Source organism: Oryx dammah, unplaced genomic scaffold, assembly GCF_014754425.2.
Source record: "Oryx dammah isolate SB20612 unplaced genomic scaffold, SCBI_Odam_1.1 HiC_scaffold_28, whole genome shotgun sequence".
NCBI classification, from domain to species: domain Eukaryota; kingdom Metazoa; phylum Chordata; class Mammalia; order Artiodactyla; family Bovidae; genus Oryx; species Oryx dammah.
In genome coordinates, this window is record NW_024070212.1 from 110,755,410 (window position 1) to 110,884,319 (window position 128,910).

General features: G+C 48.0%; 2 protein-coding genes and 2 non-coding genes across 8 annotated transcripts; all 4 read left to right on the forward strand.

The window, feature by feature from the left end:
- Positions 1-35,724: 35,724 nt before the first annotated feature.
- ATG16L1 (autophagy related 16 like 1) lies at positions 35,725-79,905 on the forward strand. Of its 5 annotated transcripts, XM_040231809.1 has the most exons (20): positions 35,763-36,012; positions 39,939-40,032; positions 40,430-40,558; positions 45,142-45,247; positions 45,956-46,029; positions 46,840-47,091; positions 50,153-50,218; positions 52,773-52,859; positions 53,522-53,578; positions 53,806-53,853; positions 54,481-54,583; positions 57,205-57,310; positions 64,988-65,058; positions 65,703-65,774; positions 74,063-74,183; positions 74,454-74,559; positions 76,428-76,577; positions 76,676-76,723; positions 77,510-77,611; positions 78,348-79,905. In XM_040231809.1, the coding sequence occupies exons 4-20, from the start codon at positions 45,185-45,187 to the stop codon at positions 78,439-78,441; spliced, it is 1,620 nt and encodes a 539-aa protein (XP_040087743.1). In that variant the 5' UTR covers positions 35,763-36,012; positions 39,939-40,032; positions 40,430-40,558; positions 45,142-45,184; the 3' UTR covers positions 78,442-79,905. The 5 variants fall into 5 exon arrangements, with proteins under 5 accessions (XP_040087740.1, XP_040087741.1, XP_040087742.1 ...); XM_040231806.1 differs by lacking the exon at positions 40,430-40,558 and having other exon boundaries at positions 35,725-36,012; XM_040231807.1 differs by lacking the exons at positions 40,430-40,558; positions 53,806-53,853 and having other exon boundaries at positions 35,725-36,012.
- LOC120857140 lies at positions 55,545-55,822 on the forward strand. The gene has a single exon (XR_005719610.1).
- Positions 79,906-90,707: 10,802 nt separating the features above from the next.
- SAG (S-antigen visual arrestin) lies at positions 90,708-121,525 on the forward strand. The gene is made up of 15 exons (XM_040231816.1): positions 90,708-91,621; positions 95,940-96,000; positions 98,389-98,433; positions 100,613-100,806; positions 102,051-102,110; positions 103,780-103,856; positions 104,897-105,032; positions 105,942-106,026; positions 108,181-108,253; positions 110,609-110,746; positions 112,845-112,922; positions 115,682-115,705; positions 117,565-117,620; positions 120,245-120,260; positions 121,287-121,525. Exons 1-15 carry the CDS (start codon positions 91,517-91,519, stop codon positions 121,393-121,395), a joined length of 1,257 nt encoding a protein of 418 aa, XP_040087750.1. The 5' UTR covers positions 90,708-91,516; the 3' UTR covers positions 121,396-121,525.
- TRNAG-CCC lies at positions 119,911-119,983 on the forward strand. The gene has a single exon. It is a non-coding gene; the product is annotated as a tRNA-Gly (tRNA).
- Positions 121,526-128,910: the final 7,385 nt, after the last annotated feature.

A 128,910-nucleotide genomic window follows, 5' to 3' on the forward strand; every position in this document is an offset into this window, starting at 1 on the left:
GAGCTTCCACTGCCAAGGACATTGGTTCAATCCCTAGTCACGGGACTAAGATTCCAGATCTTACATGTTGAGTGCAGTGGAGCCAAAAAGATTTTTTACAAAAGGCGACTTCCCTGGAGCTTTTCCCAATGCAAGGGTCACCGGTTCAGTTCGTGGTCAGGGAACAAAGATTCCATGTGTCCCATGGCATAGCCAAAAAAATTAAAATAAAGAGATGTCATCTTAAAAATAAAATTCACTCTGAAGATTAAATAAAATTTGTAACAAAAAAAAGTCAATGACCCTGAAGGTAAATAAGAGAATCCTTAAATGCATTCTTTTAAAAAATTCTTATTAAAAAGACAAATAAATAACCCTGGCTGCACGTCTACCCTGAGCAAATGTCAGTTGTAATCAATTTGGTGATCTGACAAAACCACGTAATTCTTCATGTTTCTGTCTTAGCCTCGGATGCTTCAAAGGTTCACTGATATAGAAGCTGCCGTGAGCATCTCAGAACCCCTCCTCCTGGGTGATTCCTTCACTCCTGGCTTTTAGGGCCAGGTCCTGTTTCCAGATCTGACAGTTGACCCTTGGGATAGGAGAGCCCAAGCCTTGGACCTGGCAGGTGTGGTCAGCCTTGGCCCCAATGTCCGGTGTCAGCAGGGCTCCATCAACAGCAGGGCTGGGTCTCCTCCGATTTCCTCCGGTCCTCCTGTGTTTTTTCCAGTTTGTCACCAGGAATCCATCCTGTCCAGCTGAGACCATTGGGTGTCGTTTCTGGGGGCTTCAAAGAGCTCTAATACAAACAGTTCTTTATGTCTCAGTGCAGAAAAGAATTCAGTGAGGGGCAAAGTGATAGATAAGTGATTTATTAGAACAAGATGCATGTGAGGTTTACAAGCAGGCAGGCGAGAAGTTCTGTGCCCCAAGAACTTACTGGGCTCCAGTTTTATAAACTAAGGAAAGTGGGGAGAGGGAGAAGACCTTCTCTGTCTTTCTTGAGTAGATGGCATGCTTTCATCATCAGCTCCTCCTGATGAAAAGGAGTTTTCTTGTTTCTTCATGGTAAAGCTAGGCGCACAAATTTTCATTTTCTCTGTGTGCAGAGAGCATGTCCTAGGGATTACTAACTTACTAAGCTCACTGGGCAAGATGTGGCTCTCATGCCACCGCTGTTTTACGGTTGGGGGGCGTACCTTGTGCTTCTCCTACATGGTTTTGGTGCTAAGCCAGCCTGCTTGGTTCTGTAGTGAAGCAACCTATTTTCTGGAGTAATCATCAACTTACAGGGTCTCCCATATTTTCTCTACTTACAATCCCCTAGTGGGATTAACTACTTAATCACCTACTTTGTCCTTTTACCCTGTCCCTGTCACAGCTGTGGATGGACTAGAACAAAGCAACAGCAGGCCTGGCACATGCAAGCCTTCATTTGCAGGAGCTAACCTGAGGAATTAACTCTTCTGGAATTAAAAATAGAGATAAGGGCTGCTCACCATGGGGTCAGTTCTTGACCTTGGCACTGTCGACATCAGGGGCCAAATCACTCTTCGTGGGGGGCTGTCTGTGCACTGTAGGGTATCCAACAGTGCCCCTGGCCTCTGCCCACCAGATGCCAGCACACTCCCCACCAGTTCACTTCAGTCGCTCAGTCGTGTCCGACTCTTTGCGACCCCATGAATCGCAGCACACCAGGCCTCCCTGACCATCACCATCTCCCGGAGTTCACTCAGACTCACGTCCATCGAGTCCATGATGCCATCCAGCCATCTCATCCTCGGTCGTCCCCTTCTCCTCCTGCCCCCAATCTCTCCCAGCATCAGAGTCTTTTCTAATGAGTCAACTCTTCGCATGAGGGAACCAAAGTACTGGAGTTTCAGCTTTAGCATTATTCCTTCCAAAGAAATCCCAGGGTTGATCTCCTTCAGAATGGACTGGTTGGATCTCCTTGCAGTCCAATGGACCTTCAAGAGTCTTCTCCAACACCACAGTTCAAACGCATCAATTCTTCAGTGCTCAGCCTTCTTCACAGTCCAACTCTCACATCCATGCATGACCACAGGAAAAACCATAGCCTTGACTAGGCGGACCTTAATCGGCAAAGTAATGTCTCTGCTTTTGAATATACTATCTAGGTTGGTCATAACTTTTCTTCCAAGGAACAAGCGTCTTTTAATTTCATGGCTGCAATCACCATCTGCAGTGATTTTGGAGCCCAAAAAAATAAAGTCTGACACTGTTTCTACTGTTTCCCCATCTATTTCCCATGAAGTGATGGGACCAGATGCCATGATCTTCGTTTTCTGAATGTTGAGCTTTAAGCCAACTTTTTCACTCTCCTCTTTCACTTTCATCAAGAGGCTTTTTAGCTCCTCTTCACTTTCTGCCATAAGGGTGGTGTCATCTGCATATCTGAGGTTATTGATCTTTCTCCCGGCTATCTTGATTGCAGCTTGTGTTTCTTCCAGTCCAGCGTTTCTCATGATGTATCTGCATATAAGTTAAATAAGCAGGGTGACAATATACAGCCTTGACGGAATCCTTTTCCTATTTGGAACCAGTGTGTTGTTCCATGTCCAGTTCTAACTGTTGCTTCTGACCTGCATACAGATTTCTCTTTCAGAATTTTCCACAGTTTCTTGTGATCCACACAAAGGCTTTGTCATAGTCAATAAAGCAGAAATAGATGTTTTTCTGGAACTCTCTTGCTTTTTCCATGATCCAGCGGATGTTGGCAATTTGATCTCTGGTTCCTCTGCCTTTTCTAAAACCAGCTTGAACATCAGGGAGTTCACGGTTCACGTATTGCTGAAGCCTGGCTTGAAGAATTTTGAGCATTACTTTACTAGAAGGTGAGATGAGTGCAATTGTGCAGTAGTTTGAGCATTCTTTGGCATTGCCTTTCTTTGGAATTGGAACGAAAACTGACCTTTTCCAGTCCTGTGGCCTCTGCTGAGTTATCCAAACTTGCTGGCATATTGAGTGCAACACTTTCACAGCATCATCTTTCAGGATTTGAAACAGCTCAACTGGAATTCCATCACCTCCACTAGCTTTGTTCATAGTGATGCTTTCTAAGGCCCACTTGACTTCACATTCCAAGATGTCTGGCTCTAGATTAGTGATCACATCATCATGATTATCTGGGTAGTGAAGATCTTTTTCATACAGTTCTTCTGTGTATTCTTGCCACCTCTTCTTAATATCTTCTGCTTCTGTTAGGTCCATACCATTTCTGTCCTTTATCGAGCCCATCTTTGCATGAAGTGTTCCCTTGGTATCTCTAATTTTCTTAAAGAGATCTCTAGTCTTTCCCATTCTGTTGTTTTCCTCTATTTCTTTGCATTGATCGCTGAAGAAGGCTTTCTTATCTCTTCTTGCTATTCTTTGGAACTCTGCATTCAGATACTTATATCTTTCCTTTTCTCCTTTGCTTTTCGCTTCTCTTCTTTTCACAACTATTTGTAAGGCCTCCCCAGACAGCCATTTTGCTTTTTTGCATTTCTTTTCCATAGGGATGGTCTTGATCCCTGTCTCCTGTACAATGTCACGAACCTCATTCCATAGTTCATCAGGCACTCTATCTATCAGATCTAGACCCTTAAATCTATTTCTCACTTCCACTGTATAATCATAAGGGATTTGATTTAGGTCATACCTGAATGGTCTAGCGGTTTTCCCTACTTTCTTCAATTTAAGTCTGAATTTGGCAATAAGGAGTTCATGATCTGAGCCACACTCCCCACCAGACATCGCCAAATGTCCCCAAGGGAGGGGAGGGGCACGTCACCCTGGAAGTGAGTAACTTCCACACCACACTTCCCCTAAGACTTATTTTTTGGAGATAAAGACACTCAACATTCAGAAAACTAAGATCATGGCATCTGGTCCCATCACTTCATGGCAAATAGATGGAGAAACAATGGAAACAGTGACAGACTTTTTTTGCGGGGGCTCCAAAATCATTGCAGATGGTGACTACAGCCATGAAATTAAAACACACTTGCTCATTGGAAGAAAAGCTATGACAACCTAGACAGCATATTAAAAAGCAGATACGTTACTTTGCCAACAAAGGTCCGTCTAGTCAAAGCTATGATTTTTCCAGTAGTCGTGTATGGATGTGAGAGTTGGACTATAAAGAAACCTGAGTGCTGAAGAATTGATGCTTTTGAACTGTGGTGTTGGAGAAGACTCTTGAGAGTCCCTTGGACTGCAAGGAGATCCAACCATTCCATTCTGAAGGAGATCAGCCCTGGGATTTCTTTGGAAGGAATGATGCTAAAGCTGAAGCTCCAATACTTTGGCCACCTGATGCTAAGAACTGACTCATTAGAAAAGACCCTGATGCTGGGAAAGAGTGAATGAAGGCTGGAGGAGAAGGAGATGACAGAGGATGAGATGGTGGGCTGGCCTCACTAACGCGATGGACATGAGTCTGAGTAAACTCTGGGAGTTGGTGATGGACAGGGAAGCCTGGTGTGCTGCCATCCTTGGGGTCACAGAGTCGGACATGACTGGGTGACTGAACTGAACTGAAAGGCACTCATTCTGACACCTAACCACAACTAGTAAAAGCTGGATGCCGGGAGCCAGCGTGAGGAACTCCGCCTGTGGCAAAGGTCATGAGGAAGGAGACTTGGCATATACAAAGGCAGGATTGAGCCTCAGGAGACCCCCTGTTCCCGAGCATCTACCCCCAAAACCAGAGTCTGCCTACTTTACTGTTTTATGCTCTCACCTACACCTCTGACTTTATGGGGGGGCCATCCCCCACCCCCTCTCTCTGTAAAGGAGTTAACTTAGGACTCCAGATAATAAATCTGGGCGTGACAAGGGTGTCTCAGGTCAAACCTCTCTGCTGGCAGACTAGCTTGTGTGACAGGATTATCCACACTCTTGCTACTAGTACATGATTGTTTACTAAGTCTTAATTAGCATAGGGCTTTTCTCATTGTTGAGTCAATGACTGCCACCAGGCCTCCATATCCTTAGGCACCTGGGAGTATGTTAATCAATGTAATTGGAATGTAGAAAAGGAAATATAGTAGTTTTGATGTTAGCAATACTAGACTTTTTGAGTTAAAGAATTTTCTCTTTTGTTATAGATCACTGTACTCCTCTTTCTTTGTTATAAATCACTGTGTCCTTCGCTATGTAAAAATGTAACTTTAGCACTATCTTAAGACTAAATAGATCTTAAGGGGAACAAGTTTTCTGATCAATTAACCTTTATCAATAGAAAGAAAGGTGGGGCCATAAAATGTTAATCAGTCTCCAGACCAGAAGATATTGTAAAACAAATGTAAGACCCTTGTAAGAACAAAGATATGCTGAGAACACATTTATCTCTGCTGCTGCTGCTGAGTCACTTCAGTTGTGTCGACTCTGTGCGACCCCATAGACGGCAGGCCATCAGGCTCCCCTGTCCCTGGGATTCTCCAGGCAAGAACACTGGAGTAGGTTGCCATTTCCTTCTCCAATGCAGGAAAATGAAAAGTGAAAGTGAAGTCGCTCAGTCGTGTCTGACCCTCAGCGACCCCATGGACTGCAGCCTTCCAGGCTACTCCATCAATGGGATTTTCCAGGCAAGAGTACTGGAGTGGGTTGCCATTGCATTTATCTCTATGTATAACTAAAAGTATAAAAGTGGATTTGGAAAATAAAGAAACGGACCAGTTCCTGAAAAGACTGGTTTCCCCCGTGTGGTCTTTTCTCGTTCTCTTCTTTTCAGGCTGAATTCCCATCTGGAGCATGGAGGCTCGAAATGTCTACTTACTTGCCCTGGCTTCTAAGACCCATGCGAGAGAGAGCCCAAGGTGGGGCACCCTCCATTATTCAAGTGGGCGCCAGTGGCCTACGTAGATGGTGCAAACTCCTTGTCTTGGAGTTTTATTGGTTTTCCACATAAACCAAGTTATTAAGCCTCTTTTTCTCCACTAATATTTCCTACTACACTACCCTTTTCTAATCTCCCTCCATATCGTTAATTAATCAATTAATTCCTAGGACACCGACTCCATCCACGCTTCGAATTCCCTGGATGCACCGGGGCTGGACCCCGGCAGCTGGAGACTAGGAGAAAGGAGGCACTTCCCATAAATTCATAGACACATTGCCAGGCAGTTAGGCTCCTTCTGTTTGAAGAGACAGACCTGTGGAGGCCACCTCAGGGGCTGGGGTCTGTCACCAGGGCACATGGGACGGGAGGAAGCTGCACAGTCTTGCCTCAGGGGATTGGGACAATAGCAGCCCCTGAGCGGGCAGGGTACAGAAGTCTCTGTGAGCCCAGGGTCAGCCCTGGGCCCCGCTCTGATGCGTGTTCATCGCTTTGCTGCTTCTTGCCTCTGCTGGGTCCACAGCCCTCACTTGGTATTTTTTGTTGTTTGTTTAGTCACTTAGTCATGTTCGACTCTTTGCAACCCCATGGACTATAGCCCGCCAGGCTCCTCTGTCTGTGGGATTTCCCAGGCAAGAATACTGGAGTGGGTTGCCATTTCCTTCTCCAGGAGATCATCCCCCAATCTTGAAATCAAACCCTTGTCTCCTACTTGGCAGGCAGATTCTTTACCACTGAGCCACCTGGGAAGCCTTGTATATCCAACATATAAAAGTTTCAGGGAGGCCAATTTGGGGTCAGCTAACACAATAAACTGTGGAAAATTCCAAAAGAGAAGGGAATACCAGACCATCTGAGCTGCCTCTTCAGAAACCTATATGCAGATCAGGAAGCAATAATTAGAACTGGACATGGAACAACAGACTGGTTCCAAATAGGAAAAGGAGTACGTCAAGGCTGTATATTGTCACTCTGCTTATTTAACTTATATGCAGAGTACATCATGAGAAACGCTGGGCTGGAAGAAGCACAAGCTGGAATCAAGATTGCCGGGAGAAATATAAATAACCTCAGATATGCAGATGACACCACCCTTATGGCAGAAAGTGAAGAGGAGCTAAAAAGCCTCTTGATGAAAGTGAAAGAGGAGAGTGAAAAAGTTGGCTTAAAGCTCAACATTCAGAAAACAAAGATCATGGCATCTGGTCCCATCACTTCATGGGAAATAGATGGGGAAACAGTGGAAACAGTGTCAGACTTTATTTTTGGGGGCTCCAAAATCACTGCAGATGGTGATTGCAGCCATGAAATTAAAAGACACTTACTCCTTGGAAGAAAAGTTATGACCAACCTAGATAGCATATTGAAAAGCAGAGATATTACTTTGCCAACAAAGATCCATCTAGTCAAGGCTATGGTTTTTCCAGTGGTCATGTATGGATGTGAGAGTTGGACTGTGAAGAAAGCTGAGTGCCGAAGAATTGATGCTTTTGAAGTGTGGTGTTGGAGAAGACTCTTGAGAGTCCCTTGGACTGAAAGGAGATCCAACCAGTCCAGTGCTGGGGGGCTGACGTGATTCTAGAGGAGATCAGCCCTGGGTGTTCTTTGGAAGGAATGATGCTAAAGCTGAAACTCCAGTAGTTTGGCCCCCCTCATGTGAAGAGTTGACCCATTGGAAAAGACTCTGATGCTGGGAGGGATTGGGGGCAGGAGGAAAAGAGGATGACAGAGGATGAGATGGCTGGATGGAATCACTGACTCGATGGATGTGAGTTTGAGTGAACTCCGGGAGTTGGTAATGGACAGGGAGGCCTGGCGTGCTGCGATTCATGGGGTCACAAAGAGTCAGACACGACTGAGCGACTGAACTGAACTGAACTGAATCTCCATTAGCTGTCTTATGAATTTGGGTTTCCCAGAAACAGACCCTGAGACAAAACTTCCAAGTGCAAGGGAAATATTTGGGAGTAACTCCAGGAAGCACTAGAAAGGGAGTAAGGGATTGAGACCAGGAAGGGAAGGAAGCCAGGAAAGAAGCTCTTGGAGCTGGTAGCCACTGTGGCCAAATAGGACTTAATGTGTGGGCACCAGCGTGGAACACGCCTGTGTCATGAGAGAGCTGAGTGCTTGCAACCCTGCTCTCAGGAGCCACGGTTAAGGGCTCCCCTGGGGTTGTTAATTCCTCAGCCAGTTGTTGATGTCTTTTTACTGGAAGAGACCTTGATGTTGGGGAATATTGAAAGCAAAAGGAGAAGGGGGAGGCAGAGGATGAGATGTTAGATATAGCATCACTGACTCAATAGACATGAATCCGAGCAAAATCCGGGACATAGTGAAGGACAGGGAAGCGTGGCATGCTGCAGTCCACGGGGTCACAAAGTCAGAGGCAACTCAGCGACAACAAAATGGGGATGGTGTTAATTCTCAGCCGATAACACAAGCCTCTACAGCAAAGCCAACTCTGATGGCCAGAGAGCACCCTCAGGCCTGAAGAGTCACACGTGGGTGGTGGGACTTGACTGGAGTGATATGGGTGGGCTCCCAACATGTCTGCTCTGCCACCGGACAGCATCAGTGCTACCAGAGTTCTAGAATCACGTCAGCCCCCCGGCACTGGCCTCTCCTGTTTCTCTTCTGTGCTGAGATTCCCTAGTGCTCAGAGAAACTTCTCTGAAGAGATATTTAGTGTCATTATGTCCCAAATAGTACAACGAGAGACTGAATATACACACAGACAGACAGTGGCCAGAGCATCTATAAAAATAGATCTCTGACCCACAACCTGCAGAAACCTGCCCAGGAAACCAAGTCCTCAGCTCCAGTAACTGGCCCAGAAAGGCAGCATGCTCTAAGTCAGACTTGGAGGAAATGAGACCACTGTCTCTGCTGACAGTCCAGAAAGTCAAACAACAGCTCCTGGCCCCAAATGGCCACAAGTTGATTAATAACCAACAGCTTCCCAAATGTTTGTCCCCATTTCCAACTTAGGAACGACCGGAGAAAGCCAAGTACGGACCCCAAACCAGCCACGTAGGACACCTCGCTTGTTGGTGGTCACCTCCAGCTCCCCCAGGCCCATGGTCCCCTGTCAGTTCAGTTCACTTCAGTCGCTCAGTCGTGTCTGACTCTTTGCAACCCCATGGACTGCAGCACACCAGGCTTCCCTGTCCATCACCAACTCCCCGAGCTTGCTCAAACTCATGTCCATCAAGTCGGTGATGCCGTCCAACCATCTCATCCTCTGTTATCACCTTCTCCTCCGGCCTTCAATCTTTCCCAGCATCAGGGTCTTTTCCAAGGAGTCAGTTCTTCACATCAGGTGACTAAAGTATTGGAGCTTCAGCTTCAGCCTCAGTCCTTCCAATGAGTATTCAGGACTGATTTCTTTTAGGCTTGATTGATTTGATATCCTTGCTAAGAGACTCTCAAGAGTCTTCTCCAACACCACAGTTCAAAAGCATCAATTCTTCAGCACTCAGCTTTTTTTATGGTCCAACTCTCACATCCATACGTGACTACTGGTAAAACCATAGCTTTGACTAGACCTTTGTTGGTAAAGGAATGTCTCTGCTTTTTAATATGCTCTCTAGGTTTGTCATAGCTTTTCTTCCAAGGAGCAAGCATCTTTTCATTTCATGGCTGCGGTCACTATCTGTAGTGGTTTTGGAGCCCAAGAAAAGAAAGTCTGTCACTGTTTCCATTGTTTCCCCATTTATTTGCCATGAAGTGATGGGACTGGATGCCCACTCTCCATCAGTCCTCCCGTTTTCTACCAGAAAGCTTTCCCGTGCCTCTGTCTGCCTGTGAGTTGCTCCTGAAACACAAGTGAAGATGGCTAACCCCTTTGCAGCTCTGAATAGATAGCCGTGACTTTTCTCACTTGACTGGTCTTTATTAATTTCTATAGTAAGTATGTCTCAAATATTTTACACTAAAAAGGTATAGGGTTTTATCTGACATTAAAATTTAACTGAGTGTCCTGAGTTTTATCTGGCATCCCTAACACTGCTTCATTTATTGGCTATGAGGATCCAGGTCAAGGCTCTACTGCCTGAAGCCGAAGGACCACTGTGTTTCTGCAGCTGGAAAGAAGCACTTTGGATCTATAAGGCAGGGGTCCCCAACCCCAGGCCATGGACTGGTACCTATCAGTGGCCTGTTAGGAACTAGGTCACACAGCAGGAGGTGAGCAGCAGGTGAGTCAGGAAGTTTTATCCGTATTTATGGCTGCTACTCATCACTCGTGAGCTTCTCAGGTGGCACAGTGGTAGAGAATCCATCTGCCAATGCAAGAGATGTGGACGGGTTCAATCCCTGGGTCAGGAAGATCCTGCAGAGTAGGAAATGGCAACTTGCTCCAGTATTTCTTGCCTGGAAAATTCCCTGGACAGCAGAGCCTGGCAGGCTACACCCTTGGGTCACAAAGAGTCAGAAATGACTGAGCTCACATTACCTCCTGAGCACCCCCTCCTGTTGACCAGTGGCTGCCTTAGATTTTCACAGGAGCTCAAACCCTACAGTCAGCTGTGCATGCAAGGGGTCTAGGCTGCACGCTCCTTATGAGAATCTAATGTCTGATGATCTAGTGTAGAGCTGAGGCAGTGGTGCTAACACTGGGGAGCGGCTGCAAATACAGATTATCATTAGCAGAGAGTACAGAGACCATGATGAATCAGTTGCTTGGAGATGCATATGAAAACTCTCAGTGAGAGGCAAGTGATGGTGAGTTGTATAATTATTGCACTCTATCACAATGTAATAATAATAGGAATAAAGTGCACAATAAATGCAATGCACTTAAATCATCCCTAAACCACCCCCCACCCCTGGTCCGTGGAAAACTGTCTTCTACAAAATCCTGTCCCTGGTGCCAAAAAGGGTTGGGGACTGCTGCTGTAAGGTACGTGCCTGGAGCAAACAAAGAGCGAAGGGAGTAAATTCCACCAACTGCAGAGTTCCCATCAAAGAGAACCAAGTGGGAGCCAAGGGAGTGTGTGTTTAGGGCTGCATTTTAAAACACAAATGAAAACTGAGAGAAGTAAATATTCCTTGTCAAGTCAGTTCAGTTCAGTCGCTCAGTCGTGTCTGACTCTTTGCGACCCCATGGACTGCAGCACGCCAGGCTTCCTTTATGTCCCTGGCTTCCTTGCCAAAGATGCATTTAACTCATAAGTTAGCTAATGTTTATTACATATTAGCTGCCCGACTTCGGACAAGCTACTTAACATCTCAAGAGAGACAGGTTTTGCAATTTTGAGTGCAGCCACACTAACTACCTTTAAAAAACAAAATCAGTCAACATTCTTCAGAGGAAGATAACAGAATTCTGAGGATCTGCAATTTATCATTCACGGTATCCAGGATACAATATCATTCACCATATCCAGGATATAATCCAAAATTGTTTTATATAGAAAGAATCTGTAAAACGTGACCCGTCTTAGAGTTAAGATAAGCAACAGAGATCAACCCCATTCCAGACATTGAAATTAGCAGATAAAGATGTTATAGCAGTTATTATGATTACACCCAGGGACATGAAGGAAAATATTCCTGGAGCAAAAGATAGAATATCTCAGTAGAGAAAGACATTTTTAAAGATCTACCCAGAATTCTAGTCAGAGTAAAAATATCCTTCAAGAATAAACATGAAATCAAGACTTTTCAGATCAAAGAAAACAGAAAATCCATTGCTAACAGATCAACTACCAAAAAAAAAAAAAGCGAAAGGAATTTTTTAGGCTGATGGTATACGACAGTAGATAGAAACAAGGTTCCTCAGGAAAGAATGATAAGCATTGAAAATGGTAAAATATGTGGATAAATAGAAAAGACTTTTTATCTTAATTTCTTAAAAATATGATTTATAAAACAATAATTTATAACACTTTAATTATAGATTTTGTAGAGTATATAAATGAAATACTTATGATAATTGTAACAAAAAAGATAGAGGAGGGTGGGAAGTGAAGTTACATGATTGTCAGGCTTACACATTTCACTTGAAATGGTGTGTGCATGCTAAGTCGCCTCAGTTGTGTCTGACTCTTTGCAACCCCACGGAGTGTAGCCTGCCAGGCTCCTCTGTCCATGGAATTCTCAGGCAAGAATACTGGAGTGGGTTGCCATTCCCTTCTCCAGGGGATCTTCCTGATCCAGAGATCAAACCCATGTCTCCTGCCTTGCAGGCAGATTCTTTACCACTGAGCCACCAGGGAAGACTTGGGAAGCAGGAAGTGGTACAATAGTAGTTCTAAATAAGCTGTGATGTGTTGAAGATATGTGTTTTAACTTCCAGAGCAAACATCAAAGAAGGGGATTCCTAAGGAGCTATGTGTCTTCCGGTGGTCTCCAGCTCCACTTCCATATTTCTTCTATATTTCTGGATTTTGACCCTTTTCTGCCCCATTCTGGTCCGTGAGTGAAAGCTCAAGTGGAAGACAGACTTCACTGAAATTTGGGGTCAAGATTTGGTTGCCTCATCGCAAAATATCACAGCCAACAATTCACAAATAATTAGAAGATGTCTTTGTTCTGAAAATTCTAATGTCGCCTGGCCAGCAGATATTTCTCCCTGAGCTACTTTCTCTGGGATGTCCTGCCCCCTGTGATGGCCCTCCCTCTGCTTAGATCTCTCCACAGCCTTCTTACTTTGTGCTATGGAACAACGTGGTTCTTCATTGCATTCAAAGCCCATCCTTGCCATGTCTGGGGGTCGTCACTTTACTATAACCATTACCCTCCAAGGCTGTCTGCTGCAAGAAGATGGTATTCTCTCTGAAAAATTCCCACTAACTTTCCTAAAAAACTACTAACTTTTAGATGCATGTTTTCTTATGGCAGAAAGTGAAGAAGAACTAAAGAGCTTCTTGATGACAGTGGAAGAGGAGAGCTTAAAACTCAACATTAAGAAAACTAAGATCATGGCATCTGGTCCCATCACTTCAGGGCAAATAGATGGGGAAACAACAGAAATAGTGACAGACTTTATTTTCTTGGGCTCCAAAATCACTGCAGATGGTGACTGCAGCCATGAAATTAAAAGATGCTTGCTCCTTGGAAGAAAAGCTATGACAAACCTAGACAGCATATTAAAAAGCAGAGACATTACTTTGCTAACAAAGATACATCTAGTCAAAGCTATGGTTTTACCAGTAGTCATGTATGGATGTGAGTGTTGGACTATAAAGAAAGCTGAGTGCTGAAGAATTGATGCTTTTGAACTATGGGGTTGGAAAAGACTCTTGAGAGTCCCTTGAACTGCAAGAAGATACAACCAGTCAATCCTAAAGGAAATCAGTCCTGAATATTCATTGGCAAGACTGATGCTGATGCTGAAACTGAAGCTGAAGCTGAAGCTCCAATACTTTGGCCACTTGATGTGAAGAGCTGACTCATTGGAAAAGACCTTGATGCTGGGAAAGATTGAAGGAGAGAGGAGAAGGGGTCAACAGAGGATGAGATGGTTGGATGGCCTCACTAACTTGATGGATATGAGTTTTAGCAAACTCTGAGAGTTGGTGATGGACAGGAGGCCTAGTGTGCTGTAGTCCATGGGTTGCAGAGTCAGACATGACTGAGTGACTGAACTGAACCTTTCCTTCTTTTTACATATAGATGCATCATTGAGCTGTCTCCTGGCTCCCTTCTCTCTTATTTTTTAATATTTTTAGAAATTTATTTATTTGGCTGTGCTGGGTCTTAGTGGTGTGCAAGATCTTTAGTTGCAGTATGAGAGCTCATAGTTTTAGCATTCGAGATCTTAGTTGTAGCATGTGGGACCTAGTTTCCTGACCAGAGATTGAACCTGGGCCCCCTGCATCGGGAGTGCAGGGTTTTAGCCACTGGACCTCTCTTCTCTATTAACTAGAGCAAATGAGCTCCAACCCAAACTTGCACCATCCACTTAGCCAGGTTCTGAGTCAAAGAAACTCACCCTCAGTAGCTATTGCACTGAAGCAACCTTCCAAGGGTCCTACTCCCCACCCCACATGGTTTACTTGCTCATCTAATATGTACATGTATTAAGTACCTCCCACATACTAGACATACAGAGCTTGTTTTAATATTAGGTATTTAACTCTCCCTAAGAAGGGTTTTTCAGGAGTCTGGTAAGAGTATAAAAAACCTTTCCATATCATCTCCTTGTTTCTGACAAACACTAGTCCACCTTTAGGCCAAGTCTAACCATCCCAGTCATCCATTGTCATATAACTAACCACTCCACTTTTTTTGGTTCACACTTATTTGGCTCACAAATCTGCAACTCAGGCAGAGTTTTTAGGGGACAGCCTGTCCCAGCTCCATTCACTGTCAGACAGTGGGATCGAAGGCTAGGAGCTGGAACCATATGAACATTCGCTTGATGGCAGGTCTGGCCATCAGCTGGGACCTCAGTTGCAGCTGGAACACCGCTGGCCTAGCGTCTGCCTTCACGCAGAACCACTCTAGTCAAAGTAAATCCATGTTCCAGGGCATAAGAAATAGATTCCACCTTTTCATGGGAGAAATGTCCAGGAACTCGTATGTTTCAAAACTCCCTCAGCCAAATATATAGATACCAAGGGGCAAAGGGGAGGGGTGGGAGGAACTGGGAGATTGGGACTGACAGATATACACTATTGATACCATTCCCTGGTGGCTCAGACGGTAAAGAATCTGCCTGCTGATGCAGGAAATTTGCCTTCGATCCCCGGGTGGGGAAGACGCCCTGGAGCAGGGCACGGCAACCCACTCCAGCATTCTTGCCTGGAGAGTCCCAAGGACAGAAGAGCCTGGCTGGCTGCAGTCCATGAGGTCACAAAGAGTCAGACCTGACTTAGTGACTGAATGAAACAATAGCTGATTCAATTTGCTACAGAAGAAACTAACACAACATTGTAAAGCAACTATACTTCAATAAGAATTAATTTAAAAAAACACACAGCCTTGTAGAGAAATGTGCATCATAACTGAAAGTTTTCTTGCTGGGCACCAAGGAGTCTACTGTGTAATCCACAGAAAGCTGCTTTAAAATCCTCAAACCCATTCTCCCCCATTCTCTCCACCTCCTGGCAGCCCACTCTCCTCTCTCTTCCATCCTTCCTTCCCCTTCCACCACCCACCTCTACACCCATTCTTCTTCAGTTTCCTCTCTCTGTCCTAGCTCATGCAATCTCTTTTTTATCAAGCTAAATTTAGACTCTCACACCTTTCCATTCCCCATGGTCCATCTCTGTATTTCCTCAATGAACCAACACTCTTTCCTCCTTAAGAAGGTGGGAGGGTGTAGGTTATCACTCTTTAATATTTTTCACATATATATATTTGAAAATAAACCCAATAATTTTAACTCAATAACTATATTTGCAAATTAATTCAGGAATTTGGGTAGACTAGACATCTTTGTATGCACATAACCCAAGATTGTAAATAGTTCCACCTGAATGCATAAGATATGGCACACTCAAGAGAGACATTAATGAGGAGACTATTTTGGGGATACAGGCATCTAAGGATGGTACAACAGCAGAAAGCCATTACTACCCAGAGATCTGAAGTGATGTGATATTACCCCAGGCAGTGAGAGCTGAAGACAGGAAGAGGGCCCCCACCCCCACGAGAAGCTATAGCCATTAAAAAATAATAACAACAGTAGTGAAGTGGATGGGGTTAGGACACTTTGACTTCCCTCTTCTCCTGCCTTTTTATTTCCTGCTGGTCCTTCCCATTGGCCAAACTCAACCAGAGACCAGAGGGCAAGAGAGCTTACATGGTGATACTGTCCAACTGCCCACTGGGGCCAGACTCCACACAAGGAACACACTGAGAAAGTCAGAGAGTGGGTGAAGTGGGGGGTGGGCAAAGGGACGGTGGACGAAAACCAGCACAACTTCTTACAAAAATGAGTAAGATCATCTTTGGCTTTTTTGGGTTTTGGGGTTTTTTTTAAGATTATCTTTTGATGGCAACTCTTTCAAACTAGGCATACACTGGGCATACATAGGCATACACTATACACTAGGCATACATAGAAGTTGGGGGAGGAGGGGCACATGTCCAAGCAATTACAAAAAACAGACATTGACAGCAATTGGCATGAGAGTCATTCTTAATTACATGAGCTAACTAAGTGGGATTCCTGGCATGACTTACTCCAAAGTCATTTACATTTGGCTTGGAAAGCAGAATGGTTTTTATAACAGATTTTTCTAATTATGTTTTGCTTATGTTAATATGAGGATTTGATTCCTCAAGTAAATACCACCTGATCACAAAGCAAGATGACTCAAAAGCACACGCTGAGTGCCAGGTGGAAACCAGGCTGGGATTTTGCAATTTGCTGCAGACGATGTAAAAGTAAATGGAAGATTTTGCTTTGGTTTCATGGCGGGCTGCTGTCTCCGACTGGCCTGTCTGGATGCCTCAAAGATAATGGTACTCAAAGCTCATTATGCATAAGAGTCACAAGAGGAACTTGTAAGGGTACAGATTCCTGGGCCCACCAGAAGGAAGGATTCCCCTGGTCTCCATGGTGCCCAGGAATCTGAATTTGAACACCCATCCCAGAGCATTCTGATGCTGGTGCTGGGTCAGGGCAACCCATTTTGAGAAACACTGTTCCAAAGGCTGAACACATGATTCATATGCCAAGGAGACAAAGAGGTGTAATAGAAGAGGGGGCAGAATTTGAACCCAGAGCTGGGTTCAGATCCCTACTTCACCCTTGACCAGTTGAGGCTAGTTACCTTCTCTGTCATTTGCAAGAAGACTAAAAACTGAGTCAGCACATAAGAGACACAGGTTCGATCCCTGGGTTGGCAAGGTCCCCTGGCGGAGGGCATGGCAACCCACTCCAGTATTCTTGCCCGGAGAATCCCGTGGACAGTGGAGCCTGGTGGGCTACAGTCCATGGGGTCGCAAAGAATCAGACACGAATGAAGCGGCTTGGCACATGCGCACACTTGACGGTAACAAATGAAAAGTGAAAATCGTAATGAATACCCAGGGGCACTCACTGTACCCAGAAGCTCCTCAAGTAAGGCTCCTCAAGATGATCAGGTCTGGGAGGGCCCCACCTCCGAAGACCCACGAGACCGGCACCTCTGACACCCAGCACTGTGTCCTTGAGCCCACTGAGTGGCATCCTGAGACGCGGTAATTCATACAGTGCATAGAATTTTGAGGCTCACTCATCACGCAATTATTATTCATGCTGCAACATATGGGCAACAGGTTTTTTTACCCATTCTCTCTCATCGTTGGCATATAACACCATTCAACAATGTGGTGTTAACAAAAAATATTAAAACTAGCGTCTTAAATTTTTGGTTCTAGTTCATAGTGTAGCAAAATGAAAAGGAAAATCTTTTGCACAGTCCCAGTGGTGCGGAAACATTTAGAAATGTTTCTAAATATAGACTTCCAGATGACAGAGGGGTTGTTTCATGTCATTCTGTTAATTTCTTTTTCACAGCATGTTCTATGCACGGGGATAAAGATTTTTAATGAAGTCAGATGCTAAATTTAAGTGAACCTTTGCTCTCCATTCATTGCAAATGCATTTTGTTGCCATTTAATTGGCTGTGCATCTTGGCATCAGACCCTCAAGCAGCAAAACAAAACTCAGGTCTCATGATGCAATGGTCTTGATGATGCCCAGGTTCTAAGACCACTGCATGTGCCTGCATGCCGTGCCTCTGTGCAGTCCTGTGGACTGCAGCCCACCAGGCTCCTCTGTCCATGGGATTCTCCAGGCAAGAGTACTGGAGTGGGTAGCCATGCCCTCCTCCAGGGGATCTTCCCCACCCAGGAATCAAACCCGCATCTCTTATGTCTCCTGCATTGGCAGGCGGGTTCTTTACCACTAGCGCCACCCGGGAAGCCCAAGGACCACTGTGGGTCTTTCCTCATCTTTGACTTAACTGACTTTCAGTGACATGTAAAAAAGGATTTCCGTTGTTCCTATTAAATCATTATAATTGCCTGGAGAATCCCACAGACAGAGGAGCCTGGTGGGCTACAGTTCACAGGGTTGCAAAGAGTTGAACATGACTGAAGCGACTTAGCATGTACATGTGATAATACATGGCTTGAGGAATATTTTACATAATGTCATTGCTAATCCTAGATGACATATAATAAGCTCCAAATTTTGTGGTCAATAAATAGCCTATGAATACTGCTTGTTATGGGGAATAAATTTAAGCTGCAAACTGCTCTAAGCAAGCTATTCAAAACATTTATTTGTCACTTAGGTGAAGAATCTACAGTAACCTGTTAATGACTGTAAAATCTGATGTAGCTCTACTGGACGTTCAAACTCAGGTGTGCATAAGAATCATCTGAGGTGCTGTTTAAAAATACAGATTCTGTTACGGTTGCAGGGGCTGTTGTCGGGGGGAGGATGGATAGAAAGGATAGTTAGGGAGTTTGGGATGGACATGTGCATACTGCTATATTTCAAATGGATAACCAACAAGGACCTACTGTAGAGCACAGGGAACTCTGCTCAACGTTATGTGGCAGCCTGGAGGGGAGCGGGGTTTAGGGGTGAATGGATACGTTGATATGTATGGCTGGGTCCATTTATTTGCTGGTCCATATATTTGCTGTCCACCTGTAACTATCACAACATTATTAATTGGCTATACCCCAACACAAAATAAAAAAGTTTTTAAAAAATAAACTTACAGGTTCTGGGGCCACCTACAGAGAAATTGCCTCAGTAGCTATGAGGACAGCGGAGAGGTAAACCCAGGAATATGCATTTAAAACATCTCTTCCCCAGGTAAGGCTGGTGTAGCTAGTTGGGAACTAAAGTAAAGTAAAGTAGTTGCTCAGTCATGTTCGACTCTTTGCAACCCCATGGACTGTAGCCTACCAGGCTCCTCTGTCCATGGGATTTCCCAGGCAAGAGTACTGAAACTAACTAGTCCATTTTTCCTAAAGACCCTCCTCCCTCCTCTGTTCCTGTCCAGGGCCACTCCCAACCCAGGTATCCTTTTCAGCACTGGCCTGGAGGCAGGATATCTAGGATCGTGGAATGTTCTTTCAGGTCTCCAACTCTTGGCTTGCCTGCATGACACTCTAATCACTCAGTTCAGTTCAGTCCAGTTCAGTCGCTCAGTCGTGTCCGACTCTTTGCAACCGCATGAATCGCAGCACGCCAGGCCTCCCTGTCCATCACCATCTCCCAGAGTTCACTCAGACTCACGTCCATCGAGTCCGTGATGCCATCCAGCCATCTCATCCTCGGTCGTCCCCTTCTCCTCCTGCCCCCAATCTCTCCCAGCATCAGAGTCTTTTCCAATGAGTCAACTCTTCGCATGAGGTATCCAAAGTACTGGAGTTTCAGCTTTAGCATCATTCCTTCCAAAGAAATCCCAGGGTTGATCTCCTTCAGAATGGATTGGCTGGATCTCCTTGCAGTCCAAGGGACCCTCAAGAGTCTTCTCCAACACCACAGTTCAAACGCATCAATTCTTCGGCGCTCAGCCTTCTTCACAGTCCAACTCTCACATCCATACATGACCACAGGACAAACCATAGCCTTGCCTAGACGGACCTTAGTCGGCAAAGTAATGTCTCTGCTTTTGAATATGCTATCTAGGTTGGTCATAACTTTTCTTCCAAGGAGTAAGCATCTTTTAATTTCATGGCTGCAGTAGTGATGCTTTCTAAGGCCCACTTGACTTCACATTCCAAGATGTCTGGCTCTAGATTAGTGATCACATCATCATGATTATCTGGGTTGTGAAGATCTTTTTTGTACAGTTCTTCCGTGTATTCGGGTAAATTCACACAGATCCAGCAGGTTACCCACGGAGAATGCTCAAAGAAGTTCTAATACGGGATGCCTTCTGGCCAAAGAAAAAAATGTGGTGTCACATGCGTTCATGTTTTGATCCTCATTACTCCGCAGGGTGGGTCTTATTTGTACTTTACAGAGGAAGAAATTGAGTTTCAGAGAGGTTCAGGGTACTTGGCAAAGCTCACCCAAGAAAAGTGGAGAATCATGAGCCATGCGGCAGGCTCCAAATTGGTGCTTACCTTGTCAAGAGCTTGGTTATGTTGCCAGGATATGTGGAGGTGGGTTAAGCACTTTACATCAAAAAATAAACCAATTACCTCTCAGAATTAATTTTCTGTACAAGAGGAGATTACTGTGTATTCACAGAACAGCAGCTACGCAGGAAATTATTAAAATTCTAAGAAATGTCTCCCTCAGTCTCTAGCTTCAGACCTTTCACAATGCTTCCATCTTATGGTTAGGTGTGAAAATAGAAAATTAAGTCCTGGTTTGCCTCCCATTTGTAAACCCTCCGTCAGTGGCCCAAGGACATCCTGGCTTGGGTGAGGGGCATTGCAGGAACTGTCTCCCAACAGGATCACAAAAGTGACCTTCACAAATGTAAGGCTGGAGTTTTCAAAGCTGATGTTTGTGGTGTTGATGGTTTTGCAGTTTGGATGGTCTGCTCAGACTCCATAACAAAATACCATATCATTTAGTTGCTGGTGAGAGACTCCTTCCTGGTTCACAGATGGCTATTTTCTCAGAGTCTTCACAGCAGAGAGAAAGAGAATTCTCTGTCCCTTCTTGGGCTCAGACGGTAAAGCGTCTGCCTGCAATGTGGGAGACCCAGGTTCGATGCCTAGGTTGGGAAGATCCCCTGGAGAAGGAAATGGCAATCCACTCCAGCACTCTTGCCTGGAAAATCCCATGGATGGAGGAGCCTGATAGGCTACAGTCCATGGGGTTGCAAAGAGTCGGACACGACTGAGCGACTTCACTTTCACTTCTTCTTATAAAGCCATTGATCTTATTGGATTAGGGCCCCACCCTTATGACCTCATCAAGCTTTATCTCCTGAAAGCTCTTTGTCCACCTTGAGTTTAGGGATTCAAAATATGAATTTTGTGGGGGATACCATTCAGTTCATAACAAATGGATTCTGTAATCTTCTAGGAAAGCTACTTTGGAAAGATGCAAATAGGCAGCTTCTCCTAAGTGAAGACAGAAAGTTCTGTCTGAGAAGGTACCCTTCCAAAACTTAGGTGAAGGAATGGATGGTATAAAGGGGCTTCCCCCACGGCTCAGCAGGTGAAGAAGCCGTGTGTGATGCAGGAGACACAGGTTCAATCCCTGGGTTGGAAAGATCCCCTGGAGGAGGAAATGGCTACCCACTCCAGTGTTCTTGCCTGAGAAATCCCATGGACAGAGGAGCCTGGCGGGCTACAGTCTGAAGGGTCGCAAAGGGTCGAACATGGCTGAGTGACTAAGCATGCATGCACGGATGGTGTACCAGGAAGTCAACTTGTGGGGCTACCAGCCCTCAGGCAGGAACCCTGAAAGATGCCTTGACTGCTGAATCCAGTTCCATAGTGTCCAAGGCAGAATTGTATGCAAATATGTTTGAATGTGTACATTCCTGCGGGAGGTGTGTTCTAGCCCCAGTGGCTTCCCTGCTGGTTTTTGGACATTTGAGACACGCTCCCGTCTTGGGGTTGTCTTAGGCCAGACTCCCTAGAAGCAGAGCCTGAGACTGGGCTTCTTGTGCCTGGCAATTTATCAACAAAATACTCTCACTCCAGGCAGCAGGACAGGCATTGAGGGAAGCAGGATAGATCAGGGGAAGAAGTTAGGCAGAATTTAGAGAAATCTATCTTCAGTCTGTCCTTGGGGCGCTCCGGAACACACACTGCATCTCAGAGGCAAGGACACTGGGCACCTGTGCCCACTCCCATTGGCCAGTCACTGACCACCGCTCAGGCATCTCATGGAGGGGAGATGGCTCTGGTCAGCCAAGGGCAGCCCTCCAGGGACGGGGACAGCCTTCAGCTCAACACTCACTTCAACACAAGGCGGAGCGCACTGGCTGCTGCGGAGGACCAGTGGGCTCCTGCTGCACCTGCTTGAGCCTGCCCTAGCTGAGCCCTCTGCCTGGCTGCTCTTCCCCCAGATAACCTCTTAACTGATTCCCTCCCCTCTTTTGGGTCTTTACTAAAACCTCACCTTCTCAATGAAGTCCACCGCGGTGGCCATCCTGACCACTCTACTGATAGACAAACTGCGCCCCCACCCCTCACCATCGCCCACACTCTGGCCCACCCTCTCTTTTTGTCCACAGCTCTCATCACCCTCAGACATACATAACTTACTCCATTAATATGTTCAGTTTTCACATCTCCCATTAGAATGGAAGCTCTTTAAGGGCAGAAATTACTGCTCTAGCCTTAGTCCCGAGAGTAGTGTTTCACATACATGAGGAACTTAATAAGTGTTTGTTGAGTTCATTATTTAAGTCACAAAGGGACCCAGACCCAAAGAAGAAAAGAGATCAAGACTCTAAAGAAAAGATAGTCTATAAAGCACACCAGCCAGTCCAGTAGGTCCTACAGGAGAGGCACCACCACCTCCATCCTTGGGTCCAAATGAATGCAAAGCAGCTATCACCGTGTCCTCTGTGGACTGCTCAGAGCTGTCTGCCCAACACGGCTGCCACAGTGGAGGACTTACTAGACTACTAAATGTCCTTCTTAAATAGATTTGTCTAATTCTCCCTCAGAAGGCCACTCTGATAATAATACCTTAGCAGAAATTTTCATCCAAAGATCCAGAAATGCTGTGCTGTGCTTAGTCACTCAGTCTTGTCCAACTCTTTGGAACCTCCTCTTGTCCATGAGGATTCTCCAGGCAAGAATACTGGAGTGGGTTGCCATGCCCTCCTCCAAGGGATCTTCCCGACCCAGGAATCAAACTCAGGTCTTTTGCATTACAGGAAGATTCTTTACCATCTGAGCCACCAGGGAAGCCCAAGAATACTGGAGTGGGTAGCTTATCCCTTCTCCAGGAGATCTTCCCGACTCAGGTATAGAACTGGGGTCTCCTGCATTGCAGGCGGATTCTTTACCAGCTGAGCTACCAGGGAGGCCCACAGAAATGCTAAGCTATGGAAACACTCAGATATGACAACACTTCAAAAAAATAAAATTCCAAGTGAGGAACTTTCACAACTTCCTTAGAAGATGTTTGTTAACGTGCACACTCTCATCGGTTCAGCAACCAGTTTGACCACATCCTATCTGCCTTATAAAGAAAGGATCTGGACAAATTGTGAAAAAAAAAAAGAAAATTATCTTTTTGATCATCTCTTCCTGGCCTTCCCCCCTAAGCAATTCACAGGAAATTGTCTATTTCTTGACTAGACAAAATGAGCAAAAGATTTAGATAGAGATTACCCCAAAGAGAATGAATGATGAATAAACTAATAGATGGGGAAATGTTCAATTTTACCAAATTAAAGCGATAGTCAGGTACAATTGTCATCTGTCAAATAGCAAAGATTTTTTTTTGTTAATTGTACTACCAAAACTGGCAAAGAAGTGACTCTACACATGGATGGAAGTTTAAAGTGGTAAAAACGTATGGAAAGTTACATGGCCAGATGTATTTAGACTTCTCTGTTTTTATAACCGACTCGAGTCAGAATCTTGGTGGAACCCAGTCCTACCAAAATGATCAGATATTCAGAGAGAGAAGAGCCTTTTAAAACCAGCCTTAGAGGGACTTCCCTGGTAGTCCAATGGTTAAGACTTTGCCTTCCATTGCAGGGGGTGTGGGTTTGACCCCTGGTCAGTGAGTTAAAATCCTACATACATCGAGGCCAAAAAAACCCAAAACATAAAGCAGAAGCATATTGCAACAAATTCAATAAAGACTTTAAAAATGGTTCACATCAAAAATCAATAAATAAACGAAACCAGCCGTTAAGTGTTTTCATCGGGACTAAAATACTAGCAAGAGAAAAGGCGAGAAGTAGAGTACTTGGGTAAAAAGTGCTGATAGATTCCTTCAACATTTCTCTTGGTTTAACTTTCCATCGATAGGACACATGTTTCAAAAAACAAATCTGTCAATAAAAAATGCTTCTGATCGCAAATGTGTTTCCAGGTCCCTAAGACATTTTATAAATCCCCAGATAATTGTGTGATGAAAGGTCATTTGCTCTAATTCTATTAACTCAGGCTGAAATGTCACTTGTTTGCATTTTCTGCATTTAACTTGACTCTGCCCATGAGTTGGATAATGGATCTGAAGCCAGTGTCAGAATACGCAAATCATTCCACCTGGGATACAGATGTCAAATATGCAGAGACAGACTCCAGAAAACATCTCGCGGGTGTGTGTGTGTGTGTGTGTGTGCTCAAGGACAGCTTTTGGCACATCTACCCTGTGGCCCAGCAAGTACACCACTGATACTTAGTTTCAGAGTTGGATCGCTGCTCTCACGTGCTCTTGACAGCTGCATATTTCCAACAGTCCCCAAAACCTCCCCTGCGAGTGACTCTTATTAACCTGGCGCCATGTTGACAACTTTTTTCAAAATTCAAAAATTCAGAATTCAAAACAGCCACTTAAAAAAATTCTGAATTTTCTTGATATTTTCTCTTTGAACCTCACTTACTAAATATCAGCTGAAATTATAGAGGTTTGTTTGTTTTTTTAATCTCAGCCAGAATAGACTCAACAACAATGGATATTTTATCTTTTGGTAAAGGAAGTCATTTTTTGTTTTTGTTTTTTTTTAAAGTAGCATCAGCCCATAAAACAAGCGCTCACCCACAATGGGATTTAAGTTTTTGTTTCTTAATTTTTAGCAGAAAAGCTGCTTGAAAAGTTGCTAACAGGTCCCGGTTTCTGGAGGTGGAACCTCTATAACAGAGGTGTTCCCTGATTTTTTTTTCCTTTAAAAGATCTGCCCAGACTGCATTTACTTTGGAAGAACTCAGAGAAATGGGCTATTTAGTTATCCAGAGGTAAAGCAAATTCACATCCATGGATCTTAGAGATGCTGTGACTCCTGACAGACCAGAAGTGCAGGATTGCTGGGGAGGAGTGGAGAAGATCCCATTAGCCCCCTCCTTGCCCTGCAGGGGACCTGCCCTCTTAGCCCTCATATGAGAGGTCACCCTGGGACCTGGCAGGCAGGGTAGCAGGACCCCCCGCAAATGGTAGCATGAGGAGCTGTTATCTCCCCAATTATGAACCCAGACCTGGGAAAGGACTCCGTGAGGCCATCCTCCCCTGCTAGGAGCCCCCTACTCCAGACCCAGGAGCTGAAGCCGCGCTTGGTTCATTTCCTCTGATTCTGGCAAAGGAAGGCAGGACAGGGAGGGAACTCCCTGCTTTGAGTCTCTGCCACAAAGCGATGTTTAAGGGGCTTTCCAGCTATGAGGTTCTAGATTTCCATTTTAGTCAAGGCTCTCTGCTTACAAGGAAGAGAAATAAACTACAGGTGGAGATGTGGCAGCGAGAGGCGAGGAAGTGCTGACTCGCAGGCTCCAGCACATGGCATGAAGAGCAGGGCTCCTCCCTGACCCTGGTCTTCCCTGGACTTTTCCTCTGCTCGTGTTCCTTGCTCATGTTCACAGTCGGCTCCCCTCTCACTCCTGGTCTCTCTGGCTTTGCCCCTGGCTCCGCCTAGCTACTCAAGCCCTAAAGTCCAGCTCCCCATGCCTGGATCCCTGGAGGAATCTGGCCCATCTTGGGTCATGTGTCCATGGCTGCTCCAAAGAGCAATGGGTCAGAAAGGTCTAGTCCTGCCTGTGATGGAAACATAGGCCCCTAGACCCATGATGTTGTTAGAGGGAAAGAGAATGGACTTGGGAGGCACGACCCCCAAAATGTCTATAGCAGGGCTGGCAGCTCCTTCCTCTCCCATCCTCCTGGTACTTGGGTTTCGTCACCATCTCCTCTGCTTCCCTGAGAAGCACATGTCAAGGCAGGATTAGATGCAACAGATTTACACAGGGAGACGCCTGGGAGGAAAGCAGGGAGCCAGGGGTCACCGGATGAGGCTGGGGGAGCTGTCAGACCACTTGCGGGCCAGACCCCAGGAGGGAGAGAAGGAGGAATGGAAGTTACAAAGGAAGGCTCCCAGCCTGCAACGAGTTCTAGTGATGCTTCAGCTAGATGAGCATCACGTGAACATCTGGCACTAAACACGGCTGGGGCATCTGTCTTCACCAGCTCTGGCTGCCCTCAGAGGACACCACAGCCCGAGGGGTTAGAGAAAGATATTTATTCTTCACAGGCTGGAGGTCAGGAAGTCCAAGATACAGGTGCCAGAAGTTTTTATATCCAGTGAGTGCTCTCTTCCAGGTTTGCAAACAACTCCGAAGAGAGAGGTCATCTGTCAGATGGTTTCTTCCTACGGGGGCACTAATCCCATGCAGGGCACTAATTCCATTCAGTGGGGCTCCACCCTCCTGATCTAATCACCTCCCAAAGGCCCTGCCTCCTTGGTTGAGCTTCCATCAGAAGCATATGTATGTATGTTAGTTGCTCAGTCATGTCTGATTCTTTGCAACCCCATGGACTATAACCTGCCAGGCTCCTCTGCTCATGGAATTCTCTAGGCAAGAATACTGGAGTGGGTTGCCATTTTCTTCTCCAGGGGATCTTCCTGACCTAGGGATCAAACCCTGTCTCCTGTATTGCAAGCAGATTCTTTACCGTCTAAGCCACCAGGGAAGCCCAAGGAAGGGAAGCCCAGGGAAGGCTTATTGCCCATGGTGGAGTCAGAGAGAAGCATGAAGGGCTGTCAGTCAATTTGACTGCCCAGTAGGAGATCTGAGGGACATAAGCTCAAGGCCAACACTCAGACCTTCTTTATTTTAAAAATGCAAAAACTCTCCTTAGTCTGAAGGCTACACAAAAGCAAATGGACTGGATTTGAGCTACTGGCTGTATTTTGCTAACCCCTGGTTTAAATTACAAGTTAAAGATTTCTGTTTGCAGCTGAAATCCTCCTAACTTCCACAAGGGGTGAGTACTGCTGACATTAGGAATGCTGACTTCAGTCTGCTCGCCATTCTAATTCCCCTAGTAAATTAGTCCACCCACACTCAGACTTAGCACATCTTACTTAAGTTCTTGCTTGAGTGAGACGATGAGTGGTTTTTCTTTTTCTCCTGTCCACTCCTCACACCTCTTGAAGCAGGAAATGTTTAAAGTTTCGATAATGGGTGTGGGGTAGGTGCAGGGTTTCCGTAAACAGAAGTCAAGACCTGAGAAGAGAAAGATGATCTTAAGCTTTTTTTTTTTTTTCCATTTTGGCCATGATGCCTGACACACGGGATCTTAGTTCTCTGACCAGGGATCAAACCTGTGCCCCTTGCAGGTGTACTAACCACTGGATTCCTAACCACTGGACCACCAGGGAAGTCCCAATAAGCTTACAGTTTAATAAGGCACTGGAGAGCCACTAGCAGGAATCCAAGATCTGATCGTCTTCTAGATACATCCCTACCACCCCCCTTCCCAACCAGAGCAGAAAAGTCATTCACCCTTGCCTCCCTGGCTGGCCAGCTCCACTTCCCTTTCTCCTCATCTTCTCTGCTGGTTTTTAAAAATAGCTACACACTAACATTCTGGGAATGAGAGGAACATTTTTTTTTTTTTAACATTTGGTAACTAAAATAGGCTATCAGTTCTATACTGTTAGTATTTCTTGAGGCATATATTTAATTTTCTTAAACTCCCTTTAAACTTAGTCTTATGTTTTATTTCTGGTTACAAACATTAATATCTGCAGCAGCAAGTTCTCAGTTTTGCCAGTTCTTTTACTGTCATGTAATCAACTAACATTGTCTATGCGTTTCAATGTGAAGTATGCATTTTACTTTGTGTGTGTTTAATCATGAAATTTAATTTTGCACACTTATTTGTAATTTTTTTTAAACAAAAGGGACTAATTTTGTTGGAAACAAGCACACATACAAATACACACACACACACACACACACACACACACACACACACCCCTAACTGGGATGCATCAGAGAATAGCTGACAAACACAGGACTTCCCAGGTGGCAGTAGTGGTAAAGAACATACCCGCCAATGCAGGAGATGCAAAAGATGCAGGTTCCATCCCCGGGTGAGGAAGATCCCCTGGAGAAGGCATGGCAGCCCACTCCAGCATTCTTGCCTGGAGAATTCCATGCAGAGGTGCCTGGCGGGCTACAAAATAGGGTTGCAAAGAGTCAGACATGACTAAAGCGACTGAGGCATCTGGATTTGTAGAGACAGTTCAACACATTGCTGCCTCCGTTGTTGGCCTTTTAAAAGACAAAATGTCAACTTGTTATCTTGACAAAGAACCCCATCTCCTGATAGGCAATATTTATTTAGTTTGTTGTTTAATCAAACACCTATTCCGAGGCTGGGTGCTTTCTATTAATCAGGATTCTTGGGTGGCAAGAGAAAATCAAAGCCCAGAGTAAAGAAGCCTTAGTGAAACATGGGGACATACCAGCTCAGGTAGCCAGACTGGGAAGATGGGGCTGGGCTACCCTCAGGAATGGTGGAAGCTGGGACTCTAATGCCGTCAGGGTCTTGGTTTCTCGTCTCCTCTTCTCCCCATGTGCTTGCTCCATTTTTTTCAGGCTAACCTTTCCATGAGACCCGGGAGGGGACATGGCCACTGGCAGGTCTCCAAGCATAGCCTCACTTCCCAACCAAAGGAGAAAAAGGGCTCTCTCGCAGATCCAGTTTCAAACTTCCTGTGGAGGACAGTGACAAGCAAGGATTCCTGTGCTTACCACTGGGACCAGTTTGTTGCTTGAAAGGTCAGGGGAGAAACAGGACTATAGCCAGGAGCCTGCGTGCATGCTCGGTCATGTCTGACTCTTTGTGGCCCCATGGACTGTAGCCCGCCAGGCTCCTCTGTCCACAATATTTTCCAGGTGTCATGGGAGTATGTAATTTCCTCGGTTCTGTCTCGTCACAACAAAAATGTGAAGCAACAGACCAACGTTAAAGCCCTTGGACAGACCCTGTCACAGCTCTGGGACAGATCAGTGTTACAACTCCGTGTTACAGCTCAGTTTTATTTAGAAAATAAAGGAAAATATACCCTCGAGGCATGAGGGCATGCCGACCCAAAAGATGTGAATAGAAGAGAGAGAGCAAAAGAGAGAGAGCAAGAGCGAGCCCCGGCCCTTTGGCTCCTCTTTTTATATGTTTTTTCTCCTGCTGGGCCTGCCCTATGGAAATTGGGCTAGCCAGGAGTGCTGTTTGTTCACTCTGGTCCTCAGACCTTCCTTTGTTCTATTTTCACAGGCTTTTCCCTTCCTTGTCTTCTAGCCACCGCCATTCTGGACTCCTTTTTCCTATTCTACCTACCTAACACAGGCAAGAGTACTGGAGTGGGTTGCCATTTCTTCCTGCAGGGGATCTTCCCGACCCAGGCATCGAAACTGCATTGGCAGATGGATTCTTTCATCACTGAGCCCCCTGGGATGCCCGTAGCCAGGAGGGTGGATTGTTAATAAAAGAATGGGGGTGTGGAGCTGGGCAGTCTGAACAGTTGTGTCCTATACTTCCCTTCTCCTGGGGAATGTCCCTTCCCCGCCATCGAAGGGAAGACTGACCCTGCCTCTTTGCCACATGGATCGCTGGACACAGGAACCTGCAAGTCCAGCAGCCTCTGCTCCCAGGAATGTAGACCTGGAACTCGGAGATGCCAACTTGGTCCACTGCTTGCTTGTACTGTGGAGATGCTGGAGGCGCCATTACCCCACCACCAGGGAAACGAAAAGAGCTGGGCCACAAGCCGAAGGGTGCAGCAACTGACAGAGGGAGAGAGAGGCAAGGAGGCAGGATCTGCATCCAGGCTCCAGTCCAGCCACATCCCCCTGCCAGCCTGATGCTACACCCACACTTTCCCTTAAGGGAGTGCGAATCACTTGTCTGTTGCCTGCGATCTAAAGCATTCTCACTGATTCTCTATCTCATCCTGAAAAACCCCAGCCGGAACCCTGACGCCCCGACACACAGCACAGACACGTATGGTTAAACGGCTGGGTGCTGGCAGAGAGCTTCCTCCACTGAATCCAAGCTCTGCCTCTTACGATGCGACATCAGACAAGCTATTTGACCTCTGCGTGTCAATTCCCTCACCTGTAAGAGGAAATACTGACAGTACCTACATGGTAGTGTTGTGAGCATCACATAAGCTAATCCGTGTACAACAAAGTGCCTGGCATGAAATATCGCTCAATTAGGTATAGTTACCTAATTTGCCAAACAATACTCAAGTTGGTATTATTTATATTGGGCTTCCCAGGTGGCTCAGATGGTACAGAATCTGCAACATGGGAAACCCAGGTTCAATCCAGTTGGAGAGGGCAGTAGTGTCTGGGAGAAATTTTATCATGTCTTCAAAGCGTAAAGAGGCAAATCAAGGGGGAAAATTCCCAGAAACACACACCTTCTCTAGCCGTTGTTCCAGCTGGTTAGAAGTGCCATCTTGAATCCTCCAGCCACCATTCCAGACACTTGGCTGTTAATTTATGGAAGGGATAACAAGGACTTTCTCTTAAAAAGTTAAACTTTACTATAATGCTTGCATTGGGGTATAACAATACCGCATGTCAGATAACACCCATGTCAGAGAGTCATTTTTAAAATATGAAATCTACATGTCAATATATATATGGAGTGGATGAGGAGAATGGCATGGGGTTTAGTCCATGGGCACAGAGAGTCTTGATAATGAAAATGTCCTGTAGTATTTACTTGTATGTAAATGCAAACACAATAACAAACGCAATAACACTAAGGAAAGGGAAACAAGGAAAAGCCAAGGGGCAAAAATGTTGAGCGACACATGCCTGAAAGGGAACATCATTATCATCCAAAAAGTGACATCTGGAGGAATCATCAGCATGTCTGAACACCCATGTCAGTTGGATCCTTGGCTATCCTTGGTTCACTCTAGCAATCACTAGGTTTACTAGGCTACAATGAACAGTTAACACAGGAACATGGTTAACTTACCTTGTGTGCAAGCATGCTAAGTTGCTTCAGCCATGTCCGACTCTTTGCGATCCCATGGACAGTAGCCTGCCAGGCTCCTCTGTCCATGGGATTCTCCAGGCAGGAATCTTGGAGTGGGATGCCATTTCCTTCTCCATTACTTGGCTTACTTTCACTTTAAGTGATCTACTTTTGAGAAGAGCTAAAAAGGAGTGGAAATAGAGGATAAAAATCAAGAGCCATATTTTTTTTAAAACCAGGAAATTATATTTTTAAAAAAGAATAAAAGAGAAAAAAAGAACAGAAGAGAATCAAAACCCCTGGTCACTGCCTTCCGGCTGGCTCTTTTTTACTTTGTAAGTCCTTATATTTATAATCACATTCAGATTCTCCTTCTTGCACAATGAGCTCCTTGAGGTCAGGATCCAAGCCTGGACCATCTTTGTTTCCAGGCAGAGCTAAACCTATGCCTGACCCACATTAGGACCCGACTGTTTGACCACTTGCTGACTGAAAGTTAAAGGAAAGCAAGAGGACCAAAAGGGAAAGGACTGGAGTCAATAGGCCCATCTTTGGAAGGTTGGACTTGAGTTCCTCAGAACCAGAGCATCATTTCACATTTATTGTACATCCATTCCAGACCGTCAGAATCCATTTCATAGATACTGCTACTGCTAAGTCACGTCAGTCGTGTCTGACTCTGTGAGACCCCATAGATGGCAGCCCACCAATCTCCTCCGTCCCTGGGATTCTCCATGCAGGAACACTGGAGTGGGTTGCCATTTCCTTCTCCAATGCATGAAAGTGGAAAGTGAAAGGGAAGTCGCTTAGTCATGTCCGACTCTTTGCGACCCCATGGACCGCAGCCTACCAGGCTCCTCCATCCATGGGATTTTTCCAGGCAAGAGTACTGGAGTGGGGTACCACTGCCTTCTCCGCATTCCATACATGCTGCTCTCCAAAAAGGCATGCTGAATCCTTTAGACACTATTTACCAGAAAAACAACACAAACCACTCTTAAGATCCATAATTTGTTTCTGGAATATTCAGACTAGCCACTTCCCCCCTCCCCTTCCTATTATTCAACCCCCTCCAGCCATTCTCCTCAGGGCCCTGGGAACACACCTGCTCCTCACCAGGACACCCTCCCTTTTGGGCACTGATTTAAATCATTTCAAATTATTCTTGGTTTTAAGTATTCTGGAGCCAAACTGCCATGTCAGCTGACTCAGAGATTGCACAATGGAGTGCAGTAGTTCGGGCACAGAGGCTAAGGTCAAACTGCCTGCATTTGAACCCAGGTGTGCCCAGATCAGTGACTCAACTCCTGCATGCCTCAGATTCTTCATATGTAAATAAGGCTAAAGATGCTAACAGTAGCCAATAACAACCTTACTGAGCATGATTGTTGAGAGAGTTAAAAGAACTACAATACATGAAATTTTCAGAAAAGTGCAAGGCCCATAATATTGTAGAAGGGTTCCTGCTTATTAGTTATCTCCCACAGAGCTGAAGAAATGATTGTATCAATAAACTTATGTTCATTTCTGATGCTAGGAAAGACTCTGACGCTGGGAAAGATTGAGGGCAACAGGGGAAGGGGGTGACAGAAGATGAGGTAGTTGGATGGCATCACCAACGTGATGAACATGAGCTTGAGCCAACTCCGGGAGATGGTGAAGGACAGGGAAGCCTGGCATGCTGCCGTCCATGGGGCTGCAAAGAGTGGGACATGATTTGGTGACTGAACAACTGCAATGTTTGTTCCTATATCTTTTTCTTGCCTATTTAGTACATGTATGTTGTTCAGTCAATAAGTCATGTCCAACTCTTTGCAACCCCATGCAAAGGACAGGCTTCCCTGTCCTTCACTAACTCCCGGAGTTTGCTCAAGCTCATGTCCATTGAGTCAGTGATGCCATCCAACCATCTCATCCTCTTCCACCCCTATGTACATGTATAATGCACAATTAGGAAATGCATATAAAATATAGAAAATACATACAACAAAACAACACCAGCAATGCTATTGCCCAAATATTTTTTTTATATTCCACTCATTGTTTAAACAACATTTACTGAGCACTTAATATATGAAAGGCTTCAAGAGAACTCCCTGGCAGTCCAATGGTTAAGACTCTGTGTTTTCACTGCCAAGGGTCCCAGTTTGATCCTTGGTTGGGGAGTTAAGATGCCACAAGCCATGCCGCAAGGCCAAGGTGGGGAAAAAAAAGAAAGGCTTCACACTCTTACTGGAGATAAAGTGATGAACAAGGAGAGACACAGCTCTTGCCATGGAGGTTACAGTCACGCCTAACCAAGTAATGAATGATAAAATACATGTAAAGCTGCAACTGTGTTAAGTGCTAGAATGGAGAGGCACATGTGTCATGGGGAGATCTGACCTAGATGTGAAGGTCTGTTTTTTGAAGGTTGTGAGGAAAAGACTACTGAGCTGAGAATTAACTCATAGGAATCAACTCAGAGAAGTCAGATGGGAAGAGTTTGCCCAACAGAGGCACAATAAATCCAAAGGTGATACAGCGAGAGGGAGCAGAAGAGAGGAGGCGCTGCCACTGAGGCCGCAGTGCACACTAGACACAGCTGGCTGGTTAGGGAGAGAGCAGACCTGCAGAGCGTTACGACCTTAACCTAAACATTATATTCTCCACTCATTCAACAGACGTTGCCTATGAGGATCCAGGGACATTTACATCAATTCGATTTATATCATACACTGTAAGTCCCCTACGTACAGACAAGTTCCATTCCAAGAGTGGGTTCGTGAGTCCAATTTGGTCGTTAAGTCCAACAAAGTTATAATAACGCTATTAGCTATATAGTACTATATGGTAATAGCCTTATAATACACTTCACACAAATAGTACTTAAAAAACAAACACAAAAATAAATAAAATATTTTTAATCTTACAGTAACATAAAAAGTACGGTAGTACAGTACAACAGCTGGCATACAGGGGCTGGCATCGAGTGACCAGGCAAGAAGAGTCACTGACTGGAGGAAGGAAGATGGTAGAACTGAAGCATCACCAGCAACAGGAGGTGGAAGGCAAGCTGCAGTGTCACTCACGCCTGACGTTGATGGAACACACATTTGCATCTTTGAAAGTTCGAAATGTGACGGTTTGTATGTAGGGAACTTATTAATGCTTTTATTATAAACTTTTTTTGAACAATAAATATACAGTAATTTTACTCTCATTGGTGGAAATTAGGACTTCTCTGGTGGCTCAGGTGGTAAAGCGTCTGCCTACAATGCGGGAGACCTGGGTTTGATCCCTGGGTTGGGAAGATTCCCTGGAGAAGGAAATGGCAACCCACTCCAGTACTCCTGCCTGGAAAATCCTATGGATGGAGGAGCATGGTAGGCTACAGTCCACGGGGTCGCAAAGAGTTGGACACAACTGAGCAACTTCACTTTCTTTCTTTCTTTCTGGTGGAAATACAGGTTTCTTTTCCCCCCAACTTTCCATTCTTATTAACAATGCTGATGGCTTCCTCTTTGTGGTCATTTGTCCAAGCATCTGTCGGATACATTCCTGTAAGGGGAATTGCTGTTCCCGCAAATTCATTAACCTGTTTTAATCACAATCTTGTGTGTCGGGGGGTGGGGGCGGGGTGGAAATCAGCATACTCAGCTGTCTAGAGCTGAGACTAGGTTCTTTTGAGATTGGTACCACTATTACACATAGAGGCATTTTTGGTGACTTTCAGAACCTGCTTCTTCATTTGCTTCAGTGTTAGGAAGTCCCTGCTATTTCTGATCCCCATGGGTTTTTCCCACTCAGTACTGGCTGCCAATGAAATATCTTTGTGGCTCTAGAACTTTAACTGCCCTACTCCTGAGAGCCACAGGAGATCAAACGCTTTTTTATCTGTTTGTGAAGGATCTTCCTCTGAACTTTAGACAGAGAAAGAGAAGGCAGTTTCTGACATTCCTTTCCTCTCCGCTGCCTCCTACTTCGTCCAGTTCCAGGCCAGGCATTAAATTCACTGACTTGCTAAAGGCAGATGGAGCTCAGGTTTCTAGTACAGACTAGGTTTTCCATTCTACTTAGTTGACACATACCATATTCTCCTGAGACTTCCATCTCCCATTTTTGTCTACCGGCAAACTTTTTTTTTTTTTTTTTCCTTTCAAAATCCTGCTTGTATCCCCACCCTTAAAATACCTTCTAACGACCCATTTACTTTTAGGTCGTAGACAATTTCTAGGCTTCTAACGATTATTTACATTTTCTTTACCTGTTCTTTGCAATCCATTTCTTCATTGCAAAAAAAAAAAAAAAGTCTTTTTCAAGACTAATGCGATGCTCTTGCTAAAGCAACCAAACTTTGATTAAGACTTAGAAAGAAACGGAGTATCTAGGTAAAGTTAAGCTTACCATGCACAGGCAGTGTGAATTGCATTATATCGGTACTACTTTTAACCCTCACGGCAATCCTGTGAGGTAGGTATCATTCCTTCCCCGTTTAGGGGCCGTCCCCATTTCACCTGGGCTTCTCACGTGGCGTTAGTGCTAAAGAACCCGCCTGCTAATGGAGCAGATTTAAGAGATGCAGGTTTGATCCCTGGGTTGGGAAGATCCCCTGGAGGAGGAAATGGCAACCCTCTCCAGTATTCTTGCCTGGAGAATCCCATGGACAGAGGAGCCTGGCGGGCCATAGTCCATAGGGTCGCCGAGACTGTAACACAACTGAAGCGATTTAGAGAGCGCACAATTTTACAGATTAGGAAGCTGAGGCTTAGGAAGGTTGTCACTTATCCTTGATCACACAGTTACCATGTGGGGAGTTTACTTCTGCTCAGTAAACTGACCTGAAGAAAACAGGAAAAGCAAGCAAAGGGGACAGCAGGTGGGCGGAAGCCGCCCTTTCACCGTTTCCTTCCCCAACCCCCGGACCAAGCCTCCCACGTGGCCCGCACGCCTCCCAGCGGCCACATCTCTGCCACAAGCACTTCCGGTATCCGGATGATGTCATTAGCCAGCGCCTCAAGTCGGCGCCGGACGCCGGCGTGCGCGTGGCGCGAGACGTCGGATGAGAAGGCGGGCTTTCCGGCTCGGTTCAAAGCTATTTCCGTCAGGAGCCGGAAGTCCGTCCCGGATGGCTTCGGGGGCGGCCTCTGCGTGGAGCTGATCGCAGGGGCCGCTGGCCTTCCCGCGCCCGCTGGTTCCCTCATGGTGCGGGCCGCGGCCGCCAGTCTGCATTCGGATCGGCGGCGCTGACGAGCCGGGGCAGCACGCGACATGTCGTCGGGCCTCCGCGCCACCGTCTTCCCGCGTTGGAAGCGCCACATCTCGGAGGAGCTGAGGCGCCGGGACCGGCTGCAGAGGCAGGCGTTCGAGGAGATCATCCTGCAGTGTGAGCGGCGGGCGGGCCCGGAGGGCGGGCGGGCGGGCGGACCCCGCTGAGGCACGCGGGGCCGCCGACAGGAACCCCAGGCCGAGCCCCGGCGCCTCTCGCGCGCCTCGCTGCCGCCCCGGGTTCCCAACGCCTGGCACAGCCCCATGCCTTTTGTATCTTTTCCGTTTATCCTTGGGTGTGACTGTGGAGGGTTTCCCTGCAAGCTTTGGATTTTCTTCACGGGCAGGCTCCGTGCACGTTTGTATGTGTAAATCCCAGCTGCTCCGCACACAATGCTTGTGTAATTAAATAGGCAGCTTCCAGAAACGGGCTGTTTCGGGCATCGTGTTACTGAAACGGGCACTGACTTGAAGCATTAGCGTAGTGTTCTGAGTATCACGAAATGTTTGCCTTTCATTTCTCAAGACCTGTCCTTACACTCCGCCTTGGTGTTCTTTGTGACACATCTTGAGTCTTAACTCACTTTTTAGTTGGGACATAGTAGGCTTTACTGTTACTGAAAACTTGGATATGAAAAAGGTGGCCCACCCCCACCGCCACCGCAGCAATTTGAGTACAAAAATGTTTGTGCACTTCAGTTCAGTTCAGTCGCTCAGTCATGTCCTATTCTCTGTGACCCCATAGACTGCAGCAGGCCAGGCTTCCCTGTCCATCACCATCTCCCGGAGCTTGCTCAAACTCATGTCCATTGAGTCAGAGATGCCATCCAACCATTTCATCCTCTCTACTCCTTCTCCTCCTGCCTTCAATCTTTCCCAGCATCAGGGTCTTTTCCAGTGAGTCAGTTCTTTGCATCGGGTGGCCAAAGTGGAGTTTCAGCTTCAGCATCAGCACTTCCAATGAATATTCAGGACTGATTTTCTTCAGGATGGACTGGTTGTGCCCTTAGATGCCTTCTTATGAGCATTTCCTTACCTCGCCCCCCATTTTACCCTAACTGATGACACATTTCGGGGGAGAAACAGGCACTTTTAGAACCTCTGGTTCCAGGTCTGCTCCTTGAAGTATGCCTTTTAGGTCTCAAATTCTGTTGATGATGAGATTCAATGTAGTAGTAGTTAATATCCTTCATTGAGTTCTGATCATGCTAAAGTTGTGGTTCCTACACGTACATGCTGGTTAGAATCAGATGGGGATCTTTTGAAAAATTAGAAAGTCCAGGCCATACCCCAGACCAACTAAACCACAGGAATGGGGTGGGACACAGGGGTCAGTATTTCTTGGTGCTCCCCAAGTAATTCTGATGTATAGACAAGCTTGAGTGCTGCAGTATTTGGCGTGTATTGTTTCACTTTCTTTCTGAAAATTTCCCTGAAACAGGTCCTGTTGGTCTTTATACAAATGAGGAATCTGAGACCGAGAGAGGTTAGGTAATTTCTCCCGGTAGCACGGCAGAGTAGATAGGGTCTGGATTAGGACCCAGACTTGATGGCTCCTAACTTTTTTGCAGTTTTTGCTTTTCTCACATGGTTCTCCAAGAAATAGTCCTAGCTGAGCTCATCCCCTTAACTAAAATGGAAGAAAAGGGAGTTGATGGGTGTGCCACTGTTACGCTAATTCCTTACACTCTTAAGAGACTGGCAGCCTGGTGCTATTTCAGAAAGCCAGAAGCACAGGAAACTCCTTATTCAAACATGACTCCTCACAGATTACATAAATTCAAGTCACCAGGTATTTCATCACATGCTTATTCTTTAAAAGCTGATGCACACCAAAAGTCACATTGAGTTGGCGGTCTCACCACAGTCCCCTTACCAGCCTCACCTACCTGCCTCTATAAAATCGGGGTGAAGCTTGCCTTGCCTGCTTCATAAATGCAGTGCTGGGCATATAAGTGCTTTGAAAGCCATCTGTGTAATTGCCTATAAATGGAAGGTGCTTGCTTGTCATCGCATTGACACAATTGAATGTTTTTCTGCACTTTGAAAATGGACATCTTGAAAGGGGGTGGAAGATGTCAAAGGCTAGTCAGAAAGACAGGTCAGTCCTGTCTTAAGAGGGAACAGGTCTTAAAACAGCCTAGTGAGGAGTACAAGCCCAGGGCGGGGGAGCGGTTGGAGAGGAGACCAGGGTGAGGAGCAGTAGGACGCGGCTTCCCTGGCCTGTGCAGGTCTCCGGTTTAGGCAGGGGTTGACATTTGGGAGATCACCTCTGGTTTGACTATGAAACGGTCCCACTCTTCATTGCCCCGCTTCTCAAAGAGGGGGACAGAGTTTGCTGTCAATCCTGCCTCTGGGCCTGAAGAGGAAGATGAGAAGAGGCCGTGGGGACTGTGGGTGGCTCCCCTCCCTCTCCATCCTTCTCTTGAGTGAGAGGAGCTTTTAGGAAGGATCCCTCTTGAATACCTCCTGTCCTTTGAAAGACCCAATATCACCAGACATTCCTCTGTAACATTTTTTAAGATCTTTATCAGGGCCCTTTGACACGGGGGAACATTCAAGGTTGGAATCCCTTCCCTCTTTTGAGCTAGTTTATTAAATTAATATCGATGAAGACAGTGTTTCTGTTTCTGCCCAGGCTTTCCGTCTTCAGAGATCAAAAAAGTGGGGCTCAACTCTTTAAGAGGAAAGACAAGCGCTTCTAACAGGACTGGTCACTGGCGTTAATCCTATGGCATTTTTGGCCTGAAGCAGCTGCTATCTCAGGCGTGTGGGGTCAGTGAAAGCCCACATCGCGTGTGGGTTTTCTGTAAGTTTCCCAGGGTCACTTTCTTGTTCTGCTTGGTGCACCCCCTTGCACTTCTGATCTCACTGGCCCCCTGCGTGCATGTCATTTCTAGCCTTGACTTTTGACTTCCTTTATTGTGCTCCCTGTCACATTTATTATGGTTCGAGAACTCCCTTTTTTGAACTCTCTCCTCCTGTATTCTTCAGCACGTTTAGGATCTTGCACCTAGTTGGTCAAGCAGGGAACCTCAGGATAACCTTTGACTTCTTACTGATCACTGTCTGTTAATGTCACTTGTTGAGTTGCTAAGTCATGTCCGACTCTTTGCGATCCACGGACTACAGCACACCAGACTTCCCTGTCCTTCACTATCTCCTGGAGTTTGCTCAAGTTCATGTCCATTGAGTCGGTGATGCTAGCCAACCATCTCATCCTCTGCCGCTCCCTTCTCCTTTTGCCGTCAATCTTTGCCAGCATCAGGGTCTTTTCCAATGAGTTGGCTCTTCGCATCAGGTGGCCAAAGGATTGGAGCTTCAGCATCAGTCCTTCCGGTTACTGCTTGCTTTTAAAATCTGTTGTTTCACCGTTGCCGGTAAGAAGAGGTCTGAATTTTCTCATCCTGCCCTCTCATGTGTTGGAGTGACTTTTATTTCTAGCCACCTGCTAGGTACCTCTAGACCTTCTGCCTGGACTGTCTGTCTTCTTCACCTGTGAAACCATCTGAGAAAATAAGTAAAAACTCACTTTTTCTCTTCCTTTTAATACTTGACCTCCACCCCTCCCCACCCATATATGTTTTAGCTCCTAGTGGTCAGGGACTCTGGTTTGTGTTTGCATCCCTAGTGCCCTGATCTGAATCTAAGATAGAGTCCCCTCTTTCACTTAGTGGTGCATAGCACTTCATTTTCCCACTGTGTGTTGGTGTGTCGTTTGTTTCTTCTTCCCCAGGTAGGAAGCTGTGGGAGTAGAAAGAATGGAGAGGGGAATGTTTTTGGAGGGCGTTTTCAGGTTCCTTTGTCAGGCTGCCTGTGCTTAGGCCAGGAAGCATCTAAGGAGGGTATGTTCCTGAAGTTTGGACGACTGCTACAGTTGGTGACAAAGTGCAGTATACCTAGTACTTTGATGCCTCATAAAAGTGAAACCAGCCCCGTCATCTTCTGATTTTTTTTTTTTTTTTTTTTGGCCCAGATCTTTATAAGACATTAAGTAGTAACTAAGTGTAACATAGGTTATATTAACTTTTTTTTCTTTGATAGATAACAAGTTGCTGGAAAAGTCAGATCTTCATTCAGTGCTGGCCCATAAGCTACAAGCCGAAAAGCATGACGTACCAAACAGGCATGAGATAAGGTATTTGGAAACCATCCTCTGTTATTTATGTCCCCCTTTTAATTGAAATTTGTCTCAGTTCAATTGTCACTTCCCTAATTTTGAAGCAAACCGAGTACTGTGTTTGTGCTCCAGTTTTGTTTGGGCCCCCCTTGTCACTCAGCTGGTAAAGAATCTGCCTGCAATGTGGGGAACCTGGGTTCCATCCCTGGGTTGGAAAGATTCCCTGGAGAAGGGAAAGGCTACCCACTCCAGTATCCTGGCCTGGAGAATTCCATGGACTGTATAGTCCATGCGGTCGCAAAGAGTCAGACACAACTGAGCAACTTTCAGTTTACAGTTTTTTGTTTTTGTCAGTTCCTTTCAAATCGAAGCTTCTGAAGCCACATAGCTAAAATCTTTTTTTTTTTTTTTGAAGGCATGTAGGTACTTCCCCACCTAGAAGGCTCATCATCAGTACGATGTGAGCTTGAGAAACTGCTTCAGACGAGCGGCCAGGCCAGCTTCTCCTCTAGCCTACGAAGCTTCACTTTTTCTAAATAATAAGGTATAAGTACTTTTGAACAGATTTACATAGATCTTGCTGGTACAGGATTGAAAGGCCTGTAAACATAAGCGATACACGTCTGTTTAATCTTTTTTAGTTCAGTGTGTTGCAGTATATTTTAGTATATGGTCATACTAGTGAGTTTCAAAAAGTTTTTTTTTTTTTTTTTAAAGAAAGACTAGGGGGAGATCTGCATTTTAATAGGAAGGGTAAGTATTGCTTCGTTAAATGTGTGAGTGTATGTTCATGTTAGGGAGTTTGGTATGTTTACTTGGGTCATTCATTCTCTCTTTCTGAGGATCCTAAGTAGCTTAAATGGAATCATTCTAGAGTCTTTCTGTCCTCCTTTTCCATTTGTTCATCATGTTTGCTCGATAGCTCAGTGGGTGAAGAATTCAGCTGCATTGGAGGAGATGCAGCTTGAATCCCTGGGTTTGGAAGATCCCCTGGAGGAAGAAATGGCACCCACTTCTTACCTAACCAATGCCATGCACAGAGTAGCTTGTCAGGCTACAGTCCAAAGGGTTGCAAAGGGTCGGATATGACTATGCATGCATACGACTTTCATGGTAACCATACCCATTCTTGCTCTAAAATCTACATGTTTTTCGGTATGTCAGTTACATTTTACCCATTGTAAAGCAAAGTTGATGGTAACTTGGGGTTTTAGAAGAAAAACAGAAATGCTTGGTGTAGCTTATTTCATTTATTCTGGTTGCCATATCTGCTCAGTACCTGCCATCCATGTTTCCTCATCTGGCGAGATGGTCTCCAGACGGACTAGAGTGGAGAGAGGGACAGATGGCCCAGCCTCTGCTCCATTTCTACCTAAGAACAATTCAGGAGATGGTGCCTAAGCTGTGGCCCTGGGAGGCCTTCTCAGTATTTAAAATAGTAGTTGCTGTGTTCTGGTTAGTTTAGGTGTATAGAAGCCACGTGACCTTTTTTCCTCTAAATTCAGTCAAGTGAAATCCTGAAACATTTTATTGCTATTTGGTTAGACTCTTGGTGGCCAAGGTAATGGAGCTTCAGCATTAGTCCTTCAAATGAATATTCAGGCCCCAATACTTGATGCAAGGAGCCAACTCACTGGAAAAGACCCTGATGCTGGGGAAAATTGAAGGCAGGAGGAGAAGGGAGTGGCAGAGGATGAGATGGTTGGGTGGCATCACTGACTCAATGAACATGAGTTTGAACAAGCTCCGGGAGATAGTGAACAATAGGGAAGCCTGGTGTGCTGCAGTCCATGGGATCAAAAAGAGTCGGACACGACTGAGCGATTAAACAAGACTCTTGGTGACTACAGTCCTGCATCTTTTATCTATCAGCCAAACTCATTTGCTTGGAAAGGTACTATAAATAAATATACAACATCACTGGGCTGGTTGGGCTTCCCAGATAGCTCAGCTGGTAAAGAATCTGCCTGCAATGCAGGAGACCCCGGTTCGATTCCTGGGTCAGGATGTTCCCCTGGAGAAGAGATAGGCTACCCACTCCAGTATTCTTGTCTCGGAAATCCATGGACAGAGGAGCCTGGCAGGCTACAGTCCATGGGGTTGCAAAAGAGTCAGACACGACTGAGCGATTAAGCACAGCACTGGGGGGTAATGTAAATGGAGGTCCTTGCTTTCCTGCAAACTTGTGTTCTTAACCAGGCCTCCTCCTGACTGCCTCATTCCTATCCTTATTTTCCACAAGTCAGCTATGGTTCCCTTTTCCCTCCGTGTCCCACCCCTCCCCCCTATGCAGTCGCCGGGCCAGTTGATCTTTGCCCGCAGCATCCTCGGCCGTCTGTCCCTTAGTTCGCACTTGTGTGCCACCCCCTTCCTTGCTTACCTGTGCTTCCGTTCCTGGACTGTGGCAGGGGTCTCGTTCACTGAGACACCTTGTGACTGCAGTGTGGGCCAGGCGCTGGGACATGAAGATGAACAAGCCAGAGTCCTTGTTCTTAGAGACCTGAGCCGAGTGGGGAAACCAACTCAAAGAGGTGTGTGCTGGCAGGTATTCCCATAGACGGGGTCTGATTGGTTGCGTTCTGTTTTCCCAGCTGTCCTTAAGTCCTGCCCTGCTCATCCCATTCTAGTTAATTCTAAAACACACTGTGCTTAAAAAGCTTTCTCTCATCAATTATCTGGCTCCCCTCTTCAGTGTTTTAATCCCTTTGCTAACAGAAGAGATTAAAGTGAAACTCTTGCTTGGGATGTAATTGACTCCAACCGTTTTCTCAGTACGCTCTCTGGACTGCAGCCTCAGAAATTTGTTAGAAATGCGGAATGTTGGGCCTCACCCCAGACCTCCTGTTTGAGAAGCTCTCGGGGTGGGGCCCAATAGTCTTGTTTCAGGAAACCTTTTAGGTGATTCTGATGGCCTCTAACATTTAGGAACCACTGTCTCGGTGGCCGCTTAGTCCTTGTGAGCCATCCGAAGGTCCCGAGAGTGTGTTAGAGACACAGACTGTCAACTCAGGTTATTGGCCCTTTTCTTGGACCTGATGAGTCCATCTGGGATGAGGCCCAAGAATCTCTTAAAACCTGCTGTCTGGATGATTTCTTTTTCTCTGCCTAGTGGAGCCCTGGGCTTTTATGAGAAGTTTGACTTTTTTGGTGAGTAAAGTTGGAAGCAGTGAGAAGGCTTTGAACAGAGGAACGAGCGCCCTGGGTCCTTGGCGTTTGTCTCAGGGATCTTTTCTCTACAATACCGGCTTCTTGGAAGGAGAGACTAGTTTGATGCTTTGCATATTTCGCTTTGCTTTGCGTTACAATGAGAATTTGACAGCAGTTATTTCTTATCTTCCTAATTCTCATACAGAGTCAGTTACCCAGGCCTGTGGCTTTTATTGCCTCATTTAGGGTGGTTTCTTATAAGGCATGTGCCACTTTCTAGTTTCCAGACTTTGACCTCTTGGGCCAAGATTGAGGAAGCACTGTTGCTCAGAGAACGCAGCATTAGGGTATCTTAGCACCTGTGATAAAAACACTTCTAGAGACGGAGGGAGCATCACTCTGCTCCCCTTTCCCTCTTTATCTCTTACTAGTCACTGGGAGGAGACAGGCCCCCCATGCACCTTTCAGGTGGTGGTACCCTAGGTTGCCAGCCGTCTTTCCCCTGGGCGGTGGTTTCAGCTACTCACTACGGTCTGATGGTTTTCATCTGTAGCTCCAGCCGAGACCCATTTCCTGAATCACCCATCCACAGTCTGGTCACCTACTTCTGGTTCTGAGGTAGTGTGCACACACCTGCAGACTCTCCCAGACTCTCAAGGTGGCCTGAACTCAGTCCGTGGCTTCAGATGCATTTGTCTGCTGACAGCGTCTCTGTGTCAGCCTGCAGCTTGGACCTTTTTACTTGAAGTCAGGCTCTACTAAATGTGCCGTTTCCACTCGGCGTGACCTCATAGGTGTCCGAGGTGACCTCGTTCTTCAGCCGCACCCCCCCAGCCCCTATCCCCTACAGCCCTTCCTCCTGAGGTGGTGACGTCTGCCTGTGATCAGCCACTCAGGCCAAAAGCCTTGAAGTCATCCCCAACTTTCTGTTGTTCCCCACATCCAGTTCAGAGGCGCGTCCTGCAGTCTCTGTCCGCAGTGGACCTAGCTCGGATCTGCCCTCGTTTTACCACATCCCCGCTGCTGCCCTGTCCTGATCTGCACTTCCTCGAATCCAGCCTGTAAAATAACTTGCTAACTGATCTCCCTGTTTCTGCCCTTACCCCTCTGCAGTCCACTCTGCACCCAGCTGCTATAGCGATCCTTTGAAACGTAAGTCATTCCTCTGCTCAACACCCTCAGTGGCTTCCGGTCACGCAGAGGAAAAGCCACAGCCCTCGGGGGTCTGGGAGACTCTGCATGGCCTCCCTGCTCCTCCCTGACCCCCTGAACCCTTCCCTGGGGGTGCAGGCACACTTAGCCCTGCGAAGCCCGCCTCCAGCCTCTGCGACACTTGCTGTCCCCTCCGCTCACACGGCCCCGTCCCCAGTCCGCACGGCTAGTCCTTCACTGCTGTCGCGTCTCCAGTCTTGCGTCACCTCTTGGGCTGCCTTTGGTTACTCCACGTGGCACAGGAGCCCTATCGTCCTGTTCCCTTCTTTATTTACCACAGTACATCTGACCGCCAGCCTCCGTCCATCCTCTCGCTTGTGGTCTGTGCTCTTGGCCGATCGCAGTGTCACGCGGGCAGAGCTTCGTGTCCCTGCCTTCCGCCCACTCCCAGAACAGGCCCGGCTCAGATCTGGCTCTCAGATACTTGTCGACTGAGGGCACTGTGTGGTCTCCTCCCTGTCCACCTGAACTTCATCCCAGAAGCCATCTTTTACTCCTGGCACGGCTGGTGGTTTGGGCTGTGACTGGGTTGGTTTCACCTGTGTCTCAGGGGCCCTACCTCCTGCTTTGGGTTTGTGGTGACTTACGACCCCACTGGCCTGGAGAGCTGAACTGCTCTATTGGCTGTGTTGCCATACACAGGCTTCAGGTTCCACAGTGACTATCCCAGTGTCTGATTGAAGGGGAATAAGGTCTGATTTTTTTCTTTTTCTTTTTTTCTCCCTCTTTTTTGCGTGTTCTCCTCGTCTGCCTGGTTGGGGCATTTAGTCCCGGACATGATGGTTCATGGAATGATAGTCAGCTGCAAGAAATGGCCCAGCTGAGAATTAAACACCAAGAAGAACTGACTGAATTGCACAAGAAACGTGGGGAGGTAAAGAAAGATAGCCCTTCTCATCTCTCCCTGAGGGTGGGGGCGGTGGGGGACAGGCACTTCCACTGGCATTTGCAGCCATCCAGGCTACATACAGCATTGCCAGCTCTATCTGGGAATGAAACAACAGGAAAGGTGAGCCCCCCCCCCCACAATCAGCGGCCTCGGGATAACTCCCAGGTGTCATGGAAGGTACAAGTGGAGAAAATGTAGAAAGAACCCTCCTCCTCGGTCAACTGAACGTTTTACTGATAACCATCATGAAGTGTGAACCCTGCAGTTTCAGAAAAATTCATTAGGACAAAGCACCTTCTGGGCTCTGTTTGCCCTGGATGGTGGTCTAATGGCAAGTTATAAAGATCTTCAGCTGCGTTGATGGTTTCATCAGCTAAAGAATCTGGAAAGGTAGCTGGGGTGGAGGGGTAGACAGATGCTCTCAGCAGGATCCCGGCAGGCAACCTGGAGCATCACGGGTCTGTCCCAGGCCTGCAACAGGGGAGGCACACACTGAGCTCGCGAGCCTTCCCATCGGCCCTTCTCTCTTCCACCAGCTTGTTTCTTCTTCCTGCCTTGGCCCAACCCCACAGGCATAGGCACCTGGGTTTTTTTGTTTTGTTTTGTTTCCTTTAAAATAAGTCACTATTACTAATTTCCAACTGAGGTCCTAAACTCTCTTGTTAATGATGAACATGTTCTTTACCCCCCCAGTTAGCCCAGTTGGTGATTGACCTGAATAACCAAATGCAGCAGAAGGACAAGGAGATGCAGATGAACGAAGCCAAGTGAGTAGAGGCCAGGCCTCCTTCAGGACCGGGCGTGGGGTCACACTTGCTGTTCTGCCGCCCTCTTGTGCGTGGGGCCCGCAGCCCCCACACTGCACTCAGTGCCAGCTTCATTTCTGTGCACTCGTAGCACGGGGTCCTTTTCTACCCTCTGAGATGGGAAAGGCAAGAACAGTGCCCCCAGGCCTCCGGGATCCCAGCACCCACACACCCCCCTGAGATGTAAGCCTGCCTCTGGGAAGCGAACACGAGGCAGTGCCAGCTCTCCCCACGGCCACTGCTGCTTGTGGAAGTGGCGTCTCCTGTGGTGGGCATGGGACCGAGAAGGGGCTTGGGAACGGGTGCGCTTATGAGCAGGTTATCCTGCATCTGGGAGAAGCCTGCCAGACGAGATAAACAGAGCCTCCAGATCTGGGACCTTCGAGCTGGAGGGGAGCCTGGGTTTCCTCTGGGCTTGTTCTCCGAGTCTGCTGCGAGGGCTCTCTGGAGGCTTAGAGAGAAGGGTGGGGAGCTTGCTCAGCCTCAGTGAGGGAGCACGGCTCCCTGGCCTCCTGCTGAGCTCCCATCATCACTCTTGTTCAGCATCAGAAGCTCCCTCTTTCTTCCCACCCTGTTTCTCTGAACAGTGCCTTAGCTTGTCATTCAGAGTCTGATGAACTTTGCCCGAGGTGTTGCCTCTGCTAATGGGATTGTCCCTAAGCCACCTGGGCTGGGCTCGGCCAGGTGAGGCGCCCGCGCTGGTGGCTGAGGTCACTGCAGGGCCCAGGCTCACGCAGCTCTATGGTTTCGCTCCTCTCCTCGTGCTTTCAGAATTGCAGAATACCTGCAGACCATCTCTGACCTGGAGACCGAGTGTCAGGAGCTGCGCACTAAGCTTCAGGACCTTGAAAGAGCCAACCAGACCCTGAAGGATGAATACGACGCCCTGCAGATCACTTTCACCGCCCTCGAGGAGAAGCTGCGGAAAACTTCCGAGGAGAACCAGGAGCTGGTCACCCGGTGGATGGCCGAGAAAGCGCAGGAGGCCAACCGCCTAAACGCGGAGAATGAAAAGGACTCAAGGTGGGAGATGAACCCGCAGTCAGTGAATCTCAGTGTTGGTACAGTAACCTAGCAAAGCAAGGCACACCTGGCAGCTCTGATCACAGGGTGGGGGCGTCAGGGCACACCAACAGAAGGAGCGGGGGCGGTATCGGGCATAAAAGAGACTTGCGTTTATGAGGACACTTTTATAGCTGAGCCAAGGATTACCTCCCTGAAGGGCTTTGGCACATTACTGTATTTGCCAGTGAATTCTTTCCATGTTTCAAGAAGAAAAGCTAATTCTTGAACATTATAAATTAAACCAGAATTAGAAAAAGATTAAAATACTCCCCCTCATTTTATAAAATTGATCCAACCAAAAATTCTGATCTTGCCAGTGTACAGAATGACTATGGGCCAACGTCACTAGTAATGAGTCTAAAAGATTTAGAACATTTGATTTTAAATCCCCACGTCAATAGTTTAGAATTTGAAAAGATTATCGTAGTTAAAATCTAAAAGAACGAATAGACGGAATAGGAAAGAACCTTAATAACGATGAGCCCTAGTCCTACCAAATAGTATATGCAGAAAGATTTTGAAATCTGTGAAAACAGAAAGCAAAAGGTAGAAGGAAGAAATGTTACTCTCTGTTGTTTTGTGAAAAGTTCCTAAATAAGAGTATTGGAAGACTTTATAGACATGAAAGGTAATGGTAATAAAAAATGAACTGTATAAAAATCGTAGGTTTCTTAACATTGAAGAACACTGTAAACCAACCGAGGGTATGCAGCTATAAAATGTATGTCCTTAGTATAGTCTGTTAAGAAACAGGTGAGCGTTCAGACGGATGGATGTAAAGCATAGATGTAAAAGAAGTGGATGGGCTCCATGAATTTGGTTAAAAGGGTTGTTGGGAGGAAGGAAGGTAGGACGTTTCTGATTTGGGGCGGGCTGTTTTTCCAACCCCCTGGAGGGCTCTGGAGATGGTGGGCGCCTGCAAAGCGTTCTTGTTGGAATTTATCATGAGTCATGAGACTGGCTCACAAATACGATTCTGTGATCATCCGTTTTTCACAGAAGTGAAAAGTCAGAAGTGGTCTCTACTTTGTGAGGAAAAGAAACTATAATATTTTCGTACAGTGGGATTTTATGAAGTCATTTAAAAACAGACATACTTAAGTTAATATTAAGAAAAAGTGAGCTATCCTTTTCATATTCTTTCTGTCTCACATTTACAAGTTAAATTGTGTGGCTTGTAAGGGCTTCCCTGGTAGCTCAGCTGGGAAAGAATCCTCCTGCAACGCAGGAGACCCCAGTGTGATTCCTGGGTCGGGAAGATCCGCTGGAGAAGGGAACAGCTGCCCCCTCCAGTGCTCTTGGGCTTCCCCATGTGGCTCATATGTGGAGCTCTTAGGCAGCTGGGGAGTGGAGAGGACGCAGGGGTTTCCCTGGACATTGGTGCGCTGCGGGTGAGAACCTGCCCGACGGAGAAGCCGGCGTGTGGCTGTGCAGAGGGAGAGAGCTGGAACGTCGCGCGGACGAGAACAGCCCAGGCTTTCTGGTGACAGCGGGGTGTGAGGCGGGTGGCACGCCGGCCCCAGGTGCGCCCCGTGAAACGTTTTCCTGGGAGTGTGCCCTTGCGCGAATCACCCTCTGGCTGCACCTGTGGGGCCTGGCAGTTCTTTTCATCACGTGACGCAGCTAGTTCCTCCTTCTCAGAAGCCTCTCCCCTCCCCCCCTTCCTACCAGTTTCCCAGATTATACCTAATAATATACCTTCCCCTTCTAGCAGCTTCTGTTTACCTGGGTCACAGTGGTGCGCTCTTTTGAAATAGCTGCTCATCTCCCTTGCTCGTCTGGGTGTGTCCCTGCAGGCCGGCACAGTGGCCGCTGTGTGGGACGCTCCTGGGGAAGCCGTCAGCTCTCAGAAGGTTTCCTGTCGGCCTTTCTGATGAAAGCCGGGCTGTGGCCGTTTTCTTCTCTCCGTGCCTCGAGCTGTGTGCCGTACCCGCCCCTGCCAGGCGGCTGCCTCTCCTGAGGGGAGCGTTACACACCCCACGCTGAGACTGCTTTTCCCTCAGAGATGGTTTAGAGGTCACCTCTTAATTCCACCTATGAAAACTCTGTTGCGTTTTTTGTCACTTATCCTGTAAACTAAAACTGACTTTTCATATTCCAGGTCAGGCATGGGATTGAGAGTGTAAAGCATTTTCTTAAGCGACAGCCTTGTCCTGTCCCAGATTCTGCTGCGTCGTGTGCAGGACCTTGCCCTGTTTGAAAGTTCCCACTATGGTAGAAGCATTTTAGAAAAAATTTCCGGCAGAGTTCTTGACCTGAGTTCAGGAGCAGAGCTGGAGTTGTAGGTCGGGGGTCCCTCCACCTCAAAGGTAAAACCACAGATAGAAGTGAAATCGCCATGGAGATGCGAGGGAGGCCAAGGCTTAAAGGCTAAGACGCTCCTGAACTTAGGGCTTGGGAAGGAAAGCCAAAAATGGTTCTGAGAGGCTGGAGAGAGTGGAAGCAACTGCGGACCGTGTGAAACTTCTGCCACACATTTTGACAGCTGAAGAATCTCACTCTACCTCAGCTTCCACGTCTGTAAAATGAGAATCGTAGTATTCACCTTCAAAGCTTGTTATAAGTGTTAAATGAGTTAAAAACCTATAAAATAATAAAACCATGCCAGGGATACATAATTTTTATGATTATCTGTGCTCTTGATAAGTTAGTGTGAGACTGTTTACTGCAGAAAACTACGTCTCTGTCATGACTAACCCTGGATGAACCTGGTGCACGCTTCTGTCCTGAGAGGCCCTGGGTCCCGATGGACAGGCTTCTCTGCTGGTTCATTGCTTTCTCTAGTCACATAATCCCTTCTAGGGCTCTGTTCTGAAATCCATTATAATAGGGTCTTTTCTGATGGTACAAGTGTGGGTTTGGGCCTCTGGGTATGTTTGCCCAGGGCAGTAGTTACTTGAATATTCAGTGCACTTAAAATATATTATTAAAGCTAGTAGTTTTTTGATAGCCAAAACCCCTTGTTTGCTTTAAGTAGACATAAATAGTGGGGTTTTTTTTTGTTTTTTTTTTTTAATAGGAGGCGGCAAGCCCGGCTGCAGAAGGAGCTCGCAGAAGCCGCGAAGGAGCCTCTGCCAGTTGAGCAGTGAGTAGAGGAGTCCACGTTAAAATTGTGCTCTTGGCCATTTGGTTTGCTCTTCTGAAATAGCTTTACAGTGTTTTATTTCTGTGAAACCATTTTATAGATTGTAGAAAGAAAAGTAAAAGACTTAGAGAAAATAAAAAACACTCATTACTTTCCAGGAAGTTGTTGGCTTCCAGGAAGGGTGAGTTCTGACTCCCTTCGCCCTTAACCAGCGACAGCCTCGCTGTCTTCCTGTTGACACCCTGACCCATTTTCTGCCTCTAGTTGGAGCCGTGGCAGTGTGACGCTGGGCTCGGGTTGCCTCTCCTGCTCTCTGCTTGGTTTGTGACTTCATGTGGAGTTTGGGCAAACCTTTGAAGCCTGAGTAAAAACTGGGATCTCGTGGGACACAAGGAATTGAACCAAGATGGAGTTTTTCCTAATCTGGAGTCAGGTGGAGGGTCTTCCCTGAGATTTGAGGCTTTGTTTTGAGAGTGGTGGGTATTTTAGTGACTAAATTCCCTTTGCTCTGGTTCAGGATTTGTTTCCCACCCCCCCTACCCCCCATTGAAATAGATCGTGAAATACAGTATTATGGCTATGAGCCTTTCTTTTAAAATGTTGGTTGCTTCCTGATAAAGGGAGGGGAGTGGTTTCATTTCATCTAGGGGTCATCAACCAAAGGTCTTAATCTATGAGATAACAAACCTCATGCCAAGCCTTTGCTTTTAGATGGGGTGTGTGTGTCTGTCTTCTGCTTTCCCACATGGGAAAAGTGAATGTCAGGCATTTTTGCCGAGAGCTGCAAAGTAGATAAATAGTTGATCTAGAAGTTAGATTTGGTTCTCCTTAAAAGTAACAGCTGATGAAAGCATCATTTGTCTTGTCTGCTATTGGCCAGTGTGAACAGGTGAGTAGGTGTAGAAAGGTCAAGCGTCCTGCCCCAAACACAGAGCAGGTGGCAGGGGCAGGCTGGAAACCTCAGGGTGTCTGACTGTAAAGGCCTGTTCTTACTCTCCTGTGCTTCCCTAATTGTAGGGTTTCTTTCATCTTTGAAGGGCTTCGATAAGTTACCAGATGCTGGTATTTTCTCATGGTTCTAGGTCTTTGTGCAGTTTCAAGTACCTGCAGCTATACAGTTCTGTCTTAAACCATTTACGTAGGCTCAGCTCGTGCTTATCACTCTTGCCATCTCTGCTGTTCTGTTGTTACCCTGTGTGAACACAGATGACTCTCCCAAACCACCAGTGAGAGGAGAAGAAAGCCCAGCCTGTTCTCTGTTTTCAGGCCTGCCTTTGTTCTCCTCTCAGCCCTGGCCAAGATGGGGGTCAGTTACACGGGATCCTGGAATCAGTAGCCAAGGAAAATAAATGTACTTGAACTTGGTTTGACTTGCTTGGTAACAGGTTCTGAGTTATAGATTATATTTACATAATCCAGATAATTAATCACGGGAGAATCTCTTCTAAGTTCCTGTGAATCCAAACATTTGATAATAAAGTCTCAGGTTATAAGTTTTTATCAGTTTACTTCTCCATGAAGATTGCAACTTAGTAGGAGGTTGTTAAGACCAAACTAATTACTTGCCTTTCCTCTAACCAGGAAAATGGGGAGGAAGGGGAATTCCAGAGGGGCTTTGCATCCGGTGGGATAAACAGCAGAGGAGCACTTTTTTTTTTTTTTTTTTAATTTGGCCGTGTCAAGTTGCGGCATGCAAGATCTTTGTCCTTTGCTGTGGCCTGTGGGATCTTTAGTTGAGGCATGTAAACTCTTAATTGCGGCACACGAGATGAAGTTCCCTGACCAGGGATCAAACCCAGGCTCCCAACATTGGGAGCACAGAGTTTTAGCCACTGACCCACCAGGGGAGGCCCCAGGAGCACATTCTTGTGACTTATTTCACATGTAATGTGATGAACTCACCAAATGTCAGAAACACTAACTACTTAAACATAAGCATCAAACAGCCAGAGTCAAAGATGACGTGTTTAGATCCCGCTTTCCTGTCTTTTATTCTTAAGGTGGTACTCAGAGCCGGGTTTACGTGCCCGTTGATCTCCTTGCCCTTTTAGCAGTCCATTTTCTTACCGCCCTGGGTGGTCCCCTTGTCCTGGCCTTCTCCTGCACACCGCAGCTGCCCTTTGCTGTCCTCCATGTGTTGCTGAGCCCTGGGAACTGTTTCTTGCTGAGTGCTGCAGTCTGGTGATTGGCGTGCAGGAGACTTCTGAAGAGAAAAGTCTTTCTTGCTCCTGGTTATGTGGTTAGGGACTTAATAAGCCATTATTTCAGTACTTTTCAAGTGGGAGCTGTCTTTAGACTTGAAGAGATCCAAAGCTCCCTTCTCGGGTTATTTTCAGCTGGAGTTCTGGATCCGACTTAGATTGTTTCTTTTCATGTTGCTCTGATGGCAGTTCCTTTTTCTCCAGAGAAGCTGAAACCAGCTCTGTCCCAGCCAAGACTCCTGGGCCGTGTGTGATTAGGAAGTGGTGTTGCCTGTTGGCCTTAGCAGAGCAGGCCCATCACAGAGCTTCTGTTCAGCAGAAGCAAAGACTCGGCCTCTTACCCTTCTTTCCAGGGATGATGACATTGAAGTCCTTGCGGATGAAACCTCTGAGCACCCTGAGGAGACCTCTCCCGTGCGAGCCATCAGCAGAGCTGCCACGTAAGTAGACGGGTTGTGCCAGGAATGGGGTGCTTGGGGGGCACCCTGACAGCCACCGTGGGCAGGACCAGAGAGCAGTGCGGGGCCCCCGGCTGAGCGTGCAGCCCCCCTCACTTGACCATGGAGGGTATGGGCTTCAGAGCGTCCCCATCTTTCTCCGGTTGCGCCTCCTTAACTAGGAGGGAGCCATCCCTCAGTGGTGCCTCCAGCCGTGAAGAGAAGCAGAAAGAAGTGGTAGCGACTTCCTGAAAGAGGGACCTTGTTAGGCTGGGTGATTGTTTAGAGCATACTGTTTAATTCTTACCATGGCTCCGGGATTTTTTTTTTTTAACTTGCCAAAGCAGGACCAAAAGGATGGGGTCTGCCCTTAACCATACAAGAGGTTGTTAGGCCAGTTAGCTTATTGTCCAAAGCCTCATTTCTAGGGGAGTTCAGTTAAGGCTAGGTGATCTTACTGCTTTTGAGATGTCAAGGCTGGGGGTTCCCTTTTATCTTCCCTCTGTTTTCTGATGGTTCAGTCCCTGGAGGGTTTTCTCTGCTGGAGTTTGGACACTTGGTGGGAAACATACTCCCAGGAACTTACTTTTTTTGTAGACTGTTTTTGATTGATTGTTTGGGTAGAATGTTTCTAAGGTTTAAACCTATCCTCCCCTCCTCTTTAGTAAGCGACTCTCGCAGCCTGCTGGAGGCCTTCTGGATTCTATCACTAATATCTTTGGGTAGGTTAGAAAACCTTCACCTTTCCTTGTGTGTATATATGTGTGTGTATAAATATACCTAAGTACATGTACAGGATTTGTTAGTGTTTTTTAAACGTGCACCAGAATCTCAGTGCAGAGTATATGCAGATGCCTTAATTTCAGCTTTTCATTTAGCTTCTTCCTTTTTCCCTTAACTTCCTCTCTCTCAATCCCGCTGCGTGCTGACCTCTGGCCTTACCCTTTAGTCTGTCCGAGTCTCCCCTTTTGGGACATCACTCTTCTGACGCTGCCAGGTGAAAACATTATCCTCTCCTAGCCCAGCATGCAAGTGTGGGTCGCTGATAACCACATTCATCACCGCTTCACTGCCCCAGCCATCACGCCTCCGTGTGCCAGTAACCGGGATGCTTTGCATGCGCCTAGGCACGCCGTCCGCCCTCTGAGCGGGGCAGATAGGTTGAGCTCTTTGTACCGTTAACTCAAGCTCTGGCCGCTCTTCCTTTTGGCATGTGTTCAGCTCCACCCTGACCACAAGTGTACCCCAAGGATGATGGTAACCAGGCATAGGATCATCTTGAAATAGTTTTGTGAAAATACCCACGGGCCCCCTCAGAGCTCATGGTCACTTTAAGCTGAGGATGTGTCTAGTGGTTTATTTGACGGGGGCAGCAGTTGTTCAGGCTTGCTTTTCAGTGTTGTGTTTTGGAGTCCGTGAGTTAGCGAGGAGAGTGAAGGTAAGTACTGTCTTTCCAGTTGTCACTGCGTCAGGGGGCTTCCGATTCGGGGGGCTCATTCTTTGGTTTGGAGGGTCTTGAAGGGAAAGGCAGCTACTGATAAAAGACATCTTTGAGTCCCTGCTGAGAGGTGGGCGGACAGTGAGCCCACACGGTCCTAATACTGTCCTTTATGTTACTTCTTAGGAGGCGCTCTGTCTCTTCCTTTCCAGTTCCCCAGGATAACGTGGATCCTCATCCCGGTGCTGGTAAAGAAGTGCGAGTGCCAACGACTGCAGTGTCTGTCTTTGTAAGTGTGGTTTATTATCTCCAAGCCTCACCAAGCTTCTCGCGGAAACAGAGCCTGACCATTGAAGGATCCTTTTTCCTGCTGAAGCTAAGCTTTCTCTTCCTGTTTCATTTACATGGAGCTTTTACACCTGTTGGTTCTCTGATAGAAAGGATTGATAATATTTCGATAAAGCATGATTGCTTTGTTAAAATAAGCAAAATGCATTAATTTTCCTCATCTTCCGAGAACAAAGTTGATTTCCAGCCACCCTCTGTGATATATGGGACTGGCTGAGAGAAAGGATGGGATGGATAAGACACGGGAACACTAACTTGGGACAGTGACACTTGAGGGAATAACTGTTGTCATTTGTTGTCATCGGTTGGCTCCAGCGTCGAGTTTTTAGTCAGCGATGTGTTCTGGAAGGTTGGTTGGGCGGCTCTTGGCTTCATTAATTATGCCCACGTCCATATGACTTCTAACCATCAGGAGCACCTGGATGGAAGCAGGAGACAGGCCTGGGCGAAGCTGCTGTGATGCCACGGCCGACACTGGTGTCAGAAGCTGGGTCCTAGAACTAAAGGTTGATCCAGGTCCCTGCTGGTGTGATTGAGCAGGCGTGAGACTCGCCCAGGGAAACAGAGTCCCTGGCTCCGGCCTAGCAGAGGGAGTTGGGGGTCAGTGGGGAGAGCAGAGCCCAGTTAGTTGGGCTGATGCTTGGATTGCGCAGGGAGAGCCAGCTTTTGGGGAGAGAAAGACTTGCTGTTAAAATGGGATGGAGTTTGCATGGCAGGAGCTTTCAGTTTCAGGCATAAAGGGGAACTTACACTAGTTACTTCTGTCCAGTGAACTGGCTGACTGAGTGGCCACCTTGGTCACTGTAAAGAGACCTACTGTGGGGGAGGGGGTGGAGCGGGCACTGTCACAGCCCCCTCCCACTCTGCTCCTGCGATTCTCTTACCGCGCCGGGCCCCTCGGAGGTCAGTGATGATTGGTAAAAGGTCTGATTGCACGTAAGGTCACAGTCCCTGCCCTGCCCTCAGCTCCCAGCAGCCCATTTTTTCCCCTCCCATCACATTTAAGTCATGTGTATGGGGTAATGGAGCAGCTGACAACATGGGATTCTGTCAGTGTGTGTTTCTGAAGAGTTAACAGTGCACAGCAGACCAGTATCCAACAAAACCAGCTACACAGGAGCTTGATGAGCGGCAGCCATGGGTGTGATGGTGCATGATCTCAAGTTTTCAATCTGAGACCTCTAAGATGAAAGGGAGCACTGGAAAGAGAATGGAGTCGTATGGAGGTGGGAGTTGGAGCGCCTGTCAGATGGCTTTTCAGCACTGGGACTCGAGAGGATGGCGAGAAGGCAAAGCAATCCTAAGTGCTGTTTATATTCCAGTCAGCTTTACGGGTCACATTCTCAGCAGTTGAGGCACCTTTTTCAGTGCCAAGCAAAGGCAAAGATGAGATTTTGTGTTCCTAAAGTGACCTTTTTAGGCAAGTGATTGACCTGTTTAGTGATTTAATATTTATAATCCTTGTGTTGCAGCCTTCCCCTCCCCCTGCCTTGTTATTATGAAAATTTTCAAATATAAGCAGAAATAGGGATTAAAAACTGCTGTTGGGCAGCTTCAGTTAGTCACATTAGCCAATCTTATGACCACACACATACACAAACATTTGCTGGAGTAATTTAAAGCAGATCTCATAGTGTTTTTACTCATGAATATTTTGAAATCCATAGTCTTTTCAGAGAGGAGATGATAGTGACGTCCACTATTCTCTCACCCCATTCTAGGCTGGGGAGCTTCCTGTCTGGTTTCCCTTCTCAGCTTGAACACAGGTGCCATCTTTTCAGACGTGTCCAGTGTGGATGCCAGTCTCAAGACATTTCTTCTATGAAGAATTAAGTTCTCCCCAAATAAGACCTGTTACTTGTATTGCAGCCCTAGTCGTGGTCAGATGCAGTCTGAGCTTACAGGGCCTGCACAAGTCTTTCTTTTACAGATGAGGGGTCTAAGGCTCCAGGAAGTTAAGAAACTTGGCAGAGGTGCCCCTGCTGCCGACAGTGCATATCGGTGCCATATTGTCTGCAGCATGAGCTCCAGAGCCCCTCTGACACTGGCTTGTCAGAGGGCAGGACCGGCATCTGCTCTTGTTAGGACTCTGCGTGTTAGGGTGCACTTTCACTGGGACAACCGAAATGAAAGGCTTTTTTAAAAGGAAAAGGATTTTTTTCACTAATTTGGTACATAGTTTCATACCTGTTATTAATGCAGTCTGGACCAGAAGAGAGGCAGTTAACCACAGACTGACTTTTAAGCTGTGAAGATCATAGTATAGATTGACATTACTTTATTCTTAGAAGAAATAAAATTAAAGACAGACTTTAGGCAGTTAGTCTCTACAGGTTTTGAATGCTTTTTAAGAAGATTGCACAGTACTTAAATAAATGGAAAAAGAACTGTAAGAGTTTAATGATAATAGAATTTTTGGAGACTCTGGGCTAGGAACCCAAGATTATGACTTTAATGACCAGTGTTTAACGTGTGGTTAAGCGTCCAGAGTGTTCATCTGTATTAGCCCCGTTCTTGGGAGTGACAGTTAACCCAGGTTGAAACTGGGCATTTGTCTTGCAGGACGCGCATGACGGGGAGGTCAACGCTGTGCAGTTCAGCCCAGGTTCCCGGCTCCTGGCCACAGGAGGCATGGATCGGAGGGTGAAGCTCTGGGAAGTGTTTGGAGGTAAGGTCTCACCAGAGTGAGGAACAGAAAGAAGCGTGTTGGGGATGTCTGGTTGGCAGTTTGAACTGTTCATCTTCTTGAAACATGCAGTATTTTGTGTCAGGAATCATCTGACCAAAGCATTGTTGCTCTCAGTTACCCTTTACAGCTAACACAGCCGAGTCTGTGTTTGCTCTGGGTTTCCAAGTAGGGACCAGAGAATGCTCTGAATTCCAGATACTTTAGCGTTTGTGTTTTCTTAAGTGTATACCAATGAGAGCATCTTCTAAGATAGGGCAGGTTTTAGATTTGAAATAAAAAAGTCTTAATCATGGACTAGTAAAATTGTACGTAAAAATAAATAATAAAATTACACATCAAGCTGTGTATTTAATGCCAATGGCCGTCGCCTAGGGAAAAAATGACATTGTATCTAAGCTTGAGACTAAAGAGACGAGTATGGGACTTCCCTGGTTGTCCAGTGGTTAAAGATCTGGCCAGTGCAGGTGACATAGGTTTGATCCTTGGTCCAGGGAGATCCCATAGGCCGAGAAGCAGCTAAGCCTGTGCGCTGCAGCGGCTGAAGCCTGCTCACCCTCGAGCCCGTGCTCGACAACTAGAGAAAGTCTGAGCACTGCAGCGAAGACCCAGCACAACCATTAATTAATTTAAAAGGAGGGTGTATTATCTTACTGCTGTTGTTCAGTGGCTAAGTCATGTCCGACTCTTTGTGACCCCATGGATTGCAGCACGCCAGGCTCCTCTGTCCTTACTGTCTCCCAGATTTTGCTCAAGTTCACATCTGCTGGAGTTGGTGATGCCATCCAACCATCTCAGCCTGTGCTGCCCTTTCTCCTTTTGCCCCCATCAGTGGTGGTGGTTTAGTCGCTAAGTTGTATCCAGCTCTTGCGACCCCATGGACTGTAGTCTGCCAGGCTCCTCTGTTGATGGGGTTCTCCAGGCATGAAAACTGCATTGGGTTGCCATTTCCTTCTCCAGCCTTCATCAGGGACTTTTCCAAATGAGCAGGCTCTGCATCAAGTGGCCAAAGTATTGAAGCTTCAGCATCAGTCCTCTCAGTGAATATTCAGGGTTAATTTCCTTTAGGATGGACTGGTTTGGTCTCCTCGCTGTCCCAGGGGCTCTCAGGAGTCTTTTCCAGCACTACAATTCAAAAGCATCAATTCTTCGGTGTTAGCCTTCTTTCTGATCCAGCTCTCACATCCATATATGACTACTAGAAGAACCATAGTTCAGAGCAGACAGACCTTTGTCAGCAAAGTGATGTCTCTGCTTTTTAATGTGCTGTCTAGGTTTGTCATAGTTTTCCTTCCAAGGAGCAAATGTCTTTTAATTTCATGACTGCAGTCGCCATCCACAGTGATTTTGGAACCCAAGAAAATAAAATCTGTCACTGTTTCCACTTTTCCCCCCTTGTGTTTGCCATGAAGTGATGGGACTGGATGCCATGATCTTAGTTTTCTGAATGTTGATTTTTAAGCCATCCTCTTTCACCCTCATCAAGAGGCTCTTGTTCCTCTTCACCTTCTGCCATTAGAGTGGTGTCATCTGCATATCTGTGGTTGTTTATATTTCTCCTGGCAATCTTGATTTCAGCTTGTGATTCATCCAGCCCAGCATTTTGCATGATATACTTACTCTGCATAGAAATTAAATAAGCAAAGTAACAATATACAGCCTTCTATTACTCCTTTCCCAGTTTTGAACCAGTCAGTTGTTCCATGTCTGGTTCTAACTATTGCTTCTTGGCCTGCATAAAGATTTCTCAGGAGGCACGTAAGTATTCCCATCTCTTTAGAGGTCTTTAGTGGTCTGGGATTCCCCTCTCTTTAGAATTTTCCACAGTTTTTTTGTGATCCACACAAAGACTTTCACATAGTTGATGAAGCAGATATTTTTCTGGAATTCCTTTGCTTTCTCTAGAATCCAGTAAATTGTCAATTTGATCTCTGGTTCCTCTGCCTTTTCTAAATCCAGCTTGTACATCTGGAAATTCTCAGTTCACATACTGCTAAAACCTAGTTGGAAGGATTTTGAGCATTACCTTGCTAACGTGTGAGATGAGTGCAAATGTCTGGTAGTTTGAACAGTCTTTGGCATTGTCCTTCTTTGGGATTGGAATGAAAACTGACCTTTTCCAGTCCTGTGGCCACTGCTGAGTTTCCCACATGTCCTGACACACTGAGTGCAGCACTTTAGTAGCTTCATCTTTTAGGATTTGAAACAGCTCAGCGGAAATTCCATCACCTTCACTAGCTTTGTTTGTAGTAATGCTTCCTAAGGCCCACTTGACTTCACACTCCGGGGCTGTCTGGCTCTAGGTGAGTGACCACACCATCATGGGTTTGGTCATTAGGACCTTCTTTGTATTCTTGCCACCTCTTCTTAATCTCTTCTGCTTCTCTTAGGTTGTTACTGTTCCTGTCCTTTATCGTGCCCATCCTCACACAAAATGTTCTCTTTATGTCTCCAGTTTTCTTGAAGAGATCTCTATCTTTCTTATTCTGTGGTTTTCCTTGATTTCTTTGCAGTGTTTACTTAAGAAGGCCTCATGTCTCCTTGCTGTTCTCTGGAACTTTACATTCATTTGGATATTTCTTTCCTTTTCTCCCTTGCTTTTTGCTTCTCTTTTCTCAGCTATTTGTAAGGCCTCCTCAGACAATCGCTGTGCCTTCTTGTGTTTCTTTTTGAGATGATTTTGGTTATTGCCTCCTGTAGAGTGTTGCAAACCTCTGTCCATAGTTCTTCAGGCACTCTGTCTACCAGATCTAATCCCTTGAATCTGTTCATCACCTGCACTGTAAATTCATAAGGAATTTGATTTCGGTCATATCTGAACGACCTAGTGGTTTTCCCTACTTTCTTCAATTTAAGCCTGAGTTTTGCAATGAAGAGTTCATGATCTGAGCCACAGTCAGCTCCCAGTCTTGTTTTTGCTGACTGTATAGAGATTGTCTATCTTTGGCTGCAAAGAATATAATCAGTCTGATTTCGGTATTGACCATCTGGTGATGTCCACGTGTAGTCTTCTCTTATGTTGTTGGAAAGAGGGTGTTTGCTATGACCAGTGCATTCCCTTGGCAAAACCCTGTTAGCCTTTGTCCTGCTTCATTTTATACTCCAAGGTCATCTTGCCTGTTACTCCAGGTATCCTCTTGACTTCCTTCTTTTGCATCCTAGTCCCCTATGATGAAAAGAACATCTCTTTTTGGTGTTAGTTCTAGAAGGTCTTGGAGGTCTTTGTAGAACCATTCAACTTCAGGTTCTTTGGCATTACGGTTGGGAGATAGACTTGGATTACTGTGATACTGAATGGTTTGCCTTGGAAATGAACTTGAGTTCATTCTGTCGTTTTTGAGATTGCACCCAAGTACTGCATTTCAGACTCTTGTTGACTGTCGGGCTATTGCATTTCTTCTAACATATTCTTGCCCACAGTAGTAGATATAATGGTCATCTGAATTAAATTCACCCATTCCCATCCATTTTAGTTCACTGATTCATAAAAATGTTGATGTTCACTCTTGCCATCTCCTGCTTGACCACTTCCAATTCACCTTGGTTCGTTGACCTGACATTCCAGGTTCCTATGCAATGATGTTCTTTAGAACGTTGGACTTTACTTTCACCACCAGACCCATCCAGAATTGAGCGTCATTTCCACTTTGGTCCAGCCACTTCATTCTTTCTGGAGCTATTGGTAATTGCCCTCTACTCTTCTGCAGTAGCATATTGGACACCTTCCTACCTGGGAGACTCATTCTTCTAAGATCAAGACTGAGTCTCTTTGATTACGTTTTATTTTAGGAATGATCTCAGAGTACTCAAAATGGGATGGCATTGAAACAGGAGAGGGGAGTTAGTGAACCCTCTCCCAGATGTCTGAACTGAGGCATAGCCCACTCTCCACATTTTGATACTAAGTTCAATATACATGTACATTTAACAAGACACGGTCAGAGAACAGGCTGTAGGGCTCTGTAGGGAGCACATGCGTTGCCAGGCTTCCTGAGTTGGGGCCCTGTGTGCTCGCTGTCCAGCAGAGGCAGCACTGTCCCACTGTGTCTGCTTCATTTCCTCTGAGCTGCGCCACAGCCCTGTCCTATTAGGCAGTCAGGCATCACCCCTGTTTGAGAGATGGAAACTCAAAGACGCTTCTTGATCTGTGTGGCTGATTTACGTGGACAGAGCGGTGATCTAGGAACTGAGCTTGGGTGAATTGCTGAAACTTAATAAATGATAAGGATAGAGGTTTGGTGATTTAAAAAAAGTATCTATACAGATACTCTATTTCGATTATACCTTGCAAATAAATACAAATAGCTCTAGAAATACTTTTGTTTTACTCCTTGGTCAGTAAAAATACCTATAAGAAAATTAGAGATACCAGCCACTAGTAGAAAGAAGTATTACCTCTTTGCTGTCGAAGAGGAAGTGAACACTAATCAGAATTAATACTGACGTAATTTGTGCCGGAGCATAAATTGTGTTAGTAAAATGAAAAGTTTCTACTAAATCTACAGAAATAACATAGAGTATCTGGCAGCATTTTTTTTTTATAGTTTTCAGGAACAAATATCAGTCATGTTCTAACTAATTATAGGACCTTTCCTCCACAGATGGCTTACTTGGTGTATAATTTTCTCCCTCTTTGCTAATATTTACTGAATCTTGGAAGAGACCGAGTCCAAAAGGCCTTTCATGAAATAAGACGATCTTTGGTCTTTTGAGGTCCGTCTCTTGTGTAGACTAGCACTTAGTGATCATTTCTGAGGTTTTGGCGCTTTGTCACCTGCCAGACAGAGCAATGTTTTAGGCATGAGCCACGGAGATATTTTTTAGAATTTGCAGTAATATTTTTGTCTGTAAAGTTCTAATCTAAATAAAGTCTTTAATTAGTAGGTGTTGACCTGTTTTAGACTCGTGAAAATCTAATGAAAGCTAGGATCCAGGAAAAGGCATTAAATGCGCTATATTTTGCAAATTAATTCAGGGATTTACTCACCAGCTTAATAGTGCTGGCTCTAAATGTATTTGACAGCTCCAAATCCACATTTATATCATTTTTATTAGCATTCAGAAGTCCTGAAAGAAAAGGCTGTCCATTGAAACGTATACTATTCTGTGCTCCTGTCTTATGAATTTGATTTGAATGGTTCCCTAACTATTTCCCTAGCTTCTCTATCTAGGTTATCCTTCAGTTCAGTTCATTTCAGTTCAGTCGCTTGGTCGTGTCCGACTCTTTGCCACCCCATGAGTTGCAGCACACCAGGCCCCCCTGTCCATCACCAACTCCCGGAGTTCACTGTCCATCAAGTCAGTGATGCCATCCAGCCATCTCATCCTTGGTCGTCCCTTCTCCTCCTGCCCCCAATCCCTCCTAGCATCAGAGTCTTTTCCAGTGAGTCAACTCTTCGCATGAGGTGGCCAAAGTATTGGAGTTTCAGCTTTAGCATCATTCCTTCCAAAGAAATCCCAGGGACAATCTTCAGAATGGATTGGTTGGATCTCCTTGCAGTCCAAGGGACTCTCAAGAGTCTTCTCCAACACCATAGTTCAAAAGCATCAATTCTTCGGCGCTCAGCCTTCTTCACAGTCCAACTCTCACATCCATACATGACCACAGGACAAACCATAGCCTTGACTAGATGACTTAGTCGGCAAAGTAATGTCTCTGCTTGTTAATATGCTGTCTAGGTTGGTCATAACTTTTCTTCCAAGGAGTAAGCGTCTTTTAATTTCATGGCTGCAGTCACCATCTGCAGTGATTTTGGAGCCCCCAAAAATAAAGTCTGACACTGTTTCCACTGTTTCCCCATCTATTTCCTATGAAGTGATGGGACCAGATGCCATGATCTTCGTTTTCTGAATGTTGAGCTTTAAGCCAACTTTTTCACTCTCCACTTTCACTTTCATCAAGAGGCTTTTTTTTTTAGTTCCTCTTCACTTTCTGCCATAAGGGTGGTGTCATCTGCATATCTGAGGTTATTGATGTTTCTCCTGGCAATCTTGATTCCAGCTTGTGTTTCTTCCAGTCCAGCGTTTCTCATGATGTACTCTACATAGAAGTTAAATAAGCAGGGTGACAATATACAGCCTTGACGTACTCCTTTTCCTATTTGGAACCAGTCTGTTGTTCCATGTCCAGTTCTAACTGTTGCTTCCTGACCTGCATACAGGTTTCTCAAGAGGCAGGTCAGGTGGTCTGGTATTCACATCTCTTTCAGAATTTTCCAGTTTATTGTGACCCACACAGTCAAAGGCTTTGGCATAGTCAATAAAGCAGAAATAGATGTTTTTCTGGAACTCTCTTGATTCTTCCATGATCCAGCAGATGTTGGCAATTTGATCTCTGGTTCCTCTGCCTTTTCTAAAACCAACTTGAACATCAGGAAGTTCATGGTTCGCGTATTGCTGAAGCCTAGCTTGGAGAATTTTGAGCATTACTTTTCTAGCATGTGAGATGAGTGCAATTGTGTGGTAATTTGAGCATTCTTTGGCATTGGCTTTCTTTGGGATTGGAATGAAAACTGACCTTTTCCAGTCCTGTGGCCACTGCTGAGTTTTCCAAATTTGCTGACATTGAGTGCAACACTTTCACAGCATCATCTTTCAGGATTTGAAATGGCTCAACTGGAATTCCATCACCTCCACTAGCTTTGTTCGTGGTGATGCTTTCTAAGGCCCACTTGACTTCACATTCCAGGATGTCTGGCTCTAGATGAGTGATCACACCATCGTGATTTTCTGGGTCATGAAGATCTTTTTTGTACAGTTCTTCTGTACAGTTCCACTGGAGAAGGGAATGGCAAACCACTTCAGTATTCTTGCCTTGAGAACCCCATGAACAGTATGAAAAGGCGAAATGATAGGATACTGAAAGAGGAACTCCCCGGGTCAGTAGGTGCCCAACACGCTACTGGAGATCAGTGGAGAAATAACTCCAGAAAGAATGAAGGGATGGAGCCAAAGCAAAAACAATACCCAGGTTAATTCTTGAGATACCCTTTAAAGAAGGAATTTAATCACAGCATCATTGAGATTTATCCTTTTATCTGTAAAGTTGCCCTCAGGGTGGCCAGAGTCTGAAAGCAGAGTCCAGGGATGAATGGCTGGGCCTGGGGGTGAGGTGCGCTTCAGGAGAGCACTGGCAGGTGATTGGTTCACCAGAACCTTAGCTTCACATAGGTAGAGTGGACAGATAAATTCCAGAAACTCCAAACTAGCTTTACTGGAAATCTAATGACTAGCCAGTTTATATAACTACGAGTAAAACTATTTTTCGTACTTGGGTTCTCAAATTTTAATGGTCAGTTTCCATGAAAGTGATAGTTAAGTTGACAGAGATGTGTTTATGTAAATTAAATAGCTAAATAAATTCTAGGTCAGTTGACGTGTTTTTAAATCCCTGCACTTTTGTAAAGGGAATTGATGACACTAAATTTCTTAAAAAGAGCAGTGTAAGAGCCAACCGGAAAATTCTGGGCTCCGCACCCTCTTGTGGGTCTGTTGCTTTGGGAACTGATCAGCTGAACATTCTGGTCTCGTTATGCTGTTTGTCCTGCTACTTGATTCTGTAAAGATGCGCGGAAGTTGTTTTTGACCATGTGATTAGCTTCCGTTGTGTTTCAAGTGCCTCGTTTTAATTGGTATGTTGGCATCTTTGTTTTTATGCAGACAAATGTGAATTCAAGGGCTCCCTGTCTGGCAGTAATGCAGGAATTACAAGCATTGAATTTGATAGTGCTGTAAGTACCTAATATCCATGGAAATGGGTGAGTTTAGAGGTGTTTAGAAACCATTTTTGACATCTGGTTCTTGAAATTTAAAAATAACCCACCTGGTTTCTCTGCTGTTTTTATCTTAATGTTAGAGAACGATGCCAATAGGTTAAAAATTCAGTGCTGAACATGAGTAGGTTGAAGATGGGTAGGGGAGACAGGTCTTGGTAACCCGGTTAGTCAGCATCTCTCCAGACTCGATAAGGCTCTGGTTTGGGCTGAGTCGGTGCAGGTGGAAAGGAGATGGTCTACAGCTGGGGGACAGCTCGGAGGTGAGGCTGGGGAGTCTGCGCCTCTGGGCTCGTGGACTTGGGCGGATGTAGAGAATTAGTACTTGCTCTTACCGAAATGGGGTGGAAGTGAGCACAGGGGGATGAGTTCCATTTTGAGCTGGAGGTGTAATATCTACCGCCTTCAGGCGAGGTTGAGCAGGCTCAGGAAAGAGGTCTGAAGTTAATGGGGACTGATTAGTTAACAGAATTCTGGTTATAACAGTATTTAGATCTGGTATATAGTTTTAGTCATCTAAACATTCTTGAGTTTGATATGAGGAAATTTGTATCATGTGAACTGAAGTTCTCTGTTTTTCCTTCTTCCCTTCTTTCCTGTAGGGATCTTACCTCTTAGCAGCTTCTAATGATTTTGCAAGCCGCATCTGGACCGTGGATGACTACCGGTTACGGGTAAGACCCAGTTAAGAAAGAAAGTACAGCCTCCAGACTTCCTGTGGGTGGGTATCGGTCACAAAATGTAGGAAATGGCAGAGTGATGCGTTAGGAGAATTGTGTGTTGTCCTGACCATCAGACTTGATTCCCCTGCGCTTTCCTCATTAGGGAAATTGATGTTTCCACTTCACATTCCTTGTCCAATATTCAGCTCTGAAATATTTGTGATAGGAAACCATCACATTTCCATGAAAGACTTTGGGATACTCCTGTTCATAAGAGCTAAGGTTTTTAGGTAGGTGTCACTGTTAACTTAACTTCAGCTGTTTTAGCACCAAAGTATAAGCTGTGTTTCTTAAGGACTCCAAGACTTAATCGCCTCACAAAGTAGAGCTGGAAAGTAAGCTATGGAGAAGTTTTTGTGGGTGCAGTTATGATAGAGATAAAACATCTCACACGAAGCCAGGAGACAGATGTACAGGAAAGCAAGAACTGTGGGTTCAGATGTTGAAGAAATCTGCAGTCTGAACCCACACTCACCAATAAGTCTCTTGGATTCTAAGACAAAGACAGAAATTTAATGGTTATATCACTTTTGTTCTAGTTAGAAGGCATAGATTAAAGACACGTTTTTCTCCTTAAGCTTGAAGCAACCTTCGCATGAGCTTGTTAAATAAAGGCTACTGAAAGATGAGGTGGAGGATTTACTTGACACTAATAGGCATTTTACCCCCTGAAAAAAACTTGACACAAACCTGTGCGTCAGCTCAGATGAAAAGCAGAGTGTGTGATGTGAAGATGAACTTTCTAGAGAGAATCTACAGGGAGGTGGGGAGCTGTGGCACAGCGGTCTGTGGGGTCGTCTCCAGTGGCCTGAGGCGGGTGCAGGGCCGGAGCCGGAAGAAAGGCTAGAGATGCACTGCTCGCTCACCCTGTCTTTCCATTTCCCTCAAGGAGCTGTATGGAAGCAGCCAGTGTAAGGTGCTAGCTAGGAAGATCCCCGGAGGAGGGCACGGCCTCCCATTCCGGTATTCCTGCTGGAGAATCCCTGTGGGCAGAGCAGCTTGGTGGGCTACAGTCCATGGGGTCGCAGAGTCAGACATGACTGAGCAGCTAAAGCATGGCATAGCACAGGTGCTAGCTCACACATACAGGGTTGTCATTCCTGATTCTTAGTTGAGAGACGATCCACGTGCAAAGCATGAGATGTGAGGATGACAAAGATGGCTGTCTGATGGCAGCTGAAGGGCCTGTCCCTGTTCTTCCTGGAGGAACGGGGTTGGGGACTGCCGGACGCCTGTGGGCAGGGCTGGGCGCCTCTGAGGTCCCAGGGCACGTCTGTTCAAAGGCTCAGATGCGTTTCCAGTTGAGGCCCGGCGGTCCCGCATCCTCAGCCGGGAAAGCTGGTCTAGCCTGTTCTGGCAGTGTCACGGTCCGTCCTGGGGCATGCCTTATCTAGGTAACCATCAGTTATTTGGTGGAAATGTCTGGTGGGGCTGGTTACTTCTGCAGGCACTAATTTGCCTGAAGGAGAGGGCATTTGCCTGGGTACCTTCTGTGTGTTAGACTCAGTAGTCAAGTGTGTTAGTGCTTTGTTGTTACTGTTCCGTCGTCCAGTCGTGTCTGACTCTTCGCAACCCCATGGACTGCAGCTCGCCTGGCCTCCCTGTCCCTCATCACCTCCCAGAGTTTGCCCCCAAGTTCATGTTCATTTGATCAGTGATGCTCTCTAGCTATCTCATCCTCTGATGCCCTCTTCTCCTTCTGCCCTCAAGTCTTTCCCAGCATCAGGGACTTTTCCAGTGAGTCGTCTGTTTGCATCAGATGACCAAAATACTGGAGCTTCAGCTCCAGCATCAGTCCTTCCAGTGAATATTCAGGGTTGATCTCCCCTAAGATTGACTGGTTTGATCTCCTTGCTGTCCAAGGGACTTTCAGGAGTCTCCTCCAGCACCACAGTTTGAAGGCATCAATTCTCTGGTGTTCTGCCTTCTTTACAGTCCAGCTCTCAGAACCGTGCGTGACCACTGGGAAGACGATAGCCTTGACTGTACGGACCTTTATCGATAGAGTAGTGTCTCTGCTTTTCAGCACACTGTCTAGGTTTGTCATCGCTTTCCTACCAAGAGGCAGTCTTCTAATTTCATGGCTGCAGTCACAGTCCTCAGTGATTTTGGAGCCTAAGAAGAGGAAATCTGTCACTACCTTTTCCCCTTTTATTTGTCATGCAGTAATGGGACTGGATGCGATGATCTTAATTTTTTTAATATTTAGTCTTAAACCGGCTCCTTCACCCTGATCAAGAAGCTCTTTAGTTCCTCTTTGCTCTCTGCCATTAGAGTGCTATCATATACATATCTGAGGTTGATGTTTTTCCTGCCTGTCTTGATTCTGGCTTGTAACTCACCCAGCCCGGCATTTCTCATGATGTGCTCAGCGTATAGGTTCAACAAACAGGGTGACAGCAGGTGACAGCCCTGTCCTACTCCTTTCTCGATCTTGAACCAGTCAGTTGTTCCATACAGGGTTCTAACAGCTGCTTCTTGACTCACGTACGGGTTTCTCAGGAGACAGGTAAGATGGTCTGGTATTCCCATCTCTCTGAGAGCTTTCTATAGTTTGTCATGATCTTCACAGTCAGAGGCTTTAGCGTAGTCAATGAAACAGATAGATGTTTTTCTGAAATTTCCTTGCTTTCTGTATAATCCAGCGAATGTTGACAGTTTGATCTCTAGTGCCTGTTCCTTTTCTGAACCCAGCTTGGACGTCTGGCTGAAGCCTAGCATGCAAGATTTTACTTACTAGCATGACCTTACTAGCGTGGGAGGTGAGTGCAGTTGAAATATTTAGCACATTCTTTGGTACTACCCTTCTTGGGAATTGGGTTGAGGATTGACCTTCTCTAGTCCTGTGGCCACTGCTGGGTCTTTGAGATTGGCTGACATAATGAGTGCAAAACCTTGATGGCATCATCCTTTAGGGATTTGAATAATTCTGCTGGAATTTCATTGCATCCACTAGCTGTATTATGTTATGTACGTTACTGCTTTTGATTCTCAGAAATCCAGGGCAGGTAGGTAGATGGGAAAACCGAGGCTCAGCTAAGCCCACAGAATTGCCTGGGGTCACGCAGTGAATAGATGAAAAGATGAGACTTGGGAATGAGGCCCGTGCTGTTGCCCGTGTTCACTGGCCTGAACCATTTTCAACTGAGATACAGCAAAACTTGTCTAAAGAGTGCAAAGGGAGACACAGTCTTCCTTACAGCTTAGGCCCTTAGGTGAGTGGAGCAAGGAGTTGTGTGCAGGATGGTATTTGTAGCTGGTAGAAGAGTTCTGAACAGGTAGGTGTCAGTTTTGGGTCTGAAATTGGGAAGAGAGCTGGAGGTAGAGTGAGCTGGTTTGCAGAGGTGGGCAAGTCTCACTGGAGGAGCTGCTGGAGCCTCAAGCTGGGTGCTGACGAGCTGGGGGCTGGTGCCAAGGCTTGTGGCAGCCTGTGTTGGACCAGGGCTCACAGCTGTGCCTGCTCACTTGGTAAATGTGTGACGGTGGTCAGGAGGCCTTTTTAGCAGGTTCCCGTGCCCACAGAAACGACATGAAACCCTTACCAGGGCTCAGGAAGTGAGTAGGCTCCCTGTCCAGAAGGCTCTGGCTTCTTTAGTTCGCAGAGGATGTTAGCAGGCTTGAATGGGCGTCCGTGTTCTCAAACACGAGATCCAAGCCCTGGTCAGTGTCCCCTCACCTTGTATGCTGAGGGGTGGTGTTGGGCGAGAGCAGAAGGCCGGGGTGGCTGGGCGAGTGCTCCCTTTAAATCCCTTCAGGAAAGGTGGCCTAGAAACAGCCTGGTGCTGAAGGGGTCCCTTGCAGAGAATGCCTTTCAAGGCGGGGTGTTTGCAACTGCCAAAAAAATCTTAAAGTGAAGTCGCTCAGTCGTGTCCGACTCTGCGACCCCATGGCCTGTAGCCCACCAGAGCCTGTAGCTCTTCCATCCACGGGGATTCTCCTGGCAAGAATACTGGGGAGGGTTGCCATTTCCTGCTCCAGGGGATCTTCCCAACCCAGGGATCGAACCTGGGTCTCCCGCATCATAGGCAAACGCTTTACCATCTGAGCCCCCAGGAAAGCCAGAAAAAAAAACCTCAAAGATTAGTGTGAAACTGAGGAACCGTGTTGAAGAAGCTGCCCTGCTGACTTCTCTAACGCTGATGTGGATAAAGGGCCTCAGTGTGGACTGACTCTCAGATGATGGTTTTTATTTCAGAAACCTCCTCATCAAGGTCTGCATTTCTCTGAGGTCACCTGTTTTGGTTGCCGTTAATGGTTACTGCCTGCATGGTGGGCAGCCCCTGCAGCACAGGGCAAGCCCGAGAGCAGAGAGCGCTCCGCTGGGAGACTCTGGCTGCTCTGACTTCAGAGCCCATGTTGGCTCTGAAAGAAGAAGATAAAACCTTGAAGTAGTGTTAGAAGTTAAATGTTAACTTTTTTTTTTTTGGCTGTTCTGGGTCTTCACTGCTTTGGTTGCACTTTCTCCAGTTGCAGCGAGCAAAGACAACTCTTCCTTGTGTGTGGGCTTTTCCTTGTGGTGGATTCTCTTGGTGCGGAGCACAGGCTCTAGGGTGTGTGGGCTCAGTAGTTGGGGAGCACAGGCTTAGTTGCTGTGCACCATGTGGGATCTTCCTGGACCAAGGCTCGAACCCACGTCCCCTGCATTGGCAGGTGGAAAGTATCAAAAATACTGAATGGGGAAAAGAATTGAAAATAAATCTGATCCACTTAAATTAACTTAAAAATCAATTTTTAAGTGAATCACTTCAGTTCAGTTCCATCGCTCAGTTGTGTCTGACTCTTTATGACCCCATGGACTGTAGCACGCCAGGCCTCCCTGTCCATCACCAACTCCTGGAGTTTACTCAGACTCATGTCCATCGAGTCGGTGATCCCATCCAACCATCTCATCCTCTGTTGTCCCCTTCTCCTCCCGCCTTCAATCTTTCCCAGCATCAAGGTCTTTGTAAATGAGTCAGCTCTTCGCATCAGGTGGCCAAAGTATTGGAGTTTCAGCTTCAGCATCAGTCCTTCTGATGAATATTCAGGACTGATTTCCTTTAGGATGGATTGGTTGGTTTTCCTTGCAGGAGCTACATTCCATACTATTGAGAGCATGGAGATGGAACTAGCTAGCTTCATTGAGGTTTTGTCTGACTGGACAAGAACAAGATAAGCAGGAATCCAGAGTTTTTAAAAGTAACACATGTGAAGAGCTAGGAAATAAGTCACAAGGAAGACTTAAATTCATAGAAGTTCATTGCAGTATCATTTCTGACTGTGAAACGTTTAAAGGGATCTAGGTGTCTGCTGGCCAAGAAAGTTTCGATTAGATTATAATCTCATTACTTGAAGATGGTTTACCTATTATAGACTGTTTGCCCATATTAATTACATCACAAAACCTCTGAAGGGTCAACTGTGCCATGTGCATGGGTCACCCTTCTAAGCAGCATGAGGAAGAGATTAGTCTTTTTTAGACTTAGAGACCCAGAGTATTCTGGCCAAACAGTGGGACCCCGAAACTGTGTATTTTCAGCTGTCACATGGAAAATTGCTTGTGCCGTGAAGTTAAAAGTGGATTCCCAGGCTACGCAGTTTTGAATGCAGTGGGTTACAAAGCTAAAACAACATTGTAAAGCAGTTACACTCCAATGGAGGGAAAAAAATGTACAGAAACAAACAAAAATGCAGTGGATAAATATGTAGGGATATTTCCGTATGCAGTTAGGGTCAGCACAGTGAGTGCATTGGCATTGCCCACTTAACGAGCAGTGTCTTTTCCTCCCTGTGTGTGTGAAAAGCGATTTCAAATTTTTGGTGAAATAGTTTTTTACTAACAGCTTACATAGCATGAGAAGTAGCTGCACGAGTTTTTGGTCTTTCCCCAGGGTTTGTGCAGATTAGATGATTTCTACTGAGCATTGCTCAGTAGAACAGGTTAAATATACTGTATTTAACATAAGCTTTGTTGCTAGAGCTTTCTTGATCTTTTCAGAAGGATCAGTAGGGAGTTGTCACACAGCCTCAGCATGGCTGCCACCTGGCTGGCCGCGATTGTAGGATGCTGTTCCAGCTTCAGAAAGGTTTAAACGTGAGAGGAAGGAGTCTTGGAGTCCGGGCAGACTTCCCTTTCTAAAAGAGGAAGTACATGCAGCCCTGAGCTTTCTGTTCCTGTGATGGTGTAGAGTTGTTCTACTGGGCAGAGAGGGAAAGTTGGTATCTAAAATGTTAACTCTCAACTTTGAGATCTGAGCTCAGGGATTTGGAGTGAAACCCAGGAAGGTAGCAGTTATAGTAAGTATATTAGGGTCTTTCAGAAGCTGGTTTTTGGGGTGGTGATGATGGTATTCCCTGGCGAACCAGTGGTTACTGTGCCACACTTTCACTGCCAAGGGCACAGGTTCAGTTCCTGGTTGGGGAACTAAAATCCATCATCAAAAAAAAAAAGCCCCTTTTAAAAAAAATTATAAGAAACACTGGTGAATAGTTGAATGCCTTCTGAGCTTCTGAGATTTCCACACATAAATATGTTGATCCATGTTGAGAAATAGGAAAGGGGCTGACTCCCCAAATCCTTTCCCTGGCCACTCTGGGAAGACGCCGTGGCTGGCACCCCACAGCTGGTCACAAAAAGATGTGATTGTTGGGAAAGCTGGACTCTGTGGCTGTGGTCTGATGTTTCAAGCTGAGACCTCTGAAAAACTCCTGGAAGTCTTAATTGTTTATCTAAAGAGTCCTGATGTTTCCTTTTATAAATTATGCCTCCAGTGATCCTGCCTGGCCTGACTTTAAATAGGAAACTGACTTTTTATAATTCAGACTTCCAGAAAATGGCAAGAATAGTACGGAGAGGTATCTGTAATAGTGCTTATTTCAAGAAGGTGCTCATCTCCTTCCCCCTTTTTTAAGTTGTGTAATTAGCCTCGATAGAGGATACAGATTCAGGAAGTTTCTACGTGTGTTTTTTTTTAACGCTTGGAAGACAAACGTTATTTTTCTGTAACACACAAGATTAAAGAAGCAGCATAAATCTAATAATATTAAGTAGATACCATTTGTATACGTGTTGTTCTTTTCCGTTTCGTTGGTTAGTGAGACTAAATGCAGATATCCTATTTTTATTTGCATTCTGTATGCTGTCTTTAGTAGAGCCTTTACTGAGTACTTCATTATACTTTTTTTATGCATCCTTTTTTTTTTTCAAATTGACCTACCACACTGTTAATCCCAGATGCACAAAATTGTGGTTCATTATTCCTATACATTGCCAGATTATCATCACCATACATCCAGCTATCATCTGTCAGCGAAGTCATTGCAGTGTTATTAACTGTACCCCCGGCTGCAGATCCCATCCCTGTGAACCCTTTTGTAACTGGGAGTTGGTGCTTCTTAATCTCTCGCATCTTTTTTCTCATACCCGCCACTCCCCCCACAACCATGAGTATGTTCTCTAGATCTGAGTCTGTTTCTGTTTTGTATGGTGTTAAGTTTGGTTTTTAAATCCCACATACAAGTAGAATTGTATGGTACCCGTCTCTGTCTGACTCGTTTCTCTTAGCATAACACCATCTAGGTTCCTCCATGTTGTCACAGATGGCAAAATTTCATTCTTTTTTTATGACTTGATACTCCGTTGTATATATTTACCGTGTCTTTATTCATTTGTCTACCATCGGGCACTTAACTTGCTTCCATATCTTAACTGTTGTGATTAATGCTGCAGTGAAAATAGGGGTGCGTATATCTTTTCAAATTGGTGGTTTTGTTTTCTTTGGGAAAAGTACCCAGAAATAGAATTGGTGGATCATACGGGGTTTCAGTTTTTTAATTTTTAGAGGGCTTGTTCTTACAGTTTTCTTAGTGGCTACACCAGCTTACATTTCTCACGTATCTGTTGGCCATCTGTGTGTGTTTTTTTGAAAAAATGTCTGGGTCCTCTGTCTGCTCTTCCCTTATTCTGAGGATGTGGCCATGTGAAGTTTGTTCAAGTGGTGTTGGATTTTTCATTTTTCTATTACCTTTTTTTTTTAACTTTTATTTATGATGGGAGGTTTATCCTCCTCTTCTTGATTCCTCACCTGTGGAAAGTACCCAGAGACAGGCTTTCTGGGTGTTTCCCTGAGCCACTCACCCTTTTGCCTCAGTTCTCCTGACTGAACCTCAGGGTGTCTGGAGGCCCTGGCTCCCTGGCAGCTGGCCCCTGACTGCCAGCGTTGCGCCCAGTGGCTCACCCTGGCTATGTTCTGTTCTTCTAGCACACGCTCACGGGACACAGCGGCAAAGTGCTGTCTGCCAAGTTCCTGCTGGACAACGCGCGTATCGTTTCTGGAAGTCACGACCGGACCCTCAAACTCTGGGATCTACGCAGCAAAGTCTGTGAGGAAATTCAGTCTCTGTCTGTGAACAATTCGATACTAACCGCGGAGCTGTCTGTTTCTGCGTTAAAGCCTGCATCTAGTGTGATACACTTTGAATTTCAAGTCTGGTCTCATGTCGGGTGGCGATGATGTAGGGACTGTTTTTCGAGTTTGGAGCTTCGTTTACATAAACAGTTCCAATGGCTTAAGTAAGGGTGAGGGGCAGTGGTGCACCGCGCGCAGCCCTGGAGGGGCTCTGTGTGACTGCTCGTGTTCGGCTTTCTTTCAGGCATAAAGACGGTATTTGCGGGATCCAGCTGCAATGACATCGTCTGCACAGAGCAGTGTGTGATGAGTGGACATTTTGACAAGAAAATTCGTTTCTGGGACATCCGGTAAAACACCCGCGAGCCTGGAGGGGAGGCAGATGAGGGGGCAGTGGAACTGTGCTGGTGTCTCGTGCGTGGGCTGCGCTTCTGCCCTGGAAATGGCAGAGGCGGCTCCAGTCAGCGTCATCTTCCCTGTTGGATAGTCTTTGCCCTGGAGTAGAATGCCATAGTCGTCACCTCTGAGCGTGCCCTATGCCCTCACTAGTCGCTTTACTAGCTGCTAGGTCAACAGCTGAACAACTAGGTTGTCAGGTAGATTCAGGTGTAACTGGGGAGACCGACATACAAGTCTGCAGGGTGTGCTGAAGCGGGGCTGGGCACCAGTGTCCAAGGACGTTAAAGACTGTCTCTCAAGATGAGTCTAGAGAAGAGCCCCAGAGGGAAGCTGGCAGGGCGAGTCAGCCGAGGGCAGACGAGACTAACAGAGTAGGTGGGATCGGATTGCCGCAGGCTTTGGACGCCATTGATGAATGACTTGATCTTATAAGCTGTCGGGTGTTTAGCCAGAGATTCCTTCAGGAGAGTCTGGTAGATTACATTGGCAGTTTTAAAGGTTGTCTGAGGAGCCGGGAAGTCACCGAAGCCTTGAGGAGCTGAACTCAGGGCAGTAGAGGGCGATGTGGAGCTAGAGTCGGTTCCTGGGAGAGTTTGGACAGAGCTCCTTACAAGCTAGATGTGGAGGGTGAGGAAGGGGAGAAAGAAGTAAAGCAAGATAGGATGCAGTGAACATATTCAGAAAAGGGCATTAATTGGCAGCTTCTGATAGAGTATTTGGGAAAACAGAATTTTTGAGAAGTTGGATGGGAGAGAAATTGAGACATCCTCACAGGAGGACTTTGAAGACGTGAGAGTTGATTTATTAGAGCTGGTCTGTGAAACGACAGAAGGGCAGCACTCAGGGAGCTGTCCTGAGGGCTGAGTGGCTGGAAATGGACAGAAAGCTGAGGTCTCGGAGATGGGCCAGGTGTGGGGAGTAAACGGGGAGGCGTCTAGTCAGGCTGAGACTGGGTTGGTTAGAAGTGGGTAACTGGTGGTTAGCTCCAGGTGTACTGGTTGGCTGACACTTGAACTGAAGTATGGAATTATAGAGCTAAACTGGATGTTAGAAGGCTCCTGTTCCATCCCCTAATTTAACAGATGAAGACCCCAAGTCCCAGGAGATGGAGCGGCAGCAATAAAGTAAACTGTCTTACTTCGTTATGGTTTGGGATAGGAAATCTTTTCATTGAAAGTTTACAACAGAATGACCACAGAAGGGTTTGTAGCTCCTTTGGCTGTATCACCAGCAGGGCCCAGTCCAGGACTGCCTTTCACAGACCTGGCATGGACCACGGCCCAGAGGAGAACTGGGGGAAGAAAAGGAAGAAGAACAGGTGGCCAGGCTCTGTGTCTAGAGTTTGCCAGGATGGGTTGGAAGGCCTGGGAGCTGAACTTTGTACGACAGGATTCCCGGGAGAGTCCACACTTGTCCATAGAAGGCAGCCCAGACCCGCTAAAGCAGATTTACATCTCTTTGGATAAGCTGAAATGATAAAATTGAAGTAATACAAATTAAACAGTAGCCCTGCTTAGTTCATACTGATCAGAAGCTCTGATTGGCAATTACTATATTTCAGAAATGCGCAAGGAAATTCTTAACAGTTTCAGAGTTCTGATACTCACAACTACTTAATAGAATCTGTTGATGGCAAAATAATTAAGGCCGAGGCTGAGGTGGTTTGTGTGGGGTTGGGAGCGCTTCCGCTATCCTTGAAGAGTAGTGCGTTCTCGTTGAATTACCTACTCTTCCCACTCCATGGCATGCCACCCTGCTTGGAATGGGGAAGTTCTGACCTTTCTGTTACATTTTCGCAGATTTTCCATCTTTTTTGTAGGTCAGAGAGTATTGTCCGAGAGATGGAGCTCTTGGGAAAGATCACTGCCCTGGACTTAAACCCAGAAAGAACTGAACTCCTCAGCTGCTCTCGAGATGACCTGCTGAAAATTATAGACCTACGAATAAATGCTGTCAGACAGACATTCAGGTAACTGAAGACACTCTGGTTGGGTTTCCAGAGGCCTGCCTGCACTTACGCCCTGAGTGGCATGGACTCCGCAGTAACGGTGCCGTCCTCTGTTTCAGTGCACCAGGCTTCAAATGCGGCTCCGACTGGACGAGAGCTGTGTTCAGGTTAGTGGGGAGGTGCGCCTCCTGCCCCAGCCCGCCCACCCCAGCACGGCTCATCTCAGGTTAGAGCAGGGGCCTCCTCCCACTGGGAAATGAGCTGAATCTGTACAGCATCTCCATGCAAGCAAGTGTCTGGGAGTGAACCTGCAAGTTCAGTCCTGGACGTTGCTGTCACTCCCTCTTTCTGAAATGTCCCTTCGGTGACTGAGAATGTGTGCCATCCCGGAAGGTGCGGTGATGGACTGGTTTGTTCTCTGTCTACTCATTACAGTAGAGCTCTGAGAGCTTTTTGGGAAGGGTGGGGAGTCTGCTGGAGCACAGTGGAAGGGGCTCCCTCCCTTTCCTGTTCTCCTGTTTGAGTGTGGCCGTTCTCACAGACACTGCCAGGGTCAGGGCTAGTACTGTGGGGAAGGTCCTCCGCAGTTCACACGTCGTTCCTTTTCTGTTTTCGCTGAACCGTGTGACCAGGCAGTCCACCAGCTCAGGGAAACCCTTCAGCACTTGGGGTTGCCTTGACTTCCCTGTGTGCTTGACATGACTGGGGACTTGTGCCCCACAGAAGTACTGCGGTGGCACCATTTCTCAGTAGCTGGTGAGGCCAGATAACAGTCTAGCAGCTTTCAGCCAAAAAGGCTGTGAATAGCATCTCGGAGGTCCTGGGTACTCAGGAGTGGTCATGAGTTTGACTCGTAAGCGAAGAGCAAACCTTGATTTCCTGGGGAGAGGTCCGCGTGAGGATGCTGACTTGAGAGTGGGTGACGGACGCCATTTCGCTTGTGTGTCCTCCAGCCCTGACGGCAGTTATGTAGCAGCGGGCGCGGCCGAGGGCTCGCTGTACATCTGGAACGTGCTGTCCGGGAAAGTGGAGAAGATCCTCTCAAAGCATCACAGGTGAGACAGCAGCCCTTGTGAGGCGCTGAGCAGGCCTGTGGCTCCATCCCAGGGGCCGATGCTCTCCTGGGCATGGGCCCGGGTCGACCCCACGAGGGCCATGTCTGCTCGGGTGCTCTGCTACGGGTGAGGTCAGTGGAGCGAAGCTGGGGCCGTTCTCACCGGACCGCAGACCGCTGGGTCCTGCTCGTTTACGTTCCGGGACAAGTTGGGGCGGCCACTGGAGAAAGGCTTGGAGCTTGCGTTCTGCCTCTTTGATTGTGTGCGCGCCCCTGCTTCCTCCCGCCCCTTCACTGCTCTCCGCCCCCTCTGCGGCCCTGCCTCCCTTCTAGTCCCTTTCCTCAGGAAACTGACTGCTTGTGACCACTGGTTTTCACATACTTTCCCCCAGGCACCTTTCTCTCTCAGCTTCGGCCTGTCCCCACAAGCTCAGCTGCTGCTGAGAAGGCAGGCCGCTCACTGCCCGCCCTGAGGTGCTCCTCTTAATTCTCTCAGAGCTACTCCCTGAGGGCAAATGTGATAAGGCCTGGCTCCCTTTCTTCCTAAACTGCCTCCTGGAATCATGGCGGGCTTCTTTTGCTCTGTGAGCGCCTGCCTGTGCGTGGGGGGCCACACTGGCGTTAAACCGGGTGCTAGGACAGGCCTGACTGACTCCCTGCTGGCGAGAGAGCCTTGGAGGGAGCCTGGCGCTCGGCTCACTGAGGTCTCACCCGTGTCCCCACCTCTCCCTTTGAAGCTCGTCCATCAACGCGGTGGCCTGGTCCCCCGCCGGCTCCCACGTGGTCACTGTGGACAAAGGAAGTAAGGCCGTGCTGTGGTCGGAGTATTGACAGCCCCTCGTCAGGAGAGAGCGATCTGGAGCTGGAGGAGCAGGCGGGCCCCACAGCTCTGTCCTGGCAGGTGGCGAGTTGGGTGTGGCTTTGACCTCCCGAGAAGAGCTCCAGCCAGGGCCCTGGGGCCTGCCTGCGAGCAGGGTTCCTGAGGGTCACGGCTGAGGCCCCTCCCAGCCTGAAAGAGTTAACACTGAAAACACTGATGCTGCGGTCCCTCAGCCAGAGGCTCAGGGTCCTGCCCTGATTCGAGGGGGGAAACGACACTACTGGCGCCCGTCTCGCATACCTCAGTGTGGGGCGCGCGGGCGCCCGCGCTCTCCTGGGCGACAGTGCCAAAGGTGCCCCCACGCCGGGGCATTGGTTCTCCCCCGTGCTTTCTCCCGTCCTCCAGGGTCGGTCCTGGCCTGATGCATGTCCTGTCACCTTGGGTCGTTTTCCCAGGGAACCTGCTTTAATCATTGGATCAACAGAAACCCGAACAGGATCCCCCGCCCCACCCTTAGCCCGTGGGGCTGCCCTGGTCTCTGAGGAGACGTGGGCCTGGGGTCCTCCCTGCTGCTCTGTGTCTGTGTTAGAGGCTCTTACTCTGGTCTCATCTGATCACTGTTGAAATTTCCCTAGCTCTCCCGAAGTGTTCTTGGAAAGCAACTGTTCTTCAAAACTGCCTCTCCCCACCCCTGCTGCCAACAGTTCTACATATCTATTCCTTGACTAAGAAATAAATCTGTTTCATAAAAAAAAAAAAAAACGGGGGGCGGGGGTAGCAGAGGAAGCGCAGAACACTCTCCAGAAGAGCGGGTGTGCTGTCAGTCAGCGAAGACTGATTTCCCGAATCACCTGGAGCGTCCCGGCCACTGGCCCTCCACCTTCTTCCCGCCACACTGGGGTGAGGGTGGCTGGCGGGTGGGATTGGAGGCCTCGGGTGAGTCATCCCCGAGCCAGCAGTTCCGGGCCGTGCCCCTTTGCCAGGCCTACGTGCAATACCCCATCGGTGCTTTAGTGCAGGAAGCCCATTCCAGGAAGCGTGGGAATGCCATCTTTAGATTTCAGGACGTGTGACAAGGCCAGGGAAAAACTGGCCTGTGCAGTTTTTAAAAAAAAAAAAAAAAACAAAACACGTGTCTTTACCATCTTAGTTGTTTGTAAAATTTTAGTTTCTTGAGCGGCTGAAACACCATTATTTTTTATCACTTACTCATTTGCACTTTATTTTTTTTTCCTTCCATACTTGTTCTCCAGACAGTTGTTGGGGGCGAGTGCTAGGGCAGGGCGAGGGGGAGTGATTCACGTGCCCCGTTTTCCCCTGCCCTCGCCTCCCTCATCTGCTGTCCGGAGGACTTGCGTTGAGAGGAGTTGAAGTTCACAGGCCAGGGCACATCTTTTATTTATTTAATTACGTTGCCCAACAGAACTTGATTGTAAATAAAAGAAGAAATCTGTTATATACTTTTCAAAACTCCATGCCTCTTGGTGGTTATTTTATTTGTCTTCATCCTAAGGGCAAAAAGCTGTTTCTTTGATTTATTTTCCTGGTACTCATTCGTTTGTAAATAACGGTTAATACTTTCCCAGTGCCTTTCCTCGTGGTTCATTGTTACTGCTGCCTGTAAACGGCAGTGTTCCAGTTCCGCGTTACTCGCAGATCTTAACTGAGTCTAGAAAAGGCTGTCTTCAGGATTTTGGTAGCTGTGTGGTATGCTCCACACCGGGGCCATAGGAGCCCCGGTGCCCCCACTGGAGACGCTGTCCATAGGACAGATCATGAACTGTGAGTCTCGCAGCCTCCAGGCTTCTGTGCTGACGGGGCATAAATTTCCTCACTGGGGAGCGATTTATTCAGAGCAGCTCAAGATATCTAGAAGCAGCCTTGTGCCATAACAAATTAGTGTCTCCCTGGAGTATCCCCCCCGCTCCCGAGGACCTCTGTCCAGCCCGTCACCACACAGTTGCCCAGCAGCTCAAGTTGGGGTTCCATCATGACCTGAAGTCTCAGCGGCGGCCAGACAGTGGAAAGAGGGGAGCCCATGGCAGTCACTTTCAAGGAGGTAAGTCATCCTTCAGAAAGGCTGAAAGCAAGCAGGCCAGCAGCCTGATGGTCCTGTTTTCCTTGACTTTGCAGGGGAGCATGTCTGCTCTCCAGCTCACCCAGCCGTCAAGGCTGGGGTACAGGGTGGGCTCCCACCGTGGTGGGGCTTCCCTCCACCTCAGGTCTTTTCTCTGTCACTCAGGCCCTCTGGGCGCCTCCCCCAGTGCTCCTGGTTCCATTGGTCAGGGCAGGAGTGGGCATCGGAGTTTTCAAAATTGCCCTGAGCGAATCCTGGCTGGTTGGAGCTGGGTGGGCTATGATCCAGACATTAGCCTGTCTCAGGTTGACAGTTCAAGACTTAAAATTTATATTCCCAGGAAGTCCCTGTCAGGTGGTTAGGATTCAGCACTTCCTCTGCAAGGGGCGTGGGTTCAGTCCATGGTCGGGGAACTGAGATCCTGTGTGCCACCTGACAGGCAGAAACAGAGTTTATGTTCCCTCAGCCCTCGCCCAGAGTCGCGTGAGGTGTCGAGTTCTGTGTCTGTCTTGTAAGGCACCTGCTGTGGCATACTCTCCTTCATCTACGAATCTAGTAAAGCCCTGATGTGTCTTCACATCGTGACAGATGGGAAGTTGCGTGTGGACCCTGGGCAACGGAGAGGCCTGACCCGGCCCCAGGAGCACGTGTGCTGGGAAAGGCCACGGTTTGCATGTGTGCCAAGCTACCTGTGTGCCTTCACACCTATGGCATGACCTCGGTCAGCCGTGATTTTGGGGAACGAGACCATGGATTTGAAGCTCACGGCCTGGGCAGAGCCCTGAGCAAGGAAGGGGGCAATGAAGAAAGCTTCTGCAAGTCGTGCCTGTTTTCGTAAGGGGTCTCGGGTGGTAAGACAGAAGCTGCGGCTCGGGTTCTGTCAGCTGAAGAGTCTCCTGTCACGATTGGGGGAGAGCTTCCCGGCTAAGCAAGAAGCTGTTCTGGAGTCCTGGCCCGCAGGCAGGCACTGGTGCCCGGGGACCTCCACCTCGCCCGCTCACAGTGTGCAGCGGCAGGAGGTGCCTCTTAGAAATCCCGTTTTCTAGCCGGTTAACTTTGGAAACCTTGTGTAAAGTGAAGCGTACCTGTATTCACATAGATTCTGTGGAAACACGTCAGATGTGTGGTGCGTGCCGGTAAGAGTGGACTTGGATCCGCAAGCCGATTCTTGCCTCCTGGAGCTCTGGTTTCCACCTGTGCCTCTGAACTTCCCTGCGTCCCCGCCAGACGCTCCTCCATTCTCTCAATGGTCTGGTCCACGGTGGGGCTTCAGCTGCTCCCAGCTCTCCTTCATGGATCCTGCTAGGGGCCGAGCTGCCCTCTTCCATCCCTGAGCGGAGAGCATGATGGGAGCGTCCACGTCTGGAGGATCCAGAACCCACAAGAGTGGAGGAAATGCCAGTGTCAGAGCCCCCTTCCTGCCTCTCAGCAATTTTGCCAGAGTATTTTACAGCAAACCTCAAGTATGACATTTCTCCCATAGATCAGCATGCAACCTAATAAGGACACCATGCCATAATTACACCTCAGAATTAACAGTCCCAGTGTCATCCACCCCTGGGTCAGGAAGATCCCCTGGAAAAGGAAATGGCAACCCACTCCAGTATTGCTTGGAAAGTCCCATGGACAGAGGAGCCTGGTGGGCCACGGTCCATGAGGTCACAAAAGAGTCGGACACGACTGAGCAACTAAACAATAGTGTCATCCACGATCCAGTCCATGTTCGAATTCTGATGGTGCCAGTGCTTTTTACGACTGCCTGGCTGAAGTCAAGATCCAGTTAGTTTTTGCTGCGTAACAAAGTGCCATGATGTAATGGTCCCAAATGAACATTGTTTGTGTGAGCGGGCATAGCCAGCCGGGTTCAGGGAGACTGGTAGAGGGTGGCCCCCCACTTACCTGGCCGTTCACTTGCCATCAGCAGGGGAAACGGTGACGCAATAAGGCAGGCGTCTGTGGGATCACTTGCAGCTCTGCCTGGTCACCTTTGTTACCCACTGGCTGGAGCAGACGGCATGAGCAGTGCTGCCTGCCTCTGAGGGCCACTGCCCAGCAGCATGGGGACATGGAGGAGAATCTCCACGGCAGTTCTGGCACCTGAGGTCCCAGCTGGATTTGGTTGACTTTGGTCACATAAGTGATGTTTGTATCCCACATGGGAACGTTGTGGACTTCCCTGGTGGCTCAGTGGTAGAGAAGCTGCCTACAGTGCAGGGGACCTGGGTTCGATCCCTGGAGCAGGAAGATCCCTGGAGGAGGAAATGGCAACCCACTCCAGTATTCTTAGCTGGAAAATCTCATGGACAGAGGAGAGCCTCGTGGGCTACACAGTCCATGAAGTCAAAAAGAGTTGGACACGACTGCGCCCCTAAACCACCACCACCACAAGGAACGTTCAGCCCTGGAGGTTGCTGTGTGCCAGGCCCTCTGGATTTGCTCCCACCCTAGGACCTGGGGAAGAGAGGGGAAGTCAGGTTTTGGGCTTCGTTTCTCCAGAGAAACGGACTTAAACAGTAGATAGGTATGCTTGTGAGCCAGGCCCGTAAGAAGATAGGCTGTACGCAGTCCAGTTTCTAAATAACCATACAAGGAACTTCCCTAGTGGTCCAGTGGCCAAGAGTCTGAGCTCCCAATACAAGGAGCCCACGTTTGATCCCTGGTAGGGAACTAGATCCTGCAACTCGGTTCTCATGCCACAACTAAAGATCCTGCAGAATGTAGCTAAGACCCAGCACAGCCAAATTGAAAGAAAGCCATAGGTTCTGCTACTCCCTGAAGGGGCAGCGGAGGTTCTAAGAGGTCACAAGCCAGAAGTCTCAGAATCAACCATATCTTTGACTTTCAGGTAATGCTAAGCACAGAGTGGATACTCTATTAAAGTTTTTATTTAATAGAATTGAATCAACAAAAAGAAAAGACAGGCTTCCCTGGAGGTCCAGTGGTTAAGAGTCTGCCTTGAAATGCAGGAGACATGGGTTCAATCCCTGGTCTGTGAAAATCCCACATGCCACGGAGCAGCTAAGCATGCCTGCCTAGAGCCTGTGCTCTGTAACAAGAGAGGCCACTGCAATGAGAAGCCCATACACCATGACTAGAGAAAACCCGAATGTGGTGATGAAGACCTGGCACGGCCGAAATAAATAATTTCCTTAATGGCGACCCACTCCAGTATTCTTGCCTGGAAGATCCCATAGACAGGAGCTTGGTGGGCTACAGTCCATAGGCTCGCAAAGAGTCGGACACCTCTGCAGTGACTTAGCATGCAGACACGCACTGGGTCACGAGGTAAAAATAAATGAGTTTCCTTTTCTACTATTTTTAAATGTGTCAGGTTGAAATTAACATAAAATTAGTCGTTTTAAACTGAACAGTGGCATGTAATGCATTGACAGTGTTGTAGGAGCACCACGGCGAGTTTCAAGAAGAAAGGCTATTTCTTAAGCTAGATGAATGTCCTTTTTCTTTTTTCCTAAACTGATCTCTCCGTAGAGAAACGTGGGCCCTCGTCTTGCTCAGCTTGGGCTGCAAGGGTGAAGTTCTGCAGCCTGCGTGGCTTAAACAACAGAAGCGTCTCACACCCGGAAAACAGAGACCTGGCCGAAGATGCTGGCGGGTGTCCTTGATCCTGAGGCCTCGCTGCTGCTGAGCTGTGTGATCACGGGACTGTTTGTGGAAGGAGAGCCGTGATCCTGTCAGATCAGGACCATGCTGATGATCTCGCTCAACGGCCTCACCTCTGAATACCATCATGCAGAGGGGTAAATGGGCTACAACACGGGAGTCTGGGGAGACACGCAGACTTCTCCAGAAGGCTCTGCCTAGTTTTGCTCAGCTACAGGAGTACGCATCTCAGTGTGTTGTTGTTATTCAATTGTAAGTTGTGTCCAATTCTTTGCAACCCCATGGACTGCAGCACGCCAGGCTTCCCTGTCCTTTGCCATCTCCCAGAGTTTGCTCAAATTCATGTCCATTGAGTCAGTGATATCATCCAATTATCTCATCCTCTGCCGCCCCCTTCTCCTCTTGCCCTCTATCTTTTCCAGTGAGTCAGCTCTTTGCATATCAGGTGGCCAGAATATTGGAGCTTCAGCTTCAGCTCAGTTTCAGGAGGAAGCACCTCAATGGTGTCAACTCCAAGCTCGTTAGCATTGAAGCCCACTCCAGTGTAGGGACCCATATGACAGGACCAGAAAAGAAGAAGCACTCACCTCAGGGGGAAGGAAAGTGGATCAGGAGCTTTTCAAGGTTTTCCCTGTACGTTTGATGCCTTTCCTTGACTCCTTCTGCAGATGAGCAGAGAATACAGTGAGGCGGATCTAGTTTCTCAGGATCGGAGTGGACTCATCAGTGAGCCATGACCATCCAGGACTCTAGTCTGGGGCTGTTTGTACAACTTGCTTCCCACACACAGAAACCTGGAGTGTTAGGCACCCTTGTCAGCGTGATGCCTCAGGAGGGATATTTGACATCTGTCTTGGGGGAGGACCCCAGTGGTGAGAGAGTTTCAGTGCCCATGAGGATTGAGCACCTATATTCTAATGACAACAAACAGCCTAATCAGGAAAGACTGACGTGGAAGAGATTAGATTAATTTAGACCCATGCAGAGAGGTAGAAGGGAGGCTGATTTCCATCCTTAGAGAAAATTTCCTCACACTTCCTGTTTCAAAGAAAAGTGGTAGTGATTCCCCCGTCCCTGGGAGCATCCAACAGCTTCCTATGGATATTGTAGAGGAGCTCGACACAAGGGATGGCATGTAGACTAGGTGTTTTTCAAGGATCTCTGCCCACTGGTTTCCACTTGGGATTTCAGACATTAGCCAGCCCAACCCATAACAGCAGCCCTCTATTCTTACGGCCAGTTGACTAAGAGGTACATGTTGGAATTGAGGTAGTTCTGGTTGCCTGGCACTCTTCATAAATAACAGTAACCTCAGACTTGTCCAGTGTTCTCTGCTTCTGTAAAACTAAGGCGGCGAGGACACAGGCTTTCATTTCGCAGCTGATGGGTTAGCAGGCTGGAACAGTGTCCCTCATGTATGTGCCCTAATAACCCCCTAAGATGATCGCCTAGCCCCAAAGCCTCTAAGCTGCTTAGCTGCGCATCCCACCCTCCACCCCCTCGAGCTGGCACTGCGTTTGGTGTTGGGAAATGAAACGCGGGGCTTGTAGCTGCTTCTCACTGGATCTGACGCAAGAAACAAGTAATGCATAGCCAGGGAGTGGTTCCTAGACTCTGAGAATTAATAGACCAGTAAATTTCCAGAAGAACTGTAGCAAGAGTTGGAAAACTTTTCATTTTGGTCAAGTAAGGATTTTTTTTTTTTCCTAAACTGCCATCTACGCTCATCTCTATTTTATAAAAGGGAAAACACTTTGTCCCCTATGCTTAGCAGTTGCATTCTGAAATATTTATGGGTAAAGTGTGTGTCTGCAGTTTACTTTCAAATGGTTCAAAAGGAAAAAAGCAATAGAGAGATGAGCACATGCAGTGAAATGTTGAATCTCCGTGTTGACTATGGGGGTGTCTATTATTATACCATTCCGGCTTTTCGCTGTTTAAATTCATTATCAATTCTAGAAAATGCAAGACAAATGACTGAAGGCAAATCAATGGTCACCTGGGATGGGGAGTCGACTGAAACGTATGCCAGGGAACCTTTAGGGGCAACGGAAATGTGTCTTCATCAAACTGCACTGAAGATGGGTAGATTTGGTTGCATGCAGAGCATGTATCTAAGGATTAGGAGGAAGAAGAAATTTATGTGGGAGAAAAAAGAAAAATTTAGAACTCCATAACCTTAGAATAAAGAACCACCCTTTATACTGAAAACATTTGGGTCTATGAAAAAACTGACAACAGTGTCCTTATTTTCCTCGATTCTTCACCAAGCAGAGAAAAATGCATTACAGACAAGGGGCTGGGAATGACTACAAGAGGCTACGATTTCCAGAAAGAGCGAGGTCTGGCGTGCAGTGCGCCCCAGATTCTCCTACCTGTCCCGGTGCTGACAGGCCAGTGGCTGAGACCTCCACCCTGGGGACCTGGGGCTAACACAGCCACAGGAGAATGGGGGTCCCAGGGGCACCTGCGGCTCAGGGCAGCCTACCTGATGGAGATACCAGAAGGGCCCCAGTCATTTTTCTTCCTTTTTTTTAAAAACACAACAAAACAAAACACCTCACAGCTTGTGGGATCTTAGTTTCCCAACAGGGATTGATCCTGGGCCCCTGGCAGTGAGAGCTCGGAGTCTTAACTACTGGACCAGCAGGAAATTCCCTTCTTTCTTTCTTTTTTTTTTTTTTTTAAGGGAAAAGAGAAGATTTCTTAAAAACAAAGCCTAGCTTTCCCTTCACACAGACCACCAATGTCAGCTCCTCGGTTCCTATCCCAGAGACTGTGCATATAATGGGTATGGAAACACACGTGTCCACATCTATCCACACATAGACTTGTGCGTTTGCAAAATGCGATCATACTACACACACCTGTGACGTTTGTTCAGTCACGGTCTCTACCTTCCTCGCCCAGTAATTTCCGTGCTACGTGTCTGAGGTCAAATAACAAACATATTCCAGGGGCTCTTCCCAACCCAGGGATTCAGATTCTTGACCGTCTGAGCCACGAGAGAAGCCCTAACAAACGTATCACTGACGTGTTATTAGATTATATTCAGATTTGCCCAGTGGGCCCAAGGTGTCTCTACATCCTGTTTATTCAGTGAGGACCACACAGTACATCTGGATGTTGAGTCCCTTAACTGTCTTCTAATCCAATGCATCTCTTTTCTAGGACATTGACTTATGAAAGATACCAGCCACTTTCTACATTCATCTGGTAGCTTTCTTGTGGTCTCATCTAGCTATTCTTTCTATGTCCTACAAATGAGAAGTGATGTCTAAAGGCTTGATGGATTCCAGCTGTCTTAAGATCATCCGTCACAGTGGTTGACACTTTGGAGATGCTAAGATTGACTTCAGACCACGCCTGGTCCCCCTGTTATGTGGTTGCAAAAGGCTTGCACCTTGTGAAGTCTTGATCCATATGGCATCACTTTGGTGTCATAGGAACAGACATTTCCTCTTCAACTCTTCACATAATGGTTTTGACACCAGTAAAGAATCCTCATCTGAGTCAGTAATGTCATCAGTGTTTTACAACGTTAAGTTTTACTGTTATTCAGCTCTGGTGAGATCAATGGCTCAGAAGACATTGTTATTGAAAAGATAGGTTATTACTTAACAGTTCCTCAAAGTGGGGCAGGCCACCCATGGAAGCACCAGGGGCCAGTTGGGCGGTAGAAGGATCAAGGAGAAAACACGGGCAAGAAGTTTTTTGTGGTTTCCTTGAGAAAGAACCGGCGAGACAAGCAGACTTAAGGTGGGCTATGGTGTGCAGGGGCTGTCTCTGGTTGTCTGACACCTGGCCCCAGGATGACTGACGGGGGCAAGGCAGTAATGGTTCAGAGTGTGAGACCCCCAGCAAAGCAGGAAAGGAGGCCTTTGGTGTGTTCACATCCTGGGTGGGCTGATACAGATGTGAGAAACAGTTACTCTGGGAAAAAGCTAGCCTGGGATGGCAGTCTGTTCAGGGTTAGCAAAGCCTCAGATGTCAAAGCATCAAAATTATAGAAAATAAAAAGACACAATACAGTCAGAGTTTGTCAAGTGGTGTTTTTCTAATTCTATCACTCTCTTTACATTTCTTAGCTGACATTCCTCCATTAAAATTTTTAAAAGTTGGGACTTCCCTGGTGGTCCAAGTGTTAAGACTCCCTGCTCCCAGGCAATCCTGGTTTGAGCCCTGGTTAAGGAACTAGATCTGTTTATAGATCTAGATATATTTTTAAAATTTTATTCTCATAGAAATGAAATTTTTTCCCAACTTCAGCTGTTGCCAGCCAGCATACTGTTGGAATCCAGTGACTCACTGATTTTCTCCAAGCTTATTGAGGCCCCTATTCTAGACACTGGAGATGGGAGAGGAACTAAATAGTCAAGAATCTCTTCAGTCCTGGAACCTACAATCTAACGGTGGTCAGAGGGGGGACAGACAATAAACAAGGAATGAATCGGTTCTCCTCTGTGTCAGGTGGCGGCAGGTGCTGCAGAGGACGGGAATGCTGAGGAGGAGGACAGCAGTGTTGGATGGGGCGGTACACCAGGGTACAGATGGACAGGGTGACGGCGGCGCCAAGACTCAGAGGAATAAAGGGAGTGAGCCGAGTGACTGTCTGTGGGAAAAGTGTTCCAGAAGGAGAAACAGTAGGTACAAAGGCCCTGAGGCAGGTTTGAAGAAAAGCGAAGAGGCCAGCTGACTGGAGCAAAGTGAACAAAGTTATGGAAAGGGGACCCAGATCATGCAGGGGTTAGGCGGGAAGCCACTGGGGTGTCTCAGTAGATACTAACACCCCAAACATCAGAACTGGCTTTCTGCTTAGACTGGCTTCATTTCGAGACACCAGCTCAAGTCCAAAACACATGCATGTTAGTGACCACACCATCCCCTGCATTCATTCCCTGAGTATTCTATTCCAGACACTGGAATATAAACAAGGTAAACAAAACAGCATGGGGTCCCTGACCTCGTGGAGCCTAGAGTCAAATATGAGATCAGTTCAGTTCAGTCGCTTAGTCGTGTCCGACTCTTTGCGACCCCATAAATCACAGCACGCCAGGCCTCCCTGTCCATCACCAACTCCCGGAGTTCACTCAGACTCACGTCCATCGAGTTGGTGATGCCATCCAGCCATCTCATCCTCTGTCGTCCCCTCTTCTTCCTGCCCCTTATCCCTCCCAGCATCAGGGTCTTTTCCAATGAGTCAACTCTTTGCATGAGGTGGCCAAAGTACTGGAGTTTCAGCTTTAGCATCATTCCTTCCAAAGAACACCCAGGGCTGATCTCCTTTAGAATGGACTGGTTGGATCTCCTTGCAGTCCAAGGGTCTCTCAAGAGTCTTCTCCAACACCACAGTTCAAACGCATCAATTCTTCGGCGCTCAGCCTTCTTCACAGTCCAAATCTCACATCCATACATGACCACTGGAAAAACCATAGCCTTGATTGAGATGAGAGGCCATAAAATTATCTTGCAGACAAACATCAGATGCAGAAGAGCCTCCAACCTAGTCTGGAGGTGGGGGAAGTCTCCCCTGAGGAAGTGACTCTTGAGCCAGAGTCTGAAGGGTGGAAAGAATCAAGGCGTGTGGGAGAAGAGGGTGGTTCCAGACAGAAGCAATGATGGGTGTGCATTGCAGGGAGATGGGGAAGGGCAGGCAGAGGCTGGAGCGTGTGACCTTAAAGCTCTGTGCCCAGGACTGCCGTCGGGGTCCAGTGGCTAAGACTCCACCTCCCAATGCAGGGCCCCAGGTTCGATCCCTGGTCAGGGAACTAGATCCCATGTGCTGCAACTAAGGCTGACGATCTCGCAGCTAAGACCCTGTGCAGCCAAATAAACAGATAGTTTTTTCAAAAATAAAGTTCTGTGCCTGTAGCTGAGAGCAAGGTGAGATGCTAAGCCGGAGGGTTGCTACTCAGGGCTTGGAAGGATGTACTTAGACAGCAGGAGACACTATAGTCTGGGAAAACCAAGGAGCTGGTGTGGTCCCTGCGGGGGTGGGAGGACTAGGATTCAGAGGACGCCGGGGGCAAAGCTTACAGGACTCGTGGCCTAATGGAAGGGCACGGGGAAGAGGAGGACAGCACCCGTTTGGCTTGCGTAACACCAGCATTCATCCTGAGGTTGACATTTCTCCTTGACCTTTTTGTCTCTATCCCCACCCCCAAGGTTACATTAGCTGCCTGCTGAGTTTAATCAAGTTGGTTGAGCTCTGGAAAATCCCTTCTCCTGGTGATAGCAGGAGGAAGGGATAATCAGTCTATTTCCAGAACCCAAAGTGGGTTAAGACAGAAAGTAGCTTTAGTCTACTAGCTGTCATCCCTACCCCCCACCGCCACCCTTCCCCGCTCAAGCCAGTTGGCTCCTGCCAGCCCACCGTGAGCCCCTCTGGAGGGAGACCGAGAGGCCCTTGCCTAATGCTGAGAACTGCTGAAGCTACCATTTCGTCTGCCTCAGCACTAATCCAGTTACCACTCTGCTCCTTCAATGGGATTTGGCTTCTAGACACTGAGACGTGGGTGCGGGGCACACTTTCCCAGTTCCCTACAAATCCCCCTGAGCGGTCAGCCAGGGCCCGTGTGGAGTTGTCTGGGTAGACGGAACAGGGGTTGGCTGTCTGCTCACCCCGGAGGGCACACACACCTTCTTCCCACCTCCTGGGCCCTCCCAGCTGGTCGCACAAGGTACGTGACCATCCTCCAGCAAAGCCTTCTCAGAACCTCGGGGCAGGGCAGGAAAGAGCCAGGACGGGGGAGACTGGCATCTTCGTGCAGTCAGTCTGACCCAGTTACTTTCCATGGACATTACTTGTTAGGGAAACTCAGAAGGCGTTTTGAATTTCAGACAGCCTCTTTGTTGTGGGTAGAGCTGGGGATAGTGAGAGAGAACTCTGCTTAGTGTGAATTGCTGAGCAGGACTTTTAGGGGATTTAACGGATTTTTCAAATGATATTCATGAAGTGGTTAGGTTGTGGTTTGCAGGAACTTTTTCTACCTTAATTGCCATGATATATCGTCAAGATAGAATTTTAAAATCAATCTGGCTTACTGTGACGATACCAAGGCTTAGTCTCAAAGTAAAACCTTCTCGTGGGAATCTATCTGAAGTGAGGTTTACTAAGAAGTGAGGTTTGCTGGTGAGGCTTACTAAGAAGTGTTTGACGCTTATCAAGAAAAAATAAATACCTTATAAAAAAAAAAAAGCAGCTCACTGTAGTGAAATACAAACCAGACAAAAGCCTTTCTGAGTCAAACGTGGATATCGAGATAGAAGGAAATGTCTAATGGATGCACAGTATCTCATGAGTAGGTATAATTCCAAGAATGTTCTAGATGTTATATTTAGGATGGCTTTACCTTTCCGCAGCCCTGTAATACCTGACGTCCACCCTAATGTGGAAGAAACCGCCAGGGACAGTTAACACGGCGGCCAGCATGCAGGCCAATAAGCCCGCACCAAACCACGTTATCTTCAAGAAGATCTCCCGTGATAAATCGGTAAGTGGGGCAGATGTGAGGGGCTTGAGTGATGATTTTTTTTAAGGAGCTTTTCGAAAAGATGGGATCAATATCAAAACCCTGTGAGGTCAATGGAAGCGATGTGAGTGTCATCCATCTCTGTCTGCTGGGATGATAGGTGAGATGTAAAGGGATGACTTGCCAAAATAGTACTTCTCTTCAATCTCAACAAGACTTCAGCCCCAGGACCCTTCATTTTCTCCTGATCTCTCGGTGCCCAATCCCTCTTCTCCAACTTTACTTCTTTTTCTAGCCTTGAAACCTTGACTTACATTTCAGACGTTGCTTTGGTAATGCCTATATTTTACTTGGCCCTTTTTCTATCATCTTGCCTACCTGCCTGGGGAGAGCACTGATGCTGGGTCACGCAATTCTCTACCGTCTGGCACCCACCCCAGGCGCCAAGCTCAGGGCTTCCAGGACCACTGGATGAGGGCGCATCTCCCGAGGCTCCACAGTGCTCACTGTGGCTGCACGGCCGATACCCTGGCACCCTGCGTAGCTGGCAGAGGTGATGCCACTGTTGGCTCCATCAGGGGGATGGTAGGTGGACTAGACGTGCCTGTGAACTTCCTGGCCTGGGAGACCCAATCAAGGGCCTGCCCCACAGCCTCTGTGGATGGTGTCTCCTTGCACGGCTTGATGGATTCTCAGGGGCTGACAGTCTAGTTCTGTGCCATCCATTTCAAGCTGCACTCTTAATTTTAAAATTTTCTATTAGCCATGTTAAAATGGTAAGAATAAACAGGGAATTCATTTTAATGCTACATTTTATTTAACCCAATATAACAAAAAAAAACTATCATCTCAACATGTAAATGGTATAAGAAGCATTGATAACATTTTTTGTTGTTTGTTCAATCACCAAGCCGTGTCTGACTCTTTGCAGCCCCGTGGACTGCAGCATGCCAGGCTTCCCTGTCCTCCACTATCTCCCAGAGTTTGCTGAGTCCCATGTCCATTGAGTCAGTGATGCCATCCAACCATCTCACCCTCTGTCACCCCCTTTTCCTTTTGGATTCAGTTTTTCCCAGCATCAGGGTCTTTACCAATGAGTCGGCTCTTCGCATCAGGTGGCTGAAGTATTGGAGCTTCAGCTTCGGCATCGATCCTTCCAATGAAGACTGATGACATATGTTAAATTTGTTTTCTGTTGTTGAGTCCTGGGGTGCGTTCTACATTCACAGCACATGGCGGTCTGGCGTGGCCATATTTCAAGTGTTGGTGGCCACCAGTAGATAAATATTGGAGGTTGTGGACCTAGGTCATTCTTCTGGTTGACTCCTGAAGCCTACACTGGGCCTGAAAGAAACTCTCTGAAGCTTCTCATGCCTCACGGGCTCTGCACAGACCCCCTCCCCTTCCCCTCTCCTCTCCTCCCTGAAGATCTCCCTACTTCCATCCAGTCCTCTGATTCTTCAGGGTGACAAGTCAGGTACCCCGCAATCTTTCGTCCTCCCAGCTCTCTTCCCAACTTGTGTCTTTCCAGTGAACTTTATCTTGACTTCCGGCAAAAGAAGAGAGAAACCACTCCGGCTGGGCATTATTTTTCCTTACTCCCACCTAGTTAGACCTCCACTGACCTGGAAAACTTAGAATTTTTATATTTAGGAGGAAAATATAATTCATCCACGACTCTGTCCGTATTAGGATCATTCCCACTGCAAGTCTTTGTTTGGTCTCTGGCGTGTTGTGCCAGGGCCCTGGGTCAGTTTCTCTCCAAATCTCTCCACTCCTCTGTTTTCTGCCATCTTCATCCTCTGGCTGGTGGCAAGACGGCTGCCCCAGCTTCAGGGGACTCACCTTCACTTCCTTCCAGAAGGAAAAGGCTGTTGATTCCTGGGGTCTCTTAAGGGTGAGGAGGTATTTCTCCAGCAGACTTCTCTTTACCTCATTGGTCAAAACTGATTACATGCCACCTTCAGCCCATCCTGAGCCAAAAGAATAGGAGCAGGCCATTCAAGAATCATCCTTCATGGTGAATGTTAACTAAATTTATTGTGGCTATTCAGTTCAGTTCAGTTCAGTCATTCAATCTCCAGGGCTCCCTGTCCATCACCAACTCCCGGAGCTTGCTCAAACCCATGTCCATTTAGTCAGTGATGCCATCCAACCATTTCATCCTCTGTCGTCCCCTTCTCCTCTTGCCTTTAATCTTTCCCAGCATCCGGGTCTTTTCAAATGAGTCAGCTCTTCGCATCAGGTGGCCAAAGTATTGGAGTTTCAGTTTCGGCTTATAGCTTTGTGGCTATAGCTTTGTGATTTCCACATACATCGTTATATTGTACACCTTAAACTTAAACAATATGTCAATTATATCTCAGTAAAACTGGGGGGAAAAAAGAACGATCCTCTGGGGTGGCCTTCTTAACACAACCGCTTGGGGATGGTGGGCCCTGGATGCGATGATTGGTGACTGTTATCCAGGAAGATGGTGCGCGTGGCTGTCAGATGGGTAGGCAGCAGACTGGCTGGAGCCTTGCCTCGTCCACCCCACTTTCCCCACCTGCTCCTGTCTCTTCTCATCGCTTGCAGTTGCAGCAGAGGACGCGCTGTTGCTTCTACTGAGGTTCATGCTACTTACAGCGTGGGTCATGGCCCACCACCTCCTCTGGGTCCTATTCCAAAGCCTCCTCCCTCTGGGGATATCTCTCTTTCTCTACCAGTACCAGCTTAAGCATAACAACAAGGACCGACCTCATGTATCTTAAACACAAGAAAAAGAACAGCAAATGTCCCTTGACCCCATCTCCTTTCTAGCTCTCCTTCTTTCACAGCCAAAGCTTGAAAAAGAGGAAGACATTCTCTGTCCCCCATCTTCTCCCTTCTTGCTCATTCCTCAGTTCACCCTCCTCCCGATCGCTTTCAGCTGCCTACCTGGCTTTCCTCTCGCCAACCCCTTCTCCACTTTGCTGCCAATGCAACCAGAGCCTCAGTGTTCTCCTCCATAAAATGGGCTTAATCCCTAGCTCATAAGGTAGTCGTGAGGATTAAATGAAATAATGTGCCCCATGTACTTAGCTTGGTGCCTGGTACAGGACAAGCACCACATACCCCTTAATCGCAGGCCTTTCATCCTATTTCAAATGCTTCCACATCCTCCTGGAATCTTTAGAGGCTGGTCCTGTAAGACTCTTTCTGGCTGTTTGCCTCCCCATTTGGTGGCTACGCACCTGCAGGTGAAACCATAGGCAGTTCTAGAAGCATTTTCTTGGCTCTGGACTTTTTACACGCTGAGGTTTTTTTACCCAGAAAGCATCCTTTCACCATAACCCACCCCCAGCACCTGGTCAGGTGCTTCAACATCAATCACACAAATAACCTGGAAGCCACAGAGATACACTCCTGGATAACTGCTACAAGGGAGCAGATATAGGAGATGATTTAATGCCAACAGAAATTATTTTGAGTGTCCACGGAAAGAGACATACGAATTTCAGAGGCTTGGGGAAGAGGGAGCGAGCCAGGGTCCATGCATTCACTCACTGATGCACTTAGCAAATGTTGATTAAATTCCTGCCTGTACCAGACACTGCACGAGACACGGTGGTGGCCGAAAGATGCGTGAGGGAATTCTTACCACCATGGCCACAGTGCCCCGGCTTAAGGCGGTGAGTGGCGGTGAATCCAATCAATGCGCTCCCACAAACGGGGGTGGTAAAGGGACCTTTGCTGCCAGGGGCGTTGAAACAGACAGGACAAGGGCTGGGACATGGTCATCCCTCCCCAGCCAAGACGCCTTCCCCGCTTCTTCAGGTGTATCTGTATAGATGCTGACCCGATAGGATTTCGGGGACGCCAGAACATCTGCCTCTTGCTGAGTCCAGAAATTCTTCTAACAAGGAGGAGAAACCTTTTGATCCCAGCGAGAAATGAAAGGTTCATCATGCAAACAGCTGACAGGAGCCTCATGCACCTAAGCGTCAGTTTCCACTAAAGTATCAGCAAGGAATCCACCAAGTTTGCCTGGTTGACAGCAGACCTGGGCTCAGTGGGAAAAGGCGGGGAGAACAGGGTCTTCCCGAAGAGATGGGAAGAATTCCTTGGAGCCGTTTCGGAGGCTGAGAAAAGACCACACCTTGCCCGTAGTCCATCGTCTCTGCCTACAGCCTTGCCTACAGCCAAGCAGGGCGAGAGGAGGACAGGGAGCCGAGCAGCAGCGCCAGGCGCCTCCTCTTCTCCAAACAAGAGCAAATGTTTCCGTTGCTGCTGTTTTTTCCTCTTCGGTTGTTGCTGATTTTTAACATGAATACCTTCGGGTACTTTGACCATTGAGAACCTGTGTCTGTTCTCACAGGTGACCATCTACCTGGGGAAGAGAGACTACATAGACCACGTTGAACGAGTAGAGCCTGTGGGTAAGTCGAGTTTGGGGTGAGATTCTTTTTAGTCTATTTATTTGTTTATCTTGCCTGCGCTGGGTCTTTGTTGCCTTGCACAGGTTTTCTCCAGCTGCTGCGAGCAGGACTCCCCTCTAGCTGCTGCTCACCTCGGTCCTCCTCTGGCTGTGGAGCGCGGGCTCTAGGCACGCTGGCCTCGGTAGCTGCAGCTCTCGGGCTCAGCAGCTGTGGTACACAGGCTTCCGTTTCTCCCCGGCGTGTGGGGACCTTCCCAGACCAGGGATCGAAGCAGGGCCCCCTGCGCTGGCAGGCAAATTTTCATCCACTGAACCACCAGGGAAGGTCTGCAGTGAGATTTTAATGCTGGTTTTCCTTTAAGTCACCAGACTAGTTTTGTGTGTTTTTTTTTTTTTAAATCTGACTTTGTTAATAATCTAATCAAAGAAATGCAAATTAAAACATCATCCAGGCGCCACTGGCTGATTGGAGACAATTTTAAAGAGTGTGAGAGAGGCAAAGGACGCATCTCTGGAGTATATAAAGAAAGCTCAAAACTCACCAGTTTAAAGAGAAAACAAGATCCATTTAGGAAATAGACAAACAAAAGGAAAAGACATTTCATTGAAGAAAATATATGAGTGGCACTGAGCACTCGGAAAAATATTCAACAACAACAGAAAAAGGAACATGTTCAACAGCATTAGTCGTTAGGGAAATACAAATTAAAACCACAATGAAATATCATTATACGCCTGTCAGAATGGCTAAAATCGAAAACAGTGACAATGCCAAATGCTGGCAAGAATGTGGAGACCCTGAACCTCTCAGGCATTGCTGGTGGGGATGTAAAATGGAACAGCCACTCTGGAAACCAGGCTGGCGGTTACTTTAAAAGCTAAACATATACTTACTATATGACCCAGCAATTTGCATTCCTGGACATTTATCTCGGAGAAATGAAAGATTATGTTCACACAAAAACTTGTACGTGATTGTTCACAGCAGCTTTATTTGTCACGGCTCCAAACTAGAAAGAGCCCAAATGCCTCTCAGTAGGTGAATGAGGTTAAACACGCTGGGGCACGTCCGTGCCTTGGGATACTACTCTACAGTGAAAAGAATGAACTGCCAGGGACTTCCCTGGCGGTCCAGTGGCTAAAACTCCGGGCCTCCACTGCAGGGAGCACGGTTTCCATCCCTGGTCAGAGAATTAAGATCCCATGTGCGGCAATACACCATCAATTTTTTTTTTTTAATTTTAAATACCAAGTTAAGTTTTAATACCAACCCATGCTACAGCTCGTAAGTGTCAAAGGCACTATGATGAGTGGAAAGCCAATCTCAAGAGGCCATATGCTTTACGATTCCATTTATATAACATCTTAGAGATGACAACACTATAGAAAAGGAAAACTGAACAGTGGTTTCAGGGGGCTAAGGTTGGTGGGGGGAGGTAGTTGGGTGGGACCACAAAGGCTCAGCCCCGGAGGGAGATCATTATGGTGAGAGGACAGTTCTGCGGACTGCCATGGTGCTAACACAAAATCTCCATTTGATAAAAGCACTTAGAGCTATACACACACTGTATCCATGCTGACTTCCTGGTTTTGAGATTGTATGCAGTTATCTAAGATGTAACCATTGGAAGAAACTGGATAAGGGATACATGGGGACCTCTCTGTGCTATCTTTGCAGCTTCCTGTGAATCTATAATTACTTCAACTCAAATTGTTCTTTTTTTCTTTTTTTTTTTTTAAAGAGTGTAAAAGACTGGCAATTTAGGCAGTAAGAGGAGCATGTCCTTCAGCAATGTCCTTTCTAGAAGGCCATTTGGCAGTTATATTATCAAAAGCCACATTAAATTCTACCATGGATAGAGATTTATCTATAAGGATGTTCATTGCAATTTAATTATAATGGGGAAAATCAGAAACATCCTAAATGCCCTAACAAGAGAAGGTTGATTAAATAATTTATAATACATCTGTTCATTGGAGCAAATGTGTGGCCATTTGTTCCAGTTTAAGTGATTAATACATACTATGTGAGTGTGTATGTATGTGTGTGTGAATAGATGTTTGCAATATACAGTTGAGTGAGGAAAGCCGTAAACTGAACAGTATGGTAGGATCTCATTTTTTTTTTAGTGAAAACTTTTCCATAAATGCATCTAATCTGGAGAAATCGTTCTGGATCAATATCTCAACAACGGGTGTCTCTGGGTAGTGGAAACAAGGTGACTTTTTTCCCTTTGTTTACTTCCGTTTCTAAGGTTCCCGTAACGAATATGGATTCCGTGTGGTATGCACATACACACACACACACACACACACACACACACACTTCAGGAAGCTTCCAGCCTCCTCCACGTCCTCCACCCTCACTGTTCTCTCTCTCTTGGTTTAGACGGCGTCGTGCTGGTGGATCCTGAGCTCGTGAAGGGCAAGAGAGGTGAGGGGTGCTCCTCCATCCTCCAGGGAGTGGGGGTCTGGTCTCGGCTTGCTGCCGGAAGGGGATGTGTGTGTGTGTGTGTGTGCAAGGAGAGGTGGGGAAGCCCTTGCACACCCATTCTTGCTGCCAGGGCCTCGGGCCTCTCACACACTCCCTCGTACAGTCCTCGGGACATGGGCTGTGTCCACAGCAGAGCCCGCTGTCCACATCTCCCAGAAGGAGGTGGAAACTCAGGGAAGCCACTTGCTCGAGCCGACTGGATAAGGGATGGCAGATGGAGCCTGGAGCCCAGGGCTGCCCCTCCGCAGACTGCATGCTCACGCCCCTCTCCACCATGTCCTGTGGTTCCATGTCCAGGCCGACTCAGGAGGGCTCCATTCTGAGTTTACCCGAAAAGCGAGGAATGGAGGCTGCTGGAAGGCAGAGTTTTTTTTATGCTGACTCGGGTGGTTCTTGGCTTCCCAGGTGGCACTCATAGTGAAGAACCTGCCTGCCATGGCAGGAGATGTCAGAGACCTGGGTTCCCTCCCTGGGTCGGGAAGATCCCCTGGAGGAGGGCGTGGCAACGCACTCCAGGACCCTTGCCTGGAGAATCCCCTTGGACAGAGGAGCCTGGGGGGCTACATACAGTCCGTGGGGTCGCAAAGAGTGACAGCACGCGCTGGTGGTTGTGGACCCCGGCAGCATAGCACGCTCAGTGATCTCTGGCTGCTGTGAAGCGTGTGGCGAGCAAGTTGATGCTAATAACGGTTGTGTAAATTAAATGAGAGCCCATCTGAGTTATCACTCAGTTCCATTCAAAACGTGCCTCTTAGAGTCGTTGCTATCGGCAACCCACAAGGATTGCTCCTACCCCTGGATGTGCTCTGGAGTATGTCAGTTGTAGGGCCCTCAGCATCCCGGGGACAAGGCAGAAACAGGCTGACAAACTGCCCTCCTCTGCTGTCTCTGGCTTTCTCCGGAGCGCTCTGCTCCTCTCTTACACCAGGAGGAGCCCAGTTCCAGCCTTGAAAGCCCACGCCCTTGGCCAGGAAAGCATTTCCCGGAGAGGCAGGCATAAATCCAGGTCATCTCTGGGCACCTTGTTCCTACAAATGTCGGCTGAAGGATAAGCAAGTGATCAGTGACTCTTCTGAGCTTAGTGCCGAGGGGCACTTATCCTTGAGGCGGACACAGACAAAATCCTCAGCCCACGGGTCCCGAGGACGTGGGTGGACGTGCTTTCCGTTCAAGCACAGGGCACCTCGTGTGGTTTTATTTACCACATTAACGACAGCTGTAAACAGTCCATCCTCAAAACACATGTCGTAGTTCAGTGGCCAAGTCATGTCTGACTCTTTGAGACCCCATGGACTGCAGCCGTGCCAGAGAGTCCCTCACTATCTCCTGGGGTTTGCTCAAGTTCATGTTCATTGAATCACTGCTGCCATCCAGCCATCTCATCCTCTGTCGCCCTCTTCTCCTCCTACACAAGACGTGTAGTCTCATATAATTTCCCTGGTCCGCCGGGGGCCCCAGGGACAGGGGAGCCTGGTGGGCTGCTGTCTATGGGGTCACACAGAGTCGGTCACAACTGAAGCGACGTAGCAGCAGCAGCAGCAGCAACCACAGTGAATTTTCATAAGTGCCGATGATTTAGAGAAAGTTCAATGAAGTTTCCAAGCCATGTGAAAAGACGGATTTCGTCTGGGACTTGGTTTCACCTCTCCACCTGGTCCCTGAGCGCCGGCTCACTCCCCTCGTGGCCACGTCCAGATCAGAGAGTCCTTAGTTTTGAATTCTACTCCCTAGAGCTGTTTCCCCTCTGCTTCTCACCTTCGCTCTCAACTCTAGACAGACCTCCCACCCTCAGACCCTGAGTGACCTCACCCTGTTGAAAAGCCTCCTGAGGTCCCTGAGCTGCTGGATCAAGAGGGAAAGTGGGGAGGATGTGGGAAACAGTGGAGTCAGGAGACAAAACCTGGCGCCTCCGTGGGGCCTTGCCGCCCTCCGAGCCAGCCCTTTGGAGTAATTAACGCAAGCCAGAGGGAGGGAAGGGCCAGCTGGGTGATGAGGTCCCCAGGTCCCATCCCCTCGGGATGCTGAAGGTTGAATGCCGAGACCCGAAGGCAGGTGGTGTCAGCCCAGGCAGGGGCGCCAGGCCGACCGGCCAAGCCCACCCTTCTTGTCTCTCTCCCAGTGTACGTGTCTCTGACGTGTGCCTTCCGCTACGGCCAGGAAGACATCGACGTGATCGGCCTGAGCTTCCGCAGGGACCTCTACTTCTCCCAGGTCCAAGTGTTCCCTCCCGTGGGGGGCTCGGCCGCTACCACGAAGCTGCAGGAGAGCCTGATCAAGAAGCTGGGGGCCAACACCTACCCCTTCCTGCTCACGGTGGGTGACGTCGTGCCCCGCCCGCACAGCTGCACTGGTTCCTTTCACCCCCAGGGCCTTGTGGCGTGACCGGTGGCCAAGGAACGGGGCCAGAGTAATGGCTTCACAAGCGCGGGCCTTCAAATTGCAGCCTTCTAGAACGGAGGAAATTCTAGATTGCCTGGGCTGTCATTGTCTTTTTTTTTTAAGTCCTTGAAAATAGCCTCCTAGCCTTTGAAGGCACTGTTTCAACCTACAGTTTAAATATTTAAACTGCATCCGACCACCTAATTATACGTGCGTGTCACGCCTTCACTTGCTCGTCTATAAAAAGAAAGAAGTGCCCCTCAGTTGGCCCTGAGGAGTTTCCCGTGAGCCAGGAGATCTTAGTGAAATGAGATCCTGTCTGTAGCCTTGAGCACAGCCAGGGGGGTCACGGAAGAGAAATCCCCGGTGGAACAGAGGGACCCTGGGGCCAGAGTGCCCACCTCTGATGACTCCACCCTGGACTTGCTGTGGGGGTAGCTACCCTCTTCACTAGCGTGTTTATGGGTCTTAAGATTATATATTCCTCCAGAGTTATACATTCAGGCTTAAAACGGCAGGAGATTCTGACACAAGCTACAACAAGAAAGAACCTTGACAACGTGATGCTAGGTGAAAGAAACCAGTCGCCTAAGGACAAATGCTGTGTGATTCCACTTACACGAGGGATCTGGAGGAGTTAAATTCATGGAGACAGAAAGCAGAGGGGTGGTCTCCAGGGCATGGGGGAGGAGGGAATCGGGGAATTGATGTTTAATGGGTTCAGAGCTTCTGCTTGGGATGACGGAAAAGTTCTGAAAATGGATGGTGGGGACCATTGCAGGACAGTGTGAATGTCCTTAATGCTGCTGAACTGTATGCTTAAAATAGTAAGGTTTATGTTCTGTGTAATATATTATATATATATACACATTAATATATAATACATATATATATGTATATATGGGCTTCCTAGGTGGCACTAGTGGTGAAGAATCTGCCTGCCAGTGCAGGAGACACAAGAGACCCCAGTTCAAGCCCAGGCTCAAGAAGGTCCCCTGGAGGAGGAAATGGCAACCCACTCCAGTATTCTTGCCCGGAGAATCCCTTGTTCAGAAGAGCCCGGTGGGCTGCGGTCCACGGGGTCGCAAAGAGTCGGACACGACTGAGCGTGCACGCGTGGCGGAAAACACGTGGCATGCCATTCTCTGAAAGAAATGACCTGTTGTTTCTTTCCACAGTTCCCTGACTACTTGCCCTGTTCGGTGATGCTGCAGCCAGCTCCGCAAGATGTGGGCAAGGTTGGTTCCAGAATGAATCCCAGGGATTCATTCATTCCTTCAAAGGACTTTTTAAAATAGCCTTTCTCTCTCTCTCTTTTTTTAACAATCTGTTTTTTTAATTTATTCTTTAATTTTAAATGTTTTATTTTGTATTGAGCTATAGCCAATTAAAAGCAAGGTTGTAATACTGTAGCTTTTTGTTGTGGAAGAGTTCAGACATACCCAAAATTAGAGAGAACGTATAATGAATGAGCCTATCACTTGCCTTGGGCATTTCCTAACCATGAGCAGCCCTGTGAGTGAAACAGACGGTCTCTCTCTAACCATGAGCAGCCCTGTGAGTGAAACAGACGGTCTCTCTCCTCCTCCCTGAGAAGGCTTGTGAGCTGGTCTAGGAGCACACATAGGAACTGGTCAATATCAATATAGAGAGAGAAGCACTAAGCGTTTCACAAGGAAGGAACAGCACGTGCCCCAGGTGGACAGGTGGGAGAGCTCGGCTTGGGCGGGAAGCGGCATGGGGCGGGCGTGGAGCGGCGCAGCGAGAACACAGGGCTAAGAACTCCAAGTGCTGGTGGGTACGGATGCGTATTTATTTTCAAGCCAGGTTTTAGCGTTGTTGAGATTCCACAGTTTCACAGGACCGGTAGGACTGTGACTGGCGTGCTAGCTGGTGGAGGGCCCATCCCCATGCTGGTGCCTCCATGCCCACCCTGGCATGTTAACACAAGAGAGAAGGAGGGTAACGTGGGTGGGGGATCATGCTGGGGCCAGGTAGGGGGCAGGCAGAGGGGCCGACAGATGCATCTGTTCAACCCGTGCAAGATTTTTTAATTTCGTTGATTTAAAATTCAGGAGCCTTCGCTCCAGGTTCCATTTCCAGCTTCTCTTCAGAAGTTGGGAGAGCTGCCAGCGCCAGGTCCCCTGGCAGCCTGGCCACGCTTGGCTGCAGCCATAGTGCAGCTGCCCACCGGGGTCGGGCGTTGGAGCCCCAGCATGGGCGTCTGTGGGCCCCCGCAGGCCCTGGGAGCACTGCGCCTGTCCCCCGGCTGCAGGCAGTGGACCGTCAGCAACAGACACGCACGGCCACTTCCGAGGACAGCTGACCCAGGGTGGGCTGGACGCCATGAGAGGTGGAGGGAGGCGAGGACCAGTCAGGACGCCTGACTCACCCTCTGCAGCTGCTGGTGGGGCACATCCTGCAGGCTGGTGGCCTTTGCTGGGGCCTCGGGGCCCATGGCACTCTCCTTGCACTAATGCCATTATTTCATCATGAACACACTTCCAGATCTAGTCTTTATTTTTAAGTTTTTTTTTTTTTTTAATGTGGGCCATTTTTAAACTCTTTATTAAATCTGTTACAATAGTTTTAAATTTTTTATTTTATTTTTCGGCTGTACTGGGTCTTTGTTATGGCCTGTGGGGTTACTTGCCCCGTGGCATGTGGGATCCTAGCTCCCCTCTCAGGGATTGAACCCTTACCCCCTGCAATGGAAGGCGAAGTCTTAACCACTGGACCACCAGGGATGGCCCCAGATCTAGTCTTACTGGTGCAGCTCTGAAAAGCAGATGGCTGATGTAGAAAAAGAAAGTGCCACGAAACATCCCCCGAGTGAGCTGTGACCCCTTCCAGCTCTGGAAGGGAGGTGCAGACTGCAGCCCTGTCTCATCTCTTGCCCCCTTGCAGAGCTGTGGGGTCGACTTTGAAATCAAAGCATTCGCCACGCACAGCGCAGATGTGGAAGAGGACAAAATTCCCAAGAAGTAAGAGTGTGGCTGTGGGAATAGGTGAGGGGTCTGGGGGTAAGGGGTGGGGGTAAGAAACCGCCCCTCACTTTATGTTTGCAAGACGGACTCTTCCCACTAGGCTGATGCAGTGGGTCGTGGAGCCTCAGCAGGTCAGGACCATCAGGAGGGATCATCTACACACGGGGTGGGCGTCCATGGCTGACCATCTGGGGGAGCGCAGCAGAAAATGACAGGAGCGTTACCAACCTCAAGGGTTCGTGTAAGCTCCTGAAAGCCTCCACAGTCCCCTGAGTTTCCTTCTTCTTTTGCATTTTGTTGTGGCTAGTGGTAAAATACACATAACACGAAGCTGACCATTTTAACCATTTTCAAGGGTACAGCTCAGTGGCATTAAACATAGTCATTACCTTGTATAACCACTTGCACACTGTCTGCTACCTATATATAGCATTTGGGATATATATGATAATACATATGGGATATATACATATATATATGATATATCTATCCTGAATGCTATATAAATGATGATAGCATTTCTGAAATATCCCCACACTATCTGTATCCCAAATGCTCTCATCACCCCAAACAGAAACTCTGCCCACTAAGCAGTGACTCCTGTGCTCCCAGGCCCTGGTGTTCATTTTTCTTGTTCCTGAATGAGGTTTCCAACTGTGCCCTCAACACTTGCCCCCTCATACTCAGCATTCACACTCAGAGGACGCCTGTGCCAAATGGCAATGACAAGGCATCAGATTTGTAGCGAGTTCTGAAACGTAACGTAGGCACACATTCCCACCGCAGCTTCACCCCAGAGGAGCCCGAGCCGGTGTCCTCACAGGGTGAGAGGGACCCTCGGCCGGCGGACGGGTCCACACCACCCGCCAGGCCCCGGCCCCCAGACCTGACCCGGCTACCAGTCCTGCATCCATCGGGAGCATCCCCGACGGATCCCAGTCTGGGGATGAGGCAGGGGGCGGTGGGGGGACCTGGTGGGCTGTCCCGAGGAGGTCCAGGTGCTGATCCCGGGACTGTTCATGATGTCTCATCCGCAGGAGCTCCGTGCGTTTGCTGATCCGGAAGGTACAGCACGCACCGCGCGAGATGGGTCCCCAGCCCCGAGCCGAGGCCTCCTGGCAGTTCTTCATGTCGGACAAGCCCCTGCGCCTCACCGTCTCGCTCAGCAAAGAGGTGACTGTGGAGCCGGCCTGCGGGGAGCCCGCCCAGGCCCTCAGCTGGGGGTGGGCTGCGGGCAGTCTTGGGTGTAGTGGTAAACACCAACCTATGAGGGTCAGGGAAGGTGACCCTTAGACTAGGGCCAAACTGGCTTGCATTCTACTCATCATGGGTCCCAGCAACCTGGGGGAGGTTTGCCCCCCAACCCCCCATCTCTGCCTCGGGGAGCCTCTTAGTGCGGCTTCAATGGGTGTTACACATCGTTTGCGTCCCTCAAACTGAAGCTGGGCAGTAACGGTGAGGGGGTGGCTGTGTCACATGTGAGTGTCATGGCCAAGAGGCGAAGAACCGCTGGCCAGGTGAAGAACCCTCTGGTCAACAAGAGTCACACACACATTGACACAGCCCAGCAGACCGTATGTGTGCATGTGTGTGTGTGCACATGCGTGTGTGTCTATGCACGCATGAGTGTGCGTGTGTGGGTACGTGCGCTTGTGTGTGCATGGATGTCTGCACGTGCATGTATGCGTGTGTGTGTGTGTGCAACAACATGCCTGTCTGGTATAACACGGAGTCACCACTGGACGAGCTCCACCTCTGCCCCCTCACCACATTCTCCTCTCTGTTCACTCATTCTGCCCCAAATAACTTCATGATCCCACTCAAGCGCCCTGGGACCAGCTCTGGGTGACTCTCAAGACTCAGGCATTGTGGCTGGAGCCCACGCCGTTGCCTCGGCCTCCCACACATGGGGCAGAGCCTGCTCCAGACACATCCCCACAGGAGCCACGATGCCCTCACCTTGCCTTCCTCAAAAGCATGGGAATTCAGCCACTTTGCCTCCAGTTAAAGGACCAGGATAAGTTTAGAATGACATGACCAGGCTCTCTTCCCATTTTCTGTCCCATCTGCTAACTTCTTCAGATCTATTACCACGGGGAACCCATTCCTGTGACCGTGGCCGTGACCAACAACACAGAGAAGACAGTGAAGAAGATTAAAGTGCTAGGTAGGACCTCCCACTCCAGGCTGGACAGCAGAGCCTTCCAAGCCCCAGTGGCCGTGTTTCCCGGGCCTCTCCTCTGGTCTCTCGGGACCTCCTGGGTCCTTGGAACCTCCCGTTTGTCTCTGTTGTCAGGGCAGCAGGACCTTAGAGGAGGAGGTCCCTTAAGTGTCCTCTCTGTAGCCTCCTGCCCAGCTTAGAGCCGTCTTCCATCCTAGGACAACATCCCCAACAGGACGTCTTCCTGTCCATCGTTGTCCTGCCTTCCTGGAGGGTCCAGGTCTGGGGGGGAGGGAGGAGGGTGAGGGGTTTCCTTTCCGCACAGAGGAGTGGGAGGGACCTGGTCTTCCCCTGCGGGCTCGTGCTGTGCACATCCTCTCAGAGTCCAGCGGGCAGTCACAGCAGGGCTTCCTGGTCTACCTTCCCAGGTTTCGAGGTCTGTTGATTGAGCGCATTGGACATGCTTTGTAAATGGTCATCCCCACTGTCACTGCTGCTGTTGTGTCTCCATGTAATGGCCCGGCCTCCCATATATTCGGGAGAGGGGCCTCTGACTTACTGGTCCACCGGTCCAGCACACTGCCTCAGGTCAAAGGGCGTCAAAGTGAGGGCGGATGCTCTGCGATCTCAGTCTCATGTGGGCGATGTAAAAAGACGTTATAGAATGACCTGGAAGGGAAAACTGTCCATCCACTTCTTCCTCAGGCCCTTGATGACTGAGACAGTTAGGGTAACTACCTGTCCTGGGTTAACCAGGGCCAAGGACTTCCAGTGCTAAAACGGGCCAGTCCCAGGCAGACCGGGACAGCTGGTCACCTAAGTGTCATCCACTACATTCTTCTCTCCCTCTTATCGATCATAGATAAGGCTCAGGAATCGGATGCACTCATACTGAAATATTCTAGATTTTTCTTAATGCTAATATACATGTTTACATTAAGGCTTTGTTTTTATGTGAGCTTAGTTTCTATGCCTTTAAGTCTCTATAGGACCTGGCATGATTATTTAGCATGTTGTATGTAGTGTTCTGGAGAAGGCAATGGCAACCCACTCCAGTACTCTTGCCTGGAAAATCCCATGGACGGAGGAGCCTGGTAGGCTGCAGTCCATGGGGTCGCTAAGAGTTGGACATGACTGAGCGACTTCACCTTCACTTTTCACTTTCCTGCATTGGAGAAGGAAATGGCGACCCACTCCAGTATTCTTGCCTAGAGAATCCCAGGGATGGGGGAGCCTGGTGGGCTGCCGTCTGTGGGGTCACACAGAGTCGGACACAACTGAAGCGACTTAGCATGTAGTATTCCATATGGTATTTCACAAAGCAGCAGGATGGAGAAAGTACCATTTGATAATTATTTTTTAAGTTGTTTCTCAAAATTTTATGAATACTAACATCTGAACCCCTAATGTTTGAAAGAAGCTGTTGAATTTCTGAAGCCAGATATTGAGAACTTTGTATAGGCCGAGTGCTGTGTTGATCAGTTCACACAAATTATTTCTTTTGATTCTCAAATTTGATTTCCATGGAAATTAAAAACCATCTTTTTGAGGGCATCCCTGGTGGTCCAGGAAGCTCCATGCTTCCACTGCAAGAGGTGTGGATTCAATCCCTGGTTGGAGAAATTATTCATGCTACAAGGTGGGGCCAAAAAAAATAAAATTAAAAATCACCTTTTTAATCATCACAACAACTATATAAGTTAGATGCAATTATTACCCTCATTTTGCTGATGGGGAAATTGAGGCTCAGGGAAGCTCAGTAACTATCCCAGCGCTGATGGCTAGGCGGGGATTTGAGCCCAGGTAGTCTGGCCCCAGAGCCCACCTTCCTATCCACCACACCACACCCACAAACAATCGTGTGCTGCACGATTCTCCAGGCAAGAATACTGGAGTGGGTTGCCCTGCTCTCCTCCAGGGGACCTTCCTGACCCAGAGATGGAACCCGCCTCTCATATGTCTCCTGCATTGGCAGGCAGGGTCTTTACCACTAGCGTTTTCTGGGAAGCCTGGCCTAGGCCGGGACAGGAATCTCAGCCTTCAAGCTGAGCCTGAGAGGTGTACTCAGATGGCCATTAGAGAGGGAAGGCCAACCAGGTCCCTGGAAGGCAGCACGCAGGACCTCACCCCCAGCCTCCCTATGCTGTCTTCCCTTTGCAGTGGAACAAGTGGCCAACGTGGTTCTCTACTCGAGCGATTATTACATCAAGCCGGTGGCTGCGGAGGAAACACAGTGAGTAGCGGCTTGGGTTTCTATTTCCTGGGCGGTTCCGGTTTCTTTGTCAAGTTCCCCTTTTCGGTCACTGCTGAAGAAGGAAGTAGAGCGGTCAGCCAGCTCCCCAGCTTGCCACGTCCTTCCCCTTTCCTCACTTCAAGGGCTGCAAAGTCACAAGAGTTCTGAGAGCTGGGTTGAACTAGGAAATGATGGGGAGCAGAAAAATGAAGCCTGAATCGTCACAAGCGGGAAGGGCTAGAGCTTTCTATTGATCCTTAAATAAGTGGGTAGGAATCTGATACTGTTTCTGACCCCCAGAGCAGGTCATCAAATAACCTGTCAGCCCACCTGAGGTGTCTCTATCTTTTGATCTCCACAATTTGAGAATCTGGTACCCATGACAAGGAGATTAGAATGCTATCTCAGTACTCCACCACTCTTGTCATGAGTGACTTTTCTCCCTCCATTAGAATAAAAATCAAATGGAAAACAAACAAACAATAAAACCCAAGTGAGAATCCTGCGATGGCTTCTTCGTGGTGCAGCAGGAGACCTGGCCGGTTTTGCTTTGTGCTAGGCACTCAGGTTCATTTAACACACAGCTTTCGGGGGGTTACCACCCCCCCACCCAGGAAGGGTCATTTGGGAAGGTGTTTTCCTGTTTTCCAAGCCCCATTGTATGACAAAAATACTCTCCTGGTTGGAGGAAGGCGGTGGGGTGAGGAAAGACAGCAGATTCAGCAAGAAAACATTACATAATACTTAAAAGGCCACTTCGGGATAAAGTGTTACTTAAAGCAGAACCTGGCCTGAGTTTACATCTCAGGGGAGAGAGGCAGGAAATGAGCCGCTGACTGCTGCTGCCGGGCCAGGCCCGGGGTCAGTTCCACTTTCAGACAGCATCCTTGCCCACACCGGTGCCTGGGAGTCTTCCCGGCTCACCTGTTGGCATGTGCCCAACAGCAATAGGAGGAAATGGTCCCCAGCTGAGGTTTCCCCTAATATACCCCATTATCTGGTCCTCTTTTCAGCTCATTTTGCATCAAAGAGTCCCAGAAAACTAGACACCATCCTTGGTACCCTCAAAAATGTGGGAGTGAAAGTGAGGCTTTGGGGGCTCTGGTGAGCGGGCCACCTGGGAACCAGGTCAGCCCTGATGCCCAAGCTGTTACCTACCATCCAGTCCCAGATCCCAAAGGTGCTGGGAAGTGGTGGTGGGGCTTTGGTCCAGGGTCTTGGCAGAGGCTGTCGGCCAGGGTGCAGCAGGACAGGCCATGGTCCAAGCACAGCCCGGGGGCCTCTTTCTACTGTAGTTATCTTGACAAGGTAATTTCTGCTTCTGTCACTCTGCTGCCCAAACCAAGCTTATTAAGAGAAGATTCCCCCTGGTCCCAAATGCAAGGATATGGGCCACCTTGTCTCAAGCAGGATTCTGTAAAGGGTGTGCCCGGGAGCCTCTTGTGTGCACTTGGAGGCCGGAGAAGCCACAGCCGCCTTCAACTCCCCAGGGAGACTGAGGAGGCTGGCTGAGGAAAGGGCCCGAGGCTGGCTCCTGGGCAGGGCTTCTGGGGCCCTGCCTTCTCCTGGCCGGGCACAAAGATGAAGGTTTTGCCAGGAACATGGCTAGAGCCCACCTGGGCTCTGCGACTGGGGAGCCTGAGAGGCTGCGCGGTGGCTATTGGCACAGGCCTGGGGGCAGCCTGTGGACGAGCAGCAGGGCCAACTCTCCAGCCTCCGAGGCTGCTCTGTGAGCCGGGGATGCTGCCCGACCTGGGGAAACCATGCTGCGGTGCCCTCCGCTGCACCCAGGCCCACAGTTTGGCAGAAGGTCCCTGTGTCTATCAGATGCTGGGGAACGCCCCGCCCAGCTGGTGATGGAGGTGATCTGGGGGAGAAAGAGCCTGTGCTGCTATGAACCCCAAACCTCCCAGTCTGTCCAGCTCACGTGGGAGACTCCCGGGCACTCCTGTCCCCCTCCTGACCGGGACGACGCCCAGCCTGGGCTCTCTGCTAGCACTGACCAGTCGCTCTGGAGCCCATCAAGTGCTTCACGCAGTCTCGGGAGGAAACTGGGTGTGGTCCCTAATCCTTGGGCCAGTCAGTCCCACTTCACCTCACAGAACATTCCAGAAATTCAGCCCTGGGAGCAGGCTGAGAAACGCTCCAAGGTTGCTGCCAGCCTGTTGTGAGATGTCGCTCATGCTCTCCTCCTCCTCATAAGACATGCATGGCCCCTCTGGGCTGCCTTTCCCACGAGTCGTGGGGAACGTGGGTTTTGGGAACTGTGTGAGTGTAGACAAGGCCTCCTGAGGGTCCCGGTGGCCTTAAGCCTGTGAGAGCAACTGGCTAAATCCACCGTGTTTCTTCCTGCAGGGAAAAAGTGCCACCAAACAGCTCGCTGACCAAGACGCTGACGCTGGTGCCCTTGCTGGCCAACAATCGTGAGAGAAGGGGCATCGCCCTGGACGGGAAGATCAAGCACGAGGACACGAACCTGGCCTCCAGCACCATGTGAGCCCCCGAGACTCGGTGCTGGGGGAGGTGGGGGAAAGGGGTCTGTGCCCCTTCTCATCCCAGTCCTGGGCTCACGGCTGGCACGTGGTGTGGTGGCCAGCGGTGCAAACCCAGCGCTCAGTGGCCCAAGTAGGGATCCCTTGCCCGCGCCTGCTATGATGTAGTGACTGCAGCTCTGGGCTCTGGTGACAGCCTTGTGCCGAAGCCCCACTCCCTTGCTGACTGTCTGGGCCACTCCATCAGCTGTCTGAGCGAGGACCTCAGTTTCCCCATTCGAGTTTCCCCATTTGTAGGGTATGAGAGCTGACATGGACTACAGGAGAAAGGCCACGTCAAATGTGGGGCCCAGCACACAGTGAGTGCTCCAGAAAAGTCAGCTAGTACCTCTAAGAAATAGCATCAGCTAGCATTGAACTGAGTGCCTCACGAAGGATGGCAACATCATTTATTCATTTCCATCTGGAAAGATAAGGAACAGGGGGTCCAGAGGGCTACGGACGTCAGCTCAATTTAAATGAAACTCAGCACTGATCTGCTGACCCAGCACAGAATGTTGGGCTGAACTGAGCCAGCGGATCCAGTAGAAACTAGATCAAAGCTTCTAAGTCAAATACCCCTGCCACTTCTCACCGCCCTCTGGGGCTTCCGCTCCTGGCAGCGTGTGTGCGGATGAGCCTGAGGATTGGGGGTAGGAGGTGTGACCAGGCTCGGGGCTCACTGCCAACTCCCCATACCACCCCCACCCCTATCCTGTGTAACCCACGGCCCCAGCGATGGCCTCCAGGTGATGCTGTCAGGAAAAGCTCTGAGATGAACAGTTGGGGCAGCGAACATCAGGCAAAAAGCAGGATCATGGGAGTCAAAGGGTTCCTGAGGACGATTTTCCAGCTGGCGTTTTAGATTCTAAGCACGTCTGTGATGCTCTGGGAGATGGGCAAACAGGGAGACAACACCCTAGATCCAGGAACTCAAGGGTGAGGAATCACAAAGTTCAAAATGACATGTGTGTTTGTAAAGATCTTCTGAGATTCGTGGAGTGTTATATAAACACGCCTATCTCTCCATGCTTTCTTTGGTAAGAAAAGTGAATTTCTACTCATTTCATGGATGAGGAAATTGAGGTTTCACCAGCTGAGAGGCTCAGCCAAGGACAATGGGTCAGTCAGTGGTAGAGCAAAGCCCACCCCTAGTCCCCAGCCTCGAGTTGATGCTTTCAAATTGTGGTGCTGTGGAGAAGATTCTTGAGAGCCCCTTGGACAACAAAGAGATCCAACCAGTCCATCCTGAAGCAAATCAGTCCTGAATATTCACTGGAAGGACTGATGCTGAAGCTCCAATACTTTGGCCACCTGATGAGAAGAGCTGACTGATTGGAAAAGATTCTGATGCTGGGAGAGCCTGAGGGCAGGAGGGGAAGAGGGCGACAGACGATGAAATGTTTGGAAGGTGTCACCGACTCAACTGACATGAATGTGAAAGTCGCTCAGTCGTGTCTGACTCTTTGTGACTCCATGGACTATACAGTCCATGGAATTCTCCGGGCCAGAATACTGGAGTGGGTAGCCTTTCCCTTCTCCAGGGGAACTTTCCAACCCAGGGATCAAACTCAGGTCCCCTATATTGCAGATGGATGGATTCTTTACCAGCTGAGCCACCAAGGGATCCCAAGAATACTGGAGTGGGTAACCTATCCATTCTTCAGCAGATCTTCTCGACCTGGGAATTGAACAGGGTCTCCTGCATTGCAGGTGGATTCTTTACCAACTGAGCTACCTGGGAAGCCCATGAGTTTGAGCAAACTCCAGGAGATAGCGAAGGACAGGGAAGCCTAGCACGCTGCAGTCCATGGGGTTGCAAAGAGTCAGATACAAAACAACTTAGTGAGTGAATGATGACAAATCCAGAGCCCCCGATCCACCCAGTGTCAGGGCTGCCTTCCAGCTCCCCAGTGAGGACACAGCAGAACATGAATGATCTGGTCTCTTGGAGAGGGTGGTCCCCCACCTGGGGAGCCTAGGGAGAAGGGTTGATCCATCGGGTCTCTGCTTCCTACTGCTCCTCTGCATTCTTCCATTTTTCTTTTCTGTTTCAACAGCATAAAGGAGGGAATAGACAAGACCGTCATGGGGATCCTGGTGTCTTACCAGATCAAGGTGAAGCTCACGGTGTCAGGGTGAGTGTCCACGCCCCAACATGCCGCCTGCTCTGTCTGGCCTTCAGCCATCTGAATGGTTTTGTTCACCAGTGATTGGGAGACAGAAAGCAAGAAAGGTCCACAAATTCTACCCATTACATGGTAGGGTTTGAGAAAGACTCTATTTGTCTAGTTTCACAATTCTGCCTGATGTAACATTACAGAGAAAAAGGTAGAAAAGCAGACTGCAAAACACAGACACTACAGGTACCTCCTTGAAGTCCAAGGGACTCTCAAGAGTCTTCTCCAACACCACAGTTCAAAGGCATCAGTTCTTTAGCGCTCAGCCTTCTTTATAGTCCAACTCTCACATCCATACATACCACTGGAAAAACCATAGCTTTGACTAGATGGACCTTTGTTTGCAAAGTAATGTCTCTGCTTTTTAATATGTTGTCTAGGTTGGTCATAGCTTTTCTTCCAAGGAGTGTCTTTTAATTTCATGACTGCAGTCACCATTTGCAGTGATTTTGGAGGCCAAGAAAATAAAGTCTGTCACTGTTCCCATTGTTTCCCCTTCTATTTGCCGTGGAGTGATGGGATCAGATGCCATGATCTTAGTTTCTTGAGTGTTGAGTGTTAAGCCAGCTTTTTCACTCTCCTCTTTCACTTTCATCCAGAGTCTCTTTAGTTCTTCTTTGCTTTCTGCCATAAGGGCAGTGTCATCTGCATGTCTGAGGTTATTGATATTTCTCCCAGCAATCTTGATTCCAGCTTGTGCTTCATCCGGCCCAGCATTTCGCCTGACGTACTCTGCATATAAGTTAAATAAGCAGGGTGACAATCTACAGCCTTCATGTACTCCTTTCCCAATTTGGAACAAGTCTGCTGTTCCATGTCCAGTTCTGACTTGCTTCTTGACCTGCATCCAGATTTCTCAGGAATCAGGTAAGGTGGTCTGGTATTCCCAACTCTTGAAGAATTTTCCAGTTTGTTGTGATCTCCCCAGTCAAAGGGTTTGACGTTATCAATAAAGCAGAAGTAGATGTTTTTCTGGAACTCTTGCTTTTTTTTATGATCCAACAGATGTTGGCAATTTGCTCTCTGGTTCCTCTGCCTTTTCTAAATCCAGCTTGAACATCTGGCAGTTCATGGTTCATGTACTGTCAAAGCCTGGCTTGGAGAATTTTGAGCATTACTTTGCTAGCGTGTGAGATGAGTGCAATTGTGTGGTAGTTTGAGCATTCTTTGGCATTGCCCTTCTTTGGAATTGGAGTGAAAAATGACCTTTTCCAGTCTTGTGGCCACTGCTGAGTTTTCCAGATTTGCTAGCATATTGACTTCAGCACTTTCACAGCATTATCTTTTAGGATTTAAAATAGCTCAACTGGAGTTCCATCACCTCCAACTAGCTTTGTTCGTAGTGATGCTTCCTGGGGCCCACTTAACTTTGCATTTCTGGATGTCTGGCTCTAGGTGAGTGATCACACCATCACGGTTATCTGGGTCATGAAGATCTTTTTTGTACAGTTCTTCTGTGTATTCTTGCCACCTCCTCTTAATATCTTCTGCTTCTGTTGGGTCCCTGCCATTTCTGTCCTTTATTGAGACCATCTTTGCATGAAATGTTCCCTTGGCATCTCTAATTTCCTTGAAGAGTTCTCTAGTTCTCTTCAGAAAAGCATGGCAGCTGGGAAATGAGGTCACAGTGCGTCTCAGGAGGCTCCATCCATGATGGGGGGCCTTCTCGCCCCCAAGTCATTACAGGACTGGGGAGTCTCCTTTTCACACTCGAGCACAGATATCTCATAGTTCTGAGGAAATGGTTTTCCATCTTTTTTTGAATTCAATTTCTTTCAATTTAAAAATCTCATCAAGGGACTTCCCTGGCGGTCCTATGATTAAAATTGTGTGCTTCCAACTCAATGGGTGTGGTTCAGTTCCCAGTTGGAGAACTAAGATCCCACATACAACATGGCACGGTCCAAAAAAAAAGAAAGAAAGAAATCTTATCAAAAGGGAAAAACTCAACTTCTCATTTTCCTTTTCAAATTCCATTGCCAAAGGCTCTGGCCTTTTACCTTAATGAGTCCTGGGTAGTTCAGCCATCAAGGCAAATCTATGTGTATATTCTATAAGTCTCAGCGGACAAAGAGTTCCCCAAATTTTGGTTGGGACCACAAAGTAGAACATGGGTTGATTTTGCAGATTTTGTTAACACAACATTGTAGTTGTCCTGTTTTACAAAGTGTATAGTGTTGAGACTTCCCCGGCAGTCCAGTGGTTAAGACTCTGTGTTTCCAACGCCGGGGATGCAGGTTCGATTCCTGGCTATGGAATTAAGATCCAAAATGCCCTGCAGCAAGGACAAGATATATATGAAATGAGATATATATATATATATGATATAGTATCTATATCTATAAAGTATCTGGTGCTTTCTTTCACTTTCTCTGAGAGCCTCTAAAACAGGCGAATGTAGCAGTCAAGGTAAGCGCTTAGCAGGTGTTTCATGGTGACCTTTGTGGCCACGAGAGAAATTCTGGACTGGGGTTTATTCTTGAACTTTAGGGCTTAAACCTAAGTGATTCCTCTTTTTAACTAATCCGCTTGAGAAAGACATGAAGTCACAAGCAGAGAGGAATAGCAGAGTGCACCGTGAGGAGCACAAAGATCCTGAACGTTGTGGGTGATGAAGGGCCCGAGGGGGACGCATCCATTTCTGAATAGCGGCAAGGAGGGCCGTGTTACCACCGTGGACAGTCTCCACAGCCCTGTTTTGTGTTTTTGTTTCTTAGCCTTCTGGGAGAACTCACTTCCAGGTAAGCCTCGTCGCCATCCTTCTCCGCTTGATTCCAGGGTCTGAAGGGGACAAACCTGGGGTTTAAAACAAGACAGTGAAATCTGGTTTCCCAGTGCCATGCTCAGTGACGTAGGGAAACTTGCCCGCTCAAACCTTGCAAACCTGTGCAAACCTTGGCTGACAGGTGTGAGGCTGGGACGTTTCGTGGAGGCTGTAGCTGGGTCTGCCCCTGGATGAAGACACACACATAGATTAGACACACCCTCAGAAAACAGGCACACTCCATGCAGTTGCCCCTATGTGTACACACGTGTGTTCAAGGGTGAAATATACATAACATGAAGTCTACCATTTTAACCTTTTAAACCTGTGCAGTTCAGGAATTTCCCTGGTGGTCCACTGGTTAAGACTTTGTGCTTCCAATGCAGGGGGCACAGGTTCAATCCCTGGTCGGGAAACTGAGACTCACATGCTGCTTGGTGCAACCAAAACAGGAAAAAACACCAAACGATAGAGTTCAGTGGCATCAAGGACACTTGCAGATTGTGTGACTGTCAGGATTCTCCAGTTCTGTACCCTCTGCCCGTCCAAAAAGGACACCCTGTGCCTGTGGAGCCGTCTCTCCCACTCTCCCCACTCACTGCTCGGCAACTGCTAATCTACCTTCACTGTAGACTTGCCTCATTTGGACATTTCACATGAACGGGATCAGGCAACACTTGTTCCTGCGGGACCAGCTTCCGCTCAGCGCACTTGCAGTGCCCCTGTCATCAGTGCTTCTCTCCCGTTTGTGGCTGAGATTCAGTCCACGGTGTGAGTGGACCACACTGTGTTCGTCCATTCGTTGTGGGAGGACCCTTGGCTTGTCTCCACCTTCGGGCCTTTGTGAATAGCGACGGCGGGCTTCTAAATCAGGCATACAGAGGCAGCAGGCAGACACGTCTGAGGCAGGCGCTGGCCTTACATGCTCTGTCACTGACTCCTGTGGCCCCCCCTCCCATGGAGCCAGGGCAACCTCTCTCCGAGGCCCCGGCCACACGGGGACCCACCAGGGCGCCTTAGCAACAGATGAGATTTGACCAAAGTGGTGACCCCAGGGTGGGAGGCGGTGGGTCCTGGGTGAAACAGGGAGTAACCCTTGTCCCCTCCCCGACCCCCTGACCCCTTTCCATTCTTCCTGTGTCCAGATTTTCCTTCTGTCCCTTCCTGACTCCTTGCCCTCCTTTGTCTGTATAAATTCCAAGCCACCTGAAGGTCCTGTAGCTTCTGGAATTGGCTGGACTCTGCTCATCACAAGGTGCTGCTCTCCACAAGACCCAGGTCTCCAGCACCGCAGGCAGAGTCTTTACCTTCTGAGCCACTGGGGAGCCCGGATGGCACCAGTGGCACAGAAACCGTCTGCCGATGCAAGAGACATACGTTTGATCCCCGAGTTGGGAAGCTCCCCTGGAGGAGGGCATGGCAACCCACTCCAGTATTCTTGCCTGGAGAATCCCATGGACAGAGGACCCTGGGGAGGCTACAGTCCACAGGGTCTCAAAGAGTCAGACATAACTGAATTGACTTAGCATACACTATGTCCCTAGACGTCCCACTACTTAGCATGTCCCTGAAACTAATAACCAGGAGGAAGGGGGACCCCAAAATCCTGGCCGCCTCAGCCTCGTGCAAGTGGAGTTTCCGGACCACATTCCAGGGAACACATTTAAAAATTCCTTCCTGACCACTTCCTGATTTCTGGTTTGTTTTGTTTTGGACCTCGCTGAGTCCTCCTTCAGCTGAGGCCTGGGGATCTTTCGCGAAGCTCTGCAACCACAGCTCTCAGCTGTGCATTTACAACTGTGTGCATTCTGACTGCTCTGCCTCCTTTGTTTCTAGTGAAGTGGCCACTGAGGTGCCGTTCCGCCTCATGCATCCTCAGCCAGAGGACCCAGGTCAGTCACGCCTTGTCTTGGCTTTCTCTAGTCCTTCGCCACCCGTGGATTTCTTACTTAGCCTCTGCTAGTTCTTCCTTGACCACATCTCTAGGCATGGACGGGGCCAGGCACGCGAGGTTGCTGGCCACATTCAAGTGCCCTGGGCCCTCCCAGAAACCAGGGCTCAGCGACTATGTCAGGGAGCTCGTCCAGTGGTCCAGGCGGTTTGTCCAGCTCCAGTGAGTGCCCAGAGGATGTAGCATCCTTGCTTGGATGCGGGCTATCTCGTTAGGTTTTGTTAGGAATGATTTAAAAGCAGACGCTTTGCTGTAAATAGGCTTGGGTTGAGATTTAAAGAAAATTCGGGCAAAAGATAAATTTGACAGCCTGAGGCTTTCGTGTTTCATTTGGGAGCATTAATAGAAATTTAGAAAGTGAGTGTTTTTGAGAGTGGCAGTTGTGATGAGAATACAGAAGTTACTAGAAACGAGGGTCAGGCTGGTATCCTAATGCCTGGGCTCCTTTGAATTGTCAATCCATTGGCTCTTGCATGGATGTTAAAACCAAATGAAGCCGTGGTTGTGCAGCTCTGTGAGCAAGCTAAAAACCAGAGGGCTTTAGCTTGTAAAGCTGTGCATGTAAATAGGTGAATTGTATGATACGTGAATTGGACTTCTCCAGTGGTTCAGATGGTAAAGAATCTGCCTGTGATGTAGGAGAGCCAAGTTTGATCCTTGGGTCGGGAAGGTCCCTTGGAGAAGGAAATGGCAACCCACTCCAGTATTCTTGCCTGGAGAATTCCATGGACAGAGGAGCCTGGTGGGCTACAGTCCATGGGGTCACAAAGAGCGACTAAGCACAGTGCAGCACAGCTCTTTCGAAAGAGATAAGTGAACCAGCAAAATTAATATCAATGCAATCTCAGAAATTCTGAGGAAGAATTCTCCACTGTGTGTTAAGGTGGCTTAGTTGGCAGGAAAGAAAAATGGACCTGTCTGGATGAGAACCCTCCAGAGTTATCATAATTAAGAACATTTTAAGTAAAAGTGGTGTAAACAAGTGGGGTTTATTTTTCTTACATTTTATAAAAAGCCTTTCTACACTAATAGTGAGACGGCATTTAAACATCAGAATGAGCCCCCATAATCATTTTGGCTTTGTCTCAAAACTATTTTGTCTCAAAGTACATCTTCCAAATATTTTGGATTCAAATACTCAGTGTGCTTTGCCAAAAACTTCCCCTTGGGGGAAAAACACACAGCCTAACCATATTTATTATTATTATTCATTTATGCTTGTGTCATTAAAGCACTATTTTAAACTCTGTGAGATTGAGATGCATTCTGGTCCCTTTCAAGGACATTTTAAAAGGCCGTTTTAAAACTATGACCGGAGGAGATGTCATCGCTGGTGTCAGATCCTTTTCTGGCCCTGTGAACAGACTTTAGGACTTCTCTTGGGGGAAGTGGGGTTTTTCCTTTCCTGGGTATGACGTCTTCATGTTCCAGTCATTATGGCCCTTACAATGAACATATTACAACATCAAGGCTAAGACAATGATCTTTCATACTGTCAGATTTCAGGGAGAAAGAACACTTACTCCCACGGACTAGGAGTTCTGATTCCCTGAGGTTTATGCGTCCCAAGTTTCATTTGCAGATGCACGCTCATATCTCTCTCACTAGCCTGGTCCCCGACTCCCTGAGTCTAGACGAGGAGATGCTAAATAGAGGAAGCATAAACTAGGGTTAAGAAGGCCTGCCAGGGCTAGAGGCCAAGTGATTTGTATGCAGTAAGTGCTAGAGAAATGCTACTGAGTTTTTACTGTCCCTGTCCAGAGCATTCTTACAGAATTCAGGTGTTGACTCTCTTCAAGGCTGATAGTCGCACTTAGTATAATTTTATGCTCAGCACCAAAGGGGGGCGTCCAGGATGGTTCTTGCCCAGTGTTGCTTTGATGCATCAGCCTCTTGGTAGGTCCCCTCACCCTCCAACAGCCACTGGGGTGCAGGTTCGCTGCCAAGTCCCAGGACTCACCCCTAGAGAGCGGGACGTGGAAGGTGGCCCCGGTGTACTTCCACATGGGAGGTGGGCTGTTAACAGCTCCCGGGGACTCTGATCTGGACAGGGTCCAAAGGACATGTCGTAGGGAGAAAGGCTTTGAAAAGAGAAGCCCAGCCTCGGAGGGGGTGAGGTTAAGCAGGGAGAGGGTCTAGAGGTGAGGTTGTGGCTGTTCCGTCTGGGGAGGTGCAGGTTGCGGGGGCAACTTTTGGAGGAAGCGATGGTTAAAAATGCAGGGAGAGGGATGTCCCTGGTGGTCCAGGGGCTAAGACTCTGTGCTCCCAATGCAGGGGGCCCAGGTTTGATCCCTGGTCAGGGAACCAGATCCCATGTGCAGCCAACTAAGACTCTGAGCAGCCAAATCAATAAATGACTATTTTAACAAAAACAACAAAAATGCAGGGAGAAAGGCCCTCTGAGGGGGAAACCTGGCCAAGAAGCAGGAATGACATGTACTTTTCATGAAATGCGTTTCTGGACCTTTTATTGCTCCACCTGTAAAGTGACGTAATGAAGGAAGAAGAGTTCTGCTAGGCAGGACGGGTGCTAACAGATGTTTCTCCTCTCTTCCACGCTCACAGATACCGCCATGGAAAGGTGAGCACTGCCCGGCATTATCCCCGTTCTGTGACCTCCTCCTCCGCAACCCTAGAGCCAGCCTTCACACTTGTGTGTGTTTCTTCTTCTTCTTTTATTTGAAATGCAAGTGCCTGACTTAGGCTTTGATTGCCGAGGCATCCACTTCAAAGAGGCATCCACTCCAGCGATGGCTATCTTGAATAAACACATTGCCAGCCACAGGACTAGATCCCAGCCAGGCTGGCTCTCCTCACTGAGGCGCCTCTGTTGTAGAGATTTCGGTTGATTTCGGTAGCAGATCCTTCCAGCCACTTAAGGTTCTTTTGTCTTGGTATGCTTTAAATTCCCCTCTCTTCTGTTTTAAAACTCACCAATAAAGAGTGAGCCCTCGAAACTCTAGACTCCCCCTGCCTCGACCCCAATAAAGGCAGAACACCCCAGGCCCGTGTCCCTGAACTCTCTTTATCCATCACTTTGCTGTGTGGTCCCAGGTGTGCTGTGTACCTTCCAGGTCCTGTAAGTAATAAACCTTTACTTTCGCAAAGTTTCCGGATGGTTATTGCTGAAGGGCGTCTTGGAATCCTAACAGGAACCACGAGGGCCGGGCCAGCCACAACAGTGGTTATTGACAGGCTAAGGCCTGCACAAAACAAGCACACACCCCTTTGCGGGGGGGGGCTTCTTTCTGTAGACACCCCACGCTCTCAACACTGGCACAGGCCCTGGCTTTCCTTTTGCTCCCTACTATCAGGGCATGCACACATGTGGACACACGCACGCATGTGCACGCACGCACACACACAGTTATCCCAAGCATGTATGTGTGCTGTGTGGGTTCCTTCATTGTTTCATATTTTTGTTTGCTAAAGCGATTTTACACGGAAAGCTAGGAGGAGGACGGCCTTGTCCCCCATTGCATCAGTGGGAGAATCTTGATGGGTTCCTCTTGCAAAAGGAAGATCAAGGACCTTGTTTTTCCTCCAGATTTCATCACAAGCTCCAAAGAACATGCCTTGATCAAAATGTTCTTTGTTTTTATTTTAGTTTTCAGGATGAAAATTTTGTTTTTGAGGAGTTTGCTCGCCAAAATCTGAAAGATGCAGGAGAATATAAGGAAGAGAAGACAGACCAGGAGGCGGCTATGGATGAGTGAAGAGGCTGGCTCAGGACGTGGGATGCGGGGTCGCTAGCCACATGGTAGCAGGGCTCCAAGTTAGCCCTTTAGTGACGCTAAATTCCAAAGTGCGGGTCTTTTTCACAGAAATAAAGTTTGTTCTGCCCTGGCTGTGAGTCAAGCTGACTTGTTGGGGAGGCTGAGTGAGTTTGTAACGCGCAAGGGGCAGCCTAGAGTCTGGGGGTGCGGGGGCATGGGAGAGTGGGTTGGGGGAGAAGAACCCGTTAAGGTTAGAAGGCACCCTAAAACCATGTGCTCGCCCCACGGGGGGCTGGTGTGTCTCAGGCTTTCTCCAGGGCCTCTAGGGTAGGCTGTTTCCCTGGAAACTTGGGGAAGGGGGCAGCACGGGGCAGTGTGTCTAGTGACCTGAGCTATCCTAGCTCCAGGGCACCCATGGAGCCTCCCCAGAGAAACAGGGCAGTGGACAAATGTGGGCAAAACCACTTTCATCGCTGATTCAACTTTGGTGAAGAATCCACCTGCAATGAGGGAGACCTGGGTTCGATCCCTGGGTAGGGAAGATCCCCTGGAGAAGGGAAAGGCTACCCACTCTAGTATTCTGGCCTGGAGAGTTCCATGGTTCGCAAAGAGTCAGACACAACTGGGCACCTTTTTCACTTTCACTTTCACTTCACTTTGGATCCAAGTCCTGCTTGAGCTCTGGGTTGTTGGGTTGTTTCTATTGAATGCAAGCAGTGAAATTCGAGTTGTCTGGTATAAAGGGGAAAAAAAGAATGCAGCGGAAGGACTCAGAGTGGCTCAGAGAACTGACTTAAAGGACAAATCTGAGCTGCCACATCCGGGGTGGGTGGAAATCAGAGAAGCCCCAGGGGTCATGGCCCAGGAGCTCCGGGTCCTGCCCTCTGGGTTGGCCATTCACCCCTGGTGGCCTAGCACCAAATGCTCCTAGTCTCTGAGTCTCTGGTTCCGGTGTGCTATTCCTGGGAAGGAGACTCTGGCCCGATTTCGGCCAGGGGATCAATGCCTTGGGGCCAGCAATGGCAGAGCCCAGCCCTGGGAATGGGTTGTCCTAGAAGAGGGGGTTCTCCGTGAGCCCCATGGGCTTCTTGGTTAGACTGCCTTCACTGGGTTTGGGCATTGAAGGGGTCAGGGAGAGGAAAGCTCGTGTCCTGGAAGAAAGTGAAGCTGAAGAAGGAGAAGATGTAACGGAGGTGATGCCAGGGCGCTGTCTTCCCAGAGTCCTCTCCTTGGCCCGTGGTACCCCAGCCTTGGGGTCTGCTGCTGATGGCAGAGAGACTGAATGGCTCTCTTGGTGCCCACGGAGGGCCTGGGGGATGTGTTGACCCCCTGGTCCATGCCTCAAGGGAATAAGATGAAAAGGGATTGGAGCGTTCTACACAATTTAACCCACTCACAGGAAGGCTGAGGGTGGACAGGAGTGGGCCATTGTGGGCTGGAGACTCAGGGTCAGGTCTCCAGGACCAAGAGCAGAGGCAGAGGACCAGAGCGGGAAGGCCCCACACCTGGGTTTGTTCGGCACGATTCCAGGCTGTCTGTGTCCTGGGGACTGGGATTTAGATCGGAGGCTCTCCTCTGGAACCTAGGATGGGGTCCCATACTCATATATCAAAGTCTGAACTTGAGTGTTGAATAGGAGGCTTTCCGATATTGACAGCAATGAGGAGTCTTTTCTGGAGAAGAGCTAATTACAATACAGGCAGAAAACTGGGCCTTTGGCCTGTGGGTGAGCAGGGTTGGACACAACCTCCCTGTCGTTTTTTTCTGCCTTGCTAAGGGAACAGTAAGCAGGCTTCCATTCCAGCCACGCCCGTCTCAAGACACAGGGTTGGAGGCACGCTCCTCTGGGGATCGGAGCCCTTCCGCTGCCTGCCCAACACCCAAGCCCACAAGTCGGCTGTGGTTGGCTCCTGCCGGAGATCCTGGGCAAGACGGGGACCTGGGACTGTGCCCGGCGGGGATGGTGAGAGGATCAGTCACTCGGTTCCTGCATTGCTCGACCCCAGGATATCCTAAGTCAGCGTGGACAGTAATAGGCCGGACCTTTGAAAGTGTGTGGGTGTGAGAGCCAGAGAGGAAGGCCAATCCCCGGAGAACAAAGGTCAGAACAGCCCTGGCCCTTCAGGTTATTTTGGTAACAAAACGCCTGGCTTTCGCGTGCTGGCTAGTTTACCATCTGCGGCTGGCCACCCCCGTGAGAATTCTGGGGTGGGAGCAGGATGTGAGCCACTGCTGCCTGACCAGGATAAGGAATCTTGCCTGGCCGAGCCTGTGCACCAGGGATGTGTCTGCTTGGCGTGCAAACCCCTGGCATTGAGAGGCAGGATGTCCGTGTGCAGGTTGGATGGGCGGCCCAGGGCTTTCTAGGTACGTGCGGTGGGAGACACAGGGTGCCAGGGAGCTGAGGGTGTTGCAGGGAGAAAGTGGGGTCTGAGAACTTGGGGCAAAGTTTGCAACCTGCAACCAAAGGGCTGGAGAAGTAAGGATCGCTGCTGTTTTTTGGGTATCTGCACCATGCTTGGGAAGCACCAACCATGCCTCCCATTCATTAGATGAGAAAACTGCAGTTCAGAGAGGTTATGTCCCTTACCCAAGGTCACAAAGCTAGTGAGAGTTGGAGTCAAGACTTAAACTCTGGTTTCCTGGAGTCGATAAGAATCAGAACTCTCCTCACAACATTTTTTTTTTTTTTTTTTGGCTGCACCACATGGCATACGAGACTTTAGCTCCCTGACTAGGGATCCAACTTGTACCCCTAGAGTGGAAGTGTAGAGTCCTAACCACTGGACTGCCAGGCAATTCCCTTCACTCATCTTTTGATGCTCAATCTGTATATGAGAGTTTGAGGGGGAAGAAGGGGAAGATTGGCATTTATGATTCAACAAATGGCTGCCCTGAAGTTGAAAATATTAATATTATTGAGGTAGTTATAGATTCACATGCAGTGGTAGGAAGCAATACAGAGGGATTCCCCAAAGGTAACATCTTGCAAAACTATAGCTGATACCACGACCAGGAAATTGACACTCACACAGTCCATCCATCTTTTTCATATTTCCCCCATTTTAGTTTTTACTTGCATTCATGTGTGTGTGTGTCTTCTATCACGTGTAGATAACTTCTTTTTAGAGCATCTGTTTTCCTAGTCCTCTAAGATTTTTCACTGCCTGCCTCCCAGTCTAACCTCACGGCCCTAAGGGTCTAGTTTACTGATCCTCGGCAGGTGGGCAGGGAGGGGGCTGGAGGTGGCCACATTTGGAAATATATGGGGGGCAGCATTTGGTGACATGGGTCCCCAGGGGCCAGGGAAACTTTACGTCACACACAGCAAAGAAATGTCCTGCTCCAGATGTCAGTCATCACCCTAGTTCAGGGTAAAACAGCTCCCATGTTTTCAAGTGCACCGTTTCATCCATTCTAACGTGAAGCCGTTCTTTCTGACAGGAGGTGCACTTCTGCACTGACAGGTCGAGAAAAGAAAGATTAGGTTGGATGTGAAGTGTGTTATTACTGCCACCTCGAATATGCCCTTAAGGTGGGGTAGACTCGGGGAGCAGCGTATTGTTAGCGATGATTCATAGCGTGACTCACCCCATCAGGAGGTGCCCGGTGACTGTGCGCTTACAGGCACCACCTCGGGGGAGGTCTCCAAGGGAACAGCTCAGCAGCCACTCAGGAACACAAAGGCTTCTTCGATCATCAGAGAAAATATGCCAGTTATGTGCCTCTGATTGCAGAACATAATACAGTTCTTACTAAGCCTCATACTCTTTTTAAAAATATACTTTATTTTCAAATAGTTTTAGATGTACAGAAAAGTGGCAAAGTACAGTAAGTCCCTCCACACGCTGCGTCTCCTAAATTATTAACATCTTATACTAGGATAGTACATTGGCCATGCGTCAACGTGTGTGTGTGTGTGTTAGTTGCTCAGTGTGCCCAATTCTTTGCGAACCCATGGACTGTAGCCCACCAGTGTCCTCTGTCGTGGAATTCTCCAGGCAAGAATACTGGAGCAGGTAGCCATTCCCTGCTCTAGGGATCCTCCCCACCCAGGGATCGAAGCCAGGTCTCCTGCATTACAGGCATATTCTTTACCATCTGAGTCACCAGGGAGCCCTAGAATGCATCAATATTGACACATTATTATGAAGCGGAAAGTACATTCTTTATTCAGATTCCCTTAGTTTTTAACCTACTATCCTTTTTCTGTTCCAAGATCCCACATGACATTTGGCGGCCACATTTCCTAAGGCTCTTGAGGCTGTGACAATTTCTAGGACTTTTTCATTATTGTAAATAGACTCCTCTCCAGCCAGATTCCACCTCCCAACTCTCTCTTGAGTTCACATCTATGCCCTTGGCTTTTCACCTCTGAAATGATGGATTCTGGATCCCAGGCACCCCGTGAGCATCCAAAAGGTATAGGCAACAGCACTGTCCCTCCCAACACCCCTAGGTTTTTGCACTTATGTATCACACTATACGGTTATTGTCTTCCCAAGGAGTATTAGTGGTAAAAATCAACCCACCTCCCAATGCAGGAGACTTAAGAGATACAGGTTTGATCCCTGGGTCAGCAAGATCCCCTGGAGAAGGAAACAGCAACCCACTCCAGAATTCTTGCCTAGAGATTCCCAAGGACAGAGGAACCTGGTGGGCTACAATTTATGGGGTCTCAAAGGGATAGACATGACTGAAGTGTCTTAGCATGGCCATGTTGCAAGTAATGGATATAAAATCACTAGTCTCTGTGGAGAGGCAGGACAGCTTTCCCTTTGTGCCCTTATCAGTCAGCTCCTTGCTGTCATAACACGGTACCACAGCCCTGGGAGCCTAAGCAACAGGACTTATTTTCTCAGGATTCTGGAGGCCAGCAGCCCGAGGTCGAGGTGTGGCCAGATTCTTCTGAGGCCTTCCTCCTCGGTTTGCAGATGACTTCTCTCTGGGTCTTCATGGGGTCTTCCCTTGGGCCCTGCCTGCCTCCACGTTTCTTCTTACAAGGACGCCAGCTGTACTGGGTGAGGGCCGTCCCAGTGGCCTCATTGTAACTTAATTACTTCCTTAAAGACCCTGGCTGCACACACACTCACATTCTAAGGTCCCAGGGGATTAGGGCTTCAATGTATGGCTGTTGGGGGACACAAGTCAGCCCCTAACAAGATCCTTCTCTGCTCCTTCTTTGAGCTTCAGCTTCCTAGGAGGCCTAGGCCTAGAGGGTCAAGGACTTGGCACTCACATGGTCCAAGTGAAGTTCTGCCTCTCTTGCCTTCCTTGGGAGAGATGTCTGAACCTCAGGTCTTCATCTCTAGAACGAGACCATCGAGCTTGCTCTGGGGGACTCATGTGCAGACTGGAATTGCTGGTCAAGCGTTTGGCATGTGCCCAGAGGTTTGTCAATGGGACTCATGCACTGCTGCATTGGCAAACTTTCTGCCACCAAGGAAATGTTCTATCTTGTGCGGCCCTGGGTGGTAGCAGCTAAACTGCATTTACCTACTGAGCAGCTGAAACATGGCCAGTGTGGCCGAGAAACTGAAAATTAATTTTAATTAATTGAAATAGAATTGGAAGTAGCCACGTGTGGCTAGTGGGTACAGCAGTGGGCAGTGTAACCAGTGGGCCAGGGGCCCCCAGCCTGTCCCCAGAGAGTTCCTGCATCAGGCCGTGCCATGCCCTGTCCTGGCTGTGAATCCATCCCCCTGGCCATGTCCCCCTACTATATGTACTTTGTGGCCCCCAGGGGTGGTGGGTCTCCTGTATTTTGCCTCTGGAAAGCAACACCTCGTGCAGTGGGGGCCAGAGCATGCTGACCAGCAGGAAGGACAGGAGCCACCTTGTCCCTAGTAGCAGCGCTTTGAAAGGGCAGCTCCATAGTACTCCAAGGAGTACTGTGTAGCTCCATAGTACTGCAAGGGCACGACTTAGCCGCTGAACGACAACAGTACCTCAGAATGTACTGCATTTGGAAGTAGGGTCTTTAAAGGGGATTTGTCCTTCTGTTCAGTTCAGTCGCTCAGTCCTGTCTGAGTCTTTTCCACCCCATAGACTGCAGCACGCCAGGCTTCCCTGTCCATTACCAACTCCCTACTCAAACTCAGGTCCGTTGCTTTGGTGATGCCATCCAACCATCTCATCCTCTGTCGTGTCCCCTTCTCCTCCTGCCCTCAACCTTTCCCAGCATCAGCTTGTCCCTCTGAGGTGGCACCAAATCCTTCTCCACCTCGATGTGCCAAAGGGTGGCAAAACCTCAGCTGATGTCACCTCCTCAGCTTCACTCCTACCCACCCAGCATCAGCAGTCTTAGCTGGGAAGGAGGTGGCGGTGGTGATGGTGGTGCTCAGTCATGTCAGACTCTTTGCGACCCCTGTAGCCCACCAGGCTCCTCCGCCCATGGGATTTCCCAGGCAAGAATCTGGGAGTGGGTTGCCATTTCCTCCTCCAGGGGATCTTCCCCACCCAGGGATGGAACCCTTATCTCTTGCATCTCCTGCATTGGCAGGCAGATTCTTTACCACTGTGCCACCTGGGAAGCCCTGCTGGGAAGGAGGGGCTTATCCTAAATTGCCTCTGCCTCCCTCCTAGCGATCACTCTGCCCCGAGTCAATTTCTCTCCACAGCAATCCGGGGCAGCCACCTGATCCATTACTTCAAAGCCTGGATCACAGACCTCAGCTTTGTGACCTAGTCCCTGCCCAGGATTCAGATCGCTCAAGGACTTCCAGTTTCTCTCAGTTCAGTTCACTCGCTCAGTCGTGTCCAACTCTTTGAGACCCCATGGACTGCAGCACACCAGGCTTCCCTGTCCATCACCAACTCTCATAGTTTACCCAGACTCATGTCCATCGAGTCAGCGATGCCATCCAGCCATCTCATCCTCTGTGGTCCCCTTCTCCTCCCGCGTTCAATCTTTCCCAGCATCGGGGTCTTTTCAGGACTCAACCTAAAAAGCCCAAGCCCCTTATCAGGTGAACAAAGCCGGGTCTGACCTGTACGCCCCTAGGCTCATCTCTTCAAGAGTTTTCTTCTTTCCTTTATGCTACAGTGTCCCTTTTTCCTAGAAATGTGTTCTTTCTTGCCTACAGGCCATTGCATCATCTCATCTCTTGGCCCCCTACCCCGCTCCACCCCACCCGAACAGGGTTCTCGGGTCAGGGATAACCCCTGCTCACATTTTCCGTCTCACGTTAAACATTTCTGCAGGAAGCCTTCTCAGATGGAACCGTGTATCTGTGTTCCGGTATCCCAGAGGCCCGTGCTAGTATTTTCTTCCTGGCATTCGTGCATACATACACGCATCCACTCGCAGTGCAACTAAGTGCCGGGCGCAGCTTTAAATGCTGGCGACACAAGGCAGGACAAGAAAGAAACGGTCCCGGGCCGCCTGCAGGTCACTTCCATTCTTGAAGGGGAAGATTAAAGCTTTAAAAAAGTGAAGACAGAAACAAACAAACAAACAAACAAAACACACAATTTGTGTCCCAGGAAGAACAAGCAGACGCTAAATTCTGGGCA

Bases quoted from the DNA above. Each gene is read 5' to 3' on its own strand.
- ATG16L1 (XM_040231806.1), top strand. From the start codon at position 35,898: ATGTCGTCGGGCCTCCGCGCCACCGTCTTCCCGCGTTGGAAGCGCCAC. The intron at 57,311-64,987 runs GTAAGGTCTCAC...GTTTTTATGCAG, and splicing joins GCTCTGGGAAGTGTTTGGAG to ACAAATGTGAATTCAAGGGC. The intron at 74,184-74,453 runs GTGAGGAAATTC...GCTTTCTTTCAG, and splicing joins GGATCTACGCAGCAAAGTCT to GCATAAAGACGGTATTTGCG.
- SAG (XM_040231816.1), top strand. From the start codon at position 91,517: ATGTGGAAGAAACCGCCAGGGACAGTTAACACGGCGGCCAGCATGCAG. The intron at 100,807-102,050 runs GTGGGTGACGTC...TTCTTTCCACAG, and splicing joins CCTACCCCTTCCTGCTCACG to TTCCCTGACTACTTGCCCTG. The intron at 110,747-112,844 runs GTGAGCCCCCGA...CTGTTTCAACAG, and splicing joins AACCTGGCCTCCAGCACCAT to CATAAAGGAGGGAATAGACA.